Source organism: Chiroxiphia lanceolata, chromosome 8 (genome assembly GCF_009829145.1).
Source record: "Chiroxiphia lanceolata isolate bChiLan1 chromosome 8, bChiLan1.pri, whole genome shotgun sequence".
Lineage (NCBI taxonomy): Eukaryota > Metazoa > Chordata > Aves > Passeriformes > Pipridae > Chiroxiphia > Chiroxiphia lanceolata.
Window position 1 is genome coordinate 27,721,712 of NC_045644.1, and position 144,179 is coordinate 27,865,890.

General features: G+C 41.7%; 4 protein-coding genes and 1 long non-coding RNA gene across 5 annotated transcripts; 2 read left to right on the forward strand and 3 right to left on the reverse strand.

Moving 5' to 3' along the window:
• The first annotated feature begins 19,709 nt into the window (after positions 1–19,709).
• Positions 19,710–63,455, forward strand: CDHR1 (cadherin related family member 1). Its single transcript, XM_032694959.1, has 17 exons — positions 19,710–19,894; positions 20,669–20,764; positions 28,968–29,113; positions 29,982–30,032; positions 31,341–31,430; positions 31,911–31,997; positions 33,695–33,811; positions 35,399–35,542; positions 37,953–38,031; positions 40,942–41,042; positions 42,649–42,852; positions 45,918–46,070; positions 50,360–50,524; positions 52,648–52,715; positions 55,265–55,493; positions 56,377–56,631; positions 62,591–63,455. Exons 1-17 carry the CDS (start codon positions 19,798–19,800, stop codon positions 63,146–63,148), a joined length of 2,640 nt encoding a protein of 879 aa, XP_032550850.1. The 5' UTR covers positions 19,710–19,797; the 3' UTR covers positions 63,149–63,455.
• A 3,870-nt stretch (positions 63,456–67,325) lies between these two features.
• Positions 67,326–70,971, reverse strand: LRIT2 (leucine rich repeat, Ig-like and transmembrane domains 2). The gene is made up of 2 exons (XM_032695537.1): positions 70,190–70,971; positions 67,326–68,704 (listed from the first exon to the last, which is right to left on the reverse strand). Exons 1-2 carry the CDS (start codon positions 70,956–70,958, stop codon positions 67,893–67,895), a joined length of 1,581 nt encoding a protein of 526 aa, XP_032551428.1. The 5' UTR covers positions 70,959–70,971; the 3' UTR covers positions 67,326–67,892.
• A 6,003-nt stretch (positions 70,972–76,974) lies between these two features.
• LRIT1 (leucine rich repeat, Ig-like and transmembrane domains 1) lies at positions 76,975–89,269 on the reverse strand. The gene is made up of 4 exons (XM_032695536.1): positions 89,148–89,269; positions 86,182–86,648; positions 82,701–83,006; positions 76,975–80,256 (listed from the first exon to the last, which is right to left on the reverse strand). Exons 1-4 carry the CDS (start codon positions 89,267–89,269, stop codon positions 79,274–79,276), a joined length of 1,878 nt encoding a protein of 625 aa, XP_032551427.1. The 3' UTR covers positions 76,975–79,273.
• Positions 89,270–102,711: 13,442 nt separating this feature from the next.
• Positions 102,712–119,343, forward strand: RGR (retinal G protein coupled receptor). Its single transcript, XM_032694978.1, has 7 exons — positions 102,712–102,884; positions 105,204–105,360; positions 106,958–107,079; positions 115,718–115,871; positions 116,401–116,518; positions 117,958–118,071; positions 119,000–119,343. The coding sequence occupies exons 1-7, from the start codon at positions 102,806–102,808 to the stop codon at positions 119,141–119,143; spliced, it is 888 nt and encodes a 295-aa protein (XP_032550869.1). The 5' UTR covers positions 102,712–102,805; the 3' UTR covers positions 119,144–119,343.
• On the reverse strand, positions 117,979–122,228 carry LOC116790213. The gene is made up of 3 exons (XR_004358286.1): positions 122,126–122,228; positions 121,695–121,929; positions 117,979–118,135 (listed from the first exon to the last, which is right to left on the reverse strand). It is a non-coding gene; the product is annotated as an uncharacterized LOC116790213 (long non-coding RNA).
• Positions 122,229–144,179: the final 21,951 nt, after the last annotated feature.

The following is a 144,179-nucleotide window of genomic DNA, read 5'->3' on the forward strand; positions in this document are numbered from 1 at the left end:
ATCTAGTTGGGTAATACTAATGATTGTTTTCCTTTTAAAGGGAAATATAGGACTTCTCTACAAATTAAAGTATTGATTGGGTGTTAACCAGCAAAAATGTTGATTTTAAAAGTACAAAATGAGAGCTTACATCCATGTGTTTCAGTATTCAAAAGAAGCCTGAGATCATAAAAGCAGACAACATCATTACTCTGTTCCATTCATTTTTCTCTGCATCGACTGAACTGTAGAAGTCTTCCCTGAGACTCTTAGCAGTGATGTGAACTAAAAGCCTTACTACAGTCTGAACAATTGAGGTGTGCCAGTGGTGAGGCAGGGCTTTCACAGAGCACTTTGAAGATAATACTGTCTGTAGCAAGTGCTGTTAGTGATCTGATTCTTGAACCTTGCTAACGTCAGCCCTGGCAAACACAAAAGACTGTCAGGCCTTAGCAAGCTTCACAATATTTGGATATTGCTAGGTAGGAATGTAGAAATAAGCTTTCAGGGCTAAATTTGGTAGATAAAGGGGTGACCCAATTTGGAAAGCTGCTGATCCAGTGCAAGAAACAAACCAAACCCCAAACCTGAAATATGAACCCTTTGAAAATGCAGGACAATATATGTGCACCAGAGTGAAGCCTTTCTGTAATTCCAGTCTAGGTGGCTTGTAGATACTGCTTCCACCTTTTAAGGCTACTAGGTCATAGCACAGTCTGTTATCTGAGACCCAAATCTTATTAGATTAAGCTGTGAGAATCAGATGCTGCCAAACCTGAACTTTTGCCTTTTTTTTAAGACTCAGCTCTGCAGTGGATCCCTGCTTGAAGGACCTTTTTTTTTTTTTTTTTAAAGCACACTCTGTGAACCTTGATACCACATTGAATTTGGTGACTTCTTAATCTTGATTGTTATCTGGAGTCTCTGTAACTTAATTATCTAGATATAACAGATACTGAGAAGTTAATAATAAACTCAGAAATCTGCTGCTTAACCAGCTGTCTTGTTAATTATGTTAACAACACGCTGGCAATTGCTTTGATTAAAACACCCTGGTTTTGGCTTGCCTTGCCTTTTCAGGCCCAGTTCACTGTCTGTGCAGATTCATTTCAGCTGTGCTCTCTGTCCTTCCAAGCATGTAGAGGAGCACACCGGGTCACCTAAAGAGGCTGCTGTGAAGCACAAGACAAGCACTGCATGGGAGCATCCCTGTATACTCCAATATTCCACAGCAGCTGCTCCTGTTTAACTGGTAGGATGCTATGCAGCCAATTGCTGCCTGATTTTGAGTAAACTGCTTCTCGTAATAGGAAGGGCTGGTTTTTTTCATCTGTTGAAGTCCAATACAAAGGCCAAATCTCCACCCACTCTGAACAGAGCATTCCTTTTGCTCTACCTTATAAAAAGGTATGGTTGTGCCAAAGGATACCAGAACACTCCTTCAGCCTCCTTGAAACCGTCTTGTGACCAGTCAGAAGGATGAAGCTCCTGGCACTTTGTGGCTTTTTGTTTGTATGTCTCTTGTGCCTCAGTGCCTTTGCTGCAGAAGGTACAGTATATATTCTCCTGACACAACTTTCTCTTTTCCTGTTTGTTTCTTTTTTGATATAAAATGCTTATTCTCTATATTGTTTTTAAGTAAAGGAAACAGAGCTTGACAGAAAAGGAGGATTGAATTTAGGAAAGGGCTTAGACTGCAGAATGTGGTTGCATATCAGTGCTTTGGTTTGTACTGTAGTGTTTCCTCTGTTACTGCCTGTTGCCTGTAGTATAGTGTGATTAACCTTTACTTTAATCTGTGTTCTGAAACCCACTCCTCTGAAAAAAATTCCTGTTACATTTTTCCAGAAGATAACCATCCGCCAAGGTAAAAATAATGTATTTTCTGAATAGTGGGAAATGTGTTAATGGGAAAAGTTTCTACCCTTTTGAAACAAAGGAACATGAATTGGTCGGGTCACTAGAACTGGAGTAAATGAGAAGTTCTTTATAAAACAGTGAAATAGGTGAAAGTAGGTCTTCTGACCTTCAGTTTACCTTGACTTTTTTTCCCCTTTGTTTTTTTGTTGGTTGGGGGTTTTTTTACCACTGATATTCCACACTTTAGTTGTTGTATTACGTTGTGGCACCTAGTTACCATTTTGCAGTATTCCAAATTCAGAGAGCAGCTGAAATCTTAAAAACAGAGGATTTTCCATCTTTCTGTAGCCACATCTCTGGAGATGTCATTCTGTGTTTTCAGGAGGACAGTTTAGTAGAAATTCTAAATTGAAAGTTGTAACTTCTAGAGTTACCTGTGCAGATTTGATGTTTGACATTGTAAATCTCAGACCTACCATGATTATTCACAGTGCGTATTTTATACAAGATGTAGAGAATGAATATGAGAGAAGGAAAAACAAATAAGCTAAATGTTCAAAGGTCAGGAGCAGCAGACTTGCTATGCCTGATATTTTCTAGAAACCTTGTAAGAATCACTTTATGTGGAAACATGAGCATGGAGAAACATATGGAAGTTGTCTTTCTAATTGGTTAAATCAGCTGCCCAGTTTTCTCACTTACTGGATTCTGCTCTGAATGGTAGAGCTATTTGCCAGAGTGGTGGTACCTGAAGTCCTTCTGCTCCCTTTGCCTTTTCTGCTTCTGTTTATTCAGGTTTTCCATGCCCCTTGAGGAAAACTTAAGGAACAGTTCAAAGGATGTTGAAGAATTTCTAGGTGTGTGTTCAGGACCATAAAGAAGCCCGTCCAGGAAGGACAGGAGAGAGAGCAATACCAATAAAATGCAAATGAATACATGCAAGATCCTGTGATAATGTTCCCCTTTTGTTGATGTGCACCCTAAGGGTTTGGTGCTTCATTAAGGCAGAAGGTGGGGAGGAAGTGTACAAAGGACACTGTTCCTTACCTGTAAGTCCTGATGCGCAAGTAGAAGTACCTGGGTGTGCAAGATGAATGTATTTTTCATGTAAAACCTGTTACATCAGAATTTAATTATAGTGACAAGACACCTCAATTTTGATGCTAGATCAGCCACCATCACTAGCCTTGGCTGTAGAACTTGCCACAGGGATTTCCAGAAACACTGAGCATGTTAGATTTTGTTGATGAGAAATCATCTAGCTCTGTCCTTTCTGCTCCACCTCAGCTCCAGAGTCAACCCTTCTTTTCCCTTTACTGTGTCCAGCACCTATTGTGTCAAGTGCAATCAATAGCTCACTTATATAGGTCTAGTAGGGAAGGAATTATTAAATGGCTTTGCTCACCCAAAGCAATTTAAACTACACTCCTCTTCATCTGGACACAGAGATGCTCTTTTTTCGTCTTGGTAGTCTTTTTTATTTTCATTAAGTGCTGTAACTAAAAAGAGTGCGGTCTTTTCCCCAGGGTAAAATGGCTGGAATTTGTTGCTTGTACTGCCTGCCAATGTGACGTTCCAAAGGATAAAGAAATCTTGGCAATGTATCTTATATATAAATTTATATATGTGTATATATGAGTAATGATGGAAAAGAACAAATTAGTTCCTGTTCCACACTAGGGACAAAGCTATGTACAGATTTAAAAATCAGTCATGATAATCCTTTGTTTTACATATCTCTTCATACAAGGATTTTAGTGGTAAATAAAGTAATCAAAATGTCTGTGGACTCTGATACATTTAGTGTATATGTACAGTTATTTGCATTATCTGTCTCCACTGGTAACGAATTATTTTTCATCCTTAGGTCGGGAGGTTAGAAAAGTCTGCTGCTCAATAGTACCCAAACACAACAAAAAAGCACATAAAGGTAAAAAGGTTTACAGTTTCATTACATTAATTAGGTAATCATTATTATTAGGTAATCTTTTCTCAGACAATTTACTGAGTGTTTGGATTGGGAAAAAATAAGATTAGAATAGAATCCATTTAATGCTCATATGGTAAAACAATCAAGAGAAATATGATCTGGTGTGATTAAAGGAGAGGAGTATCATAACATCATCTCTGATAAGAACAGAGGTTGCAAAAGTGAAGTATTATGGTGGCTTTGCCTTGTTGTGTTCCATCACCATCTATATATACCTGCATCCATCTTCATGTTTTTAGAGCTCAACCAAACTGTGATTCTGTAAATTCCTAAAAATCCAATTTTCGAACCCACAGCTCTACCAGAAACAGAAATTAGCTGAGATTGAATTTGTCTTAAATACGTGTGTGTGAAGACTGCCCAAGTAAAAATCCACAGTATCCCTGGTTTCAGTGAGACCCCAGTTAAAAAAAAAAAAAACTAAGCCATGAAAAGTCCAGGATAAAAGGATTAGGTATATTCTTTAGAATAATGGTATCTTAAACCTTAATGTTTCTAAATTCAGCAAAATATCTAGCTGATAACTTCTGTTAAACTCTAAAGATACAGAATTTGATTTAAAACCGTCTATTTCCTATTTCTCATCTTTTCATCTTAAAATTACTAATTTGAAGTTCTGAACAAATTCATTCTAGCTGATAAATTACCTTAAATGCTTTGTTCTTTTTGTATTTTTGATAACCTAGGTGGAAACCTTTGTTTTTCTCTACAGTTTTCCTTTAGCTGGTGCCTTTTCTTCCTTTCCAATCTCCCAGTGATGACTCATGGGCTCTGTTTTATAGACAGTCTCATTGGTATCAGAAGCAGTGAACACACTGTGGAGTTATTGTGGGTCAGGGGTTTACTGCTGCCTGGGGCTCCTTCTTATTTAATTGGCAGGTGTAGTAGCAACTGAGGACTTCAGCTATAAAGGATCCACAGCACTAGCAGGTTCCCAGCCCATCCACAGGGACTGTGGAGTGCAGTGCTGGAGGCACAGAGGTGGCTCCTGTCACTCCTGGCCTGAGAGGGATCACATATGCTGCCTGGCTGAACCTATACCCTTTCTATGGTACTGACACTTCATGTAGTGAGCAGAGCTGTGACTTTTCAATCTGAGATACCTTCTGCTAGCTGACAAAGAAGCAGGTATTTCAGGCTTCTTTACGTGCAACAGGCATGAAATCTCCCTGAAAAAAGTACATCCAAAGAGAATGTTCCTCTGAAAGCAGGCTGCTGTTTCCTGTGGATAGAGTACAGTAATGCTGGTCTCACGGAGCAATGGAAAGTACTCTGCTGAAGGGAAGAAAGGAGTACAAAGGAAGCACTCAGTTAAAGCACGTGAATTCACCACAAAGATCTACAAAGGGAATCTGAAATGCCTTCCTCTGTTGCAGACCCAATAATACTTTATGAACTTTGCATGCCCCCTGTTAGACTCTGCCGTGTTTCTCTGAGTGCTACAACATCTTACTGTAACTATGTCCTGTCCTTACCTGCAGCCAAGCCTTTTTTAGGTCAGGGATTTCTGTTTATTTGCTTCTGTATAGGGTGCACCTCTCTGCTGCAAATTACTTCCTCAGATCTGCTTATATGACAGTGCTTGCTCTGAATCAGTTTCTACTCTTACTGAGAGGCAGATGTAAAACTTTGTGCCTAATGCAGCAACTGCCCAAAGCTAAACAGTGTTTTGTTTCATGTGCAGTTCTGGACCTGAACTGTATGATGTTGGCTTTGTTTCGTGTTGTTGCTCTGGGATTTCTGGGTGACTTGTGCTTCCATGTCACTGTCCTTTCTAGGGGGATGTCACTTAGTTTGTTCTGTCTTCAGGCAAAGTGCATAGACTGTTTTTCAGCACTGCTCTGCACCATTCTTTGTGCTGGGCCTGTGCCATGGGGAAGCTGTAAAGCCACTTAGTGGATAAGTCAGTGTGCCTTAAGGAGAGAGTTAATTTAACCATACTGGCTACTTCTTCTGAAGTAAAACCACCAATTTCCTAGAATGCTGTTCTTCCATCAGTAACAATTACTGTCCTAGAAAGCAAATGTTTCAAGCCAATGTCAGCCTGTGGCTTGTGTCCAGGAAAGATGGAGAATGTGATGATAGTAGGGGGAAGATGCTGCTTAATGTGTCAGTTGTGGAATTTGAGCTCAAGAGAGACAGTAGTACCATCCCTGTGTTTATGAAGACCTCTGTCTGACTGTGGAAATGTCCAACAACAGCAGCCTAACTTTCAGTGATTGTGTATCCTCAGCAACCTAATGAAAGGAAAACAAATCTTTGTCACATCGCTTTTTCTTTCAGATCGCTGCTAATCTAAGTTTGCCCATACAAATATGGCTGAGCTTCATGTATTAAAGTTTTGTGCCATTTTTCACACCCCCAATTAAAAAAAAAAAATCTCTCCATTTTCTCTCTTCCATCTTTGTTTTATAGGTGTAAGTTCCAAAATGACTCCAAAGAAAATAAAGAAATACTGCAGGCCTTGTCCTCAGTTTCTGGTGGCTCCTGGACCCCTTCCACAGCTAAAATGAGAAGACTGAGAGGAGAGAGAAAGGCATCTGCCCATCAACAGATCTCACAGTCCTTCACTTGATTGAGGGCCCTCCTTTCACAGACAGCACATGCGTGTATATTGCTTTTTGTTTGGGAAAGGCTTCGGTACTGTTTATTCCTTCACTCAGGCACCTTTGTTTTATTAATACTAACCTGGCAGTTAAAGAGTCAGCAAAGTTGTTTGGCTGCCACCAGACTTTGTATCAGTTGCATATTCCTCCACACCAAACAGGGATTTAGCTCCCCAAGTACCAGGAGGAGAAGAGCTGGTTGAAGAGGTGGCTAAATCATGTTGTTTTGCATTTCTGGGTTACTTAAAAGGTGGTAAAGGGCTGATGCTATTGTTTCTAGTTATCAGTATACATGCATATTTAACCTTTTCTATGAATTATTTATTTTGTATTAACCAAGGGGTTTGCTTGTATGTAAGCATATGATGGTTTTTCATCCAGCCTTTGCACATTGTGTTTGCAATCCACTTAGAAGTAGATTTCTACAAATGAGAAAGATCTCATCATTTAGAAAGGGCTGAGAAATTGGATAAGCAGGTTGCTAAAATAATGGTAACAGACCAGATTCAAGTACATCTTCTGAGGCTAAATCTGACTTGAAAATCAAAGTGAATTGTTCTTTATCTTCCTATGGAGTGTCATCAGGTGGTTATTAAACAGCATCCTGAAAAGGTGTTAAAGCTAAACAGATTTCATCTCTTCTTCTGAAGCCAGAAGGCAGCTGTTCTTTTAAGACACCTGAGTTGTGTGATCAACTCAATAAACAAAACTTACTGGAGCATGAAATAAGTGCTAAGAATAATACCAAAGGGCTGAATAACAGAGAAACTGAAGCATCCTCTGACACTTCTCTCATGTATCTTCTGTCCTTTCCTAACTGTTCTCTGCATATGCTGCTATTTCTCTGCCCGGGGGAGAGTCCTTAAAACAGAATTACTTGGTTGTTCATAAATCTGGTTTTCCTTCTAGTGAATATGAGGAGGAGTAGAAAGCTTTTCTGCTGCTGGGCAAATTGCAAATAGTAATTTTTCCCTCAGTACTCGTAGTACTACTCTTTCTCTTAACATAATTGCCAGTATGATAGAAATGGCCTCAGTGCCCTTCACAATTTGGGGAGTTGAATGGGAACAGTCAGAGCTGTGTCACAACGCACACAGACAAATGCAATTCCCATGGGTCAAGTTTATGGGCCCTTACTCATGGTCCTGCTCTCATTGGCAATGTTTCTATTGTACTGAGCAATTGAGCCTATTTCTGAGTCTTCTGTGTGCTTGTTATTACTTTATTTTTGTATTGGTTTTGAGATTAGATAGATCTGACATTCAGTTTCCTATTTTTGAAGAGCTGACCATGCATAGCATTTTTATATCAAGGATAAAGGAGCTGCCAGTCCACCTCACAAGATCTCTGAATCAGGAGGTTGGTGAAGGAACTGTTTCATTTTCTATTGCTGGTCATGAGGCCAACATATTTTATTTCTATTGTCTTCTGTAGCTTGCAGAAGGAATCTATAGAATATAAATGACAAGTAAATGTAAAAGTTTTTTTGGTATTAAATGTGGTTGCAGTAGGGTTTTACTCTGTAAAATATGGCTATGTGTTTACAGCTCTGTATAAAGCATTGTTAACAGGTTTGAAGATTTTGTTCTCCAGTGTGAACTTTATATCTGAAAATGCTGTATGATTTTCCTCTCTGCCCTACACCCTCCAACCAGTGTGTTTCACTCTCTCCAATCCTCCTTCAGGCAAAATGTTGCCTCTGATAACAGAAACGTAAGCTACAAAGACCATTAACACAATTCCAGAAATACTCTGGGTCTCTGGAGAGATCCCAGTACATAATTTAATGCACTTAAGTATTTCTCTAAGTTACCAGATTGACCTCAACCCCAGGTTGAGAGCTACTCAAGTTAAAGATGCCACTTGTGTGAGGTCCTAGTCTTGGCTGAACAAACTAAAGCAGGAATCTCCAAATTATTTCAGCATGGATTGTGACTGCTGCCCAAATGCTTTTTCACTTCATCTAGAGGTATCAGGATGTTGTGTGAAGTACTTCCTCAGCAGAGTTTGACTCTTATGTACCAGGCCATTTCCCTATGTGCTAGAACAGAGGTACATCTGATCATGGTTTCACTTGTAAGCATCTATTCTTCCTTTTGTTTTCCTTTCAGTGCTATGAATATTTGTTTGGCATTACCAGAGGAGAAACATATTTGCTCAGTGGCTTTTCAAAGTACACAAGCTGTATGCTTATATAAAGTAGTAAATTTAGCTTATCCAAGCTGACAAATGCATTTTTTGTATCTTGTGTTTTTGCATGCATTTGGCTGTCAGGCAAGAAAATTGCACAGCCTTTGAGTTCCAATAAAGATGTTTCTGAAGTATCTCTATGCCTGCCAGAACAGATGTTGAATCCTGGTCTGACCTTGTCAATTAAGTGAGCCAGGTGGCTCCTCACTTTGTTTACAGCTTAATACCACCAGCTAACACCAAACCAGTCTGTCTTATTTGGCATTGTGACTGTGAGTTGTCAGGAGCACAGGAGAAATGATCCCTGCTGATAGGGAGTGTTGCTATAGAGGCAGGTTTGGGGATCTCTTTTTTTTCTAAGGGGGTAGTAGAAGAAATAAAAATATGTATTCTTCATACAAAATATGATCCCAAAAGGTGTGATGGGGGCTCTTCATGTTGGCTTTTCAGCCCTTTAGACTGTGTGGCCCACAACTGATGCAAGGGCCTGGGTATCCTCTAAAAATTCAGGAATTTGGCTCTGGAGAAGTTCTGTTTATCTGAAGTATAGACAACAGAGGCAATTTCTTGTGATTCTGTTTGCTGAGAAAAACTAAAATCCTGCATGGATAATGTCATCTTAAATAATAAACTCGATTGAAATATAAAAGTAGAAGGATAGATACTTCCTTTTGTAGATATAGAGCTAACTCTTGCCCAAGCTGAGTGGGTGGCTTTGGTATTCACTGGATCAAGTCTGAAGACCTGCTGCCTGATCCTGTTTTGTCCAAATTTGTTGCTAATTACTCTCTCACGAGCAGCTTTAGGAAAATATTGTCAGACAGTGGAGGCAGATCAGATGCTTACACACTTTTTCCTCAAGTTTGTTCTGAAAAGAATTTATCCAAAGTTTGGCAATTTTTCCTCTTGTAGGTTGAAGGTTAGGGGAAAGCCCTCTTACACATCAGCCTTTTTTTGCCTCAGATCAACCAGTTCCTATTGGGTGTAAGCAATTGTCTCCACCGTAGCTAATTTCTCTGAAGGACTCATTTTTTTTTTAATTGCTGTTGGGGAGCAAAGAGAGCACCCTTGTGCTACATTAAATGACGTGGGCAAGGGTGTTAGTTCCAACCCATATATGTCTGGGGTTCCCAGTAGCTCTTCAGTATTATTTTGGCAGCCACTGGGTAACCTACCTTGGTTTTGAACACATAACTATCCCATCATGCTTTGTCTTTTGATCTCAGAGCAGGGCTATTGGTACAGAAGGAATCCTCAAAAATTACTTCTGTTTTCAAGGTCTTAATGATGGCGGTCTCTGCTAGAAAAGTTTGGTATCTGGATATGGATGTGTTCAAGTTGTCAATCCACCTTTGTGCCAACATTTGTTTGTGTGTTTCAGATGCACTGACTGTAAATATCTTCAAGTGGCGGGGGGGATTTAATTCCACATTTTCAGGCTCCACAAGGGAGCTCAGGATAGAGATTTGCTGTAGGATAAGCACCTTACACTTCCAATGCCATCTGGTCAGCTTCTGAACATGATCAGAGAAATCAGGTCAATATGTGCCTATGAGTGATCCTCAACTGGACCTGTCTTGTCTGACTTCTGCAACCTGACCCAATCACAGCAGTCTCTGTTCTCGCAGGAAGCTCTCATACCAAGCCTAGTTACTGCCAGAGACTCAGACTGCATCCGGGATGTTGGCTTGAGAGCTGATCCCTCCCACCTGGCAGTACAGCACAATCACAGGTGATGATTTAAACCTGGTCTGGGAGGCGCTCAAGCCCAAGCATTCAAAACTTCCATGCACACAAAAATGCCTGTTCATTAACTGCCTGATAGGCACTTGTACAATTGTTTACCTATGTTGTTGTGCACATGCATTAGTGAGAAGTGTAGTGCAGTCATAGCAACTACTATATCCTGGCTAATAGGGTGTCCTGGTGCAAAAGATAAACAGCCACAGGGTTTCCCTCACCTGACAAGCAAGGTGTCGTTTAGATCAGTGAAGAAAAGTGGTTTTCTGCTGTCATGTTGTTTAGTCTTCAACACTGATGCCAACCACAGGGGGCGAAAAGCCATGTTCCTGAGGCACCACTTGGTGCTTGCCTGGTCTCTGAAAATCATGTCCCTGTAGCATGCTCTTACAATTGCCCCCCAAGACTGAAGTGCACTGGAAAACGCTGTCTCTGGTAGGTGAGTTCTCCACACGAAACTTCCTGTTTGCATTGTTGCAGAGCCCTGCGGCATGGTCAGTGCCAGTTTTGTGGCATGTTCACCGAGCAATGTTAAAACCTATTTGCATCCCAGAATTTTCCCCAAGAGATCAATATGCCTGTGAAGAAAGATGTTTTCATACAGAAAAAAGCGTGAAGAAGTCCATCTGTTTATGAATGCTATCAGAGAAACAGTGAGATGGCTGAAAACAAGATTCTGTATGGGCTGAGATAATGCAGCAGTGTCTGCAAGTCCCTCTTTAAAGTGTTCTTTTAATGGCTTTCCAGTTGTTTATTTTCATTTCTTGGGAAGCAACAAATGATAGCAATTATCACTGAGCTCTTATCTTGAAGTTGTTTGAATGTACTAAGGTTAAACAATTCAGCGTTTTCCTTTTACTTAGTTAAATATATACCAATACTGCTGCTTTATTCTGCAAACATCTTCAGGTGTGTGATTGAAGAAAGGAGAGATTAAAAAAAAAATCTGAGCTGAAGATTTGTCTGCCAAAGCCCTATGTGTGTCGTTGACCTTAACCTCATAAGCTCTACCTTTGATAGTTTTTGAAAGGAACTGCCCTTAAATTTACATTTAAGTCAAGACTCAGCATTTTTGAAAACAGATCCTTAAGTCTCAGAAGTGAAGTTGACCTGCTTTTCGTAATTTTATTTAAAAATGTGCTTTGCACTTTTTCCTGTCTATTGAACAGAACTTTCCCCTTCCATCCTCAACATTCTTTCAGTACTTTCTTTTGATACTAGGTATGATTTTACAGTTTTCCATGCCAAGTCTTCCTCCTTGTCTGTTTCACTGAATAGAAGAGTAATCTTTTGTCTCTTGGCTTGATGGTCCCTCAACTATTCTTTGTCTATGTGGGATCTTATCTCAGAGAAATTCTGCTGTCTGAATTCCCTCCGATTTTCTCTTTGTGCTGAACAATTTTGTCTCCATGAATTTCTGTCCATGAGTCTGACTGGAGTCTACATTATAAAAAAGATATGGTATGAAATGGTGCTGCATTACATTTGTGGTTTTCAGACACTATTTTTGTACCAAGGACAGTTACAGGATTGGAGCACCTCTGTTTCAAGGCACCATATAACCATCCTGAAGCCATGGCAGAAGGGATTTTTCTGTCATTTAATTTGTATTTCAGTCTTCACTGCAATAACTTTGGATCGTGTAATCTCAGTTAGCAGATGTGGAAGTCTCAAATATCTTATTAATTCTTCAAATTAATATATATTGTTTAGATTCTTGCTATATAGTTCTATAGATTCCTTTTATTTTATTTAACAATGATAGATTGTTAAAAAAAAGGGTAAATAGAGTATTTTGAGATAAAGTACTAGAAAGTGTGGGAGGAGACAATAAGAGCAGAATGCTCACAGAGCTGATCTTTGGGGTCTAGCCAGGTTAAACTACTTGTTTTGAGAACCAGCATATGTGCAGGACTATTGACTGTAGAATTCTCTCAAGGCAAAGACTAGATAGTTGATAGAAAATTGAAAGTGGGAATAGAATTATAGTTCTGCATATTTCGTAGGTAAAATAAATTACCTCAGAGCTGCATATTTAATACTCTTACAATAGAAAATTTGTTGAAATGTATGTTGTTTTCTAGGTTTCTAGCACCACTTTGGTTTAGGGTTGCCTGAAAACTCAGGTTTCCTCTTGATACAGCAATCAGAGGGAAAGGCTGAGCTATGCCCTGACCAGTTGAATATCCCATATCCTAAAAAGGTAACTACCTCGGCACTTAGTCCAGTCTGAGAGTTGCTGAGTTGTGGGATTCTCTTCTGAGAATGGTTAAGGTACACCCCTGCATTTCCAAGAGAGGGGTGGTAGGAAGTTCCATCTGCAACCACAGTGTCATTCATTTACCTGAGTAAAATCCAGCCCCTGTGGCCAAAGTGCTGCTGTGGTCTAGAGCTGATCGCTATTGAGGGCTTTAGTTCACCTGAAGTCTTTGCATTCGTGCCATTCCTGTACCTTCCTGGAGAGCTGAGTTTGGTTATACATGGCAGCAAAAGGAGCATGTTTAATTTTCATACTTACCCTGATTCAACAAGCCATTTTACTCTCTTGTAGGCAGGGCATCTATATAGGGATGTCCATGGCACCTACACCAGTCAGGAGATTTATGGGGAGAACACATGCGTTTCTTTGCTCTGCCTAGACAAGTCTTGTTATTTTTCTCAGCCACACTGAATAAACTATAAAATCTTGATTTATTCGTTATTCACATCCCAACTCTTGAGTTATATGTATAATTTTTACAGGCAAAACAATGAACAATACTAGTTCTTTCATAAATAACTTGGACTGTCTGGCTGCTGCTAAATGGCATCCTTCACACAGATCTCTGTCACGCTCCACGGCACCACATGCATCACAGGTCATGCTGCTGAAGTGAATGCAGGCTATCTAAATATACCTGGATATTCTAGGGACTATTTTTTCATTTTCTATCCCTGTCAAAAGAAAATGAGGAGAGTGATTTGTAACTTCCAAAGAAGTAAATTTACTGAATTGTAATGGATTTTGCAGTGGTCTTTAAAAGCCTCTAAGCTAGTAAAATGGATAGCAGGAACTTTAATTACTTAGCAGCTGCAGCAAATATTCCCCTTTCCCCAATTACATGCAGCATCTTTTTTGCAAATGCTATAAAACACTCTTTGGCAGACTAAAACCAGGAGAAGCTGTATCTGAGATGAAGTTACTTCTTTTCCACAGGAATTCCCCAAACCTCTACTGCCACCCACAGTAAATGACAATAACTCATGATAAATCATGCAGGCAAGTGCTCCGAGATTTTTGTTTTGTAGACGAGTATTTCTGATGGGATGAAAGTGCCACCTCTTTACCTATGTGGAAAAAATGTCCACCAGTTTATGTGGGAAGCACTTTGTTGTGTGTTTTGAAGTCACTGTGGAAGTGCTGAAATTAGTGGGTATTTGGTGTCTGTTCTCCCTGGGTTTGTGCCATTGTAATTTCTTAATTCCTTGGTGCTTCCATTCTTGTTATCCAAACAAGGACACTCCAAGGGGTTCAAATTAATGTAATACTTGTAGTCACCCCTCTAAATCTTGGTTTTCCTTTCCATGAATGAGATGTGTTTTTCTTCTTCTGTTCTGTGGAGTGTATATTCCTGAATCAGTTGAGTTACAAAGTCTTCTTCATGCTCTCTGTTTTATCAGACTAGATATAAGGAAGACATTTTTTATGATGAGGGTGGTGAAACACCAGAACAGTCTGTGCAGAGAAGCTGTAGATGCCCCATCCTTGGAAACATTCAGGTTGAACAGGGCTCTGAGCAACCTGATCTAGTCGAAGATCTATCTTATTGCAGGGGGTTTGGACTAGCTGAGCTTTAAGGTCCCTTCCAACACAAACCATTCTGTGATTCTCCTGCAGACTGCTGGGGTTTAATGGAGCTACTCAGTGGGGCTGCAATATGAAAAATTATGTGTAGACAGACAAGTTATAACTCATGTTGTTCTTTAAAACTCCTCAAAACAAACAGTACAGTATCACTTTCAGCTTTGTATTACTGAGCTGAGAGAGGTTTATAAATATTGACCAAGAGCATTAATGATCGCATCACTATTTTTCGATTACTTTTATGTGAACTTAATGATCTTGCACTGATTATTTACAGCCCTTTGTGATAGATATGGAAACTGAACTTAGACTCCTATGAGTCAGAATTGTAACAAGCAGCTCATTTTCCTTTTAGATGTAGAAGTTATTCAATTAATAACAAGAGAATACCAGTGAGAGGGAGAAAGAGGTGTTTACTGGCTTGCATTTTAATCTGTTGTGACCACAAAAAATTCAAAGTCATTTTAACAAATTTGCATATCCCAAGTGATGGGACGCATAAACTCTCATATAGGAGGTGGCATTTTTGTTCTGGCAACAGGGAGGATCAGAGTTTGGTGATCACAGCCAAGCACATATCTCTGATTAGATTTAACCACCAAAACACGGAACTGTTTCTCTTTTGCCATTCCTACTGTGCAATGGTACTGCAAGTCTGTTTCTCTCCCGTAGCTGGTAATTCAAAACACAGAGATGGACAGTGAAGACTTCTGAGGGACTTCAGTCTTTTCTGTCCTGCCATCAGACTGGTGTAGGTTTCTGCATATTCCCCAGCACTTTGTACAGTTTCTCTCAGCAGCCAGACAGAAGGTATGGTGCTGTGCTAGGAAAATGCAAAAGATAGGTCCTGTAAAATTCTTCACCACCAAAACCAGTCATTTGACACGGTCGTCACCAGTTTTTTCTGGATTTTCAGCATCATTTGTGGTCTGTAGTAATGGAAATGACATGCCCCAGTGTAAGTCATCTCACAGTCCTTCACAGGGAGATTTTGGTGGGGAGGAATGATGTAGTTTGGGCAGGCAAGAGAGTTTCGCTTGGTTTGTGATGCTTCATGTTTAACTGTGTCTCAGCTCTGCTTAGACAGAGCTCTATGACCCCTCCCAGGTCCCAGACAGAGAGCAAACACCCAGACAAGTGTGGTTGTTACATTTATGTTACCTCAGCATGTCCTGCTGCTGTCAAGGTGTTTGGAGATCAGCTTTGATAATTCTTGCTCATGCCACTCTGTGGGACTTGCTCTGTGGGAACTGACCCTTTGGTGTGCAAGGAACAGTCCAGCTGTGGTTACAGCTGTGTCAGACTCAGTGTTGTTAGAATGTCTCACCTGCGGTGTATGTCACAGCCCCATCCTGCTCCCGTTCCTTTGCTTTCAAGGATAAATAAGAACTTCTGTATCACATTCAAGGATGTGAGAATAGGGAGAGTTTTAAGAGGGTCTTGAAAATGACCAAGGCTCCACTTCTCTCCTTCATAGTATTGCATCAAGCAATTCCTGCTGAACTGTGCACCTCCAGGTATCAGTGGTAACTTCCACAGCTCCCCTTAGTATGTGATTTACAACGGGAAGGCCAGAGTGTAATTTGGATTTTTTCTGTACATGCTGAGGTTTATGTAAAGTGCGCAGCACTTTTTATGTTGAATTTATTCACGCACACAAATGCGCACACAAAAAATGCTGACCATTTGTCTCCAAGGTAATACTTTATGTCATATGCACCCAGAATTGGAGGACAAGCATAGTAAAAGAAGTAGCTTGAGTTGTTGTTATATGAGTGAGAACTTCATTACTTATCCATATTGTCCAGAGTCTAGAACAGAGGAAAACGGAAACACATAAAATCTGAAGACGGTACATGGTTATTATAAAGCAAAGCAGGACAGTGGAAAATAATATCGTTATTTCTTTAATTTTATTTTTCTCACTATTTTTAAATCACAAATGAGATGTAAGCAGAAGAAAACTGACTGAAATGCAATTTGTGGAAACCTCACATTTATATGCCAAGCAGGCATTCCCCGGGTGGGCATCTCTAATGTGATCGCCCTGAGGTGGAAGGACCACCCATGATGTGGAAAGAGTAATTTATCTCTGTGCCAGCTCAGCCTGTGCCCTCTGTGCTCAGCATGGGCGGTAGCAAGTGCCATCTGGGATGGCAGTGACACAGCAGGGCACACACTGGTTATGCTGTGAACAGACCTTCTCCCATCCCCATCCTTGCAGGGGGAATCCTGAGCCCATGGCAGCATTGCTGTGCTCCTGGGGAGGTTTAGGTGCTGTTTTAGTGTTGGCATCTGTTGCCAGTTCTAGTCTGGCCAACATTTTAGGTTGTGCTTTGGGACTGGGCTCAAGAACAGCTGTCTTGGGTGGGGGCCATGATTCCCCTGTTCAGGGAACGTGGAAACAGAAAAAGTGCAGCTCTCGTTACTGGTGGAAGCCATTTTTTGTCAACCAGACTTGGTTAAGGAAGACTACTGGTCTTGGGCTCAAGGTGGGGTTTAGGGCTAAGAAAAGTGAACATGTTGGGACCCAGGTTTTTCCAAGATTCTCAAAGACTAAGAGAATTAAGAGGGTAGGAGCTGGCAGAGGACTGTGTGTGGCTGGTTTTATGTCTTGGCCCTGTGTCCAAGAAATTTCTAGTTTTGGTTTAGGGAGTCGGTTTTTGCTGGGGGAAAATCCCACAGCTCAGGGGATCCCCAGGGATTTATAATGCACAATCCAGCAGTTTCAACTGTGCTGCACTGTCCCCAGTATACCCCAGCTGCTGTCAGAATGGGAGAAGTCTGCAAAAACCTTCATTGCATTATTGTAGCATCCTTCAACATTTAAAGTTTTACTGCATAAAAGTGCAGGTTGTCTGAAAGATTCCTGTAGATATTGCTGATCAGTGACCCAAACCCAAAACTTGTGTTCTGAAAATACTGGATATTTCTGAATTTTTTTTGTACTGAATAGTAAACACACAGCACTCTGGGAAACTAATTTGTTCACATCAGATGGGTATATTTCATTCTTCTTTTACGTTTCTTGCTACTTGATATGCTAGAAAGATATGAAATAGAAATTTCTTCTACATAGAGAGAGGGATCCTTCCATTCCCAAAAATGTTGGAACAGAAGACATTGCTCTCCTGAAACCCTCTGCTGCCCCTCTTCTTCCAAAGGAGAAAATTCATCCAAATAAGCCTGGATCCATGAGCTGTGTTAGCTTCAATCAAAGTTGATTTTCTGACATAAATATATTTCTATCTAATGTTGCTGTGTATCTGATTGTGCATATTAGCTAGGTTTTCAAACTGTAAGTGGATTAAGAGCTCAAACTCATTGAAATTCAGGAGTGAGATATTTTGCTTCCTTGGAGATACAGGCCCAAGAGATTTAGATCCCCAGGGGATGCAACCAGGGGAACAGACAGCTATTAACTTTGACAAGAGCTCTCCATCACTTATTCTAGGAAAATACTCTGTAGAAAAACAGCATGTTGTTAGTTGTGGATTGAGGAGGCAGCTGAGAGGACATTCAGGTGCTATTTATGTTTTCTTTTGGGCACCATGCAGGTGCATTTCTGTGATTTTATCAGTGGTTTAATACTACTTTTGACAGAGGTGGCATGATTAAATCTGTAACAGAGACTAAACTTATATCTATCTTCTAAATGTGTATCTCCTCCCACACAGTTTTCAGCTTTGGATTCCCATATCATGAATTTAAATGCACTAAAAATACATTTGTTTTTCTTAGTTGCCGGCTGCAGGTTTCCCTCAGCTTTACAGGCTACTGCTGCAGTCACACATTGGTTCAACATAGAGCTTTTGCAAATACTGCTCTACAGGAAGAGTCATACAGAGTCACATCAAAGGTGCCATCTCATTCACGATGACAAAGAGCTTCTGGCAGGGGGTAATGTAGTGCCTTGCTGAGCCAGGGTTTGCACCTGTATCATCACATTTGCTAGTTATGAATTAACATAACCTTCATTATTTTGTCTGATTCGTTTGGAGCCTTTTTGGTCTTTTGCTCCCTGTACCATTCTCTGGCAAGTTCTGTTATGGGTGGCAAGTTTTGTTAATATTGGCTCAAGTGTTTTACTTTTCCCCTTGTGGGAGCCTTACAGCTGATTTGTTCTGCAGGCAGAGGTGTCCTTCTGGCAGCACTGTAGATCCGTGGGGATCTGTATGTGCAGACATGCCCTGCCCACAGCACAGGAGCATCACAACACTACACAAAGGCCTCTCCCATGGCCTCCTCCACCGTTTGTTCCCCCTGCAAAGGCCAAGGGTAAGGTACACTGCGAATGTGTGACAGGATCTGACTGCCAGCTCCCTCTGTAGGACAGATATATGGGAACTGCCCAGCCTGTCCCTTCCCTCCGTGTGTGATGAAAGCTATCACTGCAGTGCTGCCCACCTTCCCCTCTGCACCCCACAGGCTGGGAGGGGAGATTCTGTGTGGGGTTGTCTCCCAGGGTGTGGGGACAGGCTGCAGGGCACCAGCAGCTACTCCCTCCGCTCCAGTGCCAAGGGCCACTGCCAGGCAGGGTGTGCACCTTCTGCCACATTCTAAAGCATTGCAATGGGGAACTCTCTGGCTAATTAATTTCTTAGACGTTTCTACTGGGCTGGCTGTTAATTAAAAAAACCAGAAAACTCCATCAACACATCCTTAAAGGACAAGTGCTTTACTGCAGGTCAAGTTTAAACAGCTAAGCCATGATGTAAACATATACTTGCTTAGGAGCTATGTATTTCCACAATGGAGCTCCTTTTAAGCAGTTTATCTGTGAACACCTTCCCAAACTAGCTGATTTTTAAACCTATAATATATCGGATGATGTATATTTTAAGTTATTGTAAACACCTTTTATATGCCAAAACAAGCAATGAAAAAAAGCTACTTTGTTAACTTTTCTGATGTGTTATGTTTAAACACACTTTTCAGTATACTGATTAAAAATTGCCTGCTGAAAGTAAGAGGTGCTTTCAGCAATTCATGCAGTTTAAGAATTAAATGATCAGGCCAGCTCATGAGAAAAACATTTTGATTTCTGCATTTTTAATTGCAATTTATGCAATGTTGTCTTTGGAGGTTTTTTGCTATCATAAATGTAATTGTTTTCTTTAAAGTGGTAACAACCGTGTCTACTGTTTGTTGCTAATATTAGATTTTCTTTCTTTGTAGTTTCTCAAGATTGCCACAGCTAAAATAAAAAGAATCCTCTTTTAGCTCTCAAAAATAGAGGATTGGCTTAGACAATTAAAGACAGAGTTTAGAAAGAAAACAAATTTCTACTTTACCTTCTCTCTGACTTCTGTGTTTGGTCAGCACAAATACAGTACTAACAGCAGAACCTATGAGAGTTACACTGATTCCTCCAAATCTTGTCTCAGAGATGAGTCCCACAGCTCCCTGCAAAGTAATTGGTCTAATTAGGTGGTAGGAAGGAGCTTCTTTAAATTCCTCAGAAATTAAGACGTGTCATCCGCTTAACATCTTAGCATCTGTTACTGCCGCTTGCACATTTCTGTACTACATCAGTCTGAAGGACACTTTCCTGGACATTTCAGAGAGAAAAAAAAACCCAAGCCCCTATGACAGAGAAGAAATTGGCTCTTTTTTTCAGTGGGATGAAGTATGTAAGGCATTTCAACCCCTCCTTATTTCTCAGTTTGGTGCATGTTTGCCTGGGTGAGTACAATAATCAGTTTGTTAAGTAAAAATATAGGAGAATACAAACATAACCTTAAATCCTGTAGTAATCCTTACTGATGTGGTAACCTTGTCCTGAAATATTTTCCTTGGCAACTGATCCCTGTGCAAATGTTACCCTCTGTGTTTATATATTTGGAGTTTTGTTTCAAATGGGCTATTTTGAATCTCTAACAGTCAGTCAGTAGAATGACAACTAATTTGTTGTTTCTTGTTTTTTTTTTTTTAACTTTGCTGTTGTCTGGCAGCAAGTAAGTAACTGTTTAATTATGGCTAATTGCTCATGCAATAGTAGGCATAATTTTAAGACAGAATGTGCTTAGAACACTGGGTAAAAATACTGGCTAAGGTACCAAAGCACCAGAGAGTTTCAGACTTGTATGTATAGAGTAGGGGAGAGGTGTGCAGTCATAACAAGCTGAAAAGGTTCATTTTTCAGTGAAGCTGTCTGGAAGTGGTTGAGACTTTTTAGAGAGATCTTGCTACTTGTTTTATTTCTGTTTGTTTTGGTTTTTTTTTAACATACGCTCTCTATTTCCTGCTATATGAATACTGGCACAGTGGCATGTAGAAGTAAAAATATCCATACAGATACAGTTCTGAGAGTCCATTGCAGCAACTGGATGTGTTATGCACTCACAGTATTCCCAAAACAGCTCATGTTTACTGAGGGTCAAGTAATTAACTGAGTCAGCCAAATAACTGCCACCTATAAAATGCTTTTCTTTGGCTTCTGTTTTGTTTTAATTGCAGTTCAGGCAAATTATGCCCCCTATTTCTTTGATAATGGAGCCAGAAGCACGAATGGGAACATGGCACTTCTCAGCCTTTCAGAGGACACACCTGTTGGTCAGTATTAAAATTAGTATGTTTAAACTGTGAAACTGGAGTTGCTTGCTCTTATGATTAACATATCTATTTTGTTGTAGATTGTTGTTATAATCTGTGATCCTACATGGTTTTCTCTCTAGATTCTAATTGGCCTCAATTTAAAATGACATGTTTGAATTGTAGCTGCAATTTAAAACGTGAATTTTAGCTCCCCTTTTTTGGTCCACCAATCTATTCATAGCTTCACAGCACAGACCTTTGTGGTCAGAAATAAATTCACAGTGGTGAGAGGCTTCTTACCAATCCTGTAAATGCTTACAGAAGAAAGCCTAGTTGCTGGTAATTTTATCAGCCTTGATAAAAGCAATCTGTACACTGAAAAGTAAGAGCCACGATTTTCTTTAAACAGTTATCAAATTTTTCATGTTTACAGTACAAATGGTAGAAAATGTTTCCACTTGCAGTGAAAATTGCTTTGTCTAAACAACTGATGGTTTTTAAAAAGGTTTAGTTTTGTTTTAGAGAAAATTCAAAAATTGATACAGCTTTCAGATTTCAGCAGTTTGATGCAGGTCTATCTTCTTTAAACTGTAGTTGCATTAAGAAAAAATATGAACAAAAGGTGATTTATAATCCCTATTTTGCATGGGAGAAGAATAATTTCCTAACATCTAAAAAATTACGGGCAAAATATATTACAATGGTGAACACCACCTTTTCTTCAAACTTTGCATTGAGGCTTTGTTTAGAATTTTCGACTGTTTCTTTGGAGCTTCTACAGGCTAAATCAGAAAAATATTTAGTTATTGCAAACTGAGTACCAGAGGAGCCCTTTACTAGCTGCCTCATGCATAGAGGAGAGAGATGGCTCCATAGGGAGTGCTCCCAGGGCTTAGGCAGCCTGGGGAGGTGAGGATGAAGGAGGGATCAGAGGGCACAGCCTCCTGTGGAAGGCTGACACTGCCACCCACGCCTTTCTAAACAAAACCAAGGTCACTCACTGCTTTGGGAAGCAGCTGCCTGGGTTTGCTCAAAGTCTCCATTTCTGACCCAGTGATGTCAATGCCAGACAAGAACCGTGCTGGGCCTTCTACAGCATGTGGAGAGGGTGATTGGGAATTCTCCTTTACCTGCTCAGCTTGAGAAGAGGAGGGAGAGAAGGCAGCATGTAGCATAGAAGTGACACATCTTGCTGATGAACTTAAAAAGAGCTTGCTTATGATGCAGCAGGAATTTGCTATTGCTTATTCAGGCTCAAGTGGAAACCTCAGCTGAAGGCCAACAGTAATGTAGTGGCACTTGTAAGAGCCAAAGGCAGATCAAGGAGCTGCATTTTTTTGCTGTACTTCTGCCTGGATTCACATGGAAACTACACTTGCTCAGTCTTGGCAATCCCTACAGTTCCGCTGATTTCTGGAGTAAGATTAGCCAGTGGAATCACTTGTCTAAGCATAGCTGAGGCTTGTAATGCCAGACAGCCACAAAATGGGACCCCAGCTCAGTTTGTTTGGGGTGGTGCTTGCCAACTCCACCACTGAAACCGCAGGCAGTGCAACTTGCTTGCCATCAAACTCCCACTCCCTGATGTGGTGCCAGCTCACAGACATTTACAGAGCATCAGCCTCTCCCTGCCACCACTGGGAGCCTTCAGCCACCTGCATGGGGATGGGGAGCTAAAGATGGCACAGAGCCACAACACAGTCAAAATGTCCTTCCTGTCAGGACTGCAGCGCCACATGGTCTCTCAGATGACAGCACTCCCTGCAGCAGCTAAGTACAGCACTAATTTCCACCCACTGCTCCAGCACTGGGGGCTCCAGCAGCCAAAAAAGGAGAGGGTGCATGCCTCGATAGAAAACAGCAGTGTGAGAGATCAGAGCCGTGTTAGTGCTCCTGTAACTAGCCCGAGTAAGAATAATGAAGAATACCTGATGGGCTTCTGCATGTGCTTTTGTAATGTTAGCAACTAGACTGGGTATATAGACGTCCCTGAAGAGTTTGTGCTTTGGTTGCAGCAGTGATAAAGCTCAAGCTGCTCTGTCTTCAGTCCTGCTGTGCATCATGCCTGCTGGCTTCATCCAGAATGTGTTTACATGTGTTTAAATTGGCTGGCTTGTACTTCTAATTTGATGTATAAGTGTGCTTTAAAAAACAAGAGAGAAGCAGCTTCTTGCTGAAAGCTCCAAAGGGCCTGTAGAAACCCTTGGAAAAGGGAGATAAGGCCTTATTTTTGAGAAGTTCAAGTGTGGTTGCTTTGCCACGCAGCTGCCAGTGCTTCCTTGGGCTAATTCCCAGAACACCTTGCCAAACAGCTATGAGTACTGCAAAGTCCTCTCTTTTGAAAGCACTTTTGGATATTCCATGGGAGTGTGGTTGCTTGGGGTTTGCTTAATGCAAACTGCTGCTGGTACCTGCTGCCCATGCCAGCGCAGCCACTCCTCGGGAATGCTTTGGCAGAGAAGCTCCCAGAGGAGGGCACAAATGGAACTGACACTTTGGTGCTGCAGTGCTGAGTTTGCATTCAGCTTTGTACAGGGCAAGAGTCCAGTGTTCACATGAGACCACAGCCAGCTTCGTGCCAGGGCTCAGGGAGGGCACATTGCCCCTGCTAAATGTCTACCAGGCTGGCCCTTTTCTGTGGCCCCAGAGAAGGGTATTGCACTGAAGAGGAGGCTGTTGTTCTTCAGCACTCTGCCTCAATCTCCTCCAGAAGGAGAAGGAATCTGGGCTCCCATGTCTATGTGTAGTCCCAGGCATCCACACTCCAGGAGCCATCTTTCATTTTGAGCAGGATGATCAGTGACAAAACAGGGGAATTAAAACTTCCATATGTTTGATTCTGGATGGCTTCACTCGGGCTTATGTTCTGCAAAAATGGGCAGGTTGCTATTAGGTCTTCCCTGTCCTTACATAAAAATTGGAGTTATGGGCAGGATGCTTTTCTTGGCAGCAGCTGTTGTCTGATCTGAGCAATGCCATGGACAGCAGCTTTAATGAACCTCCAGAAATTTTACAGTCTTTGGCCCTGCTGACATTGCAAGCAGTTGGCAAAGTGGTATGTGTTAGTTATATTCCCAGGCATCTGTAGGCAAGGGACATGCAACATTTTGGAACACTGAAAGGAGACAATGGATTCTCTGTGTGACTGTAGAAAAAGAAATTGCAGTGCTGTAGCTGCATGGACACATCAAATTCATTACCATGCTCATATCATCCCTAACTTGACCTTCTTTTCCCTTGATACTTTAAATAGTATCAACTATTTACAGAGAGTTGATACTTGTCTACCAAGTTGCATATATTGTACCATGTTATCATAAAACCAGCAAATACTATTTCTGTGTGAATGCTTGAAAGTATTTGCAAATTTCCAGGTGCTATTTATTGCTGCAGAGCATGAGATCCCTTAAGGTAACAAGGGCCAGGACAGCAGCCCCTTTCAGTGCCAGACTTAAGAAGAATTGGAAAAGTTATGAACTGCAATAGCAGTTGTAGTTTGTGGCTGTTTGGCAGGGCAGGTGGGTAATTAGCTCTTTGCGGAGAGTTGCCTGTGTACATGCAAAATGCGTGTGCTCCTAATTAAAGTCTTAAGCCATGAGCGGGATGCTATTTCAGGTTGTTTGTTTCATCTTACCTCTTAATCCCTGTAAGACCTCATTGTGGGGACAGCGTGGGGTTGGGAACAGCTGCAGGGCAGGGGATTGAAGCATACTCAGAAGGCCTAAGTTCATTACTCTCTCAAAGCCCAACCATTATCAGTGCTCTGGAGATTTCTGCAGGCCTCTTATCCTTGAATTTTCCTTTCTGTTTTTACCCTTGCCCCCAAAATGAGCACTGCCCCCCCCCCCATTAAAAGCCAGTTTGCAGTGGCAATTCTTTGATCAAAGCTACAGCTGCCAGCCACCTATCACTGGCTGATTGACCCCCTCAGTTCCATCCATCCTTCAAACCTACCCTGTTCCTACATGCTCCTGATCTCATTTCTTCACGTCAGTCACAACTCACTGTGTAGAGGTCCCCTTGTCCAATCTGCCATTCCTTCCTTGTTTTTATCCCCCTGATCCACTCCTAGGAAATCTGGGAGGCTACCAGAACAGAAGTGTTAGGCACAGCCTGCCTTCTGCACCAGTGCAGCAAAGCAAGCAGTGCACAGAGCGAGGCCCCCCACAAAGCTGAGCACTGCACAGAGATGTGATGAGGACTTGCGGGTGTTACAGCCTCCGATTTTGTTTTAAGTCTTCTGAGACAAACTGCAGATACATCAGAAAATTGACTTCTTGGAGTTGGTTGCTGTGGGTGCTGCAGGGACACTTTGTTGTTGTCTGTGGGGTGAAGTTTCGGGCCCCAGGCTGAGTGTTTGCTGCAATATTCCCTCTCCCCATGGCAGGCCCTTGCAGCTGCAAGGCTTGTTTCAGCTGCTGCTATACCAGCTGTGGCTTTTGAGCTGCTGATCCTGGCCATGTCCCTGCTTTGCCAGCCAGCTGGCTCACCAGGGTGCAGGGAGGGAGGGAGCAGGAGTTGCCTGGGTATGCTCCAGAAGGAGCAGTAGCTGGCAGTGAATGAGAAAGGAGGCATTTTTGAAGTACCCATAGTGTGTGGTCCATGTCCTCCAGGAACCTGTGCTCCTCTTTTCTTGGGGTGAGCTTGGAGTGTAAAATAGCCATCTGTAGGCTTTGTGTTAACTGTCCACTTCCTTTCTTGATAGGGAAATGACCCTTGGCTAGGGCAGGTGGAGAGCAGGCATGTGACCCCAGGCAAGATGGTATTTGCTGTGACATTGGGAACAGAGGTATCCTGTCCTGGGAACATGACCATGGATATCCCTCTCAGCATCTTGTTAACAGATGTCAGCTGTGGTGGCAAGGACAATGGCAGGACTAAGCATGAGTCCAAAATGTGCTTGGCTTGTTTAATTGATGGGGGGGATTTGATTGCTGAGTGTTGCACAGCAAGAAAGAGAGAGTGTGTATTCAGTGAGAGGGTAAAACCAGCCCCAGAGCTTGTGGGCAGAGGCTGGCTGTGATTAAATTTGAGTCAGAATTGAAGTAAAATGGAGCAATGGCATTATGGGACAGCCATTTAGCCCGAGTGGCAGGAGCAGAGAGCAAATGACTTTTTAAGATGGAATAGGAAAACAGAGTGAAAGCCTGGCATTGCTCCTGGGAAGCAGCCATAGCAGGAAGCAGTGAGTAGCTCCCCAGGACTCCCCTCTCTCAGCCTGCTGCATCATCCCCTGGGTACTCAGACCATCCTGCTCTTCCAGCTGGGGCCCTTACATGGCATTTGCCACATCCCCGGTAAAGACTTTTCTGTTCCCATATGTTTCTGACACGGAGAGGCTGTTTACATGGTATTCACTGATTAGATTTTATCTGTCTTTTTCATTTATTTCCTTTTCAGCAAGTAGAGGCAGCATACTGAGAAGAGATTTTTAATTGGCATTAACACTGTGCTGAGAAGTGTTCCTGGGGGTGTTAATGATATGGAGAGTACTGTGCAGTGAAATTACAAATTGGAAAAAATAAGGAATTATAATGAGTTAGAAATAAATTTTGATCTACAATGAAAAGGCACACAAGTGTTCTGTACTATGGAAAATGAAGTATCAGCTTTAGCTAAAAAGCAAATGGTCCAGTTTAAAGATCAATGATGTCCTTCATTACTTGCTCAAAAACCTCAGTAATCTCAGTCTGTATCAATATTAATGTTTTTTCTCACATTTAACAGCAAGAAAAATCCTGTCTTGCTTATAAGACAATTAATAGAAAATGTAGGAAAGAAAACTGTGAGACTGGAAGAACAAGCCCCGGTTCAAATGTGTTCACATAAACTTTCAGAGTCTATTTTTCTCCAGCCCTGCAATCCCTGAGGAATGGTCTATAGTTGGTGTACTACCAGCATGGGTATTTCAGGGCAGCCACAGCACCAGACTTCACTCACAGGCTCCAAGAGACCTCAGATGTGACGTCCATCCTGTTTTTCCACTGTACAGTGAGCAGTGGTCAGCAGCTACCACAGACAACTGTGTGAGCTAGAAACAGGCAGGATAGGCAGAGGTATGTAGAATGAAAGGCACAGGAAAAGCTAATAAGAAGGGCAGAAAGGCAAGTAATAAGTAGAAACAACTAATGACCAAAAAAGGCTGCAGAAAAGCAGTGTATTGATAACAGTGTCACTCAGGTGCTGACAGTTGGACACCTGAATTCTCCCTTTGGCCCCAGCTGAGATATTAAGACAAAGCTTTTGGAAAACCAGAATAAATGAGTCAATGCTGGTGTTGCAGAACCTTCAGAAGTCTTCAAATATCTGTCTCTTATGTAGACAGCAATATCAGGAGGCAGGTGTCCTTTCAGGACACTATTTTAAATTAGCCCCAGTTTATTGCTCTCTTTGCATTTCCTTGTACTTACACAGTTCAGCTGTTGCAGTCAGAGAAGCCTCATCATACTGCTCATTGTGTTTCCCTAATAATTTTCAGAGATCACACTTAGAGTGTGTTGTTATTTTCTACTCTGTTTTGTGAGAAAAGTGAAAGAAAAATGTAGAAAGTGTTTTGTAGTTTTGTGAACTTCTTTTGCAAGTCTTGGCTATTTGTTGGCTGGCTGAACCAGCTCGTAACAGGATCTGTTGTTTGTGCTCCTGTGGGCTCACTGATATTTGCAATGTGAACATTTTTCTATACAAAGTTGCCCAAATATTGCCCTGGTAATTATCATAAGAGAGTTTGCTCATAAGTGAGACCAGATTCCACATGGCTTGGCATAATCTCTTGCTATGCCAAGAAGACAGCCATGTTTTCTAAATATCACCACTCATTCCTGGATGTTGCATGTCCATTAAGCACCGAGCAGCTTCACAGTTTGCATGCCAAGGAATAAGCAAATGAGATCTGAAAGGTTGCCTTGCAAAACTGAAGAAACATTTGAGAAGCTGACCTGTGAGTGCTATCAGCACAACATCAGCCAAAGCCCTAGAGTTAAACAGAAGCTTGTGGATCAGGTCAGGGGAAAACCTCACTGCCACTGCAGAGAGGAGACGAGAAAAAGATTGTGATTTTTGAGTATAGAATTAAAAACCTCTGAAACTCAGGGCCAGAGCAGTTTAAAACTGGAGTCTTCTGGGTTCCCTTTAAAGTATTCTTCCTTAGCTTTATGCTGATTTTCTTAGAAGGGATCTTTCCATCATATATTTGATTTGCATGCATGAACAAAACCCACTGCTAACCAGTGAGTCACCTGGCTACAGTATTTCCAGTGCAGAGGACTTTGTTAGATGTAAAGCACAGTTTGTGTGCTTAACCTCTACCACTTGAATATCTCAGGTAATTTACCCAAGGCACAGTGGATTGGAAGGAAACAACAGTGGTTTATATTTCAGGTTTAGTTAACTGGTATTTGTAAAGTGCTTGAAATATTTGAATGAAGGTATTAATGCACAGGAGGATGACAGACATGGAATTTAAAAAAAAAATAATAATACTAATAAACACCCTTACCATGTTTTGAAAACATGAGTGTTATAACTCCCCCAGAAATAGAAATAACAATCTCTACCCCCAGGTTGTGAAGGAAGTACATTGATGAGCTGAAAAACCTTTTCGTTGGTATGAGCATGAGTGGGTGTGTCAAGTAGAGAATTTAATAAGAGAAAGCTAATGAGGGGGAGTGAAGTAGGAAAGAAGAGTTTTGCATCTATTAGTTCTGAAAGTGGGAAAGTCTGAAAATGTCTTTGCACCTCCTGAGTTCCAGAGCTTGGATCAAGTCCTGCAGGAGCACTCCCTTCATTTGCCAGATTCTCTGCCTGCTAGTTTGCAGTTCTCTTGTTCCCACAGAGCAGAGATCTGTGACGGCCTTTTGGTACTGCTGAGATTGTCACCCAGTTGTACAACAGCATCACTTTGGCTCACTTGGGCCAAGAGTTAGTCAAGAGCTTGTCACCTATTTAAACACTTGTTTTTGAGCAGTATTACGTAGGTTCAGTTCCACAGGAAAGGATCTGAAGGGACAGAAACCAGCACTCATAAATTTGATTTAATCAGTTGGCTAAAAGGTGGTCATCAGGACTATTGAACTGTCTGCTTATCCATACTTCCCAGTAGGTGGATTTGATTCGCAAAATTTTTGCCTGCCATGGGGTAGATAAATTCCTAAGGAGCAGACTAGTGAAATATTCACTGACTGAAGTAACCACAGGGCAATGCTGTTGAATGTCAATTTTTCAGGTACCCATGTGTACACTCTGAATGGAACTGATCCAGAAGGGGATCCCGTGACATATGACCTGACCTATGAAGCTGGATCAAGACGCTACTTTTCTGTTGACAATAACCTTGGAAATGTTACGCTGATCGAGGAGCTTGACAGAGAGGTACAGTCAAATGGCACCACTCTAGGTTTTTGTAGAGTTTTCCTCAGTTTAATTTGATCTGTGGCTTTGAGGGACAATGCCAGCTTATTTCCCCTGAATCATGTAATACACTTTGCAATTCTAAGACATGATACTTCACTCATCCCATAGTTTTCCAGTTGACTTGTACCACTAACACTGCTATCAAATTTTTCAGCCGCTGTCTGTCCAGCTTTTGTCAAAAGAGAAGTTTATTCTTTATTTCTATCTTCTCCTACCCACACCCCATCAAGAGCTTAGGGGCAGTTACAGTCCTCAAATCCTCAGACAGAGGACTTTCCTGTCATTTGGAAGAAGTAGAGATTTGTGTAAGCAGTGTTCCAGGACACTTCTCTGGTTCATCACAGCCCTTTAATCTATGTAACCATGTGGGTTAAAGATGTTCCCAGCAATTGTGGCCTAAAGGCAGCCTTATTCTGGGAACACAGGCATTGAATCCTTCACATCTCCTTCACAGAGAAAGGTACACAGTACCTGGTAAACCCTTCAAAATACTGCATACTGAGACAGAAAAATTTTGAACCAACCATGCCTTTTTAAGGGAATGTTTCTTGGAAAAGATGAAAGATTTTCATTAGCACTTTACAGAACAACAGGGGTTCCCAGATCTGTTGTGTGACAACAGGCCACATTCTGGGACAGTAGCCACAGAAAATCCAAGGAGCCCATAGGTGGAGCTTCTGAGGGGTCTTCCTAGCCTGTGCTGTGATTGCTTTGTGGGATTAGTTGCTACTATCATCTACTTGCCTAGACACATTTAAATCTGCAGTCCCTTTTACAATCAGGGCAAACACCATCTCTCTAACAAAGGAACTTTCTTGATTTACAGAAGGAAGATGAGATTGAAGTTATTGTCAGTATTTCAGATGGCCTGAGTACAGTAAGTATTTATGCTGTAGCTTGTCAAACTCTGTCCCCACGTACCTCCTCTTATTAAATTACCTTGCAGGGACTATTTCATTTTATCAGAAAACATAATCTCATTACAGTTTTACTTCCTGTTCCAAGAGCCACTGAACTCACAGTAACTGAAGTGTCCCTCCATCTCCTTGCTCAGCTATTTGAGAATAATTACAATGTGGTGTGAGCTGAAAGATGAACTTAGTGGCCTGCAGAATTACTGCAGAATTGCGACAGCTTCCTGTGAGGTCTCACTGTCACTGCAGTAGGATTCATGCCTAAGAAAGATCCGTAGGCTTTTTGGAGAAATGCATGATATTATAGGGACTAGTGCTGGGGACCCAAGAACTGACTGTCCCTCCACCCCCACAGTGTTTCTCTAGCATGACATTAAGAAGATTTGCTTAGGCTAAGGTGGTGGGAGTTTCCTTGTCTGCTGCTGGATAAAGCTTTGATCACATCTAATCATTGGGGACTTATCTGAGGCATTGCACAAGCATCCATTCCTACTTCCACAAATTTTTTTGGTATTTTCAATTTGTGGACTGATGCTGTTACAGTCAGGATAGTAGTCTGCCAATAGGAGGACATGGGCTTCATTACTAGAGGTGCCACAAAAGCAGGACCTTCTTATTATCCATAAGACTGGATAACTTTAGAACCCCTCCTCATCTCAAACAAATTAATTGAGATTACTGCGAGAAATGTTTGGGAGGTGCCAGCATTTTACAGGCAAAACTGCCCTGGCAACCTCGGTAAATAGGAAATAATGGAATTGCATCCACATGTCTACTTGCAAATAACTAGGAAGCTTTATTGGTCAAATACATTTGCTTCTGAATTTTTACAGGAAAAACATATGTTTTGTTTAAAATGGATTGTTACATATTAGTAGCATGTATTTGTACATCCGGATTATGCATTCACTTAACCTAATATCATGATATCAAACAAGGCACAAATGAATGCTCTTAGCTTTCAAGTATCAACTTTTACAGTCATTTATGTATACCATAAAATGTGTCATGGTATCTTGAATGCCATAAAGAAATAAAAAAACCCTTGAAAATCAGACCCAATCTGTAATTTATAAAATACTCTGAGGCTTATTCTTTAGTTTGGAGGTATTTTCTGTAGTCTTTTACATGTACTCAGTCTTGGTAGTGCACAGATGTTCTATTGCAACACAGTTTGTCATTGCCTTTGACTACAGCTTAGCAGGCAAATAAATGGGTACATGTTGAAAAACAGCTTGAGTCATAAATGTGTTCTTTATATTCTACTCCAGGTTTCTGAAAAAGTCAGGATCCTTGTAATGGATGCTAATGATGAGAGCCCAGAGTTCATCAATACACCTTACATAGTCGGAGTCCCAGAGGTTGGTGAAGTTCCTTTGTATAATGGAAGTGTATTTCTATAGGATGTAAAGAGGGGCTAGTATGTTTTCAGCAAAACAAGATGTGCAGGACTAACTTGCATACTTTTGGTTTAGGGTTAGGGTAGATATTTAATATTCACTTCAAACTTAGGGAATAAGTCTGTAGGTACTTAAAGTGTGCTGGTTTTGGAGTAAGGTCCAAGATATGAGTCACTGAGAAATTTTAGAGTGGACTACAATGGGAATAGGATACACTCTGTCTTAGATAAGATTTTCTGTTATTTTTATTCCACAAAGTATTTCTTGCTTCTACTTCTCCACCTCTTCCCTCTTTCCTTTCTGCTCTTTGTTTCCCTCAGTGCTCTTATGTTCTTTCTACCATCACACTCTTTTTCTGTCTCCTTGCATGCTCATTTTTCACTTCTTCTAACTCATCTTGTTTTCTACTTCTGTGTCACTGGTAACTCTTTCTGGTCACAGAACACTCCCTCCAGCAGCAGTATCTTTAAGATTGAGGCAATAGACAAAGACACGGGTTCTGGAGGAAGTATCACCTACTTCTTGCAGGTAAGGTATCGTCTGTACCTTCAAAAATCTTATTTACTGAGATCTCAGAAAGCAGATTAAAAACGGATTTTGAGGGTGGGGCCTGTCCCGGTGCTTATTGGACCAATTTTGTCCTGTGCAGAAGAAAACATGCATTGACAAAACGTATGTGGTTTGACTGCAAGCAGCCAAGGGCAGTCCAGCAGGCAGGAGGGGGAGCCGGCGTTGCCACCGACACTCCTGTGCTTGCCAGCAGGACTCCTCATGGCAGGGCCCTTCCTTTGGAGTGACAAGGAGAGCAAGATCAGCTAGTAATTTTGTATGCTTATGGGATTTCTAAAGCATGAAATGCCTTTCTTTAGAAAGCAAAACGCACTGGAAACCCAAATATGCCTTTTAGTGTAATAGTCTGGTGCATAATTGATACCTGGATCCCAGTGTGAATATGAGGTACTAAGTACTCTCACTGATAAAGCTGGGACTGCCTGACACCAGCTTTAAGTCATTGCCCACTGCTGAAGAATTGAAAGAGCTCTGTATTTAAAGCTGAATTTTTGTATTACAGATCTGAATTCCAAAAGGGCAACTTTTTGCATTATAGCCTTAATATTCCTTCTTCCTACAAGCTTCAATCAAATTAGCTACAGTTCCCCTTATTCAAGAGTCAACAGAAAAAAAAAAAAAAAAAACAAAAACACAACAACAAACCCAAAGTAAATTTGTTTTAATATTTAATTTGGACACAAATACAGAAGTAAGTTAGAAGATATTTACATAGCACTAAAGCTAATCCTGTTAAGAGCTTGGGTATACTGTGAAAGAACACCTTGAGTACCTTGTTGAAATTTAGCTTTGATTTCACAAATTATGATCCATTTAAAATACAGTCTGTGCAGGATTCAGTTTCGCATAGAGCTTTTTCCAGTGGGCTGATAGACTACAAACCAAGGAACAGCAATTTCAAACTTCCATGTCTAGTTTACATATTTGTGTGGTGAAAAGGATACTAAATATGTGTATTTGTTGAAAAAACATCTTTTGGTGCAGTCTCTGAGAATTCTCAAGTTGCACAGAAAAAAACCTCTCCCCAAGTTTGGTGTGGGTGGATGGTGTCTACTGAAATGGCCAAGATTATGTGACAGTGGCCACTATGTATATATACCAGAACAAGTATGGATATCTCCAGTTCAGAAGAAAGGAGGGAGGTATTTTTTAGGCCTCTTTGAATATCAGATGTCTTTTAGACTTTGCTTGTATATCGCAAAAAACCACCAAAACACCACTATATTGACAATAATCTATACATGCAACCCTTCTGCCTTTTTTTTTTAATATTATAGAACTTTGAAACACTAAGGGGTAACACCTTTTGTTCTTCTTCCTTTTCCCCTCATCTTTTTTTCTGTTCAACCTCCTTACCTCTCTCCATGCAATGAACTCCGTTAACCAAAGTTTAAAATTTCAAAGTGAAATACTAAAAGATTAAAAATATCTACATTTGAGGTAACTGATTTATTCTGAATAATGAGAGACTCGTGGTCGGTTCATGAATTGTTCATAAACACACAGAGGTGAAATTCATCAAATACATTATTCACCCAAACCATATAATTATTCTAGTCTTCTCCCTTAGCAGATGAAATAAAAGACAAATCCCTATGGCAATCTTATTTCCATACCTGTAATCTCTTGCCGTTTCTTCTTTCCTTTTCTTCTAGAACATCCACGCTAACAAGTTTACTATAGACCGTCACAGTGGAGTGCTGCGCATCAAAACAGGGGTCACGCTGGACTATGAGAAATCAAGAACGCATTTTGTTGTCGTCGTAGCCAAGGTATAAGGCTTTTATCTGAAACTAGAGGAGGGTGGGGTGTTGTGTTTGAGTAGGACTGATTAATTCAAATACGAGTGTTGTACGTTGAGGGAGCAGAGTTACTCCCTGTGTAACCCCTGGAGGTGTGGGGGGTAACATGGAAAAGTGAAGGAGGTAACTGGTGTCTGCTGCTGAACAACATCTGGAGGATTTGGGATTGGATTTCCCACATATCATTCATGTCATCTGTGTTTTGAGAGTCACCTAGAAGTGAGGGGTTGGTGTGAGCAGCCCTGGCTTCAAGAAGCAGCAGGCTTTGAGTGCAGGCAAACGCTCAGGCTCCCTCATGCTCCCAGGGCACAGCCCTACCATCACAAGGACAAACTCCCAGCAGGCAGACAGTGCAGGTCACAGTCATTACCCACAATAAGACACAGGGCACAGCTGGACCCAGCACAGCACAAATTATGGACTTCTTTTCTGGAAATATCTGTGGGTGTTTCTTTCTTTAACTTCTCTTTTACCTCATGGCAGCAGCTTATTCAAATCCTGCTGCACATCCCCCCTTGCCACTGTCATTCCCAGCAGTGCTGTGCCTGTGACAGAGGATTCATAACAGGCATTGAAAGTTTATAGATTCTGAAGTAAAGTCTTTCAGGATCCTGTGGGGACCTGTCACACAGATAGACTCACATGGGTTCAAAGAGGACAATTTTGCTGTTACTTACAAGTTTCTCATATTTTATGAAAAATGTGTGAACCTTTTTATGTATTTATTTAGCCAAGGTTTGTTTGAGGAGAAGTAACAAAATTTGCCTTAAATGCTGCCTTTGGGGCAGTAAGGAGGAAAAAAAAGGAGCGTATCTCTTCCAAAAAATGGAATTTTTAGAATTGGTGCAGCAGACATGTTGAACAATTCTCGCTCTCACACACCAGCATGACCACTGACCTCCACCTGGTGCTCTGAGACTGAGGGTGTTACAAGCTTCTGAAATTGCGAGTCATCTTCCTAATTGGCTCTGCTGTATCAGTCATGCAGAGTTGACTGTAGCCAAGTCCCCACAGACTGTTTATACACTGTGACTGTCTCACAGTTCTTGGCTGCACAGCTCCTCTGTTCTTTCACTTTATCACATAAGAATCCCTAAGAGACTTTGAGCATGTGCACTGTTTATTTCCCCCTAGAAAATGCACTACCTAGCTACTGTGCATTGTCCTGTGTTTATGACAAGACAATATATGGGATGAAAAGCTGTAGACCTTAGTTGCTAACTTTTAGTGTCGGTTTCTAGCATTCTTTTTTTCCCATCAAAAAATTTGAATTCCCTATCCCCTGTTTTGTTAATAAAATATCATGGATGACTGTATATTTTGACCCAACCACTTTTAATATAAGAAATTACTTATGGGACACTGCAAACTGTCTCCCTAATCAGAGAAGGAGCAGGACAAAGAGGAAAGAGAAGGGAATACGGCAGCACAGATTAATTGATGTGTTGAGAGAAAGATTCCTGGAACTGTGCTTCTGAAGAGTCATGAGGTCCATGCAATGGCATAAGCTGATTTGCAGACATTTGCAGAGGCACCTGATGATGACTTCTCTTCTAGGATGGTGGTGGGAAGCTCAGGGGAGACAACAAAGTGTTTTCAGCCACAACAACAGTTACAATCAATGTGGAAGATGTTCAGGACACTCCTCCCATGTTCATCGGGACTCCCTACTATGGATATGTCTATGAGGATACACTCGCAGTAAGTGCTGGTTTTCATCTGTGGGAGAACAAGTGTAGCCTTTCCCATCTCAGTCAGGATGACCCTATGGTTTCTAGCACGGGTTTTATTGGAAATGGGACCTTAACTCTGATTTGACTCCTGAGTGAAATGAGCTGACCAAATCTCAGACTTGTTTTTATTTACATCTATTGTGAATTTGCCATGCAAGGCTTCCCTCTGCTCTCATTAATGCCAGAAAGGATTCTGTCCATTTATGTTGGTCTAAGCCCAGGCAACGACTAAGAGCTCTTCCACAGCTCAGACCTCCAGAGGCTGAAGGCTTAAGCAGGTTGCCAGTTACCTCACCTGAACACATCATGCTAGAAGCCTTCATGTGTTGTGTGGTCTCACAGTGCTCATATTTTCTGTCTGTGATCACTCTGGTACCAACAATTGGTTGTGTAAGATGTGGGGAGAATTTATGACCAAATACCCCAGACTCTCTATGTTGTCCCAGGGGCATCACCTGGGGAGAAGCAACCCTGACACCTGCAAAATGCAGGATGCTTTCTGATCAGTGATGGTTGGCTAGGCAGAACAGGCCAGGAAGTCCCCCCAGGCCTAAAATCCACCAGATTATCAAGCAAGCAAGGATATACTTAGGAGAACCAGTTACAACTGGGGACTTTAAGCCACATGTTATGCTTGGAGCTGCAAACTAATGAGTTTTCTCTGTATCTAAGCAGTGATATGATGCTGTGTATGGATCAGCTTTTGCCCTGATACATAAGATTTAATTAAAATTTCCCTCATACATAGGACAAGAAACAGTATCTACCCATGAAATTACCCAGCATTAGGCTATTGATCTGTTTAACGATGTGATTGCACACTGTTCAGCTGATCTTCCCTTGAGTTTCAGGAATGATCATGTCTTTACTTTCTGTCCTCAGCTCCAATGTATACTGCAGTCCTTGCATGACTATATACTGCAGTTCACTGCAGAGGCTGTTACATTTCAGCAGGGCGGAGAAGTAATGCTTGTGTACTTTGCAGGTGTTTAGAATCAATGATATTATGTATATCGATTTATTCTGCATAGTTACATATAGATCTTGAAATAACTATCAGGTGCACACAGGAGTTAGTGTTTACTGTGGAAATGGGAGTCAATAAATGTTAATTACATCCATCTTGAGCTCATAACTTACACCATTATGATATAAGATGGGAGCATGAATCGGTCCTTCCCAGTGTGGGTTTTGCTATTAGAATGAACTCCACAGAGAGAAAGGCAATAGTTGATTTTAGTGGTGTTTGCACATTTGGTGTTAATTTTGTAAACTTGCTTCTTTTCTCCTTGGTGGAGTTGTCAGGATTTACAAGTACTCTGTCACCTCCAAAGGAATTGCACTGTATTTTGCCCAGTAGACAGATTTTATTGCTGCTTCCAGCATAAATGATAATAAATACAGTTCTGTATTTCCAGTTGGTCTAACAAAACCTTGCTCTCGTTTGGAAAATTCACTCAAGAGTTGTCATGAAAATGTTCCTTGTTGCCATTTGTGATTAACTGACAGTTACTTCAGTGTCCCCTGTTTTTGCAACCCCAAACAGTAACACTTTAGTTCACAGGCCTGAATTGCACAGCTCATTGCCAGTTGGGTGAGCATTTTAGTGTAACAGTCATCATCACTCTGAGCTGATAGGAATAGTCATATGAGCAAACAGTCCCCAGTACACAAGTTCTGTACGTATGGCCCATGGCCACATTACTTGAGTGGAGAGAATGGCAATGAAGGTTTAAGGGCAGTTAAATCACCATCATTTTCATCACAATTTTATGCCCTAAATGTTCTGTGGGCCAAGTTGCTTTGTAAACTCTGTTTGCTTTTGCTGCCTGTCTGAACTTAATTAAGTAGAACCAAAGTGACCTGATGACTCCTTGGCAGCTGCTGTGTCTCAGCAGACTGTGTGGCCACAGGGCACACAGTGATGCAGGAGCCTACAGAGTAGGGACCAGAGTGAATCTTGGTATTGACCCAAACTAAACCTTGGGTTTCAGATGGGTTACTCCAAATCCCCTGCCCAAGTCTGTGGTTCAAGTCAGGTGTCCCTGGCTGTGGCTTTTGACTGCTCCTGCAATCAGCCAGCCCTGTGGCCACATGGGGTCTGCAGCTGTTTCACAGCTGGAGTAGTCACTGGAAACAGCTTAAACTGTTGATGTAGGAACAAGGCAGAGTTAGTCCAAGAAACACCACTCTGCAAAGCCAAGCACTTGGGTGGGAGTCAATGGCCCTTTTTGCGCACCCCATACAGCACAAGCACCCACTCTGCCCCCAGCATCTCACTGCAGAAAGACTTACAGAAGTTCAGTTTATTAATATGCAATTGCAATTTCACTGCTCTGTTCTCAGCACACAGACTCTGATCTCCCATTTCTCCCCAGGGCTCTGAGGTCCTTACTGTTGTTGCTCTTGATGGAGACAGAGGAAAGCCTAACAGTATTCATTACTGCATTGTGAACGGTGAGTAGACTTGTCATGTATGAAATTTGAAGGGCACTCAAAACTAGATCTGACATTAAATTAGAATAGGATATGCTAGAGCTTAATAAAACTGAGACGAAGTCTCATGAAATAATGTCAGGTACCTCAAACAACTCCACGGCTCTGTCTACCAGAGAATAGCTAAGATACAATTCAGTGACTTTTAATATCTGCTTCACAGAACTGTGCTTGGAGCTGTTAATGTTGCTGATTTGTTAGGCATCAGTAGCCTGCTTGTCATTTCAGAAAGCATAAAGGGAGATGTATTCACTGCTACTGAGCATCTCTATCATTTAATCTGGGAAGAGAGAGACCTTACTGGGAGATCCAGACACGGAATTTAGAGGCACATTTTTATTAATACTGTGAATAAAGTGGCTAAACAATGAAGCCTCTGATTTCTTGGAAGAAATTATATTTGCTGGTGAAGCAACACTGGCGTACACTGCAGTGGGAGAAAGCAGTGTTATCAGAAGATTAATGCTTTCCATCAGCTATTCTGAAAGTGTCTGTCGCATGTCTTTTAATAGCATAAATGTGAAACTTAGCTGAATTGATGATTCATTAGCTGGTGAAGTCAACAACTTAGCTCAACTAAATTCCAGGCTACAACTTCAGTTTTGTTTGTTCCCTCTTCCTCCAAAACAAGACTTCCATTAGCAACTGGGCACCCCAGTTCCCAAGTGCGAGGGATCCCAGAACTTCATAAGAGAAATCTGAGGTGTAGTTGCAGAGCTATGGAGTGTTTCATTGTGTTACATGACCTAAACAGCCGGGTCTAGAGAGAACAGAGAGGGTTGTGACCAAGTTTTTGTGTTGGTGTGAGATGGGACCCATGCTGAGGTTTCTCTTTAATGCAAAGGAATAGATAGGTAAAAAGAGGGTAGAAACATTGAGAAAGAAAAGGTTGCAGATTGCAGAAGGCAATAGATGGAAAATGAGAAAAAGTGAAAAGAAAGGTGTAAAATGAGCAGCAAAACCAAACAAGTAGGATGAAAATATGATAAACAAGGGGGAAATTAATTAAGGAGGATAAATGAAGGCGTAAAAAATGGGAAAAAGTCAAAGGAAAATAAGATTAATGTGAAGAGATATTAGATTTCCAAAGAAAATAGAAAAGGACCAAAAGGGTTCTCTGGGATAACAAAAAGGTAAGTATTCAAGAAAGAGTGGAAAACGAAGATGGAAGGGGATGACAGATAAGTAGCAGAAAATACGACTTAATGGGGAGCTGGCTTTCCTTATGCACATTAATGAAGGATTTTTTTTTTGTGTGCAAAATGGAAAAGAGAGAGAGGGAATATGTCTTTAGTGCACAGAAAGTTGAAGAAGAGAACAAAAGATCTCAACAGGTTTCTAGCCCTGCACCTCGGACACTGGCATTATTTGTTACAAGCCATTATTCCAATATCTGCAGGCCGGGTTGTCAAAAGGCAAGAAAATACTAACAGCAAATAGGAAATTATTTGTTCTTAATAAGCATTTCATGTCCAGGGAGTGTGAGATAATAATGCTCCTTTCCTCTGAACATGCTGTACAAAGGAACACATATAGTGCTACATACTCCAAGTTACCAATTTCCCTGAGATACCTAGACAATAACCTAGACAATAACCTAGACAATAACATGAAGTATGGTGGCTTGAAACCACTATTGACTTAAGCTTCTTCTCAGTCAGAATATGCTTTCCAGTCCAATGTATCTTAATAATTGACCACTGTATGAGTCGATGTCTGTTCAATGTAGTGTCTAGTGTGCTTTAATGAAGTTACAGTTATTGCAGGTATTAGCAAAACCAGGATACTATTGGATGGTTTAAAAATCAGCATTGGAATTAAGACTGAGAAAAAGAAAAATGACTGAGCCTTCAGGTCATCCTCCTTTATTTCTGAAGTCTTGATCTCCTTCATTTGAAGGGATTTCCTCCCTTTTGCTTTCAGTAGTAGACTCTGCCACAACAGTTGGTTGTGGTCAGAACTGTATGTGAGGCAGCATGCAGGGATGGCCACAGCCCCTCAGTAGAGCAGGGCAGGGCCCCCTGAGCTACCAGCCAGTCCCCTTCCTGGGCACCAGCCTGCTTTTGGCTGTGATGGCAGGATGGGTCCTGATATCATGATGAGACACTTCTGCCTCTTTTCAAGCTGGCATTTGCTTCAGGACAAATTTACAAGGTCTTTAGAGACTGCAGCCTGTGACTGATCTGCTCTTCAGATCAATAGAAGTTGGGTGGTGGTAGCAAAGTCAGCCTGCAGCCCTATCCTGCCTGTCAGACTCTGCCTCAGTGCAGAAACCTTGAGGTTTACCCAGATACTCCAAAAACCCCTTTTGGTTCAGGACAGCCTTGCAACAGGCTGAGAGGTTTTTTTAACAACTAAATGTTTAAGACCAGAAAATGCTTCTCCAGAGATGCTGTCTGCAGAAAGAATAGCTGTGTTTCTTTGAGACAGATTGTCAGACTTCTCACCTTAGCTGATATTAGTGAGAGAAATGTTCTTGTTTCTCAGAGACTTAATTATGCATTTGCTAATTATAATGACAAATGTCTATTTTTGTCTGAACCAGCATATAAAAAAAGACAGCATAATAGAAATAAATAAAAAATTTGCATGCCTGGTTGCTGAGGCTTGAAGGGGGGAACCTTACCAGGGTGGGGAGAGGAAAGTGATGACAGCTACTCATAGGAGCAGAACTCCAGTGAGCCATTCCTAGGGGAGGAAACTCTTTTTGGCCCTCATCTGTGTTTTCATCTCACTGTGACCAGTCGTAGAAATGCTTCATTTTTCAAAAGTGGCAAAGATATGCTTAATGAAGTGTACAGTTGATTGCTCATGCTTGTTTCAGAGTAAGAGAGTGTAACATGTAACTAGAGCGTCATGGTTTTATTGCAGGAAGTGAAGGTTCATTTGAAATCAGCAACACAACTGGAGCCATTTCTGTGATAAAAAGCCCAAATCAGCTCAAGAAAGAAGTGTATGAACTAAAAGTTCAGGTATGTTCTGTGACCACTTTAAGGCAGCTGACTTTTCCTGTTTTAGAAACTACCTCCTGTATTTGAACAGAATGCCAGGTAGTATAAAACAGAACAAATTGCTTTTGTTCCTTGGCCTATTTAGTATCTCAAATTACTTCTTTCAAATGAAGTCATCTTGTCCTAATTTCATCTCTGAGTCTAGAAAATCAACGTCCTTTACCATCTGTGGATATCTGTTCTCTGTGTTTCCAGATTTAATGGGAATTAATGTCTTGTAATCTCTGTATGATAAGATAGGTAACAGTCAAATCTGTGATTATTAATAGGACTGGGGCAGATCATTCAATATCATATCAGCATCCATTCCTGAGGCACTGATCAGCCATGTACATGTCGACACCTCAGTGAGCTAACACCTTGATGAGCTGGTATCCCTGTGATAAGCTGCATTATTTTAAGCAATTTCTTAAGACAAAGTATTTAAAAATGTAGAGTTAAATTGTGAAGACTAGAGTGTACAGAGTAGAGTAGTGTGTAGAGTTAAATTGTAATCAGTTTTCTTCAGCAAATGCGTATTATTGTCGTGCTAAGGACAGCATTGTCTAAAGGCAACTTTGAGGCTTTGCACATTGCCAGAACTACTGTAGCATCCCCAAGGGCACTTCCTTGCTACTGGGCTCAAGCAGCATGTTGTACCTGGGAGATCACAGAGTTCTCATGGTCTCAGTTAAACTGGGGCACCATTTCTTTGTCTATTCACACTGCTTTACTGTAGTCTGCTAGTGCTTCTCAGATGCAGGATGAGTTAAGCCCTTGCAAGCTTTTCTGATCTCCTAATTATCTATGTGGTGACCCAGAGCTTTTGTAGGCTACAAAATCTACCTGAGGAACAAAAAGAGTGTTGTATTACCCAGTAAAAAGGCATGTTAGAGATAGCTGTTGCTTTAAAAACATCAACCAGAGTTTCTGTCCTGGCAGAAGAAATGTCTTAGGTTCAATTCAGTGAATCGGGCTGCATGTTGGACTTGTTGAAACCCAGACAGATTTGATATTTTGGTTCAGAAAAACAGCTAGGTTTGCCTGTCTGTCTAAACTATATCCAGTTTAAATTAAGCTCATCTAGAATTGTAAGTCTGAAAAAAGTATGTATTTTTTCTTTTTTCAAATATTTACCTAAATAGCCCAGGTACAGTTTTTCTCAAAGTATTCAAGACTGCAGTCCTTGCAGCAATGTGACAATGAACTACTTGTGGTACTATAGTAAATTTAAACATTGTCTTCCTTTTCTATTCTGTCAACACTTTAGGCAAGCAATTACCTTGCCTCTCTTGGATTATTTGTTTTAAGAGAACTGTTTTCACCTAGGGTGAGTTACTAAGCTCACTAAACTAGGAGGAGACTTTTTTTCACTGGGGCTTTGTTGGGACTGGTTTATTACCATAATCTTCTAATCATCATAAACTTTAGTGTGAAATGGACTGAGATTTTAGAGAAAAATAAATCTGTGAATCTTTGTACGAGCTAGTGTGTTAAGGTGATTTGTACATGTGGAAAAATGCCTGAACATGAATCTGAGGAAAAAAAAAATATCCTCATAATTCCTTTCTTTCTCCTCCTGCTGCAGGCATCAGAAGTTAGTCAGGAACGTGACACCTCCGAGCACACTTTTGCCATGGTGACTATACGTGTAGTCGACCTCAACAACCACCCACCAACGTTCTATGGAGAAAATGGTCCCCAGAACAGATTTGAACTGACCATGTATGAGCATCCCCCAGAGGGTGAAATCTTAAGGGGATTGAAGATCACAGTCAATGATTCAGATCAGGTAAATGGACTTTCACTTTTCCTGTCTTATTTTCTCAAAGACTAGAATGAGCTGTCAGATGGGGAAATGTCATTTTAGGAATTCAGCTATTTCACCTGCATTCCCCAAAAGCCTAGGACAGACACAGTAGTTGTAGGGTCCAATACCACAGAGAGCCTGGACCAAGAAATATAGTTAGTCTGTCATATACTGTCGATGACAAGGGTGGTCCTAAACCTGCAGCCCAGTTCTTGCGGCAACTGAAGTTGAACAGTCCTTATGAACTTCCCCTAAGTATTGGTTACATTCACTTGTTGCCAGTGTAATATCCAACAACGTACTCCCTTTGATGATTTACTCAGAGGTTCCAATCCCTTTAGTAACTTCACTAAAGGGAAGATGCTGTTTGTATCATCTCCAGCCCCTGCAGGAAACAGTATAGTCTGTACCCTTACATTGTTTTTATTACAATATGTTGTCCTTCTGGCCCTTATGATACAGTCAGGGTCTGCAGTGCATGCTTTGATAAATCATTCCCACTGGACTGATATTTTTAGGTAGTCTTAAAAATTATGCCAGAGCCAAACTAACTCTATCCAGGTAAAGGAAAAGGAAAGAAGATTCCATCCATCTCAGCCTGCTGTCTAACTGACCTGTGATGCCGGTAGATACTATGGTGATGGTTGCTATAGGGATCCCTAAATACTGTATGAATGACATCCATCTGAGTTAGCCTGAGGTTAGGTAGTTACAAGAAAAAAAGGTTAATGCTTCTGAGAACTATATTACTATTGGAAAGAGCTCTCTTCTGTAACTGTGCTCAGTATTGTGTTGGTTTCATGGTATTGTACTTTATCAAACCCACTGGCTTCTTCCCCCTCCCTTCTGCTGCTCTGCAGCAAGCAGATAAATGACTGCTTTCAAAGCAGTGCTACGTCTATCCTGCTATTGTCACAGGGGCTGCTGCTGCAGAAGGGAAGAAACAAAACCCATCTCTTCCATTTAGAGACAAAATATATATCTAGGCTGACAAAATATTCAGGCTGCAGGTTAGGCTGTAAAATAAGCAGAAAACATTGATAAATACACTGTATAGATTTCTTCAAGAAGCTTCCTTGTGCAGTGTAAGGCATTGCTCTAGAGGGGATGGGTCGCTTTTCTTTTAAGGCAGAGAATGCAATGCTTTCCCTTCCACATAAGACGAGTGTGTAGAGAGGAAAAAAATTAAACATGTCTGTTTCTGTCACAACCATTAGTGACTCTTCCTTTTGGGGGAGTGGATGGTACAGGTGAGGACGAGGAAGCTGTGGGCAAAGTCTGGTGTAGACCAGATGGAAATACCATCTTTACATGCAAGAAAATCAGGCAGAAATTTCTCCCCCAGACCTCTTTGACAGGCAGAGCTTAGGGCTCAGTGCTGCTGTTCCTTCAGTCCTTCCTGTGTCGCATGGCTGTCTGCTTGGAGACATTCTCTTGCTCTGAGCAGATCTGGGTTCAGTGGACATCACTGGCAGAAATCACTCAGTTATTGGAGGGAGGCAGTTCTCTTCCCATCCCATGCCACCCTTCTTCTAGTCATGTACAGTCCCAAGGGCAGAGGACTTTGTGTGGTCAGACTGTCCACTCTTGCCATCAGCACTATTTTCCATAGTTCAGGAGCTCTGGCGTTGTGTGTTTGGCTTTAGTGTCCAGCAAAAGAGAGCCTGTTGTCATCTCTTTAGCTGAGAACTGGGTTTGTGTGACCAAACAATGCAGACCACTGAGTTTGGATCCAAGGTCATTTTGTTTCCCTTAAGGGACTGCTGCTGAATGCTTTTTCTCTTGACATGAACTCGGGCTGCATCCAGAGCTGCTCATAACAAGCCCTCCAGGGATACAGCTGAAAGTAGAGTTGTCCTGTTTGCAAGTTATTATTAGAAATTTTTCATCTCAAGATTCATGCTAGGGGGAGAACATGACACCAGCCAGGCAGTGAATCTGTCTGTCACAGTGTAAACATGACATTGTTTGAGAAACTGGTGAACTTAGAGTTTGGTATGGTGGGGTCAGCTCATTTTCCCATCTTCTCTGTAAGGCAGAAATATAAGAATCCCCATTTCATCTTCTTTCATGTTCCAGTTTGGTTTAAGGGAATCAGTCTGACCATCTGGCTCTGGCTCATTCTCCCCAACTTGCACACAAGTGGTGGTAACCTTTTGGATACTGCTGCTTCCCATATTCTTTCCGGCTAGCAAGTTTATCTCTGTCATGGGATTTGGCTTCTCACTTCACCTGGAGCTGACAAGAGTGTAAGATTTTATTCTGCACAAGTGGAGGTCCTTTCCAACCCCCAGGTGCATCAACTTCCAGAAGGTTTAGTGCCTGCAACTCTGGGCTAGTTTAATCCAGTCAGTGCAAAATGTGGAGCATCACCTCTGTTTGGAAATTGCATGTCTTTGTGACTCTGCATCTTGATCATCCCTAAAAACTCCCAGGCTGTGAGTTCTTAGACACAGACCAAACACTGGAAGTGTGCAAGGCCTGGTGGATGGGGCTCTGAGCAACCTGATCTAGTGGAAGGTGTCCCTATTTGTGGCAGGGGGATTGGAACATGGTGAACTACAAGGTCCCTTTCAGTCCAAACCATTCTATAAGACTGGGGTTTTAGGGTTCCGTTGTCCTTGCTCAAGTACTTCAGTTGTCTTTCCTTAACAGGAACGAGGAAGAGGCAGGACTTGCCTGCTGATGTGCATGTACTGTCATCTCTGTCACCTGCAGTAGCTCACAGTGTGTGGCACGAAGCCCAAGGCTGCTTGCCACAAGATCCCTCTCTCAGCCAATCCTGCTGCAGGTTTTTCCAGTATGACTGAAAGAATAACCAAGCTTGTCAATCTATTTTAAGAAAAGCTGTGTCTGTCTTGTGACCAGGGCTGGAGGGATTATACAACTAAGCTTCTTAGCAGTCTCTTCCCCAAGGGATGGAGAGCAGAGGGCTCTAAGCAGTAAGACCCATTCTTATTTTGTACAGTTTGAAGAATCAGAGCAATCTAGGCTGTAAGAAATGCATCATTCACTGAAAACCATCCTGTATCTGCTTTTGTTCACAGGGAGCCAATGCTAAATTCAACCTCCGCCTTGTTGGACCCGGTGGCATCTTCCGAGTGGTTCCCCAAACTGTCCTGAATGAGGCTCAAGTTACAATAATAGTGGAAAATTCTGCTGCTATTGACTTTGAAAGTTTCAAGGTGTTAACCTTCAAGGTACTTGTGTTTTTCAGGTCCTCTTTGTCAGTGTATCATTATGGGTATGATGGCTTCTGTATCTGAGGTTATTTAGCTTCTTAATCCATCTGGAGCTGTCTGATGCATTGTCAGTGACATGATATTACGTGTAAGGGAAACTCATTTCTGCCTCTGGTTCACCACCTTCCCAAGGTTTAGTGGATGCATCTGTGGACTGATTTAGTCTGGTCAGTGTACAGTGTTGATTTTTATCTCTCCCTGGAAACTGTACATGTTGGTGGCTCTGAGTCATTCTAGACTGAACCCTGAGGGTGTTATTTCTGCTCTCACAATAATAAATTCACAGGATGAAATCCTGATTTCTCTGGAGCCAGAACTTTACCTGCTTAGTGCTAAGTAATTTGATGCATGATCATACTTTTGAATGCTGTCAGGCTGAAGACCCCAGCTGACTGGAAGATAATTTCCCAAAATTGCTCACTGCCTTTGTCAGAATCTATCTATGTTAAGGCCTTTTGCAGGCTGACCTGAGGCTCACCCATGCTCTAAACTAGCCATGCAAGAACCAGCTTTCATCCAAAAACTGAAACCTTCCATTATCACCTTCCCTGATGGATTCTCTGGCTCATCAACAAGATAACTAAGCAGTCTGGTTTTGTGTCAGCTGCCTCCGAACATCAGTGTAGATGGTTCAGTTCTAATTGCAAAGAATTGCATAGACAATCAGTTTAAAAAAAAATGCCAAAATTATCAAGTTGAGTATTAACATATGCTAGTTTTGTAATGTACAGAAAGTGGAATTTTTTGCATGGTCCAGAAGCCAAAATTTCTGAATTTTGTTTTCCCTCTTCCTATATGATTTGCTTTGTGTCCTTAGCAAGTTTCACTGCAGTACGTTTCACGTCTCCTCTTGTAATGTTCCTTAGCCATTTTGAGCTGCATAGGTTATAGATGCTACAAAAATATGAGGCGTCATTACTGTATTAAAGTGAAAGATTCTGAAAGGGCCATAAAGGGCTACCAAAACTAATTACAATAAGTGCACGTTTATTCAGGTTAAACTACCAAAAGACCAGCAAAGGAGTTACACATGGCCTCCTTGTGAATACTAATAGAAATCAAAGTAGTTAATGTGATTTCCATGAATACCAAAAGAATTAATTACCAGAAAAATGTGTATATATATTCTTGTAGCTTAAGCAGTTTTTAACTTTTTTTTTTTTAATGAAATTATTTCCACTGGAGAAAGATTTTCAGAAAATATTTCTAGTGGAGACCTTAAGGCACTGCTTCAAAAGTGCAGCCTTTGTCTAGATTCCAAATGGAGAAGGTGCAGTTGGATGATATGGTAGCAATATATGGTAGCAAATACTTTATAAAGACCTAATTGCTGTCTTCATTTTCCTGAAAAGTTCAAATCACTTCCTACCCAGTTTCAGCTGCTAATGTAGTAATTCTGGTTAGAATTTTGGATGAAATATTTTAATATTTCTATTTAATGTGTATCTTACATAAGCTTTGAGAAGTTATTTTCAGAGGTTTTTTTCCTGTAAGCAATGATCCCTCTCCTCTGCTTTGTTTTTGAAGAGTAAAATGCCAGATTGGAATTAAAGCTAATTTGACTGGGAGATGCACTGAAAAACTTCCTAGACTACTAGAGAAATCTATCTTCAATTTAGGGCTGGCTCTTACATGTAATTAGTAGTCAGGACTTCCTTCATTTTCAGCTGTCTAAGAGCTTGAGTGGGTTTCCCAAGGTATGACAGCTGTGGTAATTCATATGCCTCCAGCCTGGCCTCTTAGATCTCAAGTTCCTCTGTCACGGGGGCCAGATATTGCTGTCCCATCTTGTCATGAGATGACATGCTTTGTGGGCCAGACCTCCTGCCTCCACCTCCTTCAGCTTAGAGTACATTGTGCCTTGGCAGGAGCCTGGACATTCTGCAGACACATCTCCTGCAGATGAGGCTGCCATTATCTCCAATTGCCAAATCAAACTCTATTTAAAAATTTGCCTGCCACTTATAAGATTGTCTGTCAGTTTGCTCTTCTGGATATTGAGTTAAAAGTTGATATGTAGTCCTGCAGAGTAATAGTTCTATGCTATTTTTTTTTCTCTCTGGATAAAACAAACAACAGAGATCTGCATAAGATACTGCAAGAAAATAAGCTGACAAAAATTCCTCTCTGAAGGAAGATGTTTTCAGCATGTTGACATAGCTGGACTGTGACTGCTAAAAGGAGAGGAAATAAAAATTAATGTAGAAAACAAAGTAAATAGAATACCTCTCATACGGTATTCTAAGATGGACTGATCCCAGCAGCAAAGATTATTTCACTGCAGATATTATAATTTAGATATAGCTCCACGTGCACGATAAGCACTAAGATTTTATCTCTGTGCTGCTTTAGGAGCTGAGATTGCTCATGAGGAGATTTTTGCTGATGTGTGTATAACTGTCCCTTCAAAGATTTCTTTTGCTGTAGCACCACCTGAGACTCCCAAACACAAAAGTTAGCACAGAGATGCAGTGACCAGGCTCGCCTTTTAGAGCAGATGTGTCCTGAGTAATCACAAGCAATCCTTCGAGATTAATTTCCTCAAGTACCCTTTCACACTTTATTTCCAACCACTATAAATGTTCACACAGCAGGAACAGCCCTAGGAGATGACACTGAGATAGCCTTTTCCCTGTCTACTTAAACTGCTCCCCACCCTCCCTGTCACCTCAAGATGATAGAGGCATTAGAGTCTGGCAGAGCAGGGACTGGAGCACAGTGTGTACCCCCAGGCCAGTCAGCAGTGCCACTGCTGTTGAGCATCATGTGGAGCTGTGCCGTGGTGAGAGTCTGAGGGCCCGGTGAGTGATCAAAACCTGTGCAGCCAGATTTTTCAGCTGAGCCTGTCATGTCTCAGTTAGTGTCCTGCTCACCAATCTGTTACTGGTGTGCTGTCACCAGGAGGGTCCTAGAGCCCACATGCTTTGTGTTAACTAGGTCTCTGCCCAGTCATGGAAACCAAACATTAGACCATGGTTCATGGTGTTAGTCATTTGGATGCAGCCAGGACAGAGCCCAGGACTGATGTCCTAGTGCTGACTCTGTGTGATACACACACTCAACAGGGACAGACACCTGGGGCAGAGGCTGTGAAGGTCCTGGTGTCTCTCTGTTGCTGAAGCTGCTCTTCCTTGCTCAGCCACACACTACCTGAGCTTGATGCTCTACCAGATCAGGTGTCTTACTGAACTTTTTGTGTTAAACTAAGAACAGAAGACAAAACATTCTGTGCTAAGTAGCTGAAGTCCTATGCTTATCTGTGGCTTTGGAAGTGACTCACCAAACACTTGCTTGGGTTTCTTCCCAAATGGGGATGTGAGAGCTCAACCTACTGAGAACTACCACACGCCAGATGCCTGGGTTATCCTCTTACTTCTCTCTGGTGGCTGCTCTTCCCTGCATCAATTAACTGTGCATTAAGGGGCAATGTGAGAACCCAACTTGCTAAGCAAACAGTGCCAGCTACCCTCAGCTGAGGATCATTTAGGCCTGTCACTAGCATTAAGCTCTGCTGACAGCCAGCCAGAATATCCATGCTGCTGGCTTCTCCCCATCCCTCGTTTAGCTGTATGTGGTTGCCTGTCCAGTCAGATGAGAAGAGTTAGGAGAACGTGGGATGCCAGAGTTCTCTGTTCTCCTCAGAGATAGAGAAGCAATTCAAAAGCCCCCGTGGGTATCTGATACAGTCCTAATCTGTGTGAGTGAGGGTAGAAGTCCCAAGAAGTCTGATAAGTAGGAATTCTCACAAACCTTGGGAAATGGGATTCTGCTGTACATGCCTGATGCTTGACCATCCAGCATTTGGGGTAGGGGTAATGCTGCTTCCAAACATCCCAGAGCACTGGTTCTCTCATCTCTTTACCCTGTTTGGTGCGGTTTATTGTCCTGACTTCTTTCCTGAGGAAGAACTTGTGCTTCTTCTGCAAGAGATCATTATGAAATTTATGTGATTATTCAAAATGATTCAGTACTTATGTCTCCCTAATTTCTAGGAACTGCCAAGGGATGGGTGTTTGCTTCTGTTGTGGCTTTTCCAGCTGCATTGGTTAGTTATGACCAGTCACATCTGTCATATGAAATCTAATATGCCTAGGCCATATGCTGACCTAGCTCATCATCTCCCTGGGTTTGAGCTGTTTGGTCCAACCAGGCTAAAAGGCACCAGTGAGCCATGGGTGGCAGAGGAAACTCCTTAAGGAAAAAAACAATAGCTGCTTTGTACTAACTTCCTGGGTTTCTCTCCCTAGCTTCTTGCGATAGAGGTGAACACGCCGGAGAAATTCAGCTCGACGGCTGACATAGTGATTCGCTTGCTGGACACCAACGACAACGTCCCTAAGTTCTCCTCTGACTACTACATTGCCAGGATCCCTGAGAACTCTCCAGGGGGCTCAAACGTGGTTGCTGTTACAGTAAGTTTCATTCACCTCTTAAGAAATGTTCTCTTTTCTGTGTTTCTGTGAAGATTGTTCAAGTACCTTAAAAATAGTGGGCAGAGGCAAGTAGCAAATCCTACTCGCTATTCAGCTTCCAGAGTGAACTCCAGTTCCTTTCCACACACACAAAAAAAAGAAAACACTTCTGGAAAAAAATGGTTTTAGGCAAACGTTTTCCAGAACAACAAATTTACTTTGGTTTTTAATTAAAGGCCATCTGCTTTTAAGACAAACCACATGGCCTGTGAGTATTAAGAAGGCCCCAGTCAAATCAGTGTCCAGTGGGAAGATTCAGTTATGGCTAAGCAGAATTGGATTTACTGGATTTGCTTGCTTAAGTAGGAGTAAAAAGAAAACAACATGGCTGCTTAGTAGGTATTAGTCTCCTCCTCCTGGGAGGAATCTGGCTGCTAAATGCATAATTCAACAGTTAATGAAGGCAGGAACATAACATTAAAATGTTTAGGGCTGGGACAAACATATGATACATATGTAAGTGGGAAAAATATGCCTATAGATTTTCCAGTATCTCACATTTTCATAGAAAGTAAGCCAGGGTGTTACATGGGCCCTGTGTGGTGGAGGAACATTTCCAGCTGTCAGTGTGAGCTGTATCTCTTTATTGCAGCTGCTGGGACTGGAAACAGATCTCATGTCACACAGCCAAAAAAGCTGCTGGCCACTTGGGGCTCAGTGGGTGATGCAAGTCACCTTGCACAGGTCTCATGGGTAAGGATGGTGGAGGCAGGTTGCCAGAGATCTCCAGCACAGGTTGGCTACAACTAAGAAAGAAAATTAAATAATCAGAATAATAAAGTGCTGAAGGCAAATTTTAGGGACGGAAGAATCAAAAAAGAAGTTGGACATAAACAGTGCAGAAAATATTATTAGAGGAAACTAATGTGAGAGCTTTAGAAAACAGAGATTCTTAAACATCACTATCTTAGAGGTAAGAGGAATAAAAATTTCTAGGAGGTGGGCAGCAAAAAAAAGGCAATTTAAAAAATGTTTGCAGAAACAACAAAACTAGCCATTCTGAGCCAAAGTTCACAGGACAACGTAGCTGAGAAGTCTGTGTAAAATTTAGTCATGTGCTGTCAACCTGACCCAGATTCACAAATATACTTGAAAAACTGAGATGCTCCAAGTATGCAGAATGGCAATTCTGGAAGAAGCCCCAAGTGTGCAAATGTTTTAGGAAAAGTTAGACAGTGCTAAAGTCAGCTGCGGTCAAAATGGTGAGGTGAGAGAATCTGGCAAGCTCGTGCCAAAGAACAAAATGACCGCTATCAGTAGGGATGCAGGTGTGTTATGTTAACCATGCAGGAATCAAAGACATTGTTCCAGTTTTCAAATATTTAAACAGGAAGACGAATGAATCAGCCACTGCCACCATGAGTTTTGATGGCCAGATACAACAGTATAATATAACACCTCCTCAGAGCTATCAGAGAGGCAAGAGCTTATGGAAATAGCTGCTACCAAATCAATAGCTTTCCTAATCCTGAGCTAAGAGAGGAAGCCAACAAGAGTATGAAACAAAGATATCATCTGGCATAGTATTTGCATTACTAAAAGTCACACAGGCACAAGAGTGATTAAAATATAAACAAAGCTGAAATATTGTGTATAGATTGAAACATTTGTTATGCATTACTTTAAATTGAATCAATTAAACAAGCAGAAGCTTAAAAATACTCTATATAAAGTAAATAATTTTGCCTAGGGAATATTCATTAATGTTTAACTGATAATTAGGAAGGCTTGAGAGCGGGCAGTGTGTTCACGTGGTTGAGATTATCTCCATCTCTATCAAAGGAGGATGAGGTAACTGTGGATGGATGGGGCCATCTAGCGTTGCTCTCCCTGCCAGAGTCCCCAGGCACCAAGGACAGGCGGCATCTGAACAGCATTCCTGGGACTGGCAGTGACATTTCCTGGGGTTAGATTGTGCGTAAAGCTCATGCGATTTCCCACTAAAAGTGTGATAACAAAAAGAGGGAAAAGCATTTGGGTTTTTCGTGGCCTGTTGTTAAAAGGGAAATGAAACATTTAGTTTTGCATTTCATAAAGGATGACTCTGTTTTCCTTTTCTTAAGGCTACAGATCCAGATTCAGGGCTTTGGGGAGAAATCAAGTACTCTATCTATGGAACAGGAGCAGATCTGTAAGTAATAAATAAATAAATGAAAATACATGATCTCTAAGCAGAGTTTTTAAGGAATTTTAGAAAAAGCTAACATGCTCATTCTTGACCTGCTCATTTCCAAGGACATTTATGCCATGTTCTTTGTGAGTTCTCGAAAACAACAACAGAAGAACTAATGTGATCATTAAACATCTGCTTCATGAACCCAAGGAATTTTATCCACAAACCCCAAAAGGCACATAAGACAGCTGAAGTATCTTATATACAGGATTTTTTCAATCACTATTTGAAAAAAGCCTGTAAGAGAAAGAGGAGGGTTTGGCCTAATTGTGAAAAGTCAGTTCTGGGAAAAAAATCCCTTGTTTTTTCCTCTTGCCTGTCCATATGGCTGTACAAATAGTTCAGTTTCAACTCTTGTCAAAGTAAATCAAAGAAGACGACATTCAAGAATATAAACTTCAGCTTTGGAGGTCAACTGTATTGGATGTTATATTTAAACCTAATAGTCCTGCATCAGGGAAGAAAAAAATCTGATGCCTACTTGATTTGATAATGATGCCTACCACTCTCTCACTGTCCTTGGGGACAGTTCTGGGGGATAACATTTCTGTCACTGTGTCCATCCCAGCACGGTCCATCCCAGCATCTGGCCCATTGACTGGGGCTCCCAGACATGGCTGGCATCAGTGGCATGGCTGTCACAGATATTACTGCTGGATCCTGCAGCTCCTGGACGTGGTGGGGCTGCAGGGCAGAACACTGGAAATGAATGAGCTTTTCAGGCACTCATCCCCAGAATCCGTTTTTCTCTGCACATTATCCACATGGAGCTAAAGCTGAACTCTTCTTGTAAAGGTGAAAGCCATTTAGGAGACACAATCAAAGTCCAAAATCCAAGATGTTAAGGGTGAACCTCTTCTGTAGCCAGAAGGATACACATATAGGAGCATTTCCACGATGGATTATTTTCAGCCTCTTCACTAAGTCTTTAAGCTAGCTGCTAACTGCAGAGAGACAAGCAAGAAAAGGTCATGTCATACAGGCAGACCTCTTAGGTTTAGAATGTAGCAGCTGGTGCAAAGAAGCTTGTGAAGGTTGTTGACAAAGGATTTAGGAGAAAAAATATAAGTGCAACTTTATTTTGATTGGCATTATGGGGATGCTCAGACTTGCTGTTCTTATGCTGTTGAATGAGGAAATCATAATGTGAAGACTTTTTTTTTTCCTTCTAAAGTATTCTTTAATTTTCTTGTGCCAGAATGGCATAGCTCTGAAAGTCTGAATTGATTTTCTAGTTCTAGCATCTCCAGATCTGCTGAACACACAGTTTGATGCAAATTTGAGAATTTCAATTAGAGGTATGATGGTTTATGTCTTAGGTGTTACATCAGTGGATGTGCAGTTACACAGGCAGAAAAATGAATTGTACTACAGTAAGATAAATAGTGTTAACTGTTGAAGATAAAAACATTATGCTGATAATTTTATCTTGGTAATCCAAACTGCCAGTGCGAGTGTTTCTGTTTTTCCACTGAAATGGGAGTGATGAGAGTACTCTCTACATGGTTAGACTGGGTCGAGTGCTAAGGAGGCATTTAGCACAGGCACTGTCTCCTACCTAAAGTTTGCACAGCTATTTCCACCTCCAGGTCTTGGCTCTCATCAAAATTTGTGTCTATACTTAATAGGGTAATGAGAATAACTGAAGATTCTGGATTGCTAAGTGCACCTTTTATAATCACTTTCAATTGGATTCACAGTGGGAATACAGAAAATATTTTGTTATCCTGTACATTAATCAAAGGGTATATAAAAGCTTTCATCTGTTAAAAGCCCAACTGCTTGGAGTCTACATCAGCAGTCCATTTTAAAAAGGCACTGCTTTGGTATCTTCTTTATAAATCCAAGCTTTGGGCTGACACTTTGACAGTGTTTCAGTAATTACAAATGTGTAGAATTGAACTTGAAACAGATAAATCTGAACACCCACTCCATCTCAGTGCCAGTCTATGGAAAAGTGATTATTTTTGGAGAAGATAATTTGCCCTGCAGTTTGGGAGATTTGAGAGCAGACATTTTTCTTACCCATTCTGAGAAGAGCTTAACTATGATATGCAGCACACTTCCCTTAGCTATCCAGGTGATATAATAAATCTTAATTTATGCAGGACACGATCTAATACATTGTACTTTTAAACTGGGGGGGGAGGGAAAAGTAAAAATAGGCTTAATGTTTTAATGCAAGGAAATCACTCTGGGAGAAGGCCATCACACCGAGCATTTACTGAGGACAAAGACTTTTAACAGAAAATGAAGCTAAAATGGCTAATGCACAACAGATAGAAACACATAAGACACTGATAGTTCTCTGATTTTCAAACCTAAAGGAACTAGACAAAAAATAGGTAGAGCAAAGGATTTGGAAAGATCAGCCAGACAGGAGTTAGGTGAAGAGAACCAGTCTTTGGGCTCAGCATTTCAGTGTTTGCAGCCTGAGGCAAAGTTGGGCTCTAAGCATGCATTAAGTGATCAAAAAACCCCAAAGTCTTTTCTTGCTTCTTTTCCAGGTTCCTAATCCACCCATCAACAGGCATAATTTACACCCAGCCCTGGGCTGTGTTAGATGCTGAAGTGAACTCGAAGTATAATTTCTATGTGAAAGCAGAGGACACAGACGGAAAATACAGCTTGGCTGAAGTGTTTATCACTGTGCTAGATGTCAATGACCACTCTCCGGAGTTCAATGAAAACATCCAGGAAAAGACGATGATCATTGGGTCACCGGTGAAGATAGAGGTGAGGGACAGCACTGTGTGTCACCAAGCAGAGTTCTCTGGAAAAGCCCCAGCTCTGCTGTTTATTCTGAGGGGTCATGATGAATGTCTGAAAGTTGGCTTTTCCTGCAGCTTTATTTTGCACATCCATTTGGTTGTAACCAATGGATTAAAGTGTGAATTATAGTATTTACAGGCGGCTGAGAAGGAGAAATAAATTCCATAGGCAAAATATAAAATTCTGTTATAGTATTTGAACTATCAGCTGGTGGAGGATTATATAGCAATCATAAGTCCAAATGAGTGAATGAAAGTACAGGGTTTTGAATACTTAACCTTCCTGACACCCTTTGTACTCAACCACACAACTTATTTCCCTTAGCTTTGTAGAAATGTATTCATTGATCCACTGTGGAACAGAAGGTAAAAAAGTGCAATAACAATTCACGGGCAAAGGAGCAGAACATCCCATGTTACACATATTTGAATGCGTATCGTGAAGCTTGATTGCACAACATATAATGTTAGTAGAATGAATACCACAGCACAAAAATTAAGGCAGCTATAGTTTATGGCATGAAGCTAATTCCATTGTTCTCTATCACTTCACGTTTGTCCCCCATGCTGTGTAAGAAGTTCCCCAGCAGTGGACCATTTGCATTCTACTGATAGGTTATGGTTCAGTTTTTCCTCTGATTTTATTTAATCGCAAATAGAAATCACTTATACAAAAAGAACTCTAGTCCTGCTGGTTTTCACTAGAAAATGTAGAATATCTTCCAAGATAAAATAAAACCAGCCCAGTCACGGCATGGATATTATCAGAAGTGAATGCTCAGAAACTTTTTGCCCTCAGGCAAAGATACAAACAGTAACACCTTTGTTTTTCACACTTCCCCTACCAGGCTATAGATCAAGATGCAGAAGAACCCAACAACATCGTGGATTATTCCATCATGCAAGCAGACCCAGCCAACGTGTTTGATATAGACCAAAGCACTGGGGAAATCAAGCTGAAATCCTATATTCGTTCCCTGGACATCATCCACAACATCACAAAAAACAAAGACTGCATATGGTCATTGGTGGTACAGGCCAAAGACCGAGGCTCCCCATCCTTCAGTACCACGGCAGTTCTGAAGATCGATATCACAGAAGAGGTAAGCAAATGTTTTAGAAAAATCCTCACGTGAGACAATCCTTGAGAGGCACCAAAGGGCAGACATTGCTTGCTCCATTTCTGAGACTTTCTTGCTAGCTCTGTTTTGTAGAGTGTTTCTAGAACCTTGTGGTGAATTTGGATTCTACAGCCACAAATGTAAAAGACATTTTGATCAGAAATATTTTAAAGGTACAAAGGTAGGAGCATAATGTGATTGGAAGATGAGTTTCTTGTATCTGATTGTTAGAGATAGATGTAAATTAAGGACTATAGACTCCTAAGAGTAAAGGTAAATCCTAACTGCTAAATTTTTGGGTGTTTTTTTTCATTCAGGAGAAGAAAAAAATCATTTTCCTTACAAAAAGTGAGTGGAAAGTAGCTGGGGCCAGAATTAAATAAATCAGAGCAGTCGTGCAAGTCAACATAAATGACATAGGAAAAATTAAAAAAAAATTTAAAGAAAGGCTTTAAAGTACTTAGAATTTTGGATGTGAGTTTAATAACTGAAGTATTATTGGCAGATTAAAAAAGGAGACTCTAAAAGATAGCCCATGTAGGTTGAGAGTTTCCTTTTAGTCCAACTTTTACGTCAGCCAAAGAACGAGCAGCGATTTATGGTGTGCAACGCATGCTTGCATGATTCTTATTTATTGTAACCGCCTTGCCATGCCTTTAAGTAGGTACCAGCAGGGAGGAAATGGGCTTTAAAGTAGATGAGAAACACATCATTAGCCTGACAGTCTCTGGACCACACACATACTGGGCAAAGATGCTAACCTCATCCTACAGACAGCAGCTGGCCATCTCTTTGTTTGGTCACAGTGCTCCCACTGCTCCTTTCTCTGTTACAATCTTCCTCTGTTTTCTCCATCTCCTCTTATTCTGCTGTGACTCCTTATGAACCACATTCACATGATTGTTCTTGTATACAGTTCAGAGCCTGCTGCAAGGTAAAAGGTGTCCGCAGAGATCACTTGCGCTCATCAGCAAGATAAACTTAGCCACCAGCAATACAGGAGTATCTCCTGGTCCCTGATGTCAGTGCCTGTCCAACCAGGACTGCCAGAGGACTTGGGTCTGCCCTAGCAGGGCAGTGCCTGGCGTGGGGCTGCCTGTTGGGGCCAGCCAGCCCTGTTGCAGGTGACAGAGCTCGGCATGGGCAGAGCATGTCACTGCAAGGCTCTGCCACGTGGAGCTGGGGGGCTGTGCATGCTGGGTCTCTGTGATAAGCCTAGAGATTTAGCCATTCCTACATATATAAAGGAAAAAAACTGCTTAACACTTCGATTCCTCACGGAAACATAAGTCGTGGTGGGGTTTATACAACAAATAAGAACTTCCGCCCGCAGCCAGCAGTGGGAGCACTTGGCCTCCCTGCCTTGCTTCCAGGTTTCTCAGGGTGCATATTTCAGGAGCGCGTGGCATCAGGTGGACCCAGGCACTGTCTCTGCTGTTGACCTTCAGCCTTCCCTGCTCTCCTGGATGAGCTGGTAATCTCTCCATTAACATGTGGGGCTAAGGTACAGAGCTGATGGGTGCCGAGTGGAGGGAGGGTGCTCCACGCCTCCTCTGCTGGGGGAGCAGAAGGCAAAGCTGATACTTTGGGATAAAGAGTTTCTTGGATTTCCTTCTAGTGCTTGAAGCAACAGCAGCACCTGATGAGAGAATGTGTCTTGTATGAAGTCCCCTCTATGCTTCCTCTTCTCCCCTCCAGAGGTACAGTTTTCACAGGAAGTGAGGGAGCACCTCTCCTGATAAAGTATAAAGGGAAGCAGAGAGGGCTGGGAAGACATGGATTCTTTTCATATACAGTTTTTCCTTTCTTCCCATGTTCTTCTCGATGCCAAGTCCCAACACAGAGCCTGAGATAGCAACAGCATCTTCTTTCTGTGAGTTGGTCTCTTCAGCAGAATCTGGACTACTAATCTGATGTCACATCCTCCTTAAGCTTTTGTACATGTCTCCATTACTTCTTCCATTGCTTGCAATTATTTGTGTTGGTTTGGCTTGGTTTGGTTTGGTTTTATCCAACAGCATCGCATCCTTGTGCAGAAACAGATTTCAGTTTTCATGTGTGTGAGATGCAGTGCCAGTATACGAAACCCTTGCTCACTCCCTGTGTCCCAGGGACAGTGTGTCCCAGTCACTGCTAACACTTTGTGAAGAAAACAATCTTTTGGTATAGGGATATTGCACACACACACTCTCTCTCTTTCTCTGAGGCTCTTACAAATGTACATTTCATCCCCCTGTGCTCCAGCTGTACAAAGGCTCTTATTTTGCTCTTTGGTGGACATTTATATATTACTGATTTTGGATAAGGAGGGTATTTTTGAATGCACCCTCTAGAGGTTTCCTGCAGTGTTGATCACAGTAAGTAATTAAACGGGCATATTTTCTAATTAACGTTTACCACTGCAATTAGCACAAGATTGTGCCCTTTGAGATGGATGCCTTGTGGCTAAGTTCAGCAGTAATGCACACCAAAAGGACCTTTTTCTCCTGGAATAATGCAGTGATAAAAAAAATCCAGAGGCCTTTTAATTTAACTGAGTCTGATTTTATGGAAATTGGTATTGAGTGGCATCTGGTTATTTTCTATTCTTTCTCAACAGATTAAAAACATCTGCTGGAAAATCCACTCTCTTTTCATCCTTATGTCTTACTCAGAAACCTGGAGCTGATTCCCGCTCCTGATCCTGAAGGTTGGCCTCATGAGGGCATCCCTCTGCCTCTTGACTCCACTGAGGTTCTGCAAATATAGGGGGCGTTTATTTACACCTGTTCATGGACTGAGGCTTAAGTCCATATTTAGACAGCATAATCTGTAGTTCTTAATAGCTTTGGCCACTTATTTAGACTTCTAAATATAGCTGGTGAGTCTCAGTTTTAGATTGTCCTAATTGAAAGGTTCAACAAAAATCTTCTGTGAGTTAACATAGAGATGTCCTCCTCTAATACTAACTCTGCAGCCATGGGAACTGTGGTTGATGACACTAAACAGCCTTCGCCACATTTGCAGAGCAGTTAGACTCTTCTTGCCACAGTTCCATGGACTTGAAAAAAGGTTGCTTTGGTTTCAGAAGTCTTGCCCCATGCTGGTATTTGTATTACAGAGTGATGTAAACAGAACTTTCATATATGGTGATAGCACTGCACTTTGGGATAAGCACTGCAGGGGCAGCTTGTGTTCTACCTCAGATCAGGAGTCCATCCCTGCAACAAGGCTGGAGCAAAACCCCAGAAATGCCAAATATGTGGATGTGAGGTCCTCAGAACCAGCTGGTTCATTGTGCAGATCAACTTGCTCAAGTCCACGCAGCCTGAGTTGTCAGTAATAGAATCACAGACATGTTTAGATTTGTAAAGGCCTTTAAGATCATCAAGTCCAACTGTTAACCCAGCTCTGCCAAGTCCACCACTAAACCATGTCCCTAAGTGCCATATGTACAATAATCTGCAATAGCTTGATCTCTTAACAGCTTCGTCTACTTACTTAGACTTTTAAATATAGCTGGTGAGCCTTAGCTGGTCTTGTGGTTGAATAGCTCAACCACGCACTGCTGTTGGGTCCAGCTTTTGGATACATGGCCCACTTGCTCTGCTCACTGTAACCCATGCATTAGGAAAGGTTCTTGAGAAGCTGCCACAGCAAATAACCAGCAGAGCATTCTGTGAGCAGTGGTATTTTAACTCCTGTGATGCCTGTTAAGAAAGAAAATGTTTCTTTCAGGTTCTGGCCCACAGAGATATGGCAGCTTTCATTTCATTATGTATCTGCTTTTGTTCTATATGTGCTCTTTTACATATACTCTTCAAAATACAGCATGCCTCTCATGAAAAAACAACAGCTTCAGCAAATACAAAGTGACACTATTTGTTGACCCAGCTCTGTGGAACTGCTGGTAATTGACAAAAGGATCTGCAGGTAGTTTAAATGTACAGGGTAGTGCTCAGGGCCAACCTGCTTCAACTGACTTGTCCAAATGCTCCCAGACTTTCACTATTAGAATGTGCTCAGACCTTTCTCAGAGCTGTTCTGGATATTAACTGACTGGACTACAGTGATGACACAGACAAGAATGCAGTTTTTTGGTGACAAATGCACTTCCCATAAGCCTCTCTGAAGGCTGGCTAAGATGATGAAATTCCTGGCTTATTCCTCCTATTTATCCTGTGAGTCACGGCCATGACAAGTAGGAATTCTCCCACTGTGTGCTTACAAAATGCCTGATGTTTTTATGCAGACATTACAAAAGAGTTGTTATTCAAGGCTAATTCTAGACAAAGCTCTGTATAGTACAGGTCCAGTAACTAGAAGAGAGGCTGAACCAGCTAACTGTTAATGGGTTTAGTTTTGGTATTAATCATCTCTTCATCACTGGAAGCTCTGAACAGGTGACAAACTTGCTGAGACCAGGGGGTTGAAAGAAGCCAAATGCTGAAACTCCCCCTACAAGTTTCATCAGTTTTTACCCCTGCAACTGTAGTACACTAGCAACTTCTGTCTCATCCCATTTATTCAAGGGTTTCAAATACCTAGTGAATAATTATCAGTGAGATACAGCATCTTCTTAAATATATGTCATCTTTCTCCTTGTGTTGGTCCTATGCTCTTCAGCCATCAGTGCCTTGCTACAAAATAAATCTTGACAACACTCATAACAAGTGGACTGATTTCAGGCCATGTACTTAGCAAGGGTTTATCTAACACTTAATTAATCTGACTTTCATGTGAAGTTAAGTAAACCAGGGTAGAATTTCTGTCATCTGATGGGATTTAAGTACAAAAAAATCCGTGAAATGCGGATCCGCAAAGCTGATGTGAATCTAAGCTCCACCAAAGTCATGGGCTGCTCTGCTTTTGGTTTCTAGGTCAGGTCCACTCCTAATCTATGTGCCATGCTGCTACCCTTTATTCCCCAATCAGCCAGGTGTTTTATATGTGCTTCCTAACTTCTTTTAGTATTTCTGGATTCAGTTCAACATCTTTGCAACTGCCTCTTCTCCTGTGCCTAGTTCAACACTTAGCTCTCTTCATTTTATAGGCTCTCAATCCTATACACATTTCAGTCTAGTTCCCCAGCTGTATTTATAATAGATACTGGCCTCTTTCATATATAACCATGTGAGGGTTGACCATTTCTCTTATTTTTGATATTTCCAGATCAAGTCCAGGGTAAAATCCTATATTTTAGGCCTCAAGAAGCGTCCATGGACAATATTTGGAATATGCATGAGTGGCGTCCTTTCCACCATTTCTGTTACAATGGTGATCTCCACCATCATGTACTGGAAAAGTGTGAAAAGATCCAGGCTCCACCCGCAGGGCAAAATCCGCAAAATTATACGGGGACCTCCGAGACGTACAGTGTGCTAACCTGGAAAGTGAACTGGCCATTCATTTGTCCTTAATATGCCATATGTAGCGTATGTCATTTCTTATTTCTTTTCTTTCTGAAAACAAAGCTCTTTAGCTCTACTCATCTCCCCTACCTCAAAGAGTTTTGTTATGTCTGTAAAAGAGTACGTGAAAACAGAATGCAGCACATACCTGCTAACTATTCATTTGTACACTGCCATTTTATAAAATGAAGTTTTCTCATATTCTTTTCAATGCCATGTTCAGTAATTGAGCCAATTATTTTCGTGCTCTGCTCTTGCAAGTTAAACAAGCACTATGGTGACATGCAGGAATCTGTCCTAATTTAGTGGCAATACTTTTGTAAGCTTTTGTGTTCAGCAGTCATCTACCTCACAGTATTAATTATTAATTTGCCCAGTCTCCAGCCCTGTCTAAATTCTCCACCCTTGGACTGGCTCTTTGACTCTCATGTTTCTTAGAGACAACTTCCATCAATCAGCCCTGCTTGTTACATATTTTGGACAAATGAAATTTCTGGGTCATTGTCTGTCCCCTAGAGTAAGTCATGTGTTTTCTTTGTACTCCTTTACAGACTCTTCACAAAGGGCCTATGGCCGCCTTTTTGATGCAAACTAAAGATAACCCCATGAAAGCCTTAGGAGTGCTAGCTGGTGTCATGGGCATAATGGTGCTGATAACTATCATGATCTCTACTGCCATGTTCTGGCGCAACAAGCGGTCCAGCAAAATCATGCCGGTAAGAAGGATCATAAAAAAGAGACAGATCCCACCATCCCGGACAGTCAGGATGGAGTGGCTGAAGTTCAAGAGGCCCAGCAATGCTGCGGAGAAGTTTGTCGTTGAGGATGATGTCAAGAGCCTACCTGAGAACAATGAGAACAGCAACAACAACATCCAAGTTACCCCTGTGCCACCATCAGCCCCCTTGCCCCCGCCACCCCCTGCCCTGGCTCCCAGGAGTGATGCCCCAGGGTGGCGGGTGCCAACCGTGTCTGGCTCCCTCACTCCCAAGCATATAATCAAGCCACCAAAGAAGAAAGGTCATAGCAGCACCCACAATGCCCTCGTGTCAGAGCTCAAAATGAGGTTTGAGAAGAGGAATGCAGCTACTGGGGAGCCCCACATCTAGGTGCTCTCAGCAGCCCCCAGAGACTGCAGACTGTGGCTGTGCATGGATGTATTTATGTACTGTGCTCTTCCCCCTGTCTGTCAGCACCCTGTGAACCGAGAGCAGCTCCTCGCTGTGATAGCCACCCCTCACCCTCCACAAGGACCACATGCTACAAAGTCACCCCACCACAGAAGTGCTGTGGTCTGTGTCCAGTCACGACTGCAATTCCTTCAACCCGTGTCCCACTGCTGCTCCCTCCCTGCAGCTGTCTGACCACGGTGCTGAGTACACCAGCCACAGTCTCTCCAAGTGAACAGGGATGCAAGTTGCCCCCCGTTTGGAGGTCTTTACCCAGAGCCTGGGTTTTCAAACAAGATGCTCTGCAGCCAAGGCCCTGGAAGATGCTGCTTCTGGGCTGGTCTGGCAGGTGGGTTTAAGGTGTCCAAAATCCCATCACTTCAAATCCCAGACTCACTTTTGAAGGCTTGTGGCATGAGCACCGAGTCAATGCACAGGTCTCCTACAGCAGTGACACTGCCCTGCCCTCAGGGTGTAACAAGCTTTGCAACAGCTGGCGGAGTGATGTGCTCACGGCCTGAGTACCTTCATTCCCAAAAGGTAAGCGGGCAGACTTGGAGAAGTTCTTCATTTTCCTGCAGCTTATGCTGGGTTTTGCCAGAGTGCATTGACAAGATGCTGCACTTTGCTTCTGCCCCGGACTTGGCTGCTGAGGAGACAGGAGGGGCTTTTCAGCCTTCCCTAGACCAGCTGGGGCAAGATTGGAGCACAGAAGCTCAGTAGCAGCACTCTCAGTACTACCTCCTTCTGACACTGAGCCCCAAAAAAGGAGGAACCCAGCAGGAGAAGGACACGGATAAATCCACAGGGAAGACAAGGTAAAACTGAGAGTCAAATGATAAGTGAAAAACATAGACAAGTGCTGGAAAGTCACATATGTTGGTCAGGGAAGTGTCTGGAAAGATCATGTGGTGTTGTACACTGCTAGCAGAAGGTGTCAAGGAATGTATTTCATCACCTCTCCTGGCTTGTTCCAGGAACTGGTGAGTGCAAAATGAGGTTTCCATAAAATGTTCTGGTTTGTCCTATCAGTATTTTTGAGTGAATTATGCAATAGTTAATGGGAAGGGAGGGAGGGTGGGAAGGCAGCTGACACTTTTTTTTTCTGTTATGTGACAGTAAAAAGCCCCTGAGGGCAGAGCACTTTTTTCACTGGATCTACCCCACGGTTTCTCCCTCATGTTTGTTTCTGAGGAGATGTTTTTCAGCTGGGCGTCAGGCTGGGAAGAAGGCAGAATGGACTGGGCTGGCAGGGCACCCTGCACCTTCTGCCTGAGCCCTGGCCCTGCAGAGAAGCTGTACTGTCATGGATTGACACTGGGAACATCAAGATGGGGAACAAAGCCAACAGGACAGGACACTGTGTTAATTCAAAGGGTTCCTGAGAGTTCTCCAGCTGTCATTTCAGCTGAACCAGGCGACCTGGCACTCCAGATCTCCTCTTATTCCACTAGCTGGAAAAATTCCCTTTTTTGCAGGAGGACTTCATCAGTTTAGGGGATAGATGGTTGAATAAGAAGTTACCCACTTACAGGGAAAATCCTGTATTTTTTAACTTCAGTCCACCTAGAAGCCAGAACTGTGGCTCATGTTACCCATGGGCTGAGCCAGCAGCTGTAGCCAAGAGGTACAGCAGGGTCCCAGCTGGGGGCCATGACAGCAGCACTGCACCCAAACCTCTCCTGTCATGTCTCTCCTTTTCTCCACTGTTTTCTTGCTTATGCCCCACCCCTGGGGCAGTGTGGCCTGAGGCCAAGGCTCTGGTGTTGTGTGCAGTCACCTTGTCCTCATCCCCTGACTGTGAGCTGGTCAGAGGGAGGGGACATGCAGCCCCCAACCCCTCTCTTGCTGCCCTGTGCAAGCACACGCCTTCTGCTGGTTGTGTCTCTGCCAGGGTCTGCAATGTTTCCTGAGGTTCCAAAAGTTTGTTGTTTATTCCCCATACTACTATCTTCCTGATGTTGTTTTAAAGCCAGTATTCAGTGTGCATTCTCTAATGAGAAAAGCCTATAAAGACCATTCAATTAAGTGAGATTTAATAGGAATTACAGGCTTATAGTCTTAGAGATTATATTTAAGAGGCAATAAAGATGTTTTATTACTGTGTTGTAAGACTCTTTCCAAGTTACTCTGTATTTCAACTTCAAAGGTTTTTGTTAATAAATTAAAAAAAAAAAAACCTGCAAAAGGTGCTTCTGTGCATGGTGTGCTTCTGCTTGCAACGATGCCTTGTCACTGCCTGTTGCATGACCAAAAGGGCACGGGCAGCCAGGCGGCTTTCTAGGATGGGCAAATGGACCCTTTTGTGGGCTGCAAGTCAAGAGAAGGGCTATGTGGTTTTTGGACAACACCAGGCTGGAAGGAGAGGAGGTGAGAAGCAGGATGCCATGTGGCACAGGGGATAGGCAGGATGCCATAGTGTTCTGCAGTCCACTGCAGCATGGCCCTGGGGGCAGGAAGGCTCCTCACAAGGCAGCAGATTCAGCCTGATGCCAGTGGGTATGTGATTTGTTATGAACTTTCTACACTTGGTGATGGGATGTTTTGTCTTTCTCTGGCTGCTCCCTCGCTGTGATTCAGCAGCTCTCTCCAATCTCTAGTGTGTACTAGTGTTCTCTGTGCCGACTGTGATGGAAGGCCAGTCATTACAGACAGTGCTTTGTTTTTCACTCCCCTTCATCCACAGCCCCACGCTGGTCCTCAACCAGCATCAGCTCATGCCTCACTCTGTATGCACTGTCTACACAGATAGCTTTTCCAGGTCAAGGTTTCCCTGCTTGGCTGGCTGCTTCTGCCCCTTCCTCACCACTCCAGACCCCCTGTGACATGTGCTGCAACTGCCTGGTCTCCTCCATCCCTGCAGCCAAACCCCAGAGCTCCTTGGCATTCGGGTTTCTTTGCAACTTGTAACTGTAAAAGGCTAGAGAGGAAGCAGAGGACATCTGTGTATTCTGAAAATCTGTCGTGTTTATTGCTTTGACACTAAAAGACTGACAAGACCAGGAAGTCCTGTGAAGTATTCACACCAAGAGTCCGCAGTGACAAAACAGGTCTCTGTTCAAAAGCTGTGCAGCATGTTATAGCAGAAGGAGGTACTGGGAGAGGAAACATGGGGCCTGAGGAGACACAGCATGGAAAACACACACCAAAAAACAAAATACCACTAGAAATCCAAACTACCACAGCATGAAGCTCACATTAGGTTCTATCGCTGCTTACAGCTGGGGTGCCTACAGTAGATATTTATTTTTTAGACAATCTATAACAACACATATGACAATGGCTATGGGTCTGTGGGCCACATGCTTTGGTTGTGCTGGAAAGCGTGAGGTCAAACCAAGAAAAATAATAGGTCGCATGTCCTCATAGCCCTGAGAATCACAGCGGTGAGCTGCTCTGCAAGCAGGAAGCTGTTTCTTTTAGGTGCTTATTAGGGCTTTTTTGCCTCTACCAAGGAAGCAAGCTTTGGCTTCAAAGCAGCGGGATGGGCTGGCACCTGTCTGCATTTAGGGAAAGTGCCTGGCTTGCACCTTCAGCTCCCAAACCCCTGCTCCACCATGTTCTCTGCCTCTGTCCACTTGCCTCACCAACCTGTTCAGGCTGAGCATCCCCATCACCCCCTGCAGCCACAGCACCATCCTGGGAAAAGGGGTGCAAGTGATGGGGAGTGTGGGAGGGGAAACAGCAGTTCAGTGTTTGCCTCTGAAAGACAAACAGTTCATTTTTCACCGGCTCTGGTTCCTAACTTTAAAGAATATATTAACAACACTTGTGTAGCAATAGGCACAAGTGTGTGTTAGAGTGTGTGTGTGTGCAATAGTTAGTCTGAAGTTAAAACAGTCCTCTAACATAAGTTTGGACACAAGTAAAAAGCCCGCCCCTTCTCTCTAATACAAAAAAACCCCAAAACCAAAATAACTCAAAAACCACGAAATCCTGTGCTGTGGCTGTATTACACTGGGGTGTTTGTTAAGCACTTGCAGTTTTCCTGTTTGTGGTACAACCAAAGCTGTGAATCTCCTAGGGCTGCATAAACCTTAAGGAAGAGTAAGAAAAAAGACCACAAAACAAAGCAGAACAAAAAAACCCACCCCCAAACCCAACACCTCTGGTCAAAATAAAAAAATTTTTCTCCAAGTAAAAAAAAATTTCTCCATCGTGTTCACCCACTCCTCCCCACCACTTGGTGCTGGCTATGGCCACAGCCCTGCTCAGCTCCCCTGTCCATTCCCAGGAGGTGGCACACAGGAGAAGCTGGCACCTGGCGCTGGGCAGAGCTGCGAGCAAGAAGAATAAATAATTAAAGACGTGCCCGTGTGAGTGAGTGAGGGGAGACCTTTGACCTTTCTCCAGAAGCATTGATACTGGTTTGGGGGTTGTTTTTTTGTCAATGCCGGTTTTCTTGGTGTGTCAGTGTGCGTTGCTCCATGACAGTGCTGCAGGGGCAGCCCAGGGCTGTGCAGGCACGCCTCCACACCTGCGGCCGGACACACCAGGCACCTCCATTCCCAGGGCTCCCCAAGCCTGCTGCAAACAACAGTCATGTGTCCCACCGTGCCCCGAGTCCTTGCAACACAGAGCCGCCCTCGCATGGTCCTTCGAGAAAACCAGCACCTGCTGTGGCTCGAGGTGGTCTGTGAAAGGTGCTGCTGTGGCCGCGCTCGCAGGGCGGGCAGGGGCTGTGCTAGTAGAGGTCGGCGCTGTTCCTGTGGGGCGGCCGGGTCTTACCAGGCTCCTCACGGGCTGGGGGCCGCCGGGTGCTGCGGACGTCCTCGGGGCGGCAGAGCCCATCCTCACTGCCGGCGGGAATGCTGTCCAGCGTGCTCTCCTTGCTGCCAGCAGCCTGTGCCTGGCCCCCGCGGCGGCGGCGGGGGCAGGCTCTGGGGCAGCGGGCGAGGCAGCCGGGCAGGGCCTCAGCGGTGCAGGCGTACATGCCGGCCGGCACGGCCAGCACCATGGCGCACACGATGACCACGATGTGGATGAGCTTCTCACGCTGCTCCATCTGGCTGACGTCGCTGCCCGTGACAAAGACGACACACTGGCCCTTGCGGGGAGCCTGGTTGCGCACGGCCACGCAGACCTCATATTTGGTGGCGGGCAGCAGGTCGGTCACCGAGTAGGTGTTGACCCCAGGGCCAATGTAGATGGTATCCTTCTGGGCGGCGTCATAGCGGCCCACCAGGAGGGTGTACCAGGTCTCCCCTGGCTCTGCTGCCGCCGCCGCTGCTGCAAACCACTCCAGGGTGATGCCATAGACCGTCTGCTTGGCAATGCGCACTTCCACGTGGGCACCTGGCTCAGCGGGGGCGATGGGGGCCCAGCCCCGGGGAGTGGTGGATGCCCATGGGGCCACCACGCGGAGGTTGATGGCCACCGAGGTGTTACCCAAGAAGTTGGCAGCTGTACAGGTGTAGTTGCCGGCATCTGCTGGCCGTGCCGCTGGGATCAGCAGCTCAGAGCGGACGGTTTCCTCGCTGATGGGCTCAGTGGTCACTGCAGAGGGGCAGAGGGAAGTTGTGTCAGCAGGTAGGGCCCGTCTTGTCTGTGCCAGCAGGGAACCACCATGCCCTTGGGGCAGCCCTGAGACCAGTGTGGGATGGGGCTCTGGCAGGACCTGCCCCACACAAGGAAAAAGGAAGAGGGGCAAAAGGAGTGTGCCAAACTACACAGAGCACATCAGGAAAGTGTTGTCTGTCTGAAATGCAATAAATACACTGGGACACCCAAGCACGGGAGACATGGAGTGCACTCAACCCCTGCCCCAGCACAAGTTGCTGGGGAGGCTGATGTGGGCAGAGACCCATGTGCCATGTGCCATCAGCATTCTTAGGTCAGGGGAAACCAGGGAGAGTCACTGAGGAGGCACAGATATATTTTGGACACGTGCTCCATCCTCTGTTAGGATTGAGTGTGGAAAAATGTCAGACTCAAAAGGCTCAGACCAAAAAGAAGTGGATGGAGCCAGGAAGTGTTGGGCTGGAAGTGAGATGCAGTTTTAAGAACAGTATGAAACCCTGTCAGCTACCCAAACAGGGGTGTAGGTTGGGAAAAACCTGTATGTAATTAATTCAGCATGTGCCTGTGCAAAGGCATACAGGTGCTGCTACAGCGCTGCAATTGAAGCAAATATCAGCCCAGGATTAAGGGCTAATGTTATCCTATTTAGCTAGCTGGCTTATTAGGAACACACAGAGCCTGTGCAGTGCCTGTATGCCTATTATCTTACCTGATGAAAATAGCAACTTGTCCTATTGAAGACTCTTAGTAAAAATAAATGTGAGGGAGGATGGATTGGGAGGAAGAGGAAAAGCTTTCATTTTATGAAGCCATCGCTAAAGAATATAAATAAGCAACACTTAGGGAGAACAACCACCTCTGTTTCAGTTGGTAGAACATGCATGGGCATAGACAGGCAACAGAGCTGCATTGTTTTGTGGTTTCTGTGGTATTTCTTGAGAAAATATATGGAAATAGTATAGGAACATACAAGCCTATGTATCTGTGTGTGGGCTGATACACGTGTACATACAAATATAATTATATAGAGTATGTGCATATATATATATGTAGTATATAATATATACTGTAAATATACATGTATATTTAGATAACTACATATTTATTAAATATGTACAACTGATATAGTGTTAATAGTTCCTACATCATGTGTCATGAGGAAAGAGCTACTACTGAAAATCCACACATAAGATAATTGTGTGAAAATGAGGCCATGCTCTTTTCATCTTTGACTGATATCCTGCATGAAGCAGCTCTTCTTATGCTGGTCAGACATGCTCAGATGCATAGGATGATTAAGATTATTTGGATTATTGCCACCACAATAACTGTGGTGCTCTAAAGGGGCTGAGAGTTGCTGTGGTGACTGAGATGACCTGCAGACCTATGTAAGTAGAATAGCAACCATAAATTTTTAATGAAGAAGAAAAAGGAAAAAAGAAGAAGAAAAGCTTTGCTTACCATTAAATGCCCTTAAAAGTTTGAGTGCATAGGTCCACCAGACAGCAGGGGATGGGCTGGCTTCCACAAAGCAGGTCAGGGTGATGTTTAGCCCCGCTGGGACTGTCAGATTGGTGTCAAGGGCTGAGGTCAGGGGCTTCATGCAGCTGTTAAGCTCCACTTCATGAAAAAACTTCCCTGTCCTGAATTTTGGGCTTGAGCACGTTAAATAGGAATTCATCAGAATAATAGGTGGGCCAACCGACTTGATAAACTGGACAAATCCCCGCAGGCGACAGTCGCAAATCCAGGGGTTGTCGTGGAGGGCCAGAACAGCATTGGAAATAGCTTCTATCTGCCCCTCTGTCCTCTGGCTTCTCTGATAGACAGGCCAGTTGTAGAAGACATCCCTGGATATGATGGTAAGCTGATTTGAGGATAGATCTAAATAGGTCAGGTTGGGCAGATAGCGGAGTGCGTGTTCTGGAAGGACATCCAGCCGGTTGTGCTTCAGATCCAGGATTTTCAGAGTCGGGGTGTCTTGAAATGCTGTCCATGGCACTGAACTTAATTTGTTCCCTTGCAAGCGCAGCTCCTGCAGAGCTGGCAGATATTCCAGGCTCTTGATGTGCATCACTGTGATGTTGTTAAAATTGAGCCAGAGATACTCCAAGGCACTAACATTCTCAAAAGACCCACGAGGCAATTCTGTTAGGTGAGAATTTTCGATTCTAATTTTCCGGATGTCCTGAGGGATGTTTGCAGGGATCTGCCTCAGCAGTGCAGACATGCAGAGCAAACTCCTAAGGAGGAAAACAGAAAATTCTCTAAGTCACATACCACGTTAGTGTCTAACAAACCAGTTCCCTATAGAGGACGACAAGCATCTGAAAAATTACATGGTATTGTATATAGGGCATGCATAAGCCATACATCATCCTTCCATGGGTTTTATACCAATTTTCCCGTGAAGAATGCAATTAAGTTATAAAAATTGCTATGTATGCAGCTACATATCTCAGGGAAATAAGAGAAATCTCACTCTGTGCTCAAGGTAGTATTAGTCAAGTGTTGGAGGAGGCACTCCATGCACCAATCTGGTTTTGATGCTCACATCATTGGCAAATATATATGAGCTACTTCTCTGGTGCTACGACAAGGGTAACTAGCGTTCTTACCTTCCAAAGCTGTCTTGAGAACAAGAGCATCCTGTGATACAAGACGAAACACATGGGTTTATCTTGTGGAAGGCCAGAAGAAGAAGAAAAATATGACAAACAGGGTCCATATTCTCCTTTAAGAAAGCACTGTGCAGGGGTTTGCACCAAACATGCCAACAGCCTCCAAGAAGCAAATCCTATTAGGTGTAATCTTCCTTGACGCAGAAATAAATCCTGAGGGGGACCCAACCCTAAAGAAGACGTAGAATGGTTCATAGTCTGTGTCAAAGTGCTAAAAATCACTTCCGGGGCCACTCTTGGCATTCATCCTGTAGCTGAGGGGATTCTGACAGACATATTTATTTGGTTGGTAATATGAAGATGGAACCAAAACCGCTTCTGCTGCCAAGCCAAGTAATTAATCAGGCCTAATTACCTTTTTTCTTTTTTTTTTTTTCTTTTTTTATTTCAAGGGATCTGTCTCTGTCTCCTGTATTTTAATGGAATTTATCAAAGCAGAACACCACAGTAGGGGCCAGACTTCACAGCTGGAATTCGTCAGTGCACAGTGCTGTATTGCACAATCCATTCAGCCCCAAACCCTGCCCACAGCACTGTGCAGGGTGTACTCACGCTGAGCATGAAATCTACTCCCCAAACTTAGATGTTGTGTCACGGAAATATAAGTATGGCACCTTTTTCCTCTGAAACAACTCCACCTCTCCCTTCCCCTCTAGCTCAGTCCTTACATGTTGGTAATGAAAATAGCAACATAACTGTGGCCAGTCTGTAGATTTCTCTGAGAAAAGAGTATTGGTAGTCAATCTCTTCCACAAATATAAAATTTCTATTCTATTTCTATAAAATTGCTATTCTCTGGGTTCCCCTGTAAGATGTTCAGGCACCTTGAAAAGCTCAGTCTAAGTAGTTCTATGAGAAGGGATTCTGAGTAACGAATTTATTTTTTTTTTTTAAATCCAAAATAGCAGGTTTTGTTTATTATTTCCAAGGAGTTCTGCATTCTCCTGGGGCCATCTAGTGTGGATGGACTTCACTACAGCATGCAGAGGAGCGTGCCTTGGAAAGGGGCTGCACCTCACTGCCCATATGTGTGACGCTGGGTCACAAAGCAAGATTAGCCTGAACCTACTTAACCTTTGACCTGTGGGACAAGGATAGAAAAATATTTATAGCGTGATGGCTTAGAGCTATACCTGGCTCTCAGGGTGTGTGCAATAGCACAGCTGCTGTAAACCTACAGAAGACACAGGCTTGATTCTGCAGCATTTAAATCGACAGGAGCTTTTATTTCATGGCAAATCAGCACAATGAACTGGTGGGGAAACTGCTGGGGACCGATGCAGCACTCTGATAAGCAGCAGGCCATGAGTATTGGCCCTGTGGGGCTGTTATTGCTTGTTGTGCCTGGCATCTAACCATAAGCATATGGGATTTTCTATGGGATATTTTCACTGAAATGTTCTTTATTTGTCCATGGTACAACACTTGATTTTTTTCAACAACTACCCTACATTTAAACATGTCAGTGAGCCAGGATTGAAGACATAAGGCTGCTGATCTGTAGCACAGCAGATGCAGCAGCTATAAACTCCCACTTGGGGGCAGGGGTGGCCATTGGGGACATTTCTTGGTGAAGCTATTGCAGTGAGAGTGGACCCAGAACAGCTCCCATCAGCCAAAGCAGAGACTCCTTATGCACTTTCTGTGTAACTTAAACAGCAGGGCTGGCTGGCTAAACTGAGAATGCTGCAAGAGCAACAGTGGCAGCTGCCATGGGAGGATGTGTCCTTCCCAGTTATCCATCAGCCACTGAAGCAGAGGGCCTCAGGGGACCCCCATGCCCACCCAGCATGGGTGTGGGCCTCTGGGAAGACAAATACCACAGTCACCATTGCCTTTGGTCTTCTTCTGTAGTCTGTCATGAAAATATTCCCTAATAAAACAATGATATTATTATTTTATAATAATTTTATTATTTTACACTTTAGTATAACTGGCAATAACAGCAGTAAACTACTTATGATGTAGTTAGAAAATAGCTGGGTGTCAGGAGCAAATCCTGGAGTTTGGCCATGTGTGAGCTGCAGGGCCTTCAGCAGAAGCAAAAGGCAGAAGCAAAAGAAAACAAGTGTCTTTATGGTGATCAGCTCTAGAGATGATGGGACACCTTCCTGTGATGGGACAAATGGCTGAAGTCCACCCAGATCATTGACTTGTTCAGTCATCCTGTCCAAATATTCACAAGGAATAGACAGATCCACCAGTGCATGGGATTCGAGGGAAATGCGATAGAAAACTACCCACTGAGTGAGCTGCACACATGCCCCCAGTGAGGCTGCTTGGTTGGGATGGTTTGGCTGTCCCAGCTGTGCTAGAAGGGCAGCAGAAGGGATTCACTCTTGGTCTTTTAAGGTCCAACTTTGTAAAGACCCCTTCCTTGCCACCTTCACACCCCTACTCCATGGCACACAGGGAGAGTATTAAAGCATGTAGCAGCTAAGTCTTCAAAAAATCCTTCATGAAAAATGAAGTGTTATTTATTAACAGGTTTATAGACAGAGTAAAAACTACTGGTGAGTTGCCCTCCATGTACATCTTTGGGAACAAAACAGGTGTAGAATGCCCAGTGTTCTGGGATGCAGCAAGTAAAATGATATCCAAGGTTCTCTGTTAGAAATACATTAATTTAAATGAATGTGTTGCTTAAGAGACCAAAAAAAAAAAAAAAAAAAAGAATTGCAATTGCTTTCCTTTTCCTGCATGAGAATTCCTCCCAGTCCCACCTATCCTCTACAAGACTGGAAAATGGCTTTTCAAAGAGTGTTGTTAGTACCATGGGGCAATGCTCTGGTTGTTTTCATGCTGATATTTATTTGCTGCTTTGAGAGGCCATTTATCTAAATATTTCCAAATTCCAGGTGCACTCAGAAGGTTCACCTGAGAGACTAGTGGTGAATTACTTATCAAAATCAGATGAATTAATGGGTAGCAAATCTACCCACTCTCTAAGGTAGAGAGAGGCAGGGAAGGAAAAGAAAGGAGGGGATAAAAAGTAAAGGAAAAAAATCCCCCTGTGTTAGCCACAGCCCTTACATTCATGTTCCCTACTGGAGTGGGATTTTGCCTTTTTAATTCAGCCCAGTTTATGCCTGCTTGTAAATTTAATGGTCACTATTGTGACAGCAGATGTCCACTCAGTTTAGCTGCTATTTAACATCATGTGGCATTCTGGCCAAAGCCAAAATGCAGAACAAGCTGTCTAAAATCCGAGCTGTCAAAATAAATCTCCATAGAGACATTGTCTGCTAATCCATGGGAAGTGGAGTTTAAGAAGCTGCACCAATTGCCAAAGCAAAAGCCAAAAGGACCCCCATTGTGTGCTCCCAGCTATGGCGAGGGAGTCGAACTCCATCTTGAAATGACGGGCACACACAGGCCTGTAAGAAATCACGACTAGGCTGAAGCTTTACAATTAGTCCCTCTGCTGGTGCTTTCAGTGCCAGAAATCCCCACAGGGTAGGACATAAAAGTTGAAGGCTGCAGTTGGGTGTTTCAGATACAGTACTGTACGGTGGCAGCTCTGGCTTTTGGGAAATATGGGCACTGCTCCAAGGCTCACTGCTGCTCTGAGAAGCTCCTTCTCCTGCCCACTGAGGTGTACACCCTTATTTCTCATCCATTTGGACCCTTGTTGGCAATTGCTAAATTCTTTATTTATAATCTTGAGTAAAAGGAAAATAAAATGGGAAACAACCTTTCGTTCTGTTTTGTGGAACAGTTTTTGTCTTCTGTTCATGGACTTTAAAGCTGGTGAAGCTCACAGTAATGAATACTAATTAAATGTATCCTGAAACTGTACAGGGTTTCCCAGTCAATTCTGACACTGAGGGACTTGGACATCAGCTTCTTTGGGACCCTTTTAATCTTTAGATTTCATTTTACTATTAGAATACTTTCAAAATCATTCCTCAATGTCCATTCAGTTTTTAAAACATCTTGAAAAATATTTTACTGTCCTTCTTGACACTTTTGAGTTGTTAATTTTTTTTCTCAAATTTATGTCTGTGTACATGTACACTTTTGTGTCCTATGTTTTTTTTTTTATCATTTAAATACTTTTTAGTCTATTCTTTCCAGGCACTTGGAAATAAATGTGAAATTTACCACACTTAATGCAATTATAGCCTTGCAACATGCTTAAATCACACCGTGGTTAGTCTGAACATTACTTTGCATTTGTGGAATTTTTATGCATAGGTGACATTAAAAATATTTGCAAAGACTTTATAATTCAGATCCAATCTTAGCCTTTGTCTGGATCTCCTTACCAGACAATCTGGACACTTTTTAAGATGTTTGGAAAAACATATTTCAAAGCCTCAACATGTGTTTTTACGTTTCATCTTGTACTTCAACTACTTGCAGGACTGAATTTTAACCATTTTGAGCACATTATTTCATTTATATTCTGCTCAGTTCCCTTATTTTGATAGCTGTTTTCTTGCAGATCTTTTTAAGAAAATGAAATAATAAAAATTTTTAGGTACAGTTCAGAGTTATTTGGATTAATTTTTAAAACATCATTACCTTCTCCTTTAAACTTTATCCTTAATTTTGCAGTTTTACACTACTCTGATTTCCAAAATAAGTACTAAAAGATACTGTGGAAGGAGGAGTTTGTCTTTGTTATATATCACATGTAATGCCCTTTAAGGAGTGGCTCATACTGCTCTCCAAAGTGCTCAGCCCAGGCTGATGGTGCAAACCTCCTTATTTTATTCCTAAGTATTCCTGACATGGTCCAACACTCGAGAAGAAATTTTAAAATAGTAATAGTAGGGAACATTATACTCAAAGAGATTCCAAAGTACTTTTCTTAATGCCAAAATATTTGAAATAGACCCCAAAAAGAAACAAATTGGTCAAAATCTGACACAAAGAGACTATTAATGGAGCAAATATTTCCAAAAGGGAAAACTGAACAGAACAAAGTGTCAACAAATAATAATTTTTAAAAAAGCTACTAATGCAGTAATTCCAAAAGATATTCAGATGTTCACTTTGGTTCTCACAGCACATCTTGAGAATTGACTTTAACCAAGAAAGAAATTGTTTGCAGTGATGAATATTCTCCTCACCCTACAGCTCTTCTATTACAACAGCAACAGAAAATCCAGTGAGATATTTATCTGTATGCCTGATACTACCGAAAATCTGACCCAGAGTCTTGAAGTCAGAAAATCAGTCTGCTTAATGCTTTGAAATTACACTCACATTTAGCAAGCATAGGGTTTCTCCTCTGAGCCATGCCAGATGACACAGAGCTTGTACAAGTTTCTACCTACTGCCTGTCTTGTATGAATCACCAGTGCAGTAGAAAGGCTTGTTTCGAAGCAGCAGCAGTTGAGATGATAAACTGTGATGCCTCATCTATGAGACAGTGAGAATAACCATAGGAAAGAGAAAAGAAAAATCATGTTTATTCTACTCAGGATCACTATTTATTCAAAGTGCAAAAAATATCCAATAGAGTCTGTAAAATTTAACACATCCACGGTGAATGTCACAGGATGATCACTCCATCCTCTCCTCCTCAAAAGCAAAGAGCAACAGTGCTGTCCCAGCTGGTGCCTCTTCCATTGCCAACTCACAGACTGTGTGTCATAGCAGGTGAGAGCTGCTCCTCACCAAGGCTGGAGGTTGCAAATCAGCCCACTCGTGTCTCCAGTCAGCTGAAAAGTAAATACCTATGGTTCCCAGACAGCTCCTGTAAACTTGACTTACAGGTAAGTCCTTGGGCAGTAGGTCCACTCGGTTCACCACAGGAGAACTTTAGAACAGCCTTGATTCTTCAGGATCTTACCCATCCAGGGCCATGGCAGGGTGATTTCTGCACAGCCCAGTGGCTGCAGACGTGGGCCATCATCAGGCTTACACACAGCACTCCTTGTAACTCATCACAAAAACTGCCACTGGATGAATATTTTTCTTCTACCTTGGAGAGAGACTAAAAATGCTCAGAAATGCAACTGTATAAATAAGTAATAAGTCTATTACATACCACATATTCCATCAGTTAATTTGTTGTATTAAAATACATAATTTTACAAAACATTATTTGCAAACCTAAAAATCTACACAGTCCAGTGATAGAAGTAGCACGCATTATTTTATACAGGGTGTATACAATAATAATTTATACAAAATCTCCCAATACAAGTTCTTTATCATTAATGTAAGGAATACAGGGAGTCTTTTCAGAAACTACTGTAATGTACCCCTGTTGAAAGTATTTATGCTGAGATCAAATGACTTGATTTTTCCATCAGGCCAAGAAATCTGCCATAACTGTAGAAGGACTTGCAAAATCCATACAGGGTTCTATTCCAACCCATGAATTTTGTTAATTCCCACTGTACATACAGGTCCAGCATGTGAATGGAGGTCCTTCCAATAAATTTACCAACACACATTTCAAAACAATTCAGAAAGCTTTACCAGTTTAAGTTTAACTTAGTTGAAGTTACCACTTCAACTTGGTTAGATCTCTCCCACTCAACATTTGGCAGAACATATATAATTTTCTTCACGAATAATATTTATTACAGAGAGAAAAAAATGTTATATACAGTATTACCACGTGGGAGACTTGAATGGAAAATTATACATCAGCGAAATACTTTGTGACAAACACCCAGATCCAAATTCCAGTGAAGCCGCAGGACTCCAGTGACTGATCAGCTCACCCTGACTATGAAAGTACATTTAGATTAATATTAGACAGGTTTTTTTCAGGGTTCTTGAACTTGTAAAATGTTTGAAACCCACAAGTCTGCCCTGAGCCTCTGCCACCATTGAGTTCATAGTCAGTTATGGCTGACGTGTGCATGGCCAGTGATCCATCACAGCATCACATTCTCCTGCTCTGCATGGAGCAAGTTATTTGCAAGACCAAGTCACAAGTGCCTGGTTGACCATGTGGGTCTTCATTATCAGTTTTGCCAGGAGCACAGGCAGCAATGACAGGGCTGGTTTGGGAGATTTTTGCAAAACTGTCCAGTGTAGGTTTTCCAGTATGATTACAAAGCATTACAACATCACACACAATGTGCAAAGTAGGCTATTACAGGATTTTTTAACTATCATAGCTGATATAAAACATATTCTACTAATTACAATAAGGTAAAAAATGCCAGCTAGGACCAATACTGAAGGATCTGTGCTTTACTGTTCAATAATATCTTAAGAATAGTGTTTAGGACAAAAATGCAATCAGAAAATGTTATTATGATTCTTGGGAGTGCATTGGTTTTTGTCTCTTGATTTCTATCTCCTTTGCACATTTCTATGAATTCAGAGTAGAGTTGTTATTATGTTGGACATATTAGAAAAGGTTGCTGGGCCTCTGTATTTAGTGATCTACTAAGCATCAAACCGCGTGTTTCATGCAAACACAGGGAATGTCAAAAGTGAGACTCTCAATCTTCCCTTTCATAGATATTTATAGTAGAATTACTAAACACTCCCCTGTTTGTCAACCAAAAGAATATCAAAAGAGCTGGGAATAAAATACCTAGTATGTTGCAGAGCAGGTACTAAACAACACCAAGCAGAACACACTCAGAAATGTTGTTAATGTCCTCACACTTAGTGTGCATGCTTCATTTTACAGGGAAAAAGAAATAGTCCAGAAGAACGAGGCCATTATCACAAAAGCTTTTGACTGGGTACAAAACACCAAACCCCAAGTGGTGTAAGCAACACGTTTCTGTAAAGCTTGGGCATCATCTACCCTCTTGCATCCTCTTCCAGAACATGTAGGAGGCAGAAGTATTGACGGGCTGGCCTGCAGTGCTGGAGCACACAGTCATTTATACAGCCACATGCTCTCCACCTGGCAAGCTGACAATCATCCTAGCTACTATCAGCAAAAGTATTCATTAGGTTGTCCCTCTATCTTTGGTATCGCTTCCGAGTCCACGCTGGACCGGGCAGACAGCAGCCTGTTTGACTCATCAGGGGTATGTCTAGTCAAGTATTCCCCTTCCACACCTTTTGCCTTGGCCCCAGGAGACAGGCTTTCAAAGGTGACATAGGATTCCTGAATTTCCTTGGGTTTTCGCACGAAGCATTTTTTGCAGCGCCTCTTCAGCGCTCCACAGCAGACCACCAGTGTCAGGGGAACAGCGATGACACAGGCCACGCTGATGACAACCACGTTGATGAGCTTCTGGGTACCTCCTGCACTGGCAACTTCATCCGTGGAAAATATGATGCACTGCTCCTTCCTGGGGATCAGTCCTTTCACACAGACACACACGATGTATTTGGTCTTTGGCAGCAGCCCATAGACGGTGACCTTGGTCTTCCCCGGCTCCACGTTGATCCGCCGCATGTCCCTCTCTCCAAAGATGGCATAGAGGACACTGAACACCGTCGTGTTCTTTGCCAGAGGCGCCTTCCAGGCCAGGGTGATGCTCTGGTCAGTGTCTCCTATTACCCTGACACTCCTCACCATTCGTTCTGGCTCCTGCTGACCAGTGGGTGGGCTCACCAGCAGGTTTCTGGGGTTACCGTCTTGTTCCACATCCGAGAGGAGGCCCTCTCCGGTGCCCACTCCAGCCCCCAGGGTAGGCACAGTGGAGGTGGTGATAACGTACCTTGCTACCAGTTTGTCATTGTAGGCAGCTGCTTCCATCCCACTCGCCTTCCCATTCCATGTGCCTTTGCCGTTAGAGTTAGGGTCATCCGTGCTTTCGGAGTCTGTGATGATGAGAGAGATGAACGCCTCTGTTGCTCCCAGAAAATTCTTCGCTTTACAGATGTACTCTCCAGAGTCAAGGTAAGAGACTACAGGCAGGCCCAGAATAGACCAGCTCATCCCATCACTGGAAATCTCTTGGTGAACTGCAAGGTAGGAAAAATGTTAAATAGTCAATAATAAATAGAATTAATAACATGTTTGTAAAGTATTGAAATTCCATCAACCAAATATCTGCTCAATACAGCAGAATCATCATTTCTGTTTGCCACCAAGAATGTTACAAAATCAAAGTAAACCTAAGAAGAGGACAGTAACACTAAAATTAGGTTACATTGGGATTGAAGCTGCTTCAAAATGAATATATGTGCAGCATTTGATGGTATTTCCTCCAAACTGATGTATAATTTAAAAACATAACAGAAAAGGTTCTTCCATTAAAAAAAAAGCTTAAAAATTCTTATGTAGGTACAATACTTAGAAGAGTGGAAGGAGTAGGGAGTAACATGATCTATTTAAACACTAGATGCAGTCCTCTGAGGCACAGAAAACACAAACAGCAGATATTTTATTCTAATAACTGCATATGGACTAGTCCAGAGTATATGAAAAAATAATTGAAAAATAATAACCCTTTTACTGCTAAATTATTGCAGGCTTTTATACAGGTCTGATTGCTTACCACTGAATTACATGTACACAACTGAGTGTTGATTTTCTGGCTTGCTTTACCTGGAGGCTAAAACAAGCTTTTTTTGCCTTTTTCTATTTTTGCAGGAAAATAAAAAAGTTAGGATCCTGTAGAAGGGTAAAGAACCTTCTTCATTATTTAAACAGCCTCCTTAGGATGAGCACATGCTATCTCTGCCCTTTCCCACTGCAAGGTAAACCAGGGAGATGTCTGAAAGGCAAAAGTAAGACAGAATGCAAACTTCTCCCAAGCCCTCATGGGGTCAGGATCCAACTTTGGCAACCAGCGCCCATTCCAGTGGCAGTGAAGTACAAGGTAGCAAAAGTTACTTTTTCAGTTTAATTATTTACTAAATGGGTACATTAGAAAACATGCAGACAGTCTACCTATGGCACTTCCCTGTACATACAGACTGTGGGCTGTTTCTCACTCCTTTCTGTTCAGAATACTAACATTTCAAACAGTCATATTACAGCATTGGCACAGAAGCTGCCGTTGCTGAGAGATAATGTATCTTTTCAGCCAACTGTTTATTGAAAGGTGTTAAGGTCTGATTTAATGGGGCACAAAATACATCATTCTCAGTTGTAGCTCAAAGTAAACTCAACATAGGCTTTCAGGAACCCATTCTCTGTTTGGTTTTTTTTTTTTTGTGGTGTTCTCTTTCAAGTGTAGGCAGGATGTTCACAGCATGATGGGTAGACATTATCATTATGAGGAGCAGGTCTGCTATATCCTGGACACCATGCACAACAGAGCAATGAGTTGTGCAGATCTCAAAAAATTATATTTATTACAAGTAGTTCTACTGCTGTGAAATAAAAATGCTCTCTTCCCTGTTCTGTGCACCAAGGAGCTCTGTAACCCTTTCAAGATCAGACCCTATACTTAGCAATTTATCTGCTGAGTTTAGATCTACTGTGAAAGTCAGGGCCAGGCCTGGAATACAGTAGTATTCAGGGAAAGTTGCAGGGATGAAGGTTCAGGTCCTAGGACAAAAAGCTAAGGACAATTGTATTCAATACAGCAAAAGTATCTTCCCTAAATTCCCCACACATTAAAGAACCAACACTGGAATTTTAGCTCCAAACATTCTTGTGAATGCAAATGAAAGCATGATCAGTCACAAAATCAGTGGCTGTTTGAAGACTTCCCCCACAAAAGGGGTGGGCACAGAACAGGTACTCAGACTAGATGGTCAGTGTTTCTCCCATAGTTTCTTCCCAAGACACCTTGTCAATCTATCAGAAATTAATGATTTCTTGCAGATATTGCCACTGCAGACTTGTACCCTTCAGCAGTTTAGTGGCTTTTTTGTTTTTTAATATATCAGCAATGTTGTATATTTGCAGCCTTTTCTTTCTCTCTACAGTAGATCTAAATCCCAGTTGAGTTCACATCCGACATCTCTCCGTCAGACATGTTTTCTAACTGATTAACAGTAGCTGTTCATTAGTCTCAAAGACGCACAGAATAATTCAGTAGGAAGCCTTGTCAGTGACCGAATAACTCAGTAACTGAGAACAGCCTCTTGCTACAGTTGGACACATTTCATTTCTTCATCTCCAACAGATTTGCAGAAAACTCCTTGACTCGTCTCACCACCATATTTGCTACGAAACAAAACCAAACCAACTTTTTACACATTATAGTATACATTTATCTGATCATATTTTCATCAACATATAAGTAATTTTATAGTCAATGGAAAATCGCATTGTAGTAGTGGATTGCACACGGTACTATTGCGAATTACAGTGAATCCTAATCTTGCACCACTTGAACCTAGGAAGGTTCTGTTGTCATAGAAGCTTCCATTTGCTGAACAGTCTGTAGAAAATAAAGGTACAGGTCTCTATCACTCATTCCATGTGTGAGAAAAGGTTAAACCAAGCCCACCTGTGCCATTCAGTTGAGCACCGTCAGCTCTCCTCCAGCTGAGCTCAGGGATGGGCACCCCTGTTGTCCCACATCGTAGCAGCACAGTGCTGCCCAGGATGGTCTTCACTTTGGCTACAGACGTGTGTACAACGGGGCTTTGACACTTCCTTAGCTCCACTTGGCTGAAGAACACTCCTGCAAGGCTCCTGGGTGTGAAGCATTTCAGCCTGGGCTCAATGAATGCTATGTTAGGAGACTGGAAATTTAGGAAATGGACCATTTCATACAGACTGCAGTCACATACCCAAGGATTGTCTTGCAAGCCTGTCAAAAGAAATCAGAGCACTAAGTCACTCCAACAGCATCTGTTGTTTCTGCCACTTTCATTTCTGTTTTTCAGCAAGACAAACTGTGATAAGCTCCCAAACTGCTCTGCAAGAACTGTCTGTGCTTATGCAGGGGTATGTGGGGTGAGGGGGTGATGTCCTGACAGCCCCCTGAGCCTGATGGATCCCATGGTTGCCTGTTAGTAGAATGGAATAAACATGGCTTGCTAAAGTGTCTCAAAATCTGGATCTGAATTATTCATATTATGAAAACATTGCAATTTATGCACCTAAAGAAGCAAAACAAGAAGTTATTATAAACACAGTTGGTTCTAGGATGAAAAAAACAAGTAAGCATGGGAGAAGGGGTGTGAATTTTTTTGGTATGAGGAGACTATGAAGTCTCACTGGACATTACTAAAATATTATCCATATTGTCATGCCAACTTTCATGCCTGCAATAGGTGTAGGTGGTCCTACTTGACTGTAATAGTTCTCTTCCAGCCCAGTTATTCTGTTATCTTCATTATTTTAGTAATCAGCTAAAATGACCTGTTTTTCCTGAAATACTAATTTACACAGGATAAAACAAAAGAACTGTTTTAAAGATTAAATTGAAGAATATTCTTGTTATGGTATATAAAATAATATAAATAGACAATAACTATATTAAGAATATAGTTCTTATATAGAAAGGGTCTATCGAAGAACACACTCCTGTTTCAGAGTCCCAGAATGTTTCTCCTTTTTTTTCATTCTGCTATCCCAGTTCACACCTATTGAACTCAAATTCTGAAAAAAATGAGACATCACTCTATTAAAAATAGACCTGTGAAGATAGTACTGAAAAAGCAAATTTGGAACTAGAGCAATGCATATCCATGAACAGAAGTTGCTGCATTCTGATTAAATCTGTGTCATCCTACTTACAAATATTCCCATCCAGCTGCTCTGTGGTCAGTTTGTGGTCTCTAATGGTTTTAGCTAGCAGAATTGGCACTAGGGATATTTAGACCATCTAACCCAGGCACACATTTGAAGCCTAACCCAGGAGCATGGCTCCCAGGCCTCCTGCCTGCCACAGGAGTGAGCTCTGCTTCCTCTAAGGGGGCTTCACCTCCTCTTTTCCACAGGCAGCCCAAGGACATGCCCTGGGGCTGGCACCTGCCTCAAAGTAAAGAGTACTAACATTTCCTCCATTCCTGGTGGGAGGAAATGACAGTTGCCCACCCTACAGTGCCCACCCTCACTGGGCCCTGGAGCCCTGCAGCACGAGTCATGCAAGCACAGGCTTTCCAGCCAGAACCTAATTTTGACACATGCACAGACGGTGCACCACAAGGCTCCATGAGCATCAAGGGAGTGTTTGAATTTGCTACAGTCAACAGAGACACAGTGCTGATCAAAAGCCCTCAAGGTCTCAAACAAAGTGTTTTAAAGATGCTGCTGGAAAATTTCTTCTGAGATGATTCCATATCATCCTCCCTGAGCTCGGAAGAGGATGTGAAAGTGATGGGCCTTGGCAGGAGGTCAATTCCTATAAATCAATGCATTAAAATGAAGGGGACTAAAGAAATAAATAAAGTACAGCTTGACTCTGTTGGTTTATGGCATTTTTGCTAGCATACTTCTTTGCAGTTTATTTCTGACCTCATGCACTAGATACTAATTTATCCCAGATTACCTGGCAGGTGCACCAGCTCCAGCTGATGCTGCAGCACCCCCAAAGCCCCAAAGTGAGCTCTTTGCTTCCCTGCACAGCACACTTCCATGGGCTCACGTGAGCGATCCTTGCACCCTTGGCACAGACTATTAGCCAGCAACTTAACACAGGAGCTACATCTTGAAGTAGTCTACAAACAAGGGCTCTGAAGAGAAGTCACAGTGATGCACTGCAGATAAAGGATGGATTTGGCTGACTCTTTAATATTCATGACTTTTTATGCCTCCATGAGAAACAGGCATGAGCAGAGTGAAACAGAAACAAGCAGCTGTGTTCTCCCATACTGCTCCTGTGAGGGACATGCATTTTATCTACCTGGTCCCTCTGAGCATCAGTAGGACAGGACTTAGAAGCTGGAGTGTCTATACATTACTGCACTAATTTTAGCATTATAGGCATTTGCCTACATGAATATTTTAGTATCCTGGCACATTCCACCTTTGCACAGCTGGATATGTAAACACTCAGGTTGGCCAGAGCATCAAGGCACGATCTGTTCTTCTCAATAAAACACTTTACTATTCTATATTGAGTGGAATAACATTTTTACATGTAACTTGACACTAAAAAAATAAAAAAGTATGATCTAGGCAGTGTCTTGCCACGAGTGAAATGGGCAATCCCAAACTGCCAGCTTTGGTTTAAAGAACTTGTTACTGCATCTGGCAAAACAGCACAGTGAAACACCTGCTCCTCTCCTGATGCTAATGAAACCTTAAACAACATCTGTAAAAGACACTAAAAGCTTTGTAGGTGGCATTTTGTACCTTTTTTTTAAGTCTTGTATCTCTTTCCACTGCAATCCTTTTTAAAAAACTTTACTCTCCTAAATTTATCCAGGGAACAAAGAGCAGCAGGTACTTGCCAGAGCAAGAGGAAACTTGCAATGTCTCTGATGAGATTATCAGCAAGTGCCTGAACTCACATCCATGCTGTAGAGGCAGTACACACAGATGCACACAGCCCGCAGACCAAACACAGTCAGTGGAGCTGGATCAGCTCAAGGCAAGTGAAAACAGCAGATGGCAACAACTCTGAAACATCATCAACCTACCACGGATTTGAATCAGCACTCAAATGTTAAAAGACTAAGTAGTAATCCCCTGAACTAATAAATGTGCTGAAATCTCACCTGGGGACATTGCAACTGAGAGTCAGCTGACACAAAAATGGACAATTGCCCCAAAGCCATACCTCTGAGGGGCCCAGCATTGACTAAAGTACAAAGATTCAAGCAATCAAATTTATGGTGTAATAAGCTGGGTTTGATGAGCCTGAGGTGAATTTGTTAACATGTAAATGAATTTACACACTTTATATGGGGTACTAAATTGTATATATATAATGGCAATGTACTTGCTACGGTAACCATAGTGGGTGAAAATGCTGCAATAAGATGAGAAACTCTTGCCATTCGTGCCCCCTGCAAAATGACAGGCACTTCTCTTACCTAGGATGATCTTGGAGTTATCATTGGGGAAGTAAGGAACAGCCTGGAGGTTTGCCCAGGTGGCAATAAGAGCCTGAGGAAGAGTCATCAGTTTATTGCTAGACAGATCCAGGTATGTGATATTCTTGATATAACGAGCAGCATCTGGAGGGACTGAAGTAAGTTCGTTGTTGTGTAAATCCAGAAGCCTTAGCTGTGGCATGCCAGCCAGGGCTTCCCAGGGGAAAGCTATTAAATTGTTCCCATCTAGCCTCAGCTCCTGCAGACGATGAAGGCCCTTGAAGGTGATTCCGCTGAGGCTGGCCAGGGAGTTATAGGGCATCCAGAGGTACTCCAGGTTGTGAAGTAGGTGGAAAGCCTCTCCTGGCACCCTGCGAATGGCTGTCTTTTCTATCCGAAGCTTGATTGTATCTACGGGGATGTTCACAGGAGGGAGGGTCATCTCTGGGTCATTACACAGCACTGTCCTGGTGGGGAAAGACAAGCAAAGGTGTGACTTTCTTTTATTTTGAAAAGGTTTTGAAACTTTCTTTCAACGCAAGATTTTGATCTGCTTTTGCTTTTTCACAAGATTTCTTCTTGTCATTTCTTACTTGCTGCTGATCTCTACATCATCACCATAAGGACATCAACATTCATAGGTACCTTCTGACTGCAGAGATTGCAGCACTGTGCTACTCCTGGGGTGACATGAGTCTGAATCTGGCCCATATAGTGTTCCTGCTGTTTTTTGCTTTCAGGTTTTTTTAGAGTACTTATGAGAGACAGTAGTGACAACATTGATGCACAACAGAGGATTCTAGTGCAAGTTAAAACAAAATGATCCAAAAATTGAACAATAGAAGTCATATAAAAAGAAGCCTTACTGACGTCGGAGGATAAGAAGTTATATAGATTAAATATGACACAGGACCTTTGATTTGAAAAATGAAGATAAGAAAGTCAGCTAACAGCTCACTGGAAATGCACTAGAGCAAGCTCTGCTTTACTGTGAAGTAATCTGGAAGGTGTGTAGAGGTGGTAGCAGTCACTACACCACAGGCATGTATAGTTATGAGAGTGAAAGCACAGAAAATTAACTCTTTGGAAAATGCTACACTGAAAGCAAGACAGATTTATGTGTTTTAATCATTCTTCCCATTTCTAGTCTCTAGCAGTCAAAGCATGAAAAGTCTGCTGCATTTTTGCAGCCTTCATACAAAAAATTGTGACTTGGGACTGTAGATAGCCATGAGAAATGAAGGGAGAAAAAAAAGGTCTCTCAAACCACACTGCATTTTGGTTTGCCTATCAGCAGGTAGGGGAAGGCAAATTCTTAACAAAATACAAAGCCACCTGCAAAAGATAACAGGTAAAATAGGCATGTTCCACTCCACATGCTAAACAAGATACTGCAAGAAATGTAATGTGATCAGTCAAGTAACATTTTCTTATCACGCTGCCTCTATAAACAGAATATTGCAAAGCTGCCAAAACCAGATTGGTTTTGGCTGAAAGCAATTATTCCTCTAGTATCAACAAAAACATATAACAACGCTGAACTGCTCATGCAAACCTCCCAGAGTTAAATGCTATTTGAGCCTACAGTTAAATTGTTAATTTATAATCAAAACACAGTACATTACTCTCATTGAACACTTTTATTGCGGTATTAAATCTTGCCCACCCTCAGCTGAAAATTGAGATTTTGAGGAAGAGAAAAATCTATCAAATAAGAAAAATTCAAAAATCCTCTTTCAATAAAACATTTTTTTGTGTGTAGTCCTGACATAAAATGTTTGCTAACAGAAACACCACGGCAGTAAAGCAGTGTGCTTCTCATAGTGTCCTTAAACTGTGTCAGTGAGCACTAAACATTTAATCTATGGGATAATCTCCTTCTGCTAGTGAGAAATATGAATCATAACGCAGGAAAAAAAGGTGACATTATGCTCCTTAAGGGACTAATGGATATTTGCATTATTATGTATCTTACTAAAATGCACAACAGCTTTTTCCAGTCACTGCAAGGAAATTCCCCTGGGAACTGTGACATTTATGAAGCAATAATTGGCTGTCACGCTATTGCAGTCCCTTTTAACAATTGCAGACTACTTGTGTCTCTACCATGCTTCTTACTGGCAAAGTTTATGGTATTAAATCTATAGCACCAGAAAAGAGATAAGAAAGTAGATCTATTTCATGGGGATCCAAAATATTTAATTTCAATACTGTGTTCTTGTCTAAAAAAAATTTATTCCAAAGGATTTTGCAAATCACGTATCTCTGTCACAAAACCTCCTCTACTGTGACCCGCACCTTACAAAAATGTAGCCTCTATTTCATTGTCAGACAATTACTTTGTGATTACACTTCAGAAGGGTTACAAAAAACAGTCCTCCAGAGAAATGTACATAGTATGGCATTGCATTAAAAAATGGAGGTCCTTTTGGTCTTGTCTTGTTTTTTAACTGAAAGCTTCCAGTCTGAGAATTAACTTCTTTTATTTTTATGACTATTGTCTATTTTTTTGGTTCACTCTCATCTACAGTCTATTGCTTTGCCTAAAATCTCCAGCTGAAGGATTTTTTTAAGTGAATCGAATTGCCGCTTTTGTTACCACAACACAAATCAAATCTAGTTACACTTTAGCAACAAATCAGCAGAGCGGAATAAGACTTCTTAATACTAGAATTTTCAGCACAAAGGTAAAAAAAACAAAAGGTTGTTTAAATTTTATTCCCTTTTTGCCATTGCACCAGCAGTAATTATGTCACTTCTCACAGAGATGCCGAAACGCTTTCTCTGAAATCAGCTTACTGTGTTTTCAGAAGCTAATCCTCTGCAAATATAGCTAGAGCACACAGCGACTGGAAAAAATAATGGACACAATATTTTCTCTTCCAAGCCTCCTTACAAAGGAGAGGAAACAAAATCCCCAGCACCCCGAGAAAGAGCGGCAGCCCCCGAGGAGAGTCCCGGCATACCTGGCTTTGGTCCCTTCACTGAGGCTGTGGAAGGCGCAGCTGCACTGGGATGGGCACGAGCCGCTCGCCCCTGGCAGCCCCCCGAGCGTGAGGCAACACAGCAAACTCACCACGATCCACATGGCTACCTGAGCATGGAAGGACACCTGGGCTCTACACAACGTGGAGGGCTTCGCCTATTGTTTTATCCATTGACTGGTCACATCTTGTTAACTCCCTTTTGTTTTCAGCCACACTGTGATCTTCCAGCCCTCGCTGAGTCCATCAGATAAAAAAGGATAGGCAGGGATTAAGGATGGGGACTTGAGTTATTTTCATGAAGGTGCTTATTGCTTCCTGGAACAGTACTAACGGCATTTCTTCCCTCAGAGAGCCCCTTCAAAACATCCTCCTCAGGAAATTTGTGGCTCTTGTGCAAGGAAAAACAAACATACTTTCTGGGGACCTGCATCACAGGCAAGGTAACTGTTATCTGACCAGGAATTAGCAGTCATTTACTTCCTCATGGGGATATTGGGAAGATTTAAGACAGTTGTTTGTGCTAATGGAATGTAAGCCTCCTATATAAGAATACTAATATATATATATATATAGCGATGCTATTAAAAGGCTTTATTTTCTTTTAAAAACTCCTACTTTGATCAAGCAATTATTGAACTGTCGGCAACATGCCTGATATCAATAAACAGTTAATAACCTAGCAAATATGCACATATTTCAGTTTATTTCAGGACTAGCACATGCTCTGACTTGCTGACAAAGCAAAGCTCAGATAAGGGACCAATTTTTGCTACTTGATAAGGGAGCAGAATCCTATTCAAACTAACAAAAGACATCTCATGTTTATAAAGACTATTATTTTCCAACAAGTGTGAAAGTATATAAATTAGTTATACCACAAATGTACAATACTCTTGCAAAAGCAAAATGCTCAAATGCTTTGGAGAAACTGATAGATAATTACTTTCAGCCTGATCAGATTGCTACCCCCCACTTCCCAGACATACTGCATTATAGCTTTGGCAAGAAAATCAACCCCTGTGCCAGACATAAAACAGAAAACACAAGTTAAAAGTTAACAGAAATGAAGAGGGACTCAATGGAGCTGAAGAGCTAGTGATAAAGCACTAACCAGACACTAGTCTTGCAGAGATGCTTTAGTGAAATATTTCTCTTCCAGTTCTGGAGCTCAGGAGAGCTTCAGTGCCAGCAAGTTTTACAGGAGAGAGTCCCAGATGCCCTACTCCAGTCTAAAACATGAGCAATTCTACTAAAATCCTGGGCCTGGCCATCTGCTTCCCCCATAGAAATGGGAGTGTGGGATAAAATGTGGCTGATTGAGGCAGAAGCCATCCAGCATCCTGTTGGCCTTTCAGCATTAGTCACCAGCTTTCCTTTTCCTTACCAAAGGTCAAAGAAGAAGGTAAAGAAATTACAACAACAAAGATTTCTCTAAACATTAGGTTTTCTTGGATCTTAATTATAGTCATATTGATTAGAAAAAAAGTGCCCATCCCACTCTCTTTTGTCAGTATTTGAAGTTGCTGTGGCTCTTCTATCCACCTCTCATAGATATCCATCTCAATTCAGATGTCCCTAGGAGAGAACTACAGTTCTGTACCATTTTAATAGCCTGGTTGTATCTACAGCTGCCCTTGTGCAGAGATGCATGTTAGAATCAAATCATATGAACTGCCATAAAACCAAGGAAGAAATATGAACAATCTAGTAAAAACGGCATTTTGGAGGTTAGAAGAAAAGATGGGGAAAAAAATTGAAATAAAACATTAAATAAATAAATAAATAAATGAGGACAAAAAGCCCTCCACCACAGACCATTCAACATGTAAAGGTTCCAACTGAAAGTGCTATGAGAGACAGACACATTTGGAAGAGCTGTTATGGATTTTACTCCTTAAAACTCAAATTTCTTCCAGGCTTGTGCAGCCATGTCAGATCCCTGACAGAAGACCAGCAAGGTGGAAAGGATGTTCTAAAATAAGCTTAATACAGGCAACTTCAGTTGCCAGTTGCTGAAGCTGGTCTCTTTTCATGTTGGCAACAGAGGCAATTAAGGGTGCCCAGTTCTCCAGCAAAGCTAAGTGCAGAAGGCTACATGGTGTAACTACTCTCACATCTCCTCTGCTTCCCCACTGCCTCCTGTTCTCATGTCCAGGCTGAGGATCCACCCCTGCGAGGAGGATCCTTATAGGATGTACTGGCTGAGGTAGCTCCAGCCCCTCTTCACCTCTCTTTTCCAGCATTCCTCCTTGTTGTCAACCGGTTGATTTTGCTTCTCCTTTCAAAAACATAATCAGAAGTTACCAGTCAGTAGTAAGATACAAACTGACTGAAGTTTAACGAGCATGCTACAGCAACGTTGTTCCTAACAAAGGTTGCTCACCAGGATTTCTGCAGCATTGCTGTTCTCATGCAGAATTCATCCTGTGCTCTTCATCAGAATGAAATTAAACTGGCAATTTTTCAATAATTCTGGGTAATGAACTCCCAGGTAATCTAGATGTGGTTTGGGGCTAACAATTAAACAGACATTTTATGGTGCCATAGTTTCACATAAGCTTGTTTCACAAGTTACTCCAATAATTAATTAAGGCTTGTAGCAATCACTTATAGAGAGAATGGCCCAAAGGATTACTTTTCACTCTGAACAACAGTAAAAGTAGAATGTGAAAATAGCAAAGAGAAATTCAAGTATCTCATTATTTAGTTCTGACAAGATGAGAACATGATGCAGTGCTGCTCATTAAAGATCCCTAGTCATTCTTTCATTGACTTCTATTAGGTCCCATTTCTAGATTTAATGATTTTTCAGTTCCCTTAATAATCTCCGAGCTGAGACCAAGCTTATCGGGTTTTTTAGTGTACTCATTGGTCAACTTGCCTTGCTGCCCAGACTCTGCCTCAGCTCAATACTCTCAACAGTGACTGAAACATCTGAAGTTAAATTCTAATTGAAAAAGCAATTCAACATAATTAACCTCTTGCCTCTATTTTTTTTTCAATACATCTGATAAAGTGGTTTCCCTCCATTGGATCTCTGGAATAATAAACTTGTAGAAAGTAGCCAGTAACTGTACAGTAAGCTTTGCTTTCATGAACCTCAATTTTGCCTCACTAATGAAACATTTAAGTTACAACTAAATGCCAGGAGCAGTAGAAGCAAACTTAATTTGTAAATCAACAGCAATCAATAAAGCATGCCTTAGCAGCAGCTAATACCCTGCACTTTGTCAAGAAAGCTGCTATTTAGTTAACATGACAGACTCACTTCTGAACAAGAAAGAGAAAGACCTGGAGGAAGGCTGAGAGATTAATAAAACAAGAAAAGAGGTAACATTAATAGGTTTCTCACCTTGGAGTGTACTCACAAGTGTGTCTCTGAAAGGAGGAAAAGAGAGGGAAAAGGACCAGTCAACTAATAACCCAGTTATGTTTTATCAGCACTTACATGTTTGAGTTTTTCCTCCCCGCTGACTATATTATCTTATAATCCTTCATTGATACATCACCACCAAATGGTGCAAATGATGGGTTAGGCAAGGAGACACAGATACACCCCTGTTAGGCTTGATCTGAATGGTCAAGAGAGGGGGACTGCCCTCAACCTGAGGAAACTCAACAAGAGGTTCATCAGTAGGTGAGGAAAGCAGCTCAGATAGATGAAAGACAGAAAACTGGAAGCAAAATCTGGCCACTGTGTTCAACAGACTATGAATTCACTTTTACACACAATTCTGTTTTTTCCTGAAGCACTGTTTGCAGTGCAACAGCTTTCTAGATTTTCATGGTATTTTTAAGGCTTAGGTGTATTACCTCTTCCCAACTATTGAACAGTTACTCACACATTATGCTATTTAACGTAAAATGAACACTCATTAGATAATTTCCTTGTAAGTGCAGGTGATATTTGAGATTGTAAAATCAATATCAACTTTTGCAGTGCAGAGTAAAACCAATTTTTTTCATGACAGACAGTTCCATTCCATAATGAAACTAGCGGGAGTTAGGCTCTCCACTTACAGTTTGCGCTCCAAATCATACACGTTGTGCTCCTTGCTGCTTACCTAGGAAGGGAAGTAAACAGTTTCTTCTCTGCACCAAACTAAAAATGTCAGTTGGAGGAAAAAACATACAAAGAAGCAGTCAGCAAGTGTCATTCATCTGAAGTGTAAGAATTTGTTTTGCATTCTCCTAGAATAACCAGAACCTCTATTTATATTTTTGGTGTAAGTAAATACAAAGCAAATGGGGTCAAGCTCTACTGTCAGCAAAGTTCAGCACATGGCAATCTTTCTTATCTTTCCTTGGTGGGGTATAATTCAGAGAAAAAAATTTGCTTTGTGTTTAATAAGATTAAATTAATTATTTGGCATAGTTTCCATTTTTCCTTATACGGATTTTTAAAACCAGAAATGTTTTATCAGAAGATTCTACTCACGAGCTCAAAAGCAAAGCCTGAGTGACAAACTCAATATGCTCACCTCAGTCACTCATTTTTAATCTGGCAACTGGACAGAATTTATTTTTACTTCTTTTCCCCATATGAAAATAGAAAAATATGGCATAAAGCAAATCAAACAGCATATTTTAGCATAAATGAAAAATATAAAATACCTTATTATCATGATTTTGTCTGAAAGGTTTTATTAGCAGGCAACACGGGCCAGACACTAAATCAATTTGATTAGATAAATGCATCTCCAAGAAGCTTCTTGTACAGTGGAAAATCCTTCCCACTGATGCAAGTCGAGAGCACGTTGATACATTACGTCATTCTAAATTGGATCTTGCACTTAATGCTGATGAAGGCAGCTCCCCAGACCTATAGGGCCAAAGCCATTAATAGACCTCTAGACATGCTGAAAAAATACAACAAACCCAAACAGGTTTTGGCATGGAACATTAAAAGTCTATCAGTGGTATTTCTTTTCTGCATACATTTACCTTAGCATAGATTTACAGAACCATAGCTCTTCTACTCTTCTTCTCCAAAGGCCCCACAGCGACAGGTAAATTCCCCTGGGATTGGACATACAGGAGCCCAGAGCAAAATCCTCTGGGACAAACTCTTCATACACTCCTTTGCAGAGGGAAATCAGAAGACAAACTAATTATCTCTCTTAAAAGCCCTCTGCAAACCCATTTTTGAGGCTTAGTCTTGAGCACCATTGAGAGAGTGAATTCGTGTTGCCCTCTAGATGGGAGCTGGAAAAAGCTTCCCCCCACAAACAAATAAATGCACATGAAATATGTGTAATTCCATGTCAGTAAATATTTTAACTACCATAAAAACATCCTCCAAGGTAATGTCAAAAAAAAAAAAAAATAACACAAACATGAAACCACAACTGAGTTGCACAGTAAATCTTTTTGAGAATACTGATGCTTCTGACTAGTTTTGTTACACACATAAGTTAAAGCTCAAAACAAGTATCACCCATACATGCTACAGTTATCTGTCTATGAGCTTTCTGCTATGCCAACTCTCTTGACATTACAGCTGTTAGAAGAGAGAAGAAGAAAAGGAGGAAAAGAGAAGCACTGCAACAAATCCTCACTGCTGGAATGTACAGCTTGCAAAGTGCTGACTATTTCACACTTTTACTCAAGCAGTGCCCAGGAGCTCTAGTAAGGCATAGGCACCCTGAAAGTTTTTATCAAAGACCAACACCTGTGTGTCTAATGGAGCACAGCCAAAGAAGACATGACACAAAGATTAGGGAAAGAAACAGATAAACAAATCAAGTGTATCATTGACTTGTACATGTATATAAATAAAACATCTAGATGTAAAGCTTAAGTTATCATGAATAGAAAAATTAATATATATGCTCTGCTAGTCATAAGCTGTTGATTGATTTCTGATCAGAATAGTAGCTAACAGGGAATTTTTACAAGTCTTCTGAAGAAGGAAAGCAAACACACAGTAAGACTGGAGAAGTAGTTATGTGTCTGTACACACATGCACACACCCATAGTTACCAAAACATACACCTAGAGCAGCATAAGTATCTGTATGGCAGCACCATTTTCAGAGCAAAAAGTACTATTCTTCTCTGAGATGCCTCAGTCACATAGCACAGTCCACATACACATAGTCCATTTTCATGGCTGGATATACCACAGTCATATCTGAAATAAGTATCTTAAATTAGAAAAACTTTCTTAGGTTTATATTCCTGGCCCCTCATCTTTATTGTACCTTCATTCCCTAAAATCCAGTAAGTTTCCCTCAGTTCAACAAAATCAGCTAACTTTGGGCTTAGCATCCTCAGCTAGATGACAGAGGGGTTCATGCAGTAATATTGCTGACTGCAACAACCTTTTCTGATTTGAACCTTAATAGTATTAGTCTAATCCCTGCAGAGTCACCTCTGCTTAGGAAACAGTGATTGTTTTATTTTGTTTCCTCAGGTATGCAAGAGCTTCCATCACTGTTTATCTGGCTCCTGAATGCAGATGGAGCATAATGTTTTACACAGTAACCCTCTGCCCTCTTTCCAGTCTGACAATCACCAGCTTTCCTACTCTGATTTACCTGCCTACAACCTTGAGATTTTGCAGCCCAAGTATATGCCCTTGTGGCAGTTCTAGGAAACTTCTTAGAAGTTGCAAGTCTTACACACAGGGACCAAGAAAAATTGGGGGGGAAAAAAAAAAAAGAAGAAAACAGAAGAAAGAAGAAAAGGTAGAAAGAAAGGGAAAAGGAAGGCTTTTTCCTTGTGTATTTATTTTCTTGATGTTACTTTTTTCAGAGCAAAAAGCTCCTCTCAGTCTATTATCTTCAGTGATGCAATGTATGTACATATATGCATGTGGTGGGGTCATAATTATATTGCCTGTGCAATTATTCTTAGTTTTATCCTGATTATTCTTGGACTAAATGTTTTATTATATACATTTTTGTTTCAAATATGATTATTTTTGAAATGTAAAAGGAGGAGTTTGGGGAGGTGATAGCAGAAAATCAGGGTATGCCCCAGGTAGCCTCTCACCCCCACAACTGCCCACAGGAGGCAAAACGAAAAATTCCATGCTTTGGTCTTTCTGTTTTGCTTTATGGGTCATTCTTCATATGTTCAATGCTTGAAGAGATATATCTCACCGGCCTAAATTTGATGACCTATCCTTACGAATATAAGAGCGAGAAAGAAACCTGGGAGGATGAGGGAAGACTACGATGATCAGGAGCTTCCTCTAAGCACTGACTTGTGTGTCCCATCTGCCTGCAGACACAGTAATATTAAACTCATGCATGCCCATCTTCTGAGAAACTCAGTTTACTTCAGAGGATCTTTGCTAGGGCAAAAGCAGGCCTACAGTCCCACTTGGCCCAGAATAAACATGGAGAATGCTGACACTCCAAGGGCAGCAGCAGGACGTAGCACTTGCGCTGCAGCCTGCCAGAAATGTATAAGGAAATGACGTTTTGGTGACGACTTTCCCTAAGGAATTCCCACAGAAGCAAAGGGGTGTGCAAGGTCCTTGGAAGATCCTGTCGTCTGAGGAGAGTTTAATCACCTATCATAAAGCCATTAAGCTTTTTTAACAATATATTGGGGGAAAAAAACAACCAAGCTTCTCATTTTCTTGCTCATTTGCTCCTCAGTGCCTATATTTTACCCTCAACAATTCTAGGCATTTTTACCTTATTAAGTAAATGCATCCACTAAATCTTTTTAATTATTGTTTGTATTTGCTTCAATGTCTTACAAAAAGTGATTGACAGGTTATTTTGCTGGAGGACCATAAGCAAAACTATTTGTTTCCTGTGCATTCTGTCTTATTCCAACATGGTAGATTACCCTATAAGATACCCATGTAACACACAGCTCACATTTCTGTCTGTCTTAAAGGCAATTTTCTGACCAAGACTCTACTTTATGGTGAGATTCTGACTACCAAAGATTCTATTTAGAGACTGATTGGGGGTTTTTACTGTAAAAAATAAAAAATTAGCAAAACTGAAGTAACTGAAAGCTGAAAAAGAGAGCCTGGAACTACAATTGGGAAATGGCTCACCATGAACACTCCTCCCCTCCTTCATTAGCTAACTACAAAGCAAACAATAATTCAGCAATGTTCTCACATCAAAGATGACAACATAAGTACAACTGAAGGCTTTGCCTTCATCATGGTTAATTCTGTTTTGTGAGATAAAATAATGCCGTTTTTACAAGTTTCATTATTATAAAAGGTAATTCAGCCTGAAGACATTGCTTATTAACTAAGCCCAAAGGATTGGATAACAGAGGCTAAAACAATTAGGTAATCCTTAAAAAAAAGTAACATTTTATGGAAATGGGGAGGAAAGCCCTGGTTAATTACAGGTGTGGTTTACAAATAATTCTGTTGACTGTCCCTGAAGCGCACTAAAAAGTGCACTTGGATAACACAAGAGGCCTTGATATATCTATTGTAAACAATGTTTATTTGATCAGGTTCCCATAGGAGCCCTCAGGAGAAGAAAGAAGCCTAAAGCAGAGAGGAGCAGGCAATGACTGTGGTTAACCTCAAGCTTCGAAAGAAGTGGAAAGCCACAAATCTTTTACATTCTCGTACCAACAATTGGGCTGCTCCTTAATATGGCCACTTGAAAGGTAAGCATCACTGAAGTAGTCAGTGCTTTCTCAGTCAGTGAAGAGGAAGATGTGTCCCTGGAGCACAGTTTGTCCTCCACTTGGGAGCTGCACATTCCTTGAAATAACAATAAAGAAAAAGCCTAGATAATTAGCATGTTTGGGTTTCATACGGAAAAAATTTAGATGTGATTAATCCCTCCCTAAGTGAACACAAATCTTATACTGAAGTTGAGGAAAGCTATACTAAATTCAGACTTAAGTAATGTTTATGAGGGAAGTATCAGCAGAAAGTTTGGGGAACTCCCAATGCAGAGACATTGGTAGATTACTAAGACAAGCAAGATATACGATAGCACAGTGAGAGAAAAAACAAGGTGCTTTTGTTATACGTGGTCCACAAGTTCATTTGCATACGTGATCAGTAGCACAGACTCATTGAGGAATATTTCAGAGTACTACGTATCTTTATAAGAGCAATAGTAAAGAGATTCCCCTTGTAATACAACTAAAACCTCACTTGAAAGTCCCTCGTGAGTTTCTTTCAAGAACTGGGCACTGGTCTTTGAACTGGAAGAGTTATTATCCTGCAGTGGGAAGGCCTCAACCCCAAGAGGGAAATACACTAACAATGTTAGGTCTATCCTGTATTCTGTAGGACTGCCTTCTCCTCCAAAGTCCTGAAATACATCACTGTTCAGCAGAGAGATGGCATATTTCATTATATTGTGAATATCTATATAACCCCAAAACTAGTAGGCTAGCTGAAAGCAAAACATATTTATAGGTATCTAAAAAGGATTTTGAGAGACAGGTAACAGATCAAGGCAAAAATTCTACATATTTGATAACGATCATGTTTGCTACATCCAGCAAAGAAGCCTAGGATGCAATTAATGTTCTAGTAACTTTACTATTTTTCTAGCCTGGGTGGATTCCCATATATTTATCAAATATGTATTCAATTTAATATGACTTAAGCTACCTGCCTCTGCAGAGGTAACTCAAACAGTAAAGGTGATGCTTCTCAGCTCTACAGCAAGTTTTGACTCTCTAAAGACTGAAGTACAGCAGTCTGCAGGAAAGCCAGCCCCAGAGCAGAGACCAGGCCAGGGTACAGGTGTCCTACAAGTGAGCCCTTCCTCTGCAGTGGCAGCACCTCCCACCCCTACCTCTCCATCCTGTTCACAGAAAGCTCAAACCCTGCTCTGGAGCCCCTCACATTCCTTCCCACCAGACCCGGGGCTGCCACGCTCACTCTCCAAAATCACAGCCATTGCTCCTACCTCCCCCAAGCCTCCTTGGCCATACCCAGGGCTTCGCCACATCTTCCTACAACAGCTCTGGATGCAACTGAAGAGAAAATCAGATGGAGAAGAGTGTTATGCTGCAGACTGTTGAGGAGAATGGTTATTAAGTGGCCACAGGTTTTTCCAAAGGGCTGTCCACGTGCTGCTCTGAGGACTTACTCCCTGCATCGTCCTTCCCATGGCCGATGCCAGGTGCCGATTTGCAGTCTGGGGCATATTCCAAATCACTCCTACCAAACGGAAACAACTTTACACAACTGCAACTAGAAGGTCTCCAGACAATATGCTTTCTGTTTCCTTTCCTACATGAGAAGCATTTCCCATGAGGACCAAGATTACCACTCGCTTCAGTGATACCAGACTGAAGTCCTGTGTTGCTGCATTCCCAGCCTGCTGCTGCTGAAATGCTGCAGTCTGTCATTTAAAGGCATATTTCAACAAAAAAAGTCAAAAACGATTTGCCTAAACCTGAATAAGAAGAAAGGATTAGGAAGGCAGAGGAATAATAATACATCAATTTAAGAAAGTTCTTGCTGTGAATATAAAAAAGTGTGTCAGTAATCTGCATTGATTGCTTGAAGAAAATTCAGAGGGCATGAGCGTTCAGTTATCTTTGCACTGCACCTTTTTTTGTTGTGCTTGTACCAATGCTATTTAACAAAGATTAATATGCTCCCACCAAATCCATACAGTTTTATGAAATCCATGGAGACATCTGGCAAGAATCTATCAGAACTTTTTTCTCTGTATTCCCTGCAAAAACAGTAGTAATCAGTGAAGTATTCTTAAGTGAGAGGCTGCTGGCTGGGGTTAAACCACAACAGTTGGAAAAAGGAAATGGATGTTTTATTGATGCAGAAACGAGATCAGTGGGAATTCAAAATATAAAGTTGAAAGAAAACATCAGGTTGAGCAAAAGACCCTTCTCCTGAATTTGGAAACAGCAAGTAGCTATTAAAAGAGTGTATAAAAAAGGGATCACTAAAAACTTCATCATTTAGGGAGTTAATAAATGTCTTTGGTAAACCTGTTATCATTTGCATGTTTTCTCTGGTCTCACAGGAATACATGATGTGACATCATGTCTTACATAAAAAGGAGGGAAAGGAAGTGAATGCAGCTTTGTTTTACCAACTGGAAACAGAACTATCATTAGGAGATTCTTTCAAATTCAATTATTTATTCCCTATTTGCACTTTCTCTTTGCTTGAAGAAACCCATTTATAACCTGATTTTACAACTTAATTTAGCAGCCATATTGGACCATATATTATCCCATACTATCCCAATGTAGGATTAGAAAATCAGATTAACACAGCATCAAAAAAAAGTATTGAGAGACTGATGCATAAAGTTCCTGTTGACATCAATTACACTTAAGTCAGATGTCGAAACTGGAAAGTTTGCCTATGACTGACTTGTGCTACTAGACTCTGCCACAACAAAGTAAATAAGGTTTAGGCATGGAAATTGTTAAGATACTTGAAGAAAAGCAGCCAACAAGTTAATAATATTCAGCCTAATAAAGATCTGCTAAATCCAGGGGGGTTGGGGTAGTAGCCTACTTTCATGGAAAGATTAGTTTTGGAATGAGCAAAGTCTGCACCACAGACTTTAAAACAGACCACAAAACTACCAGTGTCCATATTTGGGAGGTTTGCTTGGGAGCAAGGGTGAAGTACTTTTGGCAGGCAACTAAAAGTACCTGAAAACCCTCATGAGGGTGGTTCAAATATCTGAGTCCTTTATGCCCAGTCCAGAAGAGATGTGCAGCTCTATGTTGACAAGCATTACAATGAGCCATCCACTTTCAGAACTATCACACTAAAAAGATTTACAGCACATTTACAAGACCTAACCCTAATTTTTTGCAAGAACATGCAATGATCACTATTAAAACACAGGTTTAGATCAGTCATTTTCCCTGCTAGGAGGAGGCAGGGCTGTCACCTTCTCTGTCATTAAGACATGTAGGTGAGTGAAAACATAATGATGGATTTACGTGGTGCAATGTAATTTTACCCTGCTTAAACCAAACATCTGTATAGCCTAACAGATATCATGTCCTCCTGAATCCCACTTCAAAATCCAAGAGCATATCCATCAAGACAATTACCTACCTCAAAAACAGCTGAAAATTGAATGCCAGAGATAAAAAAAAGCACAGCAAGATGGTTTCACAACAGCCTTGAAGCTCTGATCAGGTCTCCTGGGCATCACAGCCTGTAGGCACAGCTTTCAGAAAAACCACAAAAAATCCACCACTATCTTCAACCAAGATCACTGACTGTAAATGCACTTCCACCATGTAGTCAGGAGAACTGAACAGGCTCTGGCTGTGCCTGGAGCAAATTCACATTGCCTGACCCCTCAATCAACCGACAGCCAGGTCAGCACAGTGTGGGACCTGAGCTGGGGGAAGCCAACATTCCTCGTGCTTCAGCAACCTTTCTGCTCCCATTTCACTCTAGAATTGTGGGGATGAAGAAAGTTACATGCCAAAGTAGTGCCACTATCATGCTAGTGGCAGCTTGTTAAGGCAATGAGTAGGTCTGGGGAAAAGTAGTAAGGATGAGAAGCGAAGAAAAAGGAAACAAATGCACTAAAAAGGGTAGGATGAAGTACCATTAGAAGAAAACAACCGTATATAGTAGTTATCATAGCTATCACTACTCTAAATGTAGGCTAAAAATTTAGAAGTAGGGTGAAGTTGCTCACTTCTAATGGACAGGTATTAAAAATTACATAAATAATAGTAGTACAGCTAAAAAAGTATCATTTGTTTCCCTTGGAATCTGAAAGATGCTGTCTTCCATTCTGCAGGATCCAGGCATTCAAAGAGTTAGTAATCAATCAATAGCACAATAAATGAAAGGAAAATGGTTGAACCTGTTGGAAAATGACAAGACCTCATTTACATCTCAAATCCACTGTGTGGTTTGCTTGTGGTTGGAAGTCAGCTGGCAGGTAATGAGCTGGGGGTTGGACAAGATGCATGTGGCACATACTCCAGAGCCACAGTACACCAAGACCGCAGTCCTCAAACATCTCTCAAAGGACAGTAAGTAAAGTCCTGTAAGCACTCACCACTGGGCAGCTCACATACATCCTTGTATGTTTAAGGCTCAAAATCAGTAATTTGTGTTTGCCTTTAATCAGGCTGTGCATATTAATTTAAGCCTCAGTTACAAAGGGGAGATATGTTACTATACAGAACAGTTATTGCCTGAAAAATACACTGGCCAGTTCCTAAAAAATGGGTGAGGGGAAGACCTACAAGCTGCAGAAATTATCAGTTCATGCTTTTCCTCTAATTACCAACTCAATGAGTGCCTCTTTATTTTTCAGGTCACTTACCAGTTATATATTACATTTCCTTTGTTCCACAACCTTTAATTCTTTTCCAGTCTTGCAGAATTAACTGGACAGGTTTTTTAATCTTGTCTCTACAAAGAACTTGTTGTAATTGCAATGAATGCTTTCATTTTGCTGGTGTCTGAAATACGATTTGCAGGAGAAGGGGGAGTGTGGGTTGATGCTAGTCCCATCATTAATAACATTCTTGCAGGGATTGTAGTGGCGGGAGTAAAAACCCCAAAGCTTTTATATAATAACAGCATGTGTCTGCACGTGAGCTGCTCCTTTAAGAAGCCCTGGGCTACTGGAAGTAGAGAGATCTGGAGAAAAGGCAGCCCTACAGCTATAACAGAGGGCAGAGGTTAAATATTTTGACATATTTGCCATAAGAATGGTCAGTCCACACCCTCTCCCTGAAGGCTTCACTGAAATAGAGGTGTTTGCCCTGGGCACTGCCCTGCTGGTAGAAGGTAAGTCCGACGTGGGACCTCAGCAGCAGTAAGACTTTTTCCCCTATTATTTGTGATGAGAGGGGGAAGAAAAATTGAAATAATCAGCAGCATTTGTGGTACACTGACCATGGTTACTGTGGCCACATCACCAGTACTTCTGCTGAGTAAATCAAGGGGAGCTCTAAGCTGTTTGCAATGAATATCTGCATGCTATGCATGGCTGTGGCAGCGAAGTACTTCTCAAGATTTTGGGATTTAAGATTTTGTTGTTGACTTTTAAAGACAATTTTATCTTCCTCGGGGGAAGGATATTGAAATGACTGATAACCTCTCAATAAACTTGGACTGCTTGTTTTGTGGGCTGTGATGACTCTCTTATAATCCAACATGATAGGTCCAAAACAGCCTGTAGCCTCTTAGCATGCATCCAGATTGCGTTGGTAGAGCTGCAATTAATGGCTGCTGGGTAAAAGTAAACAAACTGTATCAATTTCATTTAGCCAATGTGGACTTTCCTTAAGGCATAAGCCACTTTTGTTGAGAGACTGCAACAAAACTGTGAACTTACATCTACCTTGCAGCTAGCAAAGGGGGTGCCAGGGACCTGCGGCTGTTGAAGTTAAAATAAAGTAAATGACACCTAAAACTAGATGTGGTCTAACACATTTATGATTTACTAAACACAAGTATTTTCTGTAGGGCTTTAGGCAGAATGTGCCCAGCAGATTGGCAGTAAAACTCTATCTTTGTCAACGGACTTAGCAGATCAAACTAAATAATTAAAGATTAATTCACTTTCTGAAGACTGAGAGAAAGGTGATGAAGATCCCTCTTTTTACTTTTTGTGGCAGTTTATGCAGTTTGCAAGAAAGCTATGGGGAAGAGTTGCATTTACTTTAATAACTGGACACATTTGCTGATCTGAAAATGAAAATTCAAAGCTATCATTTTTAAATTTAGTAAGTTCTCTATTTGTACACTCATGCTGACCTTCAAGAGAGCAGAATGTGGTGAAGCCTGAGGCTTCAAAAAAACAAGGGAAAGACAGAAAAAGTTGATGTAGTAATAACTCTTCAGCTCTACTCTAAATATGCTCACAACATATCTCTCCTAAAGGCTTCTTTGCATTTGGGAGAGTTGACAGCAGTTTTACCCTGTGGGTGGGAGGTAATCTGGCAGGGAGGAAATAAGAACAGCAGATCTCAAATGACTCCAAATATTTCTCCTGGAAATATTTTGTTATATGTTGTGTAATAAACACACATCAGCTGTTACTATGGTTATGCCATCAGCCATTAATGCAATTAAGGTAGAAGCAGGATTTTAGACTAGAAAAAAATCATCCATCTTATGCAACCGCAGAATTAAGACAATGAGCATAAGTAATTACAGTACTTTACAGAATTAGGGGATATAGAGTTTTTCTGTGCTACATAATTTCTTTTTCCAAGAAGAACACAAAGAAAAAGACACCGTGTCTCTCATCTAACTGAAACTTAGAGATTGAATGTTGAGTCAGAGCCTCATCAGAGCTAAAATAATTCAGGTCACCTTGAAAAGGGCATTAAAGGACAAAGCTTGAATTTAAACCAGTGAAAAATGGGTTTCAGGGTGGCACAGCTCTATGTTGGGTGAATAGCTGGGGTTGCTTGGATGATTCTGTCTGAGGACCAACATTTATTTATTTTTTTAAATCTGTCAGTGACTGCTTTTCATAATTAGATTATTCCTTTCCATGTATAGTCTATTGACGAGGGGCAGTAATAAGATTGAGCTGATGTAATTCAAGCACTGTGTAGGCTAACCTTAGACAGAAGCCCAAAGGGAGCCAGGCTGACTGAAACACAGCTGAGGGATTTCCACAGCTTAGACACAAAAGAATATTATAATTGATATTGAACACAACCCTTTTCTCTATCAAAGGCAGGCCTGGAGATGTGTACACACCAGCAGCATATGCTGGCTGTCAGCCCCCCGAAACTGCCTCCCCTGCATCTCCCTTGCTCTAAATGAACTACGTGTCCCTGGATGAACTCTGACAACTCAGTTTCTCTTATTATAACAAAAAGCAGAATTACAAGCAAGATCAAACCATTTCTGCTCCACGTGACTGGCCATATCCCTGATGCAGTTCGGAGCACTGGCTTCAGCTGTCACCTACAACTTCTCTCCTGAAAGCCTTTGTAACTTGCGTGCAGACCGACCACTACAGATTTATTTTCTGCGCACGCATGAGTTTCCACCGTAATTATTGTTCCCTCATTAAAGAAAACAACAGTATCATTGTAGATGTTTTCCATTTCCAGTTGAATCACACCAAACAATTCTGTCTTTCAGCCCTGCTTGGTTTCTGTCTGAATGGCTTGACAATTCTCTCCTTCCGAAAAATCAAAGAACTCCGAACACCCAGCAACCTGCTGGTTGTCAGCGTTGCGCTGGCTGACTGCGGGATCTGCATCAATGCATTCATCGCTGCCTTCTCCAGCTTCCTAAGGTACATCTTAAAGCTCTTCCTAAGGGATGCTCAGAAGAACCGCATGAAAATGAATAGCTTAAGTTGTAAGAGATCAAAGTAATTAAATGACTCTCTCTCTCTACCACAACACATAGCCAACCTTCTTATTCTCTCAACTTGAAACGGGAAAATGAAACTCTATATAGCTCTACCAGGCAAGCAGAAAAGCAGACTTTACTGTGTATAATCACTGGCAGAGTGTAAGATTGATTATAGAAGATATTTAACCAGACAGCTTTACCCGTCATTATAGAAGCTACTTGAATACCAAAATACCATTTCACTAAACCTCTAGATTGACCCCAAATTTATCTGCAAGTCTTTATCTGTTTGGGGTCTTTTTATTAACTTTTCCATTAAAGCACTTATTTGAGAAGTTTCTGTTACCAGGGAGTTCACATCAGTTATGACACAATTGTTTTTCTACATTTTCACACATGTCAATCATTTAATCAGAGGACAGAAACAACATCAAGCATTTTAGTAAATAATTACAACAAATAAATCACAAGCAAATCATACTCAAAAAACCCACCACCACTATATAAAATAGCTGATGAATAATTTCACTGTGGTATCATATTTTTACACCCTGGAAAGACCTTTAATTCAAAACAGAAATGCATTTCAAGCCAGAATGTCACCACTTTTATCTCTTAATGGCTATAAAAAGTGTTTACAAACTAACAAGTAAATAAGTTCCAATGGGGCCTTATTTAATAATATTTTACCTCCTATATAGGTCAGTCTTGTTTCAGACACTTACGTCCAACTGCAGTCAATAAAGACACCTTTATGGAACTGGAGCTGAGAAGCCAAGGTCAATACATCCAAATGTATTTAACCATTGCAGGACCTTTTCTTTCAAATAGGACCACAAGTTTCCCAGCCTCTCAAGCAGTAAGCTGTCTCCTGTTCCAGGGGTAGTCTCCTTATGTATTATACTGGTGTTGTGTAAATATATGAGAAAGGACATTGCCGAAGATTTCTGCACAGCTGTGTTTACGAGCATAAGAGTCAGCTTAGATGAACACAGAAAGAAAAAAAAGTCATGACTCCTTTTCATTCTGTGTCTGCAAAGACATTGGGAAGTTCTTTTCCTTCTTTTCATTATACGTCTGCAAAGATATCGGAGGCCTCAGTCTGGCTATCAAGAGTATTTTTATTTGTTGTGAGCTTTTGTACTGTGTTGCATGGTGAACTCCGACTTTCAAAAATTCATTTGCTACTTTCACGCATTGATGAATTGGCTGCTCATAAAGGATACAAATTTCGAAGATGTGGATAACTGGATGAAGTGTAGATTTCAAATTTAAATTTAAGCTTTTCAATACAAAAATGCAGGGTTACATTTTCTTCTCAGTATTAAGAGTAGAAATAGCTGCTGTACTGTATCAGACATCACAGCAAGAAAAATGCTGGCATATACCTAAAGGCAACCACAACAGTGTATTTTACAATGTCTCTCAGAGAGCTTGAGCACAGTCTATCATTTTACCCTCTCTGTTAATGAATTTCCAAACATGTCTTCATCTTTCTCTACCATTTTCTTAACATATTCCTTGTTTGTTGACAGATACTGGCCCTACGGCTCTCAGGGCTGTCAAATTCATGGATTCTGTGGCTTCCTGACAGCACTAGCCAGCATTAACTGCAGCGCTGCAGTCGCCTGGGACCGATACCATCACTACTGTACAAGTAAGGGCCACAATTTACTGAGCAACCCCACCCAGATTCTGCTACAAGGCAGCTTGCTTAGGTTTCTGAGAATCAAAGAAAGCACATATTTATAATTTGTGTATCTTACACGTAAGTTCGTTTATTTTACACACTAGAGACAGAGTAAATATAAACAATTTCTCCGAAGGACCTCTTCCCATACAGGGAGCAATCATCAACCACCTTCAGGAGATATTTCTTCTTCCAGATCACATCCAAGTCGTGACCCTCTTGCCACGCTTTCTCTTAAACCATAAGGATTTTTAAAACAAAATCCCAAACAAAATCCAACCCTTCGCATTGAGGAAAAATCTATTCACCTTGGGCTTTCATCCAACACCCTGCTGCGCACCAAACAGATATTTATGCCCATGCAGAGTTTACTAATTACAGATGAATTTGATGTAGCTGGAGACCTGCCTCTGCAGAGACGGCAGCTGGAACAGAGCCCATGCAGAGGCATGATCAGGCAGACAGAGCTCAGCAGTCCCTTTGTGTGACACACAGGCATTTTGGGGTGCCAGAGACATTCGTGGGGTTTATGTTTCATTCCAGGCCCCCTTATGAGCACTGGAACTTGATAAATTTGTTCCCAAGCAAGGAACAAATTATCTGCAAGTTTCAATAAAAACGGCAGAGCTATTTTTAAGTACTAATTGATAAGAGCAGGAATGTGTTCATGTGGGTTTTTTTCCTTAGTGAAGGCCATTTTTTGTTTGGTTTTTTTCTTGCAATTTAGTTTTTAACTAACTCTGACACCTCACCTGGATTTAATGGAAATCTAATGTTAGACAGGGAGATCAACCTATGAAAATAAATTTGTCCTTTTTTGTCAACTTATGAAAGAATATTTTTGATTTAGGTGAGAAATAGAAATTGACAGGATTTACGAATATATGGATTTGACTTCTATCACAGAACTTCCTCCCAGTATTTGACAGTACTTCATTTGTGCATTCAAATCAATCCAAGAGTGGAAATGTCTGCTGAATTAGGGTGCTGAGTTGGATTTGGTGTCTGCAGGGACTGCTAGGATTTGTGCTGGAACTCCAACCATGCACTAGCCACTGCTGTGGATACAGGAGAATAACTCCATTCTCTTAGCTAGCCCAGAAGTTGGGAAGCACAGCAAAAGGCTTTATCATCAACTGTAAAACAAATTGGCAGCCTTGTGAGCACTGGAACTGGCAAAACCTGCTGTCTTGTAAATAAAACACGGTGCACAGGGATGATATTCATTTTGTATAACAGGATAGACCCATGCTGACTGCTCTGTGGGTGCTTTCATGGGGACTCACCTCTCCTCAGACATCGTCTTTCACAGTAAATGCAGCAACTTAGTACCTGTCAGTCCCCACTTCCTCCTCCAGTTTACTCTAAGTAGCCAGAGTTCTCAAAAATTATTGGGAGGGGACTGAGTGACAAGCACAGGGTATACAATTTCATGCCCTTCGTTATGAAAAGGGAAGAAGACACGATATGAAATACAAATCTCTGTCCTATTCTGAAAGGACAGAGAACCTCTTAAAGGTCTTTTCCAGCCTTAACTGTTCTATGTTTCTATGGCATCCTGGCATTCAGCAGTGTTTGAAATGGCCTAATCTGCACTCTTTGGCCATTTTGGTAGTCATGTGGGAGCTCTGCCATCTGGGAGAAACGGATGAGGTCCTCCCATGCAGATATGCAGCTTTTATGTTTCCTGCTAAAGCCTGTTTTTTTCTAGAAGAATGAGGAATCCAGAGCACCTCATGTAACCACACTGTTCTCAAAAAAAGCTGTGTCACTTTGGCAATGTTGATAGACAAATTCAACCCTCCTTTTCTTGTGATAAAGCACAAGTTGCTCAAACCACTTCACAAAATATTTTCTAAAGGAAATTGTAGACATTTGTTGGGGAAGAAACTGCTGAGCTGCAGTGCTTCAATGCCCTCCTCTGTTAGCGTCCACACAACCTTTCAGGCACAGCCTCCGTGTGATTAAAGCAGCAAATGGTGAAACACTCCCAAACCACACAGGGAATATATTCAATCTGATGATCCTGTTGAGGTGAAAAGGTTGCCAATTTTTTGTTCTGCAACTCTTGCAGGAATTCAACTCAGACAAGGAAATTCTTTTTTTCACGTCTAGATAAAGGACCCCAAAAAAGCAGGCTGTAAGCTAAATCCATACTAACACCCCTTGGACATCAAAATGCATTTGGAGCTAGAAGAGCAGCATCTGTATTTTACAAGAGAGAGCCTGAAAATAAGCATGTCATGGAAAGACATTTTGCTCTGCAACATTGACTTTAATGCCTTTGTGTCAGGACTTCCTCCAGTCATGAGCACACACTACATTAAGAGCACAGGCAGAGAGACCCTAAGGGCACAAACTTCTTTACTTTGCTCAAATTGTTACTTACTGATGGTCAAACATGGCTGCTACAGTGAACACTTTGAACAACAAAACCTAAAACCCAGAAGGTGCCCAGGCCCTGGGGCTACTCCAGTAAAATCAGCCCTTTCTAGTTGCATCCTTCACATGCTGATTGCAAGGAAGATTAACTCATATTTCACAAACATGCTATATCAAGCCTGCAGGCTATACTGTGTTCTCAATCCATACATTAAACTCCTGTTGACACCGGTGCACGTTGCATGCCTGTACAGAAGGTACAAAATACCTTTGCCTAAAAAACAAAGCTATCAACCTTGTATCTTCATTAGCCAGGAAATGATAATCCTTCCAAACTCAATTACATCATCCCCAATTTTTTTGTCATGTCCTAACAGTTTCCCAAGAAAACCTTTGCTGTAGCATTCCTCAGTTTGACACTGGATTATCCACTATCCGTATTTCTGAGGAAGAAGGGGCTGACGGGAACGTGAGAGATTACTATGATGATAGGAAAATTTGGGACTTTACAGCCATTCTGGATGCCAATAACACAAATTTGCTCACCAACATCCTGAAAACAAACAAGTTTTTAAATTTGGTAGTCAGTACAACCCTCAGTGACAAAGGGCTAGCCTTTAGAGTGTATTGATAACTAGACAAGTCACTCTTCAGAAGTGAGGTTGATATTAACTGGCATAAGGAAGAAAATAGTATTACCACCTCACATGATAGAGAAGGTAGAGTTTCAAGATATTTTACTCTGCCCTCTTTTGGTTTTTTCCTGTCAAGCAACCACACTGGGTAACTATCTTTTCATCCCCTAAATGTAGCTTTGGGGCCTATGAGGTGCTATGTTCACAACAAGGAGAAGAGAACCAAAGAAATAGCCTGAAAGTATGCAGTAAGAGGAGAAAAGGCAGGGAAATATGAAGGGTATCAATGTCAATCACCAGCAAGATAAAATTGTATTTCAAAATTTGATCATTAAGGGGAAAAGGAGAAAACAGAAGTAGTTTTACGTTAGTGCCTGACAGTGAAGAAGGAAAGGGTGAACTCTGAGGGAGCTGTCTATCAGCAGCCAAGCATTCAGGACAGAAGGTGACAGTTTATATCAAGGTAGACATTATAGTTCTCCCTCCTTGGCCATTCAGAAAAGAAAAATGTCCTGAATTATGTTAACATAACAAGGGAGGAAAGACACAGCAGCCTGGGAAGCCTCTCTGGAGCTGGGATCAGGCAGGCAGAGGGCAGCTGGTGGAGATCCCAGGGGACCAGTGACCTGGATAGCAGGCAGTCACCTACCACAGAGATGTCCTTGCTGAAGGCATCTCAATCAAGCACATTATTCATTTTGGTGAGGAGGTGTCACACTGCCACCAGAAGTTTGTGGAGAGGGGAAGGATCCTGGTCAGTTTTTTCCCTTTCATAAGTACAGTTACAGTTTTAAAAGGAAAGAAAAAAAATCTAGAAGATTTTATACTTGCATTTAAGAATTTGGGGGAAATGGAAAATCTGAAGTGATTTATGTCATTACTTCTGTCTATACTACAAAAGAAAATATGAATAAAACCAGCAGAGATTTCACAGCAGTATTCAATTTCAAGAAGTAGAACTGCAGTGAGTTTTATCTAATCCTTAACATTCAAGGAAATCTGGGTTGTTATATCAGTATTCAAAAATTACCAAACTACCATTTGTTCCAATTTCAGCTGTCAGCTCTGTCAAATTAAGAGCAAATCCTTAACTCATGTCACATCTACTGCAGCCACCCTGTCACATTGCCTTCATCTAGTTTTGCACCTGTATCAGTTTTCCCTGACAAAATGTCAATGTTTATATAGATCTTGCATTTTTCACTGAAGCAGAAGGTAATCACCAGAACAGCTCTATGATCATGGAGAACCACAGAAAAAGAAAAAAATCAATGGAGTAAAAAAATCCCTTAATTAGGTTATTTTAAAGAGCTTTTTCTAATAATATGCACAAAATAAGCTATTATGCATTGCAGCTTTCTTATTTCTACAAGAAATGAGTACTTGTGAGCACCAGTGACTGGTGCTTTTTGCAAAGCAGATTAAGTAGGTACTAACACCTACTTTACTTATGACTGATACATATTTTTGCTTATAAGACTTTCAAATATCTTCGTCTTTGACAACCTTCTAATCTTAAGTGATGCATGCCATGAAGTCTGGTACAAGCTATATTGTTCTGGAATATATCATAACTTAATATTATACAGCTATTATAACTAAACCATTTGCAAGAATGAGGAAAACAAACTTTTTTCTGTCCATCATAGAAAATCCTGTTCACATTTTGTTTGAGAAATTCCCTTTGAACAGCAGGCTGAAATCTAGCTGAAAGGTAGCCACTGTGTCAGTGATGTATTTTTTGCTCTTTCTGTGAAAATCAGCTAAACATTTGAAAAAATCATAAATCTTAAAAAAAATCTACATTCGTAAACGTTCCCTCAGACTAAAGATGGAGATATAATTTATGGTTATGTCACCAAATACTGGCCATCATAATCAAAAGGATGAATGTCCCATGCTCTATCTAGCACTTTCTAAAATTTAAGCTCGTGACATCAAAATTTTAGTAATCTTTGAATGATGGGGGGAGGGTTCTGTTTATGAGAGTGACCTTGTTCTGTCCCAAAGCAATTACAGAAGCCATTTGAAATCCCTTGTATTAATATTGCACTGTATGGAAAAGAGAAGCTTCACTTTTGCTTTTCAAAGGGAGAAAGCCAGAGCACAAGAGTGATTAGACTTAATAGGACCAAACTGCAAGCACTGGGCCCTAATTAGGAATTATATCTGTAAGCATACGCTGAACTCCATGCATAGACATTTAATTGAATTAGGACCTACACAGCTATTATGTTAAATTTTATCAGGCCCCAAAAAAGTCATTTAAAGTAAAGCAATGGCCTGCTGTGCACAAAAACAACCAAACTGCTTTCCACCTAGGCTCTTACTGTCAGCCTTCTCAGGGGAGGACATTTTTGCCATGTGAACCAATCACAATTCTTTCACTGTTCTTGTACTGAAAGTATTTTTTTTCTGGGTAAAACTAAAATAATATCGAGCTTCTTTACTTTTACATTCATACATTTCTAGCTGCTTTTAATGTGCGAGTAAATATTTTCTGAAGGGTCAACAAGCAGCTGATTTCACCAGGTCTGCTTCACCACTAATCTCATTTTGCAAAAGGTTAAAGCCAAAAGGAAAAACTTAATTTTGTTAGTTCTGATTCTCTCTTCTAGTCTCCAAAATAGGATTCCTTAAGTGTGAGGAGAGACAATAGAGGAACTCAGCCCCAAGATGAGATTTCCAAAGGCAGGCTGTAAAGACATGCCTGGGGCCAGACTCCATTATTGCATAGTCCTCCATTCTACATCTAATAAGAAAATGGTGATCCCTAACATAAGTGGAAAAGTAACTAAAATAAACTTTTTCTTACAGTTTTTCATAGAAAAGGCACAAACATTAAAGCAAAATTTAGGGAAATAAAGAGAAAAAAAAGCAAGTTAATGAAAAATGAGACGTGGTGCCTTGCTGAGCTCCCAGAGCCCTGCCAGGCATGGGGGCTCCCCAAGGTGAAGGGAACTGAGGCAGGGCACTGCCAGCCACAAGCACAGGATGGTTTCCCCTGGAGTGTTCTATGGGCTGCACTTTTCCCATTAAAGAACTCAACATGGAAATCTTCATTAAAGCCACTCTTGATAGAAAATACTTGAAAGCCATTTCAGCATGAGGCCTCACAACTCTCTTGTTGCCTGCACATAGCCCAGCTGGAAGCACACAGGCCAGAGGAAAGATGTGGCACCAAGAGACTGGGCACCACGAAAGATCCCACAGGTGGCTGCAGACAGGGGAACAAGAGTTTGTCCAGTTTTTCTGTGCAAGATGACAGCAGGGAAGGTGGGATTATATCGGATTAAATCAATGCAAGGATCTTTTTGTTACATGCAAAGATCCATAAGGTGCTGGTGTGTGACCAGGACCCGGTGCCATCAGAGTGCCTCAGTCAGGGCCCATCGTGCTTTGAAACCTTCACAATACTGCAGTAGTTCATGAAGTGAAAGGATGGGGCAAAAAGAGAACAAAATTTCTGCCACAAGATACCACAAAAAGTAACCGATATTAACTATTTTATAAAAACTGCTGAGAATCAAAAACCCCACAGGATTTAGTTCAGGGTTTTTTCAGAACACCAGAGGGCTTACCACTTACAAAATTTTATTCCCAAAGCAATAAAGCTGCTTTTGGCATAAGCTTGTTTTAAAAGATACACAATTCAGATCCAGGTTTCAGTGCAGCTGCTTTTGATAATGCCTTTAAAACGCTGCTAGAATATGTAAAATACAAAACAAAGCTGACAGCTTATGTAATAAGCTTTGTCCCGGTTGAATTTCAAGTTACAGTTGTGTAAAGCCAAGCTACAAGAACTGCTATGTAGAACACAAATGGACATGTTGGATGCTTGTTTGAGCATATACCTAAATTGCACTCACTTAAGAAAGATACAGCTTAAGCTACATTGCTTCTTTGAAACAGAGAGATTACGAATAATTACAAGTTACTAAAAAGTTTTACTTGTATTGCTAGTTCCCTAAATCAAAACCTATTCTTTTATTTTCATCTATGTAATTCTAGAGTCATATTATGTCAGTATTACAAAGTAATATTTAAGCCTTTGAACCAAAATATATCTTCTATATAGGAATCATATGAAAGACAGATATTAGTCATTAATAATTCTTCATTAGTAATTATTACAAAATAATGTTTTAAATTACAAAAAAATCAATTTTTTTTGAACTACCATATTAGTATTAGTATTTATAAAAAGGATATTTGTTACCTTTTTTCCTGGTATTTAAATTGCAATGTGTACACCTGTCCTTTTCCATGACTAATTTTTGAACACCTGCACCAAACAAATTTTCCAAGTTGATTTTTAGTGCAATTCAAAGTCTAATTCTTTTCCCTGAAGAACTCTGGAAGATAAGAAAAAACACAGAGGTAGAACCAGCATCCCTGTAAAAAGGGCAGTTTCACTAACAAACTCACTTTATTTTCCTTCTTTAAAATATACAAGGACATTACCACTCAAAATAGCTATTGTGGAGTTTGTGGTCTTTCCTGGAGCTGTTGCCTTATAGAGACCTCCAGTTTGTGCGGCCACCCATGAGTCAGCCACATCTGACCCCATGGCAGGGGCTCACCTCAGCACCTTATATCCAGTCCCTTCTGAGAAAGGTCAGAACTGGCCTGAATCTTCCTGCCTGTTGTCATGATGCTGCTGTTAAGGGCAGACAAAAAGATTGCTTCCCAACCTCAGCGAAAATTACATCATTACTTCTCCCTAATGGGAGATCTGATTAGAAAGGAGCAGTGGGAAAAGTCACCGTTCTCCTTGCCGGTGCAGCTGGCGTCATGGATTATTCAGCATGGCCATGACGACAGACATTAGCCTCCATAACAAAATTATCCAGACCTTTTGACACGCAAGCAGCAAGACTAACACAATATCCTGCAGTAGCAAGGAAGCCTGCCTGCTTCTCCATGAAGAAATACTTCCTGTGTCTTCTGAAGTTTCCAGTCCTTCTTTTCATCCATTGACCTATTCCTGTGATATTTTATGAAACCGGGTGAGATAGGCACAAGTGAACATTTTTATTACAAAATTAGAAAAAAAAATCACTAGTGCTAAGCTTCACATTTCCTGTTCCAGGCTAAGCAATGATCTTAAGGGCAAAATTACCTGTCCAGTAGTATTTTTAGAATGAGATCTTTTGTCAGGTTGTGTGTATATATGCATATATGTATTGACGAACAGCAGTTTTAGAACAGAGTATATTTGATATCCACATGTGCCCTGCACTCCCAGACAGGCAGGAAGGAAGTAGTCAGGGGCTGGGGAGTGTGTGCAGAGTCACGTTTCTGATCTGACCCACACCCTGCAATGGGACTCTAGTTCTTCCAACACTATTTATTTCACCACCCTGTTCACTCTACTCTCTGTATCACCTGAGTCTTTAAACATATTCCCAAAACACAAGAATATAAGGTTTGTAACAGCAGCTGTATTTCCAGTGTGGTACAAAGCTAAGCAGCAATACAGCATTTGTCTAAGTAAAGCACTTGTTTCTGCCTGAGGCCCAAGGGCTGGACAGCTTTTCCCAATGGTTTTGTTAAGATCATGGAGATTCCCTTTTCTCTTCCCACAGGGAGCAGGCTGCAGTGGAGCACGGTCATCTCCATGATAGTGTTTGCATGGCTGTTTGCTGCCTTTTGGGCCGTGATGCCCTTACTGGGGTGGGGGGAATACGACTACGAACCCCTCCGAACCTGCTGCACCCTGGACTACAGCAAAGGGGACAGGTGAGGGCCAGGGCCAGCTCCCACAGGGGTGGGGTGGAGGCTGCTATCCCCTGGGGTGGCCTCAGCAGCACACCAAAGCTGCTGTCCCCCATCACTGCTGCTGGGGCAGATGTCCCTCCCGAAGGCTGCCTTGTCTCGCATGGTGACATCTGAGAACAGCTTCCTCTGGGGGAGAGGCTGGTGCTCATGTTTCTGCTACTCCCTTGTTCATCTATAAGCTGCATCTTTTCTGTGTTTAGGACTTAAACCTCTTTCAAAGGGGTTTTGGGTTTATACAGTCCAGTGCAAATGTCTGAGTAGGGTTGTTTGGTGTAGAAAGCAAATACCTGTTGTAATTTTCTACAGTATTATCCATCCCACACAACAGCGTGGCACTGCCCTTCACAAATGCTGCAACTAAAGCATGTTGACAAAACTGGTTTTATCAATTTTAAAAATACAAGTTGGTAAATACTAACAGCAAGTTTACATAGATACATTAGACAGGAATTAACAACCTCTTTTTTTTCCCCCTCCTCACCCTTTCCAGAAACTATGCCACATACCTTTTTTCTATGGCTACTTTCAATTTCCTGGTCCCGGGCTTCATCATGCTGACGGCCTATCAGTCCATACACCAAAAGTTCAGGAAAAGTGGGAACTATAAGGTAAGAAAGTTTCCTTGGCCCCTGCAATCACCTTGCCAAAATAGGGCTGCATCCAGCAGAGGCAAAGTCCTTGAAAAAAAACCCTATTTCTTTCACAAAGGCTTTGGCTTGGCTCCTTCTGTGCTGACTCCCCAGTCCTACTTGAGTAGGAAGGTAGTGCAACACAGGATGGGGTCACTTAGAAAGTTCATGGAAACATTATTCTTAGAGATTTCAACATTTTACCAGATGGCCACATCTGCCCCAACCTAGTGCTGTAAACAGTTCCCCATCAAAGAGGGAGTTGGACCAGTGATCCTGAGGATTTCCCTCCATCAACACTGGTCCAACTCTCCTCACAAAATTAACACACAGCATGCAGAATATTCACCAAAAGCATATCAATATTTATCCAGAGAAATTTAGCTCAGGGAGGATTGTTATTTCCTGCTTTGATACAAGCCCTTAGCTTATCACTGAGGAAGTCAGACAGAACTACAGCTCTGAAAGGAAACACAGAGGCACCCCATGGGGGGAAAGGGGCTTTTCCATACACATTGTGTTTTCACTTGGCTGAGGAAATTCAGAAATCTTTATGAGCTGAAAACGAAGGTTTGTGTGTGGCAGTTTTATGGGAATGTAAGGTGGTGATTATATGAGTTGTGTCCTTAGGTGCAGGCTATACAGTCTGGGGCATTGTGCATGGCTGGTGGGCACAGCACAACCCCTGCACTCAGTAAAGATAGTTAGTTCTCAAGGGGAGTGTTATATCAGCAAAGAGCCAGTCAGGCAGACTGGTTTGTAGCTGACTGGAATAAATACATGTGCCCTCTACATATTTCTTGAATAAATCTCAGTGACCTTTATGTCTATTACCTTTTTTTTTTCAGTGAGTTTACATGCATGTGATTTCTTTCTTACAATATTCTATAGCTGTGCAGACAAGTTACAATGAAGAAAATTTAGGGATGAAATTATTGTTTCTCTAGTCATTAATACTTTCAAGATACTTGGGAACAGCTGACCATGAACACCATGGATAGGGCCCCAGCATAAAGAACAGAGGAATTCTACTACCACAACATAGCCACTGCATCCATCTGTTGCACTGCCAGAGCAGTGGCTTCATACAGTTTATTTGTCTGCAATTTTACCTGATTTTAAATTTTCACATTGCTTTATCCTCTCAGCAGCAATTACTGGCCTTGGCTTCCATATCTAGAATACATTCTGATTTAACTGATCTACCACTAGGTATTTTGCCACCTCTGCCACTCCCCACCCACACCTGGAACAGGGCTTTGTGCCCACTGCACAGGCAGCCCTGGAGGCAGAGCAGCAGTGGGGTCACACATCCTGTTGGTTGATCCTCTCCTGCTACTGAACACAAACCTCTCCCACCCATTTGGTGCAGCGTGTGATTGTGAAACGCAAAGGAATTTATTGCTCTTGTTTTTCAGTTTAACACTGGTTTACCATTGAAGACACTGTTCATTTGCTGGGGTCCCTACTGCCTTTTATGCTCCTACGCAGCAGTGGAAGACGTGATGTTCATTCCAGCGAAATACCGCATGGTACGTCTGTGCTGCCCGAAGGAATCCAGACAACGACATTCTCCTTACTCTCCTCTCTCTGTTCCTATGGAATGATGCCAATTTACTCACAACTGGGTTTACTTGTTAAAACACATATATATATAAAGTAGATCTTTTCCTCAAAGCATTCTGTTCATCTACCACTTTTAAGGCAAAGCAGCTAAGCACAGTGATATAACAAGCAGTGCATTACTGCTTTGATCAAGCAGAAATTTGGGAAGTCAGGGGTTTTTTTTCTTCAGCAGTCAGTTAGGGGTCTGTAGCCTGTTCTGCTTCATGGTGTGTAGGAGCTTTCTGTGTCCTTCCCAAAGTCAAGTACCAGCTCAAAATTTTCAGTTTTGAAAAGACTGATTGTCTCATTCATATTTCTAATACTTCTCCATCCTCAAGGAAGCTGTAATTGATCTCTCCTAAGGTTATGCTGCCTCCTCTTTCCCCTTTATTCTATGAGTTTTGGCTCCAAAACCACCTCTGGGACTCAGTAATATCATACGAAACCTTTCAACTTTCATTCAGTCCCCAAGAATCAGCCCAGTTTCAGGTCACCAAATTCATTACTGTATTCAATACCCCACATAAAATGCATTAGCAACATCAGCCCACTTATTCATCAGAAGGTGTCCACGCCACAGCCTTCACTCCTCCTAAGTGTTTGTATCACTCTCATCTGAAATATCCCTGTTTCAGGCAATAACAATCTAAATTCTTTCACCCAGAGACTATAATTTCTGGAGCAAGGACTTCCAACAAACCAACTTGCTTTCACTTCTCATCTTTCTGGGGGTAGCACAGCAGTACCATTGGAGACAGGCATTTTTTTGGTAAAGAGAAACTGAACCTAGGCTAAAATCAGCCAATTGTCTCCTCAGTGCATTTTGCTATTAATAAATATTGTGTCTCACAACAGATTCCTGCCCTTGTTGCCAAGGCTGCGCCAACGGTGGATGCCTTTGTATATGCCCTGGGAAATGAGAACTACAGAGGAGGAATATGGCAGTTCCTCACAGGACAGAAGATTGAGAAACCAGAGGTTGATAACAAAACTAAATAACCCATTATGGCATTAAGCAAAATTATTGCAGGTACATCAGTGAAAGCAAAATGCTAGAGAAAACTGTGTGCATTCTCTGATATGTATGTGCAAAGGTGGTTCCACATTGGAAAGGCTGTGTATTGGCTACAAACAATGAAGTACAAAAAGAAAGCCCTCCAGATAACTGTCCAAACCATCAGGAGCTGCTTGTCAAACAAGCTGCCTTAAATCTGTGTTGATTGTCATCAGTCTCATTTTATATGTCACTGCAAATAAACTATGTGCTGGAAAGCATTTTTTTTTCTCCTGATAAAAGCTAACGTAAAAGCTCAGCAAATTAACTGAAGCAGGATATTCATTTATCCAGTGAGGCCTCATCAGATCAATCTGTGCAGTTTGTCCATATGGTAATGTCTGGATTACTAAAAGATTAAACCAATATCCAGTATTACACCACATGTCTGTATAAATACCTTGTTCATCTGAACAACTCATTTTCAATGCCTCCAAAATGGGAGTTCCCAAATTTCCATCATGAATCTGATATCCTACTTCCATAAAAACATTTTAGCAGGCATGTTACCCCAGTAAGGAATATTAGCTTGGCTCCTATTCAAATGAATCACTGTGTGACATTCAGCTTTATCACACACTAAACTGCATCAGATTTTGCAGCTGCTACTTACTAGGACAATAAAATGCTTATAGTCCATCATAAAAAACATTCATCTTTTTGTTGAACATTGAGCAAAAACTAAAGGGAGGTATGACTCAGTTTCTGTTCTAAAATGTCATAAGGATAAAAATTAACTTCACATCTGCCATTAAATTCCCCTATGATCTACATGAACAAGAACAATCACTGAATCAGTCATGACTGAAGAGTCTGAGCAATTAAAAAGTCATTTATTTTATAATTAACAGAATTTATATGAATTCTGAACTATTAGAAATTTTAAAATACATTTTAAACACTTGTATTTGCTCATGTTGCTCATGTTGCCTATGGGATGAAAAACTGTCGGTTGATGTTGCCTGTTACTACAAGATGTGCCTCAGAATGACCTATTTGTTAAAAAATATGTGTGTGACACAGATTATGAGAGATTGTATGTAAAAAGCCAAACCTAATTGATACTTACAGGAATCATATGGTCCATTTCCAAGCACTGACAGTGAAACGGCTTTTGAAACCAACCAAAGAAAAGGCTGATCTGTCCCTTTGATGCCTTCCAACATATTAGAAGGGAAAACAGTTGTTTAAGGGTTACAAAAGGGTAGATGGTACAATCCTGGAAGCTAAACAAGCAGTAGGTAGAAGGGACATTCCCCTCATGGCTAGAGATAGGGAATAAATCTCATTTTGACAGAGGAATCCCAGGGATCCCATTCAAAAATGGGCTTTGAGACTTTGCAAGGCTCAATCTGGTCACAAACTACCTGACAGAGCACTGAATAATGCCATGACAAAATTATTCAAAATAATGACATCTAAAGCTGACAGGTAAGACTTACATCTTAGGTACACATAATATTACATGAGCAGATGACAAAATGTTTGCACTGGTAAGTGCAAAATAATGTGTATGGGCACAAAATTACCTTTAAGTATGTACCTACACTGACAGGCTCTGAATATGTAATTATCTCTTTCTCAGGAAAGAGACCTGGGTAGGTCTTGCAATCATTAGTTCACTTGTCAGGGGGGTCACACTGACAAATCCCAGCAGAATGCTAAAAAACACTAAAAAAGGAATAGGTAACAAAAGAGGACACATAGTCACACCATTTGAAATCCACTTATTCAGACTTATTGAATAGAGTGCATAGTTTGGGTCATTCCAAGTCACAGAGGATACAGATAAACTAGAAAAGGGCCATGGTGATGATCAAATGCAGGGAGAAGCTTGAATACAGCAGGGATGAAATTAAGGAGAGTGCTGGCTTAGAACAGGTGACTGATGAGGAAACCAGGGGTTCAGGAGGGTGAGAGTGGAATGAAGTTTGCTGCTTCCAATAGCAGGAATGATGGGACATACAGCAAAATTAATTTGAGATGTGTATTTTCTGAAGTTCATGGTTTGAGGAGTATTCTTCATGTGTCTACTGAAACACATTATGGCTTACATAACAATACTGTAATAGTGTAATAAATAACAGCTTCAGACATTTGGTTAGGGACTGAGTCCCTTTGACTTAAAGGGAACATACCTCAGGAACTCATCTTAGGTTTCAGCTTTTAGTCAATTTTCAAATTGATTTTTGCCTTGCTCTTACTGTAAACTTTTTATTGTGGGAGTAGAGAGCCGCAGAGCTGTTTCTTTGTTCTGTTAGACAGCTACAAAACTAAATGTGCCTCTGCTTAGGTTAGTGTTTTCTTTTTTCATTAATTACTGAAAACTAGCAATGGGTAAAGCTGAGTATTATTACTTAGTAAGTTGATAAGTGCTATTCAAGCCTTGAGACAAATGGGGCTGTCCTGAGCAGCATTCTCTATGGTTGCACTGAAGAAATGCAAGATAACAAGATCACCGAAAACTTTCAGACTCAGGGATGGTGCAAAACTTACCAACATACTTCAAAGAACATGGACCATGTTCATACAGCCCAGTGTATTGCCATAAATTTTGGACCACAGCAGAGGCAGTACAGTGCACTACAGTGACATGAGAACAGGTTGTCCCACCCAAGAGCGGCCTCCCACAGCTCTCTGGAGTGAGCCCTCACTTCAGATGGTTCCCTGTGTACTGTGTTGCTCCCCTCTGGTCAGAAAACTCACTTGGTTTCACTCTGCACTTCCAAACCTGAAGATGTACATAAAACCTGCATCATTTCTCCTGTCATTTATCTCCACCATAAGTATCTTAAACAAATGCTTCTCAGCCAGTCAGGCCCATAGCTGTCCCAGCCCAAGGGCTCTTTCAGACAAGTTACAAAGATTCTTCACTGAGTGAAGAGAGGCAAACAAAGCATTCAAACAAACCAGGCGGATTTTAATACCTCCTCAGTTCTAGTTCCTGATGTCTCAGCTGATGACTTCCTCCACCAAAGAGTGGAGGAAATGAGGCTGCTTGCAGCTCACTTATTGGATCATGAATAATCTTACTCTGAAACAAAAAAGAGATGGAAATAAACATGAGAATTTCCAATAACTGGTCACCAAATTCTAGCTCTTACTGACAACTGGTCACTCTCCTAGCTATAACTAGTTCTCTCCTCTAGTTTACCCACATTAAGAAGAACTGGCTGATGACCACAAAAAAGTGCCTCTATAATTTTGCTGTGTTTTGGGAAAATGTCTGGAAGCAAACTGCAGTGCACATGCTTCCAGTTAATTACACAGTTTATCCTTAGCCTTTGCCACAACACACTGGCCCAATACCCATGGCACTGATAATTGTCCAGATCTTGCCAATGGATATCTGTTACCATCCTGATAACATCTGTCACAACAAGGTCCTGTGTCTTGAGTAGTTTAGGTAGAAGCATGCAAAATCCCATCATGTTTTTGCACTCTGGAGAATCCCAGATGGCTAGAAATGGAATTTATATTACCCTAACCAAAGTACAGGACAGGGAGTTATACGTGGGCTTCAAGACACTCCCATACAGGTGGTATCTCACCTATTATCCAAAGCAAACGGCATAAGAACAAAAAGAGGAGATTCAGCCTAAGTCAGTACAGTCAATATGACTGTCAGTGTCCTGTCACTAAAGATAAGAGTGACCACAACAACCTGTCCACTTTTAAAAGTAATTAGATGGCACTTCCAGCAACTTCACATTAGCCATTTCAACCCTTTGTTGGGGAGGGTTTGAACCATTGCTCACAATCAAAATAGAAGAGGAAAGTGTGGCTCTCCTTAGGGTTCAATTACTTGATTCAATATCCAACCAGTCTCAACACCCAGTGATCTGCAGTATTATATCCAATATCACTTAACCACCCTACTTTCCCTCTTACAGGCAAAGTAATTCTGTTTGTTTGTGTCAGAGTGAACATTTTGACTCATTGATGAAAAACAGAAACAGAAGGCAATTTTTCCTCTTTACCCCTAGAAACAAAGTGTAATTTCTTCAGATTTTCTTTCAGCAGACAGAAATGCCTCACACCTTAAATAGCAACTCTTTCAGTTCTATTTTCAAGGCTATTAAACACCCACAACTCCAAATGAAGTTACAGCATCCTCGGTAATGCTGCAGATCAAGACCTTGCTGACTCAGTTTTCCCACACAGCTCACACTTACAAACACCCAGCAGTTCAATTAAAGGGAGTTGAGTTTTTCTGTAATGCACATTCTTCATGTGCTTCATACACCTTCTGATGTGTTTTTCCTTGCACCTCCAGTGCAGCTGATGGGGACACTACAAACTGATTCAGCAATAGAGTCAGAGGAAGAATTTTCACTCTTCCCAGTCTATCACCATACTACTTCAAAATGTATTATGGTAAAACAGCAAAGTCAGCTGGGTTTGTCACCACAGAGAAAAAAGAGTATTGCCAAATTCCTAAATATGGACCTAAGTGCTAATGACTGGTTTGGTTCAACAAGCTGGGATACAAAGACTAAAAGTGTAACTTAAGATCCTTTATAACATGATGACAGCAAGTGTTAATCACAAGTACTTCTCCTTCCTGTTATGTCTCACCTTAATTTCTGCTCATGTTTCACCTGTGGGGATGACTAAGTAGAGACTCACACCTCAGCCTGTGATATTGAGAGTTTGCATGTTGGAGTAAAACTGCAAAAATATTTGGCACCATCTGCCTATTTATATATATTCACACTAGGATCACAATCAATGGTCTGTATGAGGTATCCTAGACAGCCTAACACAGTAAATATTCAGAAGGTATTTTGTTTGGAAACAGTCATTTCACTTTCTGCAGAGAAAAAAAGGAGGATGGATCTGGTGCATTAAGATTATGTAAAATAATAAGAATTTTCAAATGGTAAACACACATGCCCACATACCAATCTTAGGTGTTTTTTTGGAGTTTACTAATATAATCATTTGTGCATCATTAAAAGAGAACAGGATCCAACAACAGCAACAGAAAGCACAAAAATTCTAAGATCTCAATGAGATGCAAGTCTAAATGATTATCAATACAACTGAAATTGTACATGCAAGACTTAAGAATTATTTTTTTAACACTTTGAGACCCTTGGATTTCCACAGACTGTAATTTATTCCAGTGTTAGCCATGTATTATGAAATTTTTCAAAGCAGGTTTTGTTCAGAACAGAACACCAGATCATAGAACTGCCAGAACAGGAGAGCTAGCGCTCTGTAAAGGTGCTGTGCTGGGCTACAGATTTTCCTTCTTTCAGAAGCAGCAGGAGGCAAGCACAGTGGAATACAATTAAGATTATGCACCTAAATGTTTATTTAATGTTGAGAAGTATTGCAGATGCAAATTAACATACCTATTTCAAAGGAATCTAAGTTTAATTAACCCAGGTTTCAAATTAATGTAGATTAATTAAACACTGTTTAGAAATATGTTTCAGAGGATAATACTTTTTCATTCAGTCTCTAATGGTAGAAAATGTGCTTGCTTTAATAAGAATTTGTTCTTGTGAATGGGAAAAGTAATTGTGCAGTTATAAAACAAGGTCTGATATCTTTACACAGTGCTATCAAAAGTCAAGTTTTAAAAATAATTATTTTTAATTGGTAGTAGAAGAATGTGACTCTAGGAAGACAAACATTTGTGGCCTACAAACACATATGCCTTATTTTTAAAGGAAGGACTGAAATGGTGACAGCAATAGTTCACTTACATATACACCAGGCTGGATGGGGCTCTGAGCAACAGGTCTAGTGAAAGGTGTCCCTGCCCATGGCAGGGGGATTGGAACTAAATGATCTTTAATGTCCCTTCAAAACCAAACCAAGCCATTCTATGATTCTATGATATGAAAACCAGCAAAGAAAATTATATAATCGGAAGCAGAGAGCAAACTTTCAAGTCTTACAGCAAGAGTGCTAATTTTTCAATATGCTTTAGATCTTGACAGTGAAAACAAACTGTATTTTGACAGGCAACACTTGGAGGCTCTAATTGCTGGAGAAGCCAGTCTAATTTCCTTGGTGAACAGTGAGATAACAGATTTTTTTGCTCATGGTGTTCAACAATTTGTGCCCACTGGCCAAGATTTGTTCCACTGAACTATACAGGGAGGTGCTACAGCAGCATTCTTGATTTCTTTATCAGTGAGCTGACCCATCATTCAAATAATAGCAGTTTTGCAAGTAAATTATATCACATTAGATGAGAGATCATTCTGCTCAAAAGCAATTGTACAAGCAGAAGCTTAAGGAGCTATTAACTACAGATGGGGCAGGGAAAATACCATTGAACAAATAGAGGGAAGGCAAAACCAATGTTTTGATGGCAATATTTGCCACCTCTTTCACTACTGAACCAGAGTCAGTTCAAACTTCAAAGCTGACTGGCACTGCACTGTTATGCTTCTGGCTCAGCAACTCACTGAGTGGCAGCATCTCCTAGATAAGACATGGAATGGCACCTCTGATGTATGGATCAAATGCTCTATTTCCCAGAGGAGTTTGAAGCCTTTCCTTCACTAGGAAGGTTTCAACTTTCTTGAAATAGATAACAAGCAAAAATCTTAATGAAGACAAGACAGTGGGCTGATTGAGTTAGGCCTTTATCTCCAAAGAGACTACATGGCATGGCTATGCAATATATCAGCTCCTGGAGGATAGTCCCCAAGCCTGAGTCTGGTCCCCAAGCTCTCCCTAAAAGTGGAATCCACACAGAAGGTTAAGGAAAATCATCTCAGACTATAAATCTGAAAAAATGTTTCATTTTTTTTATTTTATATCCTACCCACTTGGCTTTTGTCACCACACTGAGTCACTTCCCCACATCCTATTTTCAGCAAAGACTCAAAGCCTGGGACTAGACAACTCAGAATCATTGAATCTGAGTTGAAAAATACCTAACCATCAACCCAGCACTGCCAAGTCCACCACTAAACCATGTCCCTAAGTGCCAAATCTGCACATCTTTAAAATAACTCCAGGGTTGGTGACTCCACCACTTCCCTGGGCAGCCTGTTCCAATGCTTGACGTTTTGGTGAAGAAATTTCTCCTAATGTTCAGTCTAAAGCCCCCCTGGTTCAACTTGAGTCCATGTCCTCTTATCTTATCACTTGTTACTTGGGAGAAGAAAGCAATGCCTTTCTTGTAGTTAGGGGCCCAACACTGAACACAGTACTCAAGGTGCAGCCTCATCAGTGCCTCACCAGTGCCAATACTGGCAGATTTTAAAATACAGGTCATAGGCAGATACGGGGACATTTTTAAGCCAGAAACTTTTTCTTGATCAACTTTTTGGTTTTGATTTTCCATCTTATAGTCACATATTTAGGCAACATAAAAACACGGGAGGTAGTAACTAAGAGATAGATGAGTTATCATTACAGGATGACCTGAGTCATCAGGGAAAATAGCTGTAACCTGACAAAATGTATTTTGGTAAGATCAAGTGTTTGAGCTCCAAGAATGGCAGTTGCTTATATTTATATAAGGGAAGACTTTGCTTTGAAAAACAGAGCTCAGAAAAGGGTTTAGGGGTCATTATAGATAATCTTCTCAATGTAAGCTGTCTGGGCAATGCTGTTGCAAAAAGGACTAATGAGATTCTTGAATATGGGTGAGGGAGAATAACATGAAGCAGAAATAATGAAGGATTTCAGCATCGCTTGGTAGCAGTGCCAGGACCCTTACTAGGTTAGTGAATCCTGTCCTGGTGTCCGCATTTTAAAGAGGATTTGAAGACATTGGACAGAGTTCAAGTGAGTGTCACAAATGAATTCTCTGGCTTTAACAAAAAAGCCCATGTCTTCTGACGTGATGGGTAAGAAGTTCAACATATTCAGCTCACTGAAGAGAAAGCATAGACATACCTTCATCACACTGTGAAGGTAATTGCTCTTGGGAAAGATATACGTGAGAAGCATTCCAATCTGCCTGACTGAGATCCAATGAATAAAAGCTGAATTTAGAAAAATTCAGCCTTGAAATAAGGGAAAATTTCCCAGCAGCAAAGTAATGAAAGACAGAAACAGCTTATCAGGAAAACTAGTGAAACCACTATCACTTGAAACATTTTAGACAAAGACAGATAGCTCTGAAGATACCCTTTTACCCTAGTTTCAGGCCAGATGATTGCGATTGTCCTTCTTAGCTTGGTAAGCTGTGAAACTGTAGTTCCCCTATGCATCCTTTATTTCCTCAGCCCTTGGTGAAACAGGACTGCCTACACTGTAATCAGCGTGCTTGCAATGCTTCCATGATGGCTCAAGTGAGCTACAGAGGTTACAACTGTCAAGGACGCAGAGTTCAGAGTTCCAGTTGTGGGGCCACGTTGGCCTCATGCTCAGGGAGAGGGGGTGACAGGGGGAAAGCGTTCCTGACTGTGACATGCATGAGGCTGAAACCAGAGAGAGGCATCTGGTGGATGAACTACTGCTTTTTCTATCAAGAAAACAATCTCTTCTCTACATCTTGTTTATTCTAACAGAGGCATCTACATTGCAGCTCCAAAAGCAGCTATGTGGAGCAATAGGCATCCCACAGGAACTTAAAACAAATTAGCCTGTCATACATGGGAGGTGAGACTAAATGACCTTACAGTCCTGAAGTTGTTTCTTTTTCTTGTATTACCCCAAATATGCTTTTTGTCTTCCCTTCTCAGGTCACTGGACAGAAGCATAAAAAGAGAGAAGCAAAAATACTCACTTGGAATGATCTTTTAACCTGGTGTCCCCTCCTAGCAACTGAGTGAATGCAGTGACTTCCAGGCTACATGAAGGTAAGCAAGATGAAACCTGTCAGTTGAGCAAAACTGCTCGTCTGTGAACTCCAGCTTCCTCCCACCCTCATGTCCTCTTCTAACACAGGCAGTCAGCCCTGACAATCAGTTAAGATTTTGATAGCAGGTGTAAAATTTTGTTCTGGGATAGCAGTAGAGTCATTAACCCTTGTGAAGCTAAGAAAGTTTTCATTTACATTAGGGCCAAAACTGTTTTGACACGTTCCACTGCTTTCTCCAAACACACCCACAGAGCAGTTGGAAAGTGGAACATATCAGAGACATGGTCAGATCTGATCCCAATGTATTTGCTGAAGGAATTCACACTAACCAACCGCACTGGTCTAAAAATGTAGGTGGTTTATGGTCCCTCCCTTTGTTTATTCAGAGGCAGGGTCCTCCAAGGGAAACTGCACACTGGAGGGCACTGCAGACAGACAGACACACTCTGCTCTCCATATCTGTCTATCCCACAGCAGGTATCAGCACCTCCGGCACTATCACCTAAAGATATTCGAAATTGAAGGTATATAGCAACCATAAATGCAACACATGAAGCAGCAAAGAGTTTAGACCAGAAACATCAGTGGAAAAAAACAAGGTTCTTGACTGCAGAGAAAACCCACTCAGCAGCTGAAATTAGAAATATTAATCCCATGGCACTGCCCATAATTAAAGGCTTCATCTACCACCAAACAGCTGTGTAACTACTGCTGGCTGAACCTCAGTGCTTTGAAATGGGATTAGGAGGAAATGAAAAGCAAGCATTGCAAGCATTGGTAAGACAAGCAATACCTTTGTGTGTCTTTTATTACATGGACCAAATAATAAAATCAGTGTCATTTTGCAGTTACTCTTCCTGTCAATTCATTACCAACAGAAATGAGAGTAATACAAACAAAACAAAGGAATTCAGGACTACAAGCATGTCAGCATCCTATTACCCAGCAGTCTATGCTTACATTGAGCCTTTATTAACTTCTTTTTGCTGTAACACTTCAGAGACCTGAGCTTGCCACTTGTGCCGGTTTAGAGTTATTTTTCTTTATAGTAGCTGGCATAGAGCAATGTTTTGGATTCAAGTGTTGACAATACAAGTATGTTTTCCTTATTGCTGATCAGTACTTACACAGAGTCAAGGCCTTTTCTGTTCCTCATCCCACTCCACCAGTGAGGAGGATGCGGGTGCACAAGGAGTTGGGAGGGGACACAGCCAGGACAGCTGACCCCAACTGACTCAAGGGATATTCCACACTATATGGTATCACATTAAACATATAAAGCTGGGGGAAGAAGAAGGAAGAGGGGGACATTCAGAGCAATGGCATTTTTCTTCCAAATACATCACATGTGATAAATCGTTACATGTGATAAAGCTCAGCTTTCCTGAGGATCCCTGAAGACCTGCCTACCCACGGGAAGTGGTAAATGAATTCCTTGTTTTGCTTAGCTTGTGCACGTGGCTTTTGCTTTCCCTATTAAACTGTCTTTGTCTACACCCACGAGTTTTCTCACTTTTACTCTTCTGATTCTTCCCCCATCCCACTGCGGGGGGAGTGAGTGAGCAGCTGTGTGGGGCTTAGTTGCCAGCTGGGGTTACACCAGGACACCACTGAAATCTATTCCATTGAATTGCCACCACAGGAGAATACAATGCCTCAGACAGGATATGTAAATAATTATCCAAAGAGGTGGTGTTCTCTCCTTGGGTGTCTTTAAATGGTGCGTGTTGTTTTTCTGGCTAAAGAGTATTTGTAGGTATGGACAAATGACAGGACAGCAACAAGAAAGAGTTATCCTGTGAGAAAGGTGCCATATGGTAGACAAATCCAATTAAGAGGGTTTAATTGTTATTTAAAAGCCTACAGACAAGCAGGAATAAAAGGGAGCCCAATTCAGACAGTCTCTGTATGCTGATTTTGCTCATATTTCCGTCACAGTCGGAACGCAAGATCCATCCCTCCTCCTGCTGGTAGCCTTTAAATATGACTGAAAGAGTATGGAACAACTCCCAGTTACTCTAAGCAAACACAAGTAAGCCAGTACTGTGCATTGTATCTCCAGAGTCACCAGGCTCCTGCAGTGCTTGGGTGCTAGCAGCCAGTCCTTTCTCAGCTGCACTGACAATTTCACTCAGAGAAGCTGGTTCATCTGTAATGCAGATGGAATTTTCATGGTTTAAAATTTTTTTGTGTCTCTTTTCAGAAGTAACCCACACTCCCGACAGAGCCGTAAGGCTGGGCTGCAAACAGCATTCTTTGTCACTAGCCTATTTCTTCTTTTCTTTCTTTTTTTCTCTCCAGATGACTGAAAAGAAATGAACTGGGAGGTCTTTTCAGGCAAGGTGACTGTACTGTGACCAAGGGGTCACACTGGAGCTGCAATCTGCATTGGTTCCTCACATCCCGGGCTGGCTTTCTGGTCACTGTCCTGGTGGGAGTCACACAGATGAGTAGCTGGCTAAGTACTGCCTCCAGCAATCAAAAATAATGGCACAGAGCTGGCTTGCCAAACTTCAGGCACTGCAAAACACTGACCTCTGAAAATGTATCCTGGCTGCTCCATCAAGGGTATAACTGAAGTGTCTAGTTTGACTTTATTAAATTGGTGTATGGAAATAGTACATAGTTTAGAATCACAGGCTTTGGTTAAAGCTATGATTACAAAGTTTTAAGCAGGTCAGAGGCTCAATTAAAAAAAATTAAAGCCACAAAATTTAATCCATCTTTACCTTTTTGCTTCAATGTGACTCTCGTTAACTCCCTAAAATTAGATTTTTAATCTCAGATTGGCACCCCGTTCTCTGCCACTCAAGTAACACAGTGAGAAGATTATGGCCACTTATGTAGTATCTATTTTTCTATAATCCTTTTAGCACCATAAATGCTAAATATAGCATCCAGTTTAAATTAGCTTTAACCTCAAGTTGACTCCAGTTAACCATGCAGGAACAGTCAGTTAAAAAAACAAACAAACAAACAACAAACCAACAAACCACACCCCAAAGCAAGGTAGAAATATTCCCACACTTTTTAAGAAATACATATTAAGCTGTTCAATGCATGTTAACAGATGACCTCAGCAGTGGTGAATTGTCAAAAGCTTTTTTGGAAACCTGGGACTTGTGAGCCATTAGGCTGCCACACACAGGTAGACTGGACACAGTATTCACCCTTACAAACAGCCATCCCAAAAAGCTCAAGAAATTGGGGCTGTTCATACAGCTCCTTTATTCTGGCTATATTTGCAAATTATTAACATTGAAGCATTTCTGCAAATCAACCTCCCACTACTTTTTCCAGGACAATACTTCTTAATCCTCATGAGACCTTCACAAGAAAAACTGATATATCCCCTAACTAGGGGAGGACCACCACGAGATCACCGTAGATCAGTAGCGAGAAGAGCTAAAACAGGTTCAAAATCTAGAACAGAAATTACTTCAGTACAACGACTGCAGGGAATCCTGCCTTTTCCTTGGCAATTGCTTCAGGAAAAAATATGTCCTCAGCATCAAAAGCAGGGGTTTCAGGGGGTCTCCCACACTCAGACAGGGATACCCATAACGGGCCCCAGGGAGTCAATGCCAGCTCCTGCTGACTGCAGCCAGCTTTACAGGCTGCCCGGGCCAGGGATCACTCCATGATTTTAACTTGGACATTCATAGGTCACATACTTACTCATTAACCTATATGTTCTATTTCTGACTCTACAACAGCACTTATTCTGGACCAACTCTGTTTCTTCCTCAGCCAGTTTGCCTGACGAGGGTAACAGCAAATCAATCACAATAACCACATCGTTCTGAAGTAAACAACCATCAGGTGCAACACCCCTAAAGTTACAGGTTCATCTCAAAACTTAGTACTAGATTTAATGAGGCTGCAAGTTTCTCCATGTCTTGCCCTTTTCAACCACCACAGAGAGAGACGGGAAACCCACCCTCAGCAAGTCTGGCATTTTTTCATACTCCAGGGACAGAATGACTGCCAAATCCTACCCTGGCATGGGAAATGTCATAGAAATGCAAATTAAAATATATCTGATTGTGTCTGCCTCTCCATTTTGCTTCAGCTTGTTAGGAACAATTAAACAGATGCCTAAAGCTGAGCAGTAAAATGAGTACCCAGGAGTTCTTCCCACAATTTTCCTCCTTCATTTGGAGGACTGCCATACACACAGATTGAGATATTCTCAAATGTTCATTACTGAGGTGCACTCGTCTGTTAAATACAGATTAGAAGAAAAGGATAGATAGAGCTGGTCAAAGGAGAAATAATGAATCAGAAAATGTTCTTGTGTACTACCATGGCCACTACTGAAACATTTGATGAGCTTCTGTTTAAAAAGCTATGAAATCCCAGCAAAATAAACAAACACACTGACAAAATGGAATTGAGGTTCTACATCAAAAGCAGATCCAAACTGGCTGTAAGCAGGAACTCCAGAGCCCATGGTACCCTCATGCTGCTCCAAGAATGTTTTTCCTTAAGAAGAATCAAATTTCTTTTATTTTCTGGAAAAGTTGTATAGTGGAAGAATAAAAATGTTTTCAACTATGCCTGGCTACAAAACCAAGTAGCAATAAAGATAGTGACCAATATAGGACATATCTGGAGGAAATATTTTGAGTCTCAGACTGAGCATCTCAAGGAGCCCAGCAGGAGTGCCACTGCCTGAGGGGCACTTGGTCTCACTGAGACGTGAGGGAAGAAGCAGTACCATAGAGAGGAGGGGGGATACAAAGACAAAAGATAGGCACAGTGGTAGAATCACATATTTAGAGGAGAAATTTCTTCCTATTTTTTTACTATATTTTATTTGCAAACCTATTCAACTCCTGACTCTAGCAACCTCTTTCACTCGGACCAAATCCCCGACAGGTGGACAAACATCCCAAGTAGGTTACACACTCAAGAAAAAGAAGTCACCTGGCTTTCATAAACTAGGCCCTTTGGAATAAAGTCTGTTTACTTTTATTCTGCAGAATTTCTAAAACTTGCTCAATGATACTGTTAAAGTGATTAGCAAATTAAGCAATTATCTAAGCTCTCATTTCCTCCTGAAATACAGGTTAGTTAAATCTTCTTAGGCTCTGCCATGATACTACAGGTACTACAGGACATAGTTAGAGTATGAAATAACATGTCACTCCAGATGAAGGGGGCTGTAAAAGTTTTACTTTCCTCTTTATTTATTATTAAAAACAAACAAACAAAACTCAGACTTCATCATAACATGAGAAAGCCAAATCTTTGAAATTGGAAGAAAGACATTAATGTTATTATATGCCTATAATAGTGAAGAGTCAGTATGTCTTAACCATGTGTTCCTGGTTAAAATAATACATCCACCAACTATGTGACAATGACAGGAATCACTTGCTGTAGCGAGTCAGAGAGGTGATGTGCTCCAGAGAGGGGTTGTAATGACTGAAGCACAGCAATGACATCCCATAACTATGTCCATGTCTATACAGGGGAAACCCTCAAGCTGTGTCAGTGTAATGGCACACACCACGTGAGCCATGCTGGCTCTGCACTGTACTTCCCTGATATTGCAGCCTCTGAGGAAAACAACTTGTTAATAGTTTATCACAGTTCACCACCTGCAGAAGCATTTATGGGGAACACAGAAATAGCTCATACTGGCCAAAATTGGTGTGCAAATGAAAATTCTTCTCCTTCCCAACTCAAATTCTCTTTATTTGGTCCTGTTTTACCATCACCAGAGAACACCAAAATGGCAAATTTCCACCACAGGGGAAAACCAGATGGTCTTACACCAAGTCACCACATCCTTTGCCCACAGCCAGAAAAGCTGGTGGACACCTGAGGTTGCCCTATGACACTTCCCATCACTGTAGCAGCCTTAGTGGGCCCCAAGGAAACCTCAAGCAACCCTTTTTTTCTTAACTAGGTTTTTTCCTATCATTAAAAAAAAAAAAATTTTTTTCAAAAAATGGGAGTGTATTGAGAAAAATATTTCTTAATTGCTGCACTAAAATTTTAGGCTTAGCCAATGTCCCAGCTCTTCCTAATGTGCTCAGTAATGCAAGTCCCCTGATGACAGCACTGGATTTTTTTTTCTCTTTCTTTTTTACCATGGAATGAGCTTCTGCGAGGGGCTGCTGGGTCCCACTGGTGGCTCACAGCCTCACTCCACGCTGCCTTTTCCAGAGGCCTGAGGAGGCCCATTCCCACTGTGCCCAGTCACAAAAAGCACAAATAACCTTGCACACAACTTATCCAAATTAATCACATTGAACCCCATCTACTACCCCAAAGAGTTGCTGCAGGAAGGATCAGTGGCAGGAGAAAACACAGCAGAGGCAGAAGGATTTGTGGCCATTTGATCTGCTCAGCCTATGACAACGTCACAGCTGGGAATAAAAAAAAAAAAAAAAATCACTGGGCATCTCTTGGTTTTGCTTTTTCTGAAAAGTCAACATTCCTGCCATGTTATTTCTCTCTTGTTACAGAAGGAGAGTCACAGAGCCCGCAACCTCTGTTCACCCAGCGCGTGCACAGAGCACTCTAGGGTGCATATTCAGATGTAACCTGCCAAAGGTGTTAGCAAGCCCTTACCCACAGCCCATTAGGACAGGTTTACAACACCTAATGAAAGGATTTGGGACTAGTATCAACAATGCCCAGTAGAGAGACATTTATCCCGAGGACTGCAGGGCATCTGATGCCCTTGCCACTGTTTGTGACTGTCACTGTTTATTTAGCAAAACTGTCCGAGCAGCATTGGCCAAGTGTGCCAAAAAAAAAGCTCTTCTCTCCTACCATGGCACCCCTGGAAGGGAAAGGCATTGACAGTTTCTCTTGCTGTTAGTTTACCAGGCTGTCTCTCCCTCCAGAAGCACACTCATGTAGGGACAGGAGCCAAATACAGGGAGTTGTACCCACTTAGCTATTCCCAACTCAAGAGTACCTTCCTTCACCAGGAGCGAGCACCATCCTCTCGGTCCTGGAGATATGGTAGATCTCCGAGAGACCTCTCTAACCAGGTCTATCATTACTTCCAAGTAATGATAAATTGTTTCTAGTAAGAGCAAAGTGCTGGAGAGAGAATCTCCAAGAGAGTGCTGTATCTTTTGCTGAGAGGATCTGGTGTCCTGAGTATCCACTAGTTCATTTAATACAGTGACCTGTCTCCATTTACTAAATTGATTTGGCATACGAATGTTTGCACTACTGAGTGTATTTAAACTAATGGCTGCTAAAGCAGCTTATGTGACCTTTTAATCTAGCTTTCCCATAGAGTCATTTGTGGAATGACTGTTTGAAAGGGAAACAGAGAAGAAACTGGGGCAAAACTTACGCTGACAGACACTGAAAATGGGACGATGTGGCCACAGCACAGGCAGATTTGTGGTTCATTCAATACCATTAGAGTGCTTTCCCCACAGCTGAGCTTTTCTACAGGCCACCTAACTAGAGGTACACGCACGCTCCCTGTGAGCAAACCTCAGGCAAGCCCTGAACAGGCTGCACTTTACAAAATTAATTTCATCCTCTGAAGCAGAAAATACAAATTCCCCTTTCTCCCCGAGGAAAGGGGAGATGGTGGAGGATGTGACCAGTTGAGAGGAGAGGCCCAGCCAGGTGGCTCATCCCCTGTGTTCTCAAGGGGTTTGACTATCATTAAGCACTATCATTAGGCACAAAGAGCACTGGTCACTGAGTGACAGCTTCAAGGGCCTGCTGCAAAGTACAGAGACTGGCTCTGTTCATGGATTACCTGATTTATTGAGCAGGTATAATATTCTGCGTCACTGTATGGTGGAAGTCTCTTTGTGCAGTTTCCCCTTAGAGAAAATAACACTGATCTCTTACAAAACACTCAGATGTGTTATCCATCATCAAATATATCTGTATCATAGTATTTTCCTTTTTGAGGTCTTCCATACCTTTTTATGGTAATTAAGTAATTAAGTATGCCACATCAAAAACGAAATCAGTGCAAAATCATAGTGATCCCCAACATGTCAGACAACTCATGTTGTTTCAGCATATGATGGAAAAAGCTAATCAAAGGACAGCAAGCAGCCTTGCAAAGTAATAATTAGATTTACTTCTCCTGGTTTGTTGCACATGACCTTCTGATGTGTCCTGCAGGCTCACCTGCCCACCATGCTGCAGAACCGCAGACAACACAGGACCTATGCATCCCATAACTCCTCCAAAGGCCCTCTTCTAGGCATTGTCCCTGCTGTTCTAAATATGATCAACAGATTGACATAAAGTTCATTTTAAAAATGAGCATTGTCTAAGCCTTCTATTCTGACACTGATATATCCTTATCAACACTGGTACAAATGTTGCTTCAAAATTAGAGACAAAAACCCCAGTCTAAGACATTCTCCTTTGAGGGGACTGGGGCTGCCTGCCCCATCAAACATCTCCACCTGCACAGGTCCCCCCATAGAGCCAGGGCTGCTCTCACAATCACATATCCCCTGTGACTGTCCCACTGCACTCACAACAGCCAAATATCACCATTTGAGACCCCCTGCTTAGAGCAGGGATTTGGTGATCCAAGATATAAATACGGGAAAATGAGACAGGAAAGGATACATAACAGAATTATGATTTCTATCTTTATTTTCCTGAAGAAAACCCTATTCTGTCAGTGTGACTCCAAAGGTGAAGAGTCAGTTCCCATCACCTGTCATAGCAAGAAAAGAAAAAAAATCACCTTTGGATAATCACATCCTGCGGATAATCACGTTAGCTCAGCCTGACAGATGCTGCAGATCTGAGAAGCAGGAGGAGCAGATGCAGTATGATGTGGGAGCCCAGCTCTTCACTCCTGGGTGGTTGGAGCCATGCTGTGGGCAGGGGTCTCTGCTTTTCTGGGCATCCCACTTTCCCACAGCAATGGCAGCACCTGACTGTTGCTGTAGCATCCAAAACTGCAGAAGAAAATGGCACGATCTCCTTAAACCAAAAGATCTACCTGGTAGTGGATTTCTGAGTGATTATCATATATCTCAGGTTGTCCCTGGACTTTGATCACCCAAGAAGTGTGATAATCTCCAAAATACACGCCTTAAAGTGTCTTTACCAGTAGCAGAAATTACAGTGATGAGCTGTGCTTTCCACACGCTCTTGGATCTGGCATGAATCCCGGGAGCCAACTCATGCCCTCTGCTGGGTCAAGTGCAGAAATTGCGTCTCTCCCTTCGCCATTGCCAGCTCAAAAGTATGACACAAGGTCATCTCCAAACACACCACATCAAACGTTTGCTGACTAGATACTTGCACTCACAGCTGGGAGATGGAAGGTCATTCAGTGCTGTGCCTCCTCTGAAAAAATAATATTGCTTGGAAGAAAGCTGCTGAATACAGATCATCAGTCCCAGACTGACGGCACGAAGTGGCAGAAAGCAGAGCACTGAGAAGGGAAAGCCACAGGTCTCTGTGATAATATATCTTCAGTTTTAGAAATTTCTTTTATGTTCCCTCAACAGGGGATAGCTGCTATTTCCTTCAGTGTTTGCTGAAGCTTTAGTAAGAGACATGAACTATTTCTGTAGGATTTTGACTTAGTAGTGGACTATAAAACTTCCTGCAGAAATCAGGGTGTCCTCTCTCAGCACCCATCCAGACTGTATAAAAAGGAAGATTGAACGAGTAAGACCAGAACCAAAGGGGTGTTTCAATTCAAAGATGGCACCAGAAGGATGCCTGAAAACACAGAAAATATTCTTTGGAAGAAGGCCAAGAGGTACATCTCGGACTCTAGTTACAAAATAGTTGAAACGCCTAAAGCCCTGGCTGGCCCCTCCATTCAGCAACTTGCCTAAGGAGCCCAGCCAGGGCTCAGCTTGTGATTTATTTTAGACTTACAGGACAGAGCTGGCTATAGCAAGTCAGAGGGACATTCATTATCCGGTCTCTTCAGGCCAGTGGCCACTGGCAGCACATCTCACTGCAGCCTAATCGGCTCTAAGCAGCCCAGACAGAGCAGCTGCCATTTGCTTTGTGCTCTTGCATAAATGCTGGGGATTTTACTCTGAAATCTGGATTTAACAAACTGAGAACAAATAAAGATAGCTGATCGTTACACCCAAGCATCTGAGCAGACTGCCCTTAATGGACAAGAACTCTGCCAGAAAGAAATTCGTTTCTTATACTTTTAAGATTTGTATATTTGTTTGCTGTTCACCAAATCCATCATTTGAACAATATTAATCTCCTACATTGTGACATGTCTCCACTGACATAATCTTAATGCATTACTGAAGTTACAATAGAAAGAAATAAGGAAAAAAAAGACAATGTCACAAGTGAATTAATATTTGACCCATTGATCATAAACCAGTGTACATATCCTCAGAGAGAAGAAACTTTTGTCGTGATCCTCATGATGCTTGGTATGCTCCAATAACTAAGTTCCTGCTCACTTCAGAAAAACATGTGGTTTTTACATGCAAAAGCTGGCATCAGATCTTTGTGCTAAGGAATGAAAAGGCAGGAGTTTCTCCATAGTTAAATATGAAAATAAAATGTTTTCCCACCAAAAAAAAAAAAAAAAAAAAAAAAAGGACATGCAGAAATGCTGTGCTGTCAGTAACAATAAAATACTACCTAGAAAATAGTGAGTTACTGTAGAGGGAGCCCCATTCCCTGCCAGACTGTATCTCCTGTAGCAACTGGCATATGTGCAAAGTGAAATGAAATTCCATTAAATAATGCTTCTCCATCTGCTTACACTCTGCTTCTTCTATGCTCTCTTTTTCCTTTGCGGTTAAAAACGTCCCTAAATGCTACGCAGTAGATAACCGGATGTGGGGCTGAGATGAAAAAGAAAAGGGCTTTCCCCCCCCCCAAAAAACAAACACACGCTACCTTTGCACCCCCTACCGGGGAAAGAGGCACGAGCAAACAGCCCAGAGATCTCTCCCCCCATCGCCCAAATGTAACCACTGAGGATCGGGTTTCATCTTAAACAGTTCGTTTCTTTTAACCCCGTGATATCAATTCGATTCTAATCATAATCTTCATTGACTTCAGCTGCAGTCAGTGAAAAGTTTACATGTAGGATTAGTGCATAGTAAGAAAAGCTCGTGGAAATCCCTTATTTATCACATTCTTGGAAGGTAACTCAATTCTTTTCTTTTTGTAAGGAAGGAGTCCTCTTGTGCTGAGTAGTAAGGCCGTCCTAATACCAAAACAACTCTAGTAGCAATATATCATTAAATAACATGTCAGGAGGACAAACATTTGCTAGCTACTGAAAATCGAGCCTTTGCTATTGACAGACAAAAATGACTGTGGCAGATTTTCCGTAGCAGGGCTGGCAAGCCCTTTTCTGGAACCTTGACTCTCTCTTTTAGGTCAGCAATAGCAGATAACGATATAATGTTTTTATTCTGCTCAGTATTTTTATTAATATAAATAGGGAAAATTTTCATGTTACTCAATAGAAACATGTGTTAAAAGGATCCAAGAAAGCTACGAAAGAAGTTAGGTATTTGGTTATCCCAGTTTAACAAAGAGAGCAATAGACCCATTTTTGAGAGCATCTCTGCTATTACATTTATAACCAGAAGGTGGCATTAAATGGCCACAAATCTTCTCCAAGTATCTTTAACTGCTACCTGGCAGAGCCTAACAGGGAAGGGTCCTGGGCATTTCACAAAGCACAAATCTGTCATTTAAGATACTGGGGTAAAATCCCTGGAATTAGAGCACTGCAGTCAACAACTAATTTGTGCTACACTAGCAACAAAAGTGTTTTATTTCTTCCCTCCTGTCTGTTCCTCCTCATTCAACTGGCCCCTGGCACATCTGCCCTGCCTTTTCTGGAAAGCCACTGAAACCAAAGGACTTAGAAGGACCCCATGTCCCCTTGTGTGTACAACATGTGCAATACTCTCATGTGCAGCAGTGGAGTAGAGTCTCAAAAACTCAGGGGAATTTCAGTGGAACTGGTTCCCATGATCCTTACCACATATTCACATCATCTCCTTTGAAAAGGTCACATTAGAGGAACGGGGAGCTGGCTGAATCCTCAGTTGGTTTGCAGCAATTCTGAAGGCCATGCTGCCACCTTGCCAGGTTTTACTGAGAAAGAAGTCCTCTCGGTCACTGGGCCACAGATGGGAGCCCTACCCAAGTGCAATGGAAAGATATCCAATACAACACAAACTGAAAGCATCTCTCACATGGTTGAAGTCTCAGGAACAAAAGTGCACACACAGTCACCTGCACACTGACACCAAAGAGAGCCCCAGAGTTTCCTCCACGTGGTTCCATCGAGCAGGAGCCTCTATTCCCTCCTGCACTGCTCTAGATCTGCACTGTTCCACTCAGTCCTGGGGCTGATACGCACTCCTGAGTGGTGGGACACCCCAGAGCGGGCACTGCCCTGGCTGCAGAAGAGCTGTCCCGTGACATAAAAGAGTCAAGGTTAGAGGGATGCTGGAATATCCTGGAAATCTGCTGTTACAGAGTAACCCTCACCCCTGCACTGCACGCAAAGTGAACAGCAGAATGTACGAGCAGCACTAAGACAGCCACAGGCACAGGTTGCTTGGCTCCAAGCTGCCCCTCGGTGCAGTGGCAAGATTTCCAAGTGGACTGTAGCAAACAGCAGAGCAGGGAGAGAAGAGCCAGGGTCCTGCTCCCCTTGGTCTGCCACATTTCCACATCAAGTTGCAGTCACACCATCCTCTATGAAGGAGAGGGCTTTGCTGCCAGAGGGCCAGCCGCCAATCAGACAATCCTGCCTAAGAGCATGCAAAGACAGGGTGCTCTGCCCAGGAAGAGCTGCTGTCTCATCACAGGCTCTGGCATACTGACAGAAAAACAACAAAAAAATGTTTTTTCTTTACTAAGATAGCTCAAGACGGTTATTTAATTTACCGTTTTTAATGAGTTGGTCATTACTCTTTTTTTATTGAAGCCTTGTCTTATTTATTCTGGCGTGTTACCCCAGCCCACTAAAAATAATACATCTGGGAGAAGAAATTGCCTTTTACTAAAAAAAGTATGACTGAAAAAGAAATAAGTAGGAATCCCAAGTCACTAACGGAAGGATCAACTTCAGGATATTTCCGTAATGCAGGATAAGGTGACAAGGTGAATACTGGGACTTCCTTCTTTCTATGATCATTTCCATGCAAATCCAAAGGAGACTCTTGCAAGGAAGAATCCAGTTGTTGGAATTATTTTGTATTTACACAGAATAAGTAACAATTCTCTCAATGAGCTTTGACCTTATCTCAAACTATATTTGTAGTTTTGCTTGGGATAGAAATAAAGAGAAAAAATAATATTTTTTTCCTGCCCTTCCTATACATAATTCAGAGATTTCTGAGTGTTTGGAAGCTTCTTTGTTTTGAAGAGAGGGAAGGGGCTCTAGTGATGGACATCTAAAGAAGAGATCAGCTTTGTCAACACCCATGTGGCAGCTCAGACAAGATGAATATATGTATGCAGAATGAAAGCAGAGAAATAAAATTCAGGGTTGGAATAAACCTTGCCACTTGGGCTGCCATTCATCTGGATCAGCACAGCCTCCTGACAGCCCACAAATCTGCATTTCCTTTGCCTGGTACTTGGTAGTGGAAGGACAGAGAGAACAGACTGAGACCATTTCTCAGCGTGACATGAGCTAGACATGGTCGAGTCACATTGGACCTACAATGTAAGCATGGTGTGTGTGGGGGGGTGTTATGTGTGAGCTCTATTACTGCTGCCTTAGAAAACTTAAGGCAAGAAAAGGTTTGGAGTGAACAGGCAATGGCAGGTAGCTCTGATCAAGAGCACAGTGATGCTCAGTTTGTAGCACACAAAACTGCTGGAAGATTGAGTGCTCAGAGAGACTGAGGGAAATGCAAACAGAGCCCCCGGAGGGGAACCATTTTTCAGCAGGTCACGAGCAAGCCAATAATGATTTCCACTTCATTTGTATGTGTGCTAAACATACTTGGCATTACTTCAGAGACTGGGGTCAAAAGTTCAATGATTATAGATCTTTGCTAAAGGCATTGTGCTAGAAGATGCAGCTGGATAGCTGCTAGGGGAGGGTCAGAACCAGGTTTGCACTAACCTTTACCCCTGCCCTGTCCTAGTAGGGTTTCCCAGCTGAGATCCATTCTATATGCAGCTGGCACACTGAAAAATAGCCACAAAGCTTATCTTGCATGTTACCTCAGTGCCAGGATGCTTCAAAACACCAAACAGGAAGTAGAGCAACTAGGGCCAGCATTCCTTTTGCATCTCCCAATAGCCTTTCCATGCTGCCAGAGTCAGCAAGAGCCTTTCTTTGCTCCAGACTCTTTTCAGCACGTCCTCCAAAAGCATATCTAAGTACAACAAGCACAAAAATTAAGCGATGCACATACAAGCAAGGGGGAAGGACAGCCATCTTCACTATCAGCTGCTAGGGAAAGGTAGGTAATTACAGAAGGGCAAATTAGAGCACTTGAAATTAACCAGTGCCTAACACAGAGAGTGCAAATACTCCCCCTTGCAATAAGTCAGCATACACACTCTTGATCTCTCTACAGTGGTGCCTGCACTGTTGTTGAAGTCCTTGTCCATGTTTCAACACCCACTGCTTTCTCAACACACAGGACAGCCTTTTTCCAGGTACAAACACAGTACCTGGTCTTAAAGGTATCCTCAAGGGTCTTAAAATGGGACCTAACTGTCTGCTTAATATCATTTCCCCAGAGGAAGTAGTAGTAGATGGCTGTTCTGAACCCCAGGGCAGCTCTGTGACAAGCAGGTGTCCATGTGAGCACCCCAGCCCCTGGAGCAGCACAGCAGGGTCAGCAGGCAGCTCCCTCACAATCACTGCCACAGCCTCTCTGGAAATGGAGGATGCTGCACCATCAGCTGCTTCACTGCTGGCATTTCCATAATGCAGCAGCAGCAAAGCCAGTCCCAGCACTAGCTGATGTGCCTTGAGCCAAGAGAAACACTTCACAAGCCAAGGGTCAGACAGCCAATAACTTAGTTTACTGGAAACACCACCAGCATTTTAACCTCACCCTTTAGGCTTCAGTGGTCCAGTGGACTCACAGTGTCAACATCTCATGCTCAGAGATACACAGTGGAGTTTCCCCCCCACCTCTAAACAAGTGGTCCTTACACTCACCCTTATGGTCCCAGTAGAACTTGGCTGTTACTGCTTGGGGATGAACTGAAGAGAAGGTGACTTGCAAGCACAAGTTTCTCTGCCTGAAGAACATAACAGAGCTGCAGGGAAAAAAAAGAGGGTCAGGTACACAATCACAATTCTGGGAGTGTCTCTTCGCACCAGCTCTCGATTTTTTCTTGACTCTCTTGCCTTTTTCTGAAACACGCCTGTGTGGCAGAAACTCTCACGACTCACTGAGTTTCAGCACACAGTTTGACTTTCTTTACATTGAACTGGCAGGAAAGGAGGAGATTTCTGTTGGCCCCAGGTGCACTACATTGACTGTGTTTTCCAAGCACGAGTAGCCTCATGGAAAAGAAATCTTCCAGGGAAGCCACAAGTAGACTCAAAGGAAATGGAGGACCAGAGGCTTCCATTAACTCACACAGGGCTTAGCTGAACTGGATTCAGGTAATGAATAGTGGCTGGTGAAGATGTAGGCTCATTTTTCAAGGACTCCTGTGCAACTTCCTTGATCTTAAATAGGAGCTTGCAACGCATGCTCGAAGGGCATAAACCTGATAGACGTACATTGTCAATTTGACTTTTCACGAGGCAGGGAGGGGTAAAGGAAACAAACTCATTTCTTTTTTTAGCAATTCTCTCCTCTTCCCCCCTCCCCCTCCTTTTTTTGTAATTAAATTCACCATAATGACCACTGTAATCTAAATCTAATAAGAAGTCTGAGTTTCTGGTTTCCATTGGCAGTCATTTGCACTGCTTAATTTAGGCAACTCACTAAAGCATAGGAACAATACTGCAAGACAACCTTCTTGAGTCAGTGGGTAAGAAGAAAAGCTTACCTAGACAGTATTAAATCACTAAAATTGATTGCACCCTATTGCTTATGCTCCGATTGCAGTGGCAGGAAAAGTATGAGCTGGCTTATTTACACACACACTAGTGAACTCATTCACACACAGCTGATTTCCACCTCGGAGCAGTAAAAATTAATAATAAAAATAATTAAACCTTATCAGCATTTGGAAACCCCAGAGCCCCACTGCCAGATCCTCTGAAAATGCATCAGCCTGCT

Bases quoted from the DNA above. Each gene is read 5' to 3' on its own strand.
- LRIT1 (XM_032695536.1), bottom strand. From the start codon at position 89,269: ATGTGGATCGTGGTGAGTTTGCTGTGTTGCCTCACGCTCGGGGGGCTG. The intron at 83,007-86,181 runs GTAAGAGAAGTG...TTCTTTTGACAG, and splicing joins TAACTCCAAGATCATCCTAG to GCTTGCAAGACAATCCTTGG. The intron at 80,257-82,700 runs GTGGGCTTGGTT...CCTACCTTGCAG, and splicing joins TGCTCAACTGAATGGCACAG to TTCACCAAGAGATTTCCAGT.
- RGR (XM_032694978.1), top strand. From the start codon at position 102,806: ATGGTCAGTCCACACCCTCTCCCTGAAGGCTTCACTGAAATAGAGGTG. The intron at 102,885-105,203 runs GTAAGTCCGACG...TCTGTCTTTCAG, and splicing joins CACTGCCCTGCTGGTAGAAG to CCCTGCTTGGTTTCTGTCTG. The intron at 105,361-106,957 runs GTACATCTTAAA...GTTTGTTGACAG, and splicing joins GCCTTCTCCAGCTTCCTAAG to ATACTGGCCCTACGGCTCTC.
- LRIT2 (XM_032695537.1), bottom strand. From the start codon at position 70,958: ATGTCTGCACTGCTGAGGCAGATCCCTGCAAACATCCCTCAGGACATC. The intron at 68,705-70,189 runs GTAAGCAAAGCT...GCCCCTCTGCAG, and splicing joins ACTTTTAAGGGCATTTAATG to TGACCACTGAGCCCATCAGC.
- CDHR1 (XM_032694959.1), top strand. From the start codon at position 19,798: ATGACAGAGAAGAAATTGGCTCTTTTTTTCAGTGGGATGAAGTATGTA. The intron at 19,895-20,668 runs GTGAGTACAATA...TTTTAATTGCAG, and splicing joins TTTGGTGCATGTTTGCCTGG to TTCAGGCAAATTATGCCCCC. The intron at 56,632-62,590 runs GTAAGCAAATGT...ACTCCTTTACAG, and splicing joins AGATCGATATCACAGAAGAG to ACTCTTCACAAAGGGCCTAT.